Below are 144,179 nucleotides of genomic sequence, written 5' to 3' on the forward strand. Positions count from 1 at the left end.
ATTTTTTTCCATGCCTTTGAAATCTAATAATATTAATAGGGTATTTTATTTTATAGAATTTTTATGTCATGAATAAACTATTTGATGAATTATTAAGTGTCTGACAATATCATGAAATGAATATAAGGAGAATTGATGTCTTTTATTTATTGGCTTTTAATTTTCTATACAGATCTTTCTGGAAAACACCAGAACAGAATGAATGAATTCCAGTTTAATGTGTTGCTGCTCAGTTTTCTGACACACCTGCATGACTTGACTAACAATGGGAATATTGAATTGTTTCTAATTATAAAAGAGAATTAACATGGTTATGAAATTTGGTTGTTAATTGGATGTGTAGTAAAGTGATACATGGCTCAGCATATTTTAATCTTTTTCAGGTTAGCTTTAATTAATATTTCACCGCCAAATTGAAATTAAAGAATATTTAAGGATTAACATAATAAACAGTATTTCTGGTGTATTTTTCGAAGAAATGGTTTGGTAGAAAGTTTGGAAGGGAGACCAGTTGTGTCAAGATATAGATCTATTGGTACAAATCAAAAGCAGACATTTCGATTCTTTAAACAGGAAATAACAACTTGTGAAAGGAAATTACAACTTATGACCTTTCAGGCATGACTTTTGGCTTCTTACTGTCTAAGTTAATCTTGGGGTCCTTCATTATTTTTTTTCAGAAAATATCTGGTCAACCTTAACCTTTGCATTATGAATAAAGATAGTTGGTTTAGGTCGTCTATACCCAACCTTTTTTATAATCAGATGTTGCTAATAGATGAACAATGCTTTGTTTTCAAAATTGATTTCAATGTATCTATTTGGGCACGGTAATTAGGTCACAGGAAAATCAGTCACCGGAAATTTGGTCACAGTAATAAGGTCACACGGTAATTTCGTCACAGACATATGGTCACACACAAATTTGGTCACAGTAAAATTACCCCTGTTCAGGGGTGTAGGTCTTCTCATTCACTTCAGCTGCTTTTAGTCAATATACACTGTAGCAACTTCAGAGGGTTCGTGACATTGTCTGATGACATTAATTACAGTTAGTTACCACTATATCATCAACACAAGTTCCAGTGCTATCAACACAAGTTACTAGTGCTATCATTTAACTAGTTTCTTAAATATGTCTTTTCTCTCTAACTTTATATTCAGATATTTAGGAACTCTAGTTTGACTTGACTGGCATATACATCCCAATCAACAACCCTGATCAGAGCTAGTGATACATGTAGTATATTAATTTAGGAGATTGATAAAGTCAGGTTTAATTCCCTACAAGAGAATTGTATAGAGACAGAATTCTCGGTGATTGGAAAATGAATTCTATTAAAGTCTCAGTGTGAAGGATATAGAATTCCCCAGACGGGAATTTTTCTTGTTTCCGGCTAGAAGATTTATTATCTCTGCTTCTGTTTAATTTATTAATTCTTTTCCAGAAAATGAAGTTAAAAGCATGTTCTATGCCACGAGTGTTAGATATACATACATATTCAGTCTGCATGGTTTCCCATTATTTTTCTATTTGTTGTACTAATCAGTAGACAAACTCAGGGGAAATCGAATCTGAGGACCAGTTGATAGTTTCTGTCTTTAACCTACACTGAACTACCAATAAACTCTAATCAGTAGTTTTGATTATGGTTTTTTACCCTAATCTTACTAGTTCTGCCCACAGGCTCGTACTTACAGACCATTTCTTCAAGTGTTAGTGATTCAAATTATGGAATACATAAAAACCATGAAACAAAATGAAAATTAGATTTAATTCAAATTTAGATAAAACAGACTAATGCTTTGGCAGTTTATCTCATAAGAATCTTGATACAATTGCTTGATACAACATGGTCACCATATGTTTGAGGCTGCAAGATCTAACATGATAAGAGACTATAAATCAAAGCAGTAATTATTACTGTTAATAAATGATCTTTTCTATTTAAATCAATTGTATTAACATCAAAGGATCCCAACAGGAGGGGAGATAAATGAAACTTTTGTGGAAAAAGGAATTATCGCATGAATGGTTGTAAGCAGAGACTACTACATAACACTGAATGTGTTATCCACCCTTCATCCAGATTCCTGCAGAAAAAAGTGCCATTGTTGGTTAATTCAATCCTACCCTCTTGTTGCCCTCCCTAGTTGTTCAATAATTTAATTTTATGTATTAAAATACTGCCTTGTTTAGTGTCTGTTGTGATGGTGTTGTTTTCCTTTCTTTGATGTTTATAGATTTGTTTAGTATCATCGAGTGTGATTTAGTTTTATAAAATTTTGTACTTGTTTTATATAATGTTGTTTATTTCATCTTATAATGTAATAATTGACCTTTTCTATAAAGCCAATTGTGTAAACATCAAACAAGCCAAACATTTGGGGAGATAGATATATTATACCATTAATGAAATTTTTCCTTAACAAGAAACACTTTCCAAATCATGTAGGGAATACTTCATGAATGAGAACATGAGAAGATCATTCCGGATAATTTAGATATTCCTGACAATAATTTAAGAAAATGGCCATAAATAAAATTTGATGTCAGTAACATCTGACATGCCCTGTTCAATCAATTCTTTATTTGATATTAGTTATATTCCATGGACTTCTGCTGTCTTTCTGATTGAGATTCTATATCACTTATACTCTGAACAGTCAACTTTACTAACATTGTTTATTCACAACTTGTTTGCTGTTTATATCTACAGGTTCAGCACTGTGGTTCAGATTTGGATGTTGGATACAGTTGCAGTTTCATGAAGGTAATTTTGGAATGCCAATTGCAACTGAAATGCCAAATTTAGCTGCCATGTAGCCTTCTTCCATATATCAGATAAATCCAGCTTTTTCAATGTTGCCATGAAGTCCTACTGCCAGGGAGTTCAATAGTTCGCTCTTTGCCAAATAGCAAAGTACTTTATTGTTCTGCTACTTGCCAATATAGCAAACTACTTTATTGTTCTGCTACTTGCCATATATCAAACTACTTTATTGTTCTTCTACTTGCCAATATAGCAAACTGCTGTATTGTTTTGCTACTTGCCATATAGCAAACTACTTTATTGTTCTGCTACTTTCCAATATAGCAAAAAACTTTATTGTTTTTCTACTTGCTAATATAGCAAAAAACTTTATTGTTTTTCTACTTGCTAATATAGCAAACTACTTTATTGTTATGCTACTTGCCAATATAGCAAACCACTTTATTGTTCTGCTACTTGCCAATATAGCAAACTACTTTATTGTTATTCTACTTGCCAATATAGCAAACTACTTTATTTGTTATGTTCCTTGCCAATATAGCAAACTACTGTATTGTTATTCTACTTGCCAATATAGCAAACTACTTTATTTGTTATGTTCCTTGCCAATATAGCAAACTACTGTATTGTTATTCTACTTGCCAATATAGCAAACTACTGTATTGTTATTCTACTTGCCAATATAGCAAACTACTTTATTGTTATTCTACTTGCCAATATAGCAAACTACTGTATTGTTATTCTACTTGCCAATATAGCAAACTACTTTATTTGTTATGTTCCTTGCCAATATAGCAAACTACTGTATTGTTATTCTACTTGCCAATATAGCAAACTACTGTATTGTTATTCTACTTGCCAATATAGCAAACCACTTTATTGTTATTCTACTTGCCAATATAGCAAACTACTGTATTGTTATTCTACTTGCCATATAGCAAACTACTTTATTGTTATTCTACTTGCCAATATAGCAAACTACTTTATTGTTATGTTCCTTGCCAATATAGCAAACTACTTTATTGTTATGCTACTTGCCAATATAGCAAACTACTTTATTGTTATTCTACTTGCCAATATAGCAAACTACTGTATTGTTATTCTACTTGCCAATATAGCAAACTACTTTATTGTTATTCTACTTGCCAATATAGCAAAGTACTTTATTCTTATGTTCCTTGCCAATATAGCAAACTACTGTATTGTTATTCTACTTGCCATATAGCAAACTACTTTATTGTTCTGCTACTTGCCAATATGGCAAAGCACTTTATTGTTATGTTGCTTGCCAATATAGCAAACCACTTTATTGTTCTGCTACTTGCCAATATAGCAAACCACTTTATTGTTATGCTGCTTGCCAATATAGCAAACTACTTTATTGTTATGCTGCTTGTCAATATAGCAAACTACTTTATTGTTATGCTGCTTGCCAATATAGCAAACTACTTTATTGTTATGCTGCCATATAGCAAACCACTTTATTGTTATTCTACTTGTCAATATAGCAAACTACTTTATTGTTATGTTCCTTGCCAATATAGCAAACTACTTTATTGTTATGTTCCTTGCCAATATAGCAAACTACTTTATTGATATGCTACTTGCCCATATAGCAAACTACTTTATTGTTATGCTACTTGCCAATATAGCAAACTACTTTATTGTTATACTCCTTGCCAATATAGCAAACCACATTATTGTTATGCTACTTGCCATATAGCAAACTACTTTATTGTTATACTCCTTGCCAATATAGCAAACCACATTATTGTTATGCTACTTGCCATATAGCAAACTACTTTATTGTTATGCTCCTTGCCAATATAGCAAACTACTTTATTGTTATACTCCTTGCCAATATAGCAAACTACTTTATTGTTATGCTACTTGCCATATAGCAAACTTATCTAGAACTATGTCACAAACTCGTCAACTGTCATTCTGTCTATATCAATACTGGATAAACCTGCCAAGAAGTCAAGCAGAGAGATTGCGACATTGTTATAATTTCCTGATAGAAGATAATCAGAGAGAAGATTGCCTCCAGCTGTTCAGGCAAATCATAACAGATTTAACATCATCTCTCTACACTTTGAATAATTAATCACAATACTTCAAGATTTAATTTAGTGGAAATTCATCTTCAAGCACTTTACAATTTATCGCTTCTATAAGTTCTTGATGTACAGACAGGACCTTGTAAAATGTCCTGCATTCATTATGGTCCCATTGTAGAGGTAAGACTTTGTAAAATGATCTGGCCTATACAATTGATATTGTTAAATTTTCTCAAAGATATATAGGTGGTACTTTGTTAAATATTTCTGCTTGTGTAATGTTCTCATAATATGAAACAATATGTAAACATTTAAAGAGATACAATTTTTAACATGTTTGCTTCTACTAATTTCTATCAGCTGGTGAGAAAAATATTGCCAATGATATTGCCAAACTCGCTTGTTGATAATCGCCCCTAAGTTTTAAAAGTAATTTCCATGGGAAAATCACTGGTATAAAAAAAAACACCTGTAATATGTTTACTGACCTTATAAGAAATATATATGTTAATAGTTGCTAATTCTGATAATTATTTAATTAAATTTTGTAACAAGGTTTTAACTTTTTATACTAATTTGTGATAGAAAAACTAAAGAAGTCGTAAAACTCAATATGTTTTAAGAGCATATTTAATGAAGCCGTATTGGATTCCTGTCATGAGAAAAATGTCAAAGAAAGGCACACAGCAAACTACAAAGGAAAGTGACATCTGTATTTCAACTGACATTTTATGTGCGTATTTGTGCTATTGAAACATGTTGGACCTATTTAATTTTTCTTCAGCATATGATATTTTTTTTACTGTTTATAAACCCTTTGTTGTGCTATGTTGTGGGTATGTAAATCAAATCAATATTTTTGTAAAATGGTTTATGAATATGGAACACTTTCTTAAAGTTTTGAACCCACTTCATCTTCATTGTTAAACTATAATTAATTTTATAAAGCCATATTAGATTACTGTCATGATCGAAATCTGAGTATCTCATGACTCTTTTCGTATCTATTTATCCCAATATCCAAACTGATGAATTGACAAGGTGAGAAATGATCACTGATTACAGGTAAGAAATAAACTCAACGTCAAGAAGAAATAAGTAAGAGAGAAAAATGAGCCGTGGATAAATAAATTGAGAAGATTATTAATAAACTTTGGTTTTACTGTAAAAATAAATCATTCATTATAAATTACTATTACACTATAATACCTGGCCTTAGTAAAACAATACAGTTTTTATCTGATATTTACCAAACTTTGTATGCCTTCCCAAATTAATGAAATGTCAGTCATGTTCAAAATTGAGGACTTTTAGTTAATTTAGAGTCGTGTTCTTAGTCAAGTTTTATATTTATGATACCATATTTAACATTATCGTAGTCTGATGTTTGAACACCATAGTGACTACAGTTTTCATTTAAGTTCAATTCAGTGGTATTTTGATTAACTGTTTGCGAGGTATTATGTCCCTTTTAAGTTGAAAATAATTAAATCACCATTCCGTTTACACGGTTTCGCGCAATTTGATTGGATAACAGCGGGTCACGTTCATTCGGTTTATATCTGTGTAAACGGAAGGAAATTATAAGCTCCGCCCCTTAACGGACTACTTTTATCATTGAGTTTGATTCCTTTGAACGTCAACAGAGCCGAAATCAACACATCACTGAATAATAAAGGTATTTTCTAAATTTTCTCAAATTTGCACACTCCAAATACCAACAATATCATGAATTCTGGACTTATATAGAACTCATCTTTCAATAATTGAACTTCCAATTTGGCCAATTTGGCCGCTCCGTCAACTTTCATGTAGTAGACAGTAGACTATAAATAGGTGACCTACTTATATTTGATTGGCTGTTCTCTAGGACGTCTTTATTGTTAGTATCAGTTCATGAACTTTATGTTAAAATGTTATGTATTTATGCACCAATTTAGTGCCTTAAGTTGTTGTTATATTACATAAATTTTTAAACATGTATTCGAGTTGATTTAATTATAAGGAATGACCTGAACATCTTTTCAGTTTATCAATGTATAAACAGAAAAAACCTGTGTACAGGTGTTTGAAAACACTGTAATGCAGTCCTTTGTTGTGCACAATCTCATGCTACGACACAATATCAGGTATTTTGAAGGCGCATATGACAATCGTGGATGTGTAGGGTATCTTGTTGTAGAGTTTTGAACATACTAAAAAAAATAACGGAATCGTGGCTAATCATAGGTATTGTTATGCTCGATGAAGAGTAGTTTTTAAGATTTATTAACATACAGAGAGACAATATTATATGATGTAAACATCGACTAGAGAGTAAACCAGGAGTAGCAACTAAGTTTGATTGCCTCACAGGTATCATGCATGCGCTGTTATGACTTTGTAACTGCAACTCAACGGCTGTTACCCGACACAGGTGTGGTCTAAAAAGAATGATATATTGATTGATCAAGTGGGAATTTGCTATTGCAAATCACTTTAGAATGAGACATATCCAGAGATGTTTTCATACTCAAGTTTTAGCAAAAAACGAAGGGCCAACACTTATGTATCTTTGCATGCAAGGGCCATATCCAAATCTGTTTCTTGGCTTGTCTTTTCCCACATGCACGGATAATCAAAACCCCCCACAAGAGACAAGGCTTCATCCTCGTCTGAGGAATCCATTTTATGTCAACGTTGATGACACAAATTGGCTTGCGACATTGCTTTATGTCATGTATTGTGAGGGGAAGGATGGTATGACAGTCTGCGATACAATTCAAACTGTTTGCTCTATGATGGGAAAATCGTGTAGTGTGAGGCCTGCTTAATACAATAATTCAATTTGATTATGCAGGAGTCGAATGAGTGAATTGCAAATCAAATTATTTAATTTTATTTTGCTTTTTTGTTTGATTTGAATTACTATTAGCCAAGCCATCGTGTGTTTGTAGTGTAGGCTGAATAATCAAAAGATTTCTATACAGAATTCAAGATTCAAGATTTAATAAGCAGATTAAGTTGGATTTAGAGTGATGTTGTTTTCTGATGTCTTTTGTTGCCAGCTGAGAAAACTTGATTTCCGCCACCTGTGGAACTCTTTGATTGACATAGACATCTCCATTAGAAAAAAAAAACAGGATAACTAATACCACATTTGATTGCTTTTTTTTCTGTAAAATATATTGCATAAGTCAAGGTTTTTAAAACTGAAATTTCCAGACAATAATCATTGTTTTGACTCAATGTTTTCAATTACAGCTCTGATGATTAAATGCCTGTTTTGTTGTTGAAGGAATAGTAATTTTAACCATTTATCTGATCAGTTTACTCAATAATTGATGAGAATAATCTTATATCTGAAGATAAATATCACCATTGAATATACATTAATCACTCCAAAATTAAAACAGATTTACAGCAGTAGTGTTATTACGGAAACTAAATTCCAAATTTCTTATCATTGAGTTCATAAATGCCTGGTGCTGTTGCCCGTTGAGATTAATGTGACCGTTACCCCATCCCTCCGCCTAACGATTCATAAAAATGTCACTGATTCACAGGTGACGTCCCTATTGGTGAAATGTTACATCCTCCTGATTAATCTTATGCAGATGTGTTTCTATGATTTAGCAGAATTTTTTTTAACAGGAAGTGTCAACCTTTGTGTCGTAGTCAGTCAGTTTGAAACCAGTCTCCATCACTGTTCGTAATCAAAATAAGTTTAGTTTATTTGCCAGTGACCTTGAGCTGAATTACATAAAATCCAGTGATTATTGTGATGAGATATTGTAAAATAGACTCTTATTATTGGCAAGTTTTAATTTTACTGAAAATTTGGCATTTGCGACATAGATTTATGGATTTATTGACATACACACGCCGAGTCCACTGATGTATATATTCTTATTGGCCAGATTTAAAAATAGAGATTTTATGTTCATTCTAAGAGTTAGTATTCCTTTAAGAAGCCCTACAGCTATAAAGATAAAGAAATCAACCTTGGTATTATCTTGAACACAATATTATTGGCTTCCTTTAGGATGTACAAGACAAATTCTAGGTTACAAGAAAAAATAGAATTGTTTCTCCCATATGCTGCTGTGAATGACATACTAATGGAACTTCCTATGGATTTTGATAACCATTAGATGTTTGTTAACAATGAATAAAAAACTTGTATGGTTTTTTTCAAGATTTAGCTCAACTTAGCCCTTATCTTACATTATATGATACCAAAATTGTTTTATCCCAAATTTTATCATTTTAAGAGAAATTCCTGATCAAGCATGAATGGACATAGCTGACAAATTAATATATTTTTATAAATTGATGATAGAATTAATTATAAATCCAGACATTTATTTCTATTGAGAATTTATTAAATGGTCCCAACAAAACAATGGGTTGTAGTCTTGAGGTGATGCACTGTTGTCACCATACCTTATATTTAGTGAGTGATCCACTGTTGTAGTATTGTCATGCTATAAAGATACAATATTATGGATTATATTCCAGATTGTGGTCCAATAATCTACCTGTAAGAACACCAGACTTCTTAGGATGTAAAAAATGTGTTTTAGATTGCAGGTTTGATTCCTATTTTAATTTCTTCTTGAGATTTAAATATTTTTTATCTTTCTCTCTTTTTAGACTGATATATAAAGTGTTAGTGATGGAATACAGAGACTGTGTAATGGTATAATTATTAGTTATGGTTAATACAATGGTGTGTGATCTGTAAAGTAGAGGATTTTAAGTGGTAGAAGCAGTGAATTCAGAGAAAAAGTTCTGATAAATCGATTTTGTGTAGGAGACCAAATTTCAAAAGTGGAAATATCATATCAAAAGTTTACAAATGTTATATGTGACTTTCCAATTCTGCTTACTTGACAATAAATAACCTAAGAAATACAAATAGTGAAACAAGAATTACTAATTACTTAAGTTATTGATTAATCGTAAGAATTTCAACATTAGAAAATGTCGACAAATAAGAAGGAAAGGATGCTCATGAAATAACATTAAGTTTGGATTAATTAAAACATTGCGTCGTAATGCAAATGGCATTCAAACTGAAAATGGAGAAGTTTGCCAAGATAATGCTGGTTGGAAGAATTATTCAAGTACTAATTTGACTTTATAAAATTGATTCTTTGAAAATAACAAGAATAATTTAGATATATCTCGTGTGAAGCACTACAACATTTGGCTGAAATTGATTGTAAAATTTCAAACAGGAGAAGTTACTTTTATTGAAAACAACATTTGATTGTAATTTACTGAAATCAAACTGAAAGAAAAAACAAATGTTTGGATGTGAAAAAAAAAAATTGAACTTTTAGAAATAAATTTTGTGATTTTATGGAATGACAATATTCAAACTTAACTTTTTGTAATGTTGATTTTATAGTTGAGCACCGCTTAATATTTCAGTGAAATTTTAAGTATTAATTTAGGGCAAGAAGAACGACATTTGTAGCCAAGATGTTTGCTATTATTAAACTATGTTCACTATTTTGGTAATAAGATACCAGCAAGATGTCTGAAGGAATGATTTGAAGTGAAAACCTAAAAACTTGTATTTTAAAATGGAACCTGTCAATTTGTATGATCTGAAGCAATTCTGGTGACATTTAAACTCTTCAATTGAAAGATGGGATGTAATAGCTCATCATCTAAAAAACGTGTGGAACTATCACGCACTGAAAGAAGTGAGTAGCTTCTAACAAATATCTGTTAAAAGCTATGAATGATTGATGTTAATAATTATACATAGGATATTACTGTTTTATGATATTTCACTTTATAAATTGCTCTTGATATTGGTTTCAACTTGATGACCAATAATAAATTGAAGCTAAAGGATTTAAAGAAGGAAGAATTATTGAACAACTTGAATGAAAGTATAAGTTAATTATTGAAAGATGAAAAAATGAATGAATTCAAGTATAAATGAATGAAAGTAAATGAATGACAGTGTAAATGAATGACAGTGTAAATGAATGAAAATGTAAATGAATGACAGTGTAAATGAATGACAGTGTAAATGCATGAAAGTAAATGAATGACAGTGTAAATGAATGACAGTGTAAATGCATGAAAGTAAATGAATGACAGTGTAAATGAATGACAGTGTAAATGAATGAAAGTGTAAATGAATGAAAGTGTTAATGAATGAAAATGTAAATGAATGACAGTGTAAATGAATGACAGTGTAAATGCATGAAAGTAAATGAATGACAGTGTAAATGAATGACAGTGTAAATGAATGACAGTGTAAATGAATGACAGTGTAAATGAATGAAAATGTAAATGAATGACAGTGTAAATGAATGAAAGTGTAAATGAATGAAAGTGTTAATGAATGACAGTGTAAATGAATGACAGTGTAAATGAATGAAAGTGTAAATGAATGGTTGAAAAATATGCATGTGAAGTAAATGATAAATGAATATGAATGAATAAATGAATATGATTGAATGGTATATGAATATCTGGATGGTGTATGAAAAATAATTAAAAGATAAATGAATGTGAAACAAGGGAAATTTGCTGAATATCTCCTCATATTTCAGAAATTATTGCTGCTATTCTGATCCAGAAATGGTATAGAATGTATGTTGCCAGATTAGAGGCTAGACGGAGGTATACATGGACTATTTTTCAGTCTATAGAATATTCTGGTGAACAAGATCAATTGAAGGTAATTAGGCTTTAAACCGTCGCTTGTATCAACCATGTATTTTGCTTTTTGATATTTGATATCTGATTTTTGGTCAGTCAAAATGAATTGCTAATAGCTGTCAAAATAAAATGTCACCTTCTTCAGGATGCTGTGCTGCTAGGAGAAATTTCTGGCTTTTTTGTTACTTCCAAATCTGATTTTTGGTCAGTCAAAATGACTTGCTGACTAATTTTATTAACCAGGTTTTGGCAAGATTTGGAGACAATGGTTAAGGTGTAGGTATTTGACTACCAGTAACTCCTATAGTTGTGAAATATTGTATTAGTGTCAATAACACAATTCTTTCTCATCTGTCATCAGTCTGCTGCCTGTCAGAAATTTCCTCTCCAGAATGGAAGCAGGAGATTTGTTTGAGTATTGTTGAAGTGCCATTTCCATGATCTGATTTCCTTATCTGTCTTAAACAGCTTTGACTGATTGGTCTACCTACATTTCTTATATTAAAAGTAGACAACCATATGCAAAGTTTCTGATGAATTACAAATTGAAAGTTTATCTTGTGGCCATTCTATGCTTTCGTAACATTACAGCAATGTTACACCCTAAAATTGCTAATGTATGAAAATCACACATACCTGTGAATTTATGTGAAGAAAACAGCTTTTAAAAAAAGTGAAGTGAAATTGACATCAAATAGCTTCAAATTTAACTTATTCAACTTTCAAGACCAAGACCATAGTACAATTTATGACTGGATAGATGATGAAACTCACTGAAAATTTAATGGGAAATGACAGTAGGTGACAAGGTCCAGTGAGATCAATTCAGATTAGTAATAAAGAGAAGGTAATAGTTAGAACAGTAGTAGACTATAAGTAGTAAACTATATTCAGAACAATATAGAAATATAGTTGTCCAATTAATTGTTTTATTAACTCATTACGTCAAAGATTCAAATACAAAATATGAAAGTTGTTAACTCAGTCTAGTTGAATAAATGGAAAATTGAACACAAACATATAATTGTGTTCATTAAAATTCTGTCTACCCCAAAATACACTAGGATCCAAAAGTGATTTCAACATGGTGTTATAATTAATGATAAATTATATTTTAAATCTGACAGTGTATATGGGGCTTTAACGATTATTTTGAATATTTCTTCCTCAGTCAATAAAGAAAATAAAAAAAACTAATTGCAAGATTTTTGATTATTTACATCCAATTATTTTGGTTCAGTTTGTCTGGTTGTCTCTAACAACTTCTAACCTGACACCATCCTCATCATTTGACCTTCACGTTTTAAAGGTCACTGAATAATTACCATTGTTACTAAAGAAGACATCATCAATTTAATTTGATAAATAGGAGACTTCGTCAAGGGAAAAGAAAAGCTCCTTTAAAAAAATCCTCTTCTTAATGGACCTGAATTATGTACATTTGAGACCCACATCATCAGTATTCAGATAGTGTAAATTAGATGTCAGAAGGTTCTAATCTGATTGCAGACAAATTTCTGGAACCATGACTCTAAATCTGACTTTCAAAGATCACAGAAGCAGAAAAATATATTCTGTGTTAGTGATTTAGTCCAATCCATAAGCTTGTACCCTGATCACTTTTACCTTAGTAATTTTCTACTAAAGAACCGTAATATGACATACACATGATCTCTGTGGAGAATAATATTACAAAATATTTATGCTTGTCCATCCATGTTATTTATATTTTCTCAGCTGTCTTAATAAATCAAATCTGTTTTCAGCTTCACAACTTTTTTAACAGCATGATTAACCAATTGAAGCTTGATACTGATGGGCAACCCAAGATTGCTCGTGCTTTTGCTTCTTCACAAAGACCAGCAGTTGTAGGTAAGTATCAAATGTCAACACGTTTTTTCATTGTAATAAAAAAGTTTGTAATGAAAGTTTGAACAGTGACATGTTGAAATACTGATAATGCTAACTGGCTCGGAAAAGCAGGCCGGCTCAGTGACTTCAAACTTCTCTCTTGACAAACTTCCCCACACTCACCTTAAGTATCTCAATTTCACTTAATCTTATTTCATATTTGTCAATAATTTGTCAGTAATTTGCCTTAATTTTGCTATATGTTTCTCAACAGTTTAGATATTTTCCAATGAACTTCTGTTTCACCAATGCTTCCCAAAGCATTTTCTTTATCTTATAAAATCTATGGAAAATGTTAAATCTGCACTTAGCTTTACACAGATTTGAAATTTGAGTTTGATTAAAATTGATAATGATTCAGGATGGGTTGTAACTAAGTTAATTGTAATTTATTCACCAATAATGAGCCCATAGATTGAATTAGCTGGACGACATCTGTCAGTATGACCTTATTAGGGTGTTGATATATTACTTTACTGTATTAACCAAGAGGCACTGAAGGTCAACATAGCCTCAACCTTTCGTTAGATGACTGTTAATTTAACTAATCAAGATTCATAGCATCTTGTCCTGGACTTCACTTTAATTGATCTTTCCAACTCGTGACAAAAAATTCCACCTGACAACTCACAAGTCAAGATATTTTTCAGTGATTTCTTATTGATAATTTAGTGTGATTGAATTGAGAATAAATTACGGCACTTGCTTTACATGCAACCTTCACCTTCACCTACAGAATTTCATCAGTGCCATTATTTATTTATTACAATGACTAATGCCTAACTCCTCAAGAAGAGTTCCACAGTTAAGTGCTCCGAGAACAGTTTCCTAAACATATACAGTAATAGTTACACTACAGACCACTTGATTTACTTGATAATGTATCACAGCTTGGTCAGGAGAATGAAATACACTTCAAAGTGTAAAAGAAGGTTTGTCTTTTGAAAAGGTCTGAACATATTTATTTGTTCTATATATTTCATTGAGGCCAGCTCGTTCCATATTATGGATCAGGCAATAAATATTCAAATGATGTTAAGTCATTTAACAATCCACAAGCTTCTTTAACACAGTATGAGGCAAAATCTAATAGATACATGAATAAAGGCAGCCCTTCTTGTATAAGAGTTCTTTTGATTGATTCAAATTCACTGTCTCAAACAGAACTATTGTAGTAAGTCCCATCTATTTACTAATAGCATGGTTTACACAATGAGAATAGTTACCTTGCTCAATAATACTATACTCTGTCTTACAATTACAGTTGTCATCAGACCTATTGGTGTAAATGATATTTGACACATGATTTCTTATTTAAGAAGAGAAATTTGTGTCACAGGATGTAAGGTATCCATGGGGAATACCAAAGTGACAGTTTGATTCATGATATAACTTGTAGCCAGACAAATTTCTCTCTTACCAATTTGGGAAAATATATAGTGAATTTGTTAACATGGATAGAGCTTAATCTATTAATATTTGACATGTTTATTCTTTTGGAATGTATAATATATCATATTGGAGGCTGGTCCACTATACTATTCTACTTATAGTTCATGGATAAAGAGCAGGGACAAGTAATCGGGGCTGAAATAGTCTGTAGGATATGTTACACTGACATGTAGCACCAGGCAGGGCTAGACTCTTCTAGACACTTGATGCTCATGATTGATATACTTCCTTATGTGAAATATTCATTAGCTGTTAACCTACCATTTTTTCACCAATATCATAAGCCCAAACTACCCTGAAGTATGATCATGTTCACCATGGACAAGCCTGGTATTTTTATGAAGAGATTGATTAAAAAATCTTTGACTCTTGATTAACTCTTAAAGCAACGTTATAACTGTGTAAGGCAAAATCCTCAAATAATAAAAAAATAAAATGATGTTGGTTGCTTCATTAGTTAAATAGGACAGAAAACAATACTTTAGATCTATATTCCATTTCATAGCTAATTAGAAGAAGTAAATCTCTAAAATCTATAGTAACTATTTCTGTTATAATATTGAACTACTAAATAATTTATCATAGGATATTCAATCAAACTTTTATGAGAGATTAAGATCATGTATCAAAATATAATTTATTAGTTTTGTCAGATGCGCTCTGAATGGTAACTTTGATGTGCATACTAATTAAGCACTCATATATAGATTCCCCATGAAACATTTCAGATTGAAAATCTGGAAACTATTATCATAAATTAATTTAAAATGAAAACCTGAAATTTCTGGAATGCTACTGTAATAGTTTGTAAGAAGGAACACCTTAAATAGTTCTAAATTCTCAATGCAGAGTACTTAATTCTGATATATTTCACTAGTCAGGATAAAACATTTCAACAGACTCGTTTAAATTAAAAAATTTTTCAAGTAAGAACAGAATTGATTATAGATTGTTATTTTCTGGCCCAAGAGACTTATTAGGTAGATCTACTAGTATCTATTGTCTGCTATCAGACTGATATAATCTTTTACATTCTATTCTCTACTCTATCTTTATAGTGGAATTGTAATGTCTGTTAATACTACAACTGGGGTTATATTTTTATAAAATCCAAACGATCTATTTGATTCCTTGGCTTATCTAAAATATTGGATCATCTTACTTGACTTAAGGGATTAATAGGAAATAAATGGAGATGTTTATATTCAGAATTAGAATCCTTTATATTACAATGTTGATCAAATTTAAAATCACTTTAAAATATGATGATAAACTCAATAATAAGAAAATCTGAATTTAATTCCCAAGATTCTACTTATTATTATTCCCTGTTTATCAAGATTCTATTTCAGATGATTTATTTTTATTATATGATAATATATGAAATGGTTTGGAATTTATGGCCAAAATAAGAGTGTAAATTACAATAAAAAAGTTAAAATATATCTCAGGATTTATGGCAGTCTCGTGTTATTTATGTAGAATGGCTTGGACATGGAAATTTAGCTAGACAATTTCAGTGTGAAAATTGGGATGAACTTTGATATAATTTTACCAGTGTTGCTATTTTATAAATCATATTAAATCATTATTCAAGTTATGAATAATACAAGAAAAGATAATTGGTAATATAAATAGTTTAAAGTAGTTTCTGTTACCATTTACTTTACTAATCATAGAATAGACTGCATGTCTTTGTTTTTAGAAATGTTTCCAAATATCTCTAACTACACCATAGTAAACAAAATAAAACAAATATTGTGAGCATTTGTAAACTTCGGAACACAAATTGCAAAATATTTAAACCATTATCTATTTAAATTGATTGTTTGAAAAACAAAAATATCAGTCTTGAGAGTGGGGTGTGGTGTTATCAATAGTTATATGTTGCTGGTGAAGTCTCTTTATGTATTTAGTTATCATCAATATCATTATTACCACACAGACCTGTATTGATTTCAGTACTTCTTGAAGTTCAGAATTTGAACTAATCAGCAAACTGTTCATGTATGTGTCTGAATTATGTTGTTTATGTGGATAAATAGTTTGCTGAAGCATAATATATACTTCTACTATTACAGCTAGTGAAACCAGTGATATATCAGGCTGTATAGAGGGTATAGAAGTAGAAAGTTCCTATACTGGACCTCATCTAACATTCCCTATAACACATGCTCAAGTTAAAACTCTCATACAGGCCTTCAAAGCAAAAAGGGTGAGTATACCATAATATCCAAAAAGAAGATTTCTCTATCCCTCTACAAAAGATGTATTGAGAATTATTTTGACAGTGAAAATATTTGTTATTGTATTCATATAGATTATGTCAAAATATAGTAGGCATGGTCACTGTTAAATGGATGTCTTTTGGTGCAAATTGATATGCAGTGATATAGCCACTTTAATAGAATTACCTCCCTTGGCACAGCAAATTATCTCCCTTTACTGCATTACAAGAAATTGCATGGTATTTGTGTATTTAGATTTCTTGCAGATAAATATACAGGGTTGACAAGATATCTCTGCTGTTGAACCATGTTTAACATATGAAATCCATAGCCAGGACAATTTGTCTTGAATGAGGAGGTTTGATTTTAACTAGTCCAGAGACAAAAGCAATAATTCTTGCTTTCTGTGTCTAATTCAGCGCCTACATGTAAGATATTTATTGGAATTGCTGAATGAAACTCAGAAATTATTCAAACAGATGAAAAATATCAACTATGCCTCCACATCTATCTCTAAACAAATCACAGTGTGTGGTGATTTACATGGTAAATTAGAAGATTTATATATGATCTTCCATAAGGTAGGAAACATTTGAACCAGGGGTCAAATTTCACATAAACACAATTATGTTCTGTCACCTTCTTGGTCTATCAATAAAATTGATTATATAATAGAGTTTAAATCACCCACAAAAGTAATACATTTCTTATATTGTCCAGAAAACATCATTCTCAATATTGGCTATTATAATACTTAACTGAAATATACATTACTCAGCATTCCTGCCTTTCATTTTTTATGTCAAATCAATTCTTACCATCTCAACGCTTTGTACATTCTGTTCAAAAAAAGACAGACAAATCACGAATCATTTTAATTCAACCAATCATTCCATTGAAGATCTTCTTGTTATGTCCATAAAAATATTTCTGTATCTACAAAGACTAAACTAAAAACCAAGCGATTGCAAAGGGAGAGTTTCTGGATAGACCAATTACAAACAGTTGTACCTAACGGCCTAAATATACAGCATGACAATCAAATTATACCTTTTGTTGCCACCTACAATTCTACAGCTTAAATGCCTCTGTGATTGTCAATTGCTTTTATAAAGAACTTCAGGACGAATTCCCAAACATCTATACTAAAGGTTTGGTGACTGCCTACAAAAGGAATAAAAATCTGAGTAATGTTCTTGTCTATGGTAGATTAGATCCCCTTTCATTAACACCCTAAAACCATCGCTTTGCATTTTATAATTATGTGTTTATCTTGTAAATCTCTCCAGATGTAGGTAACTTCTTATCCAATTGATGTATTCCAATTCTAATACCCAGTCTTTACTTGTAACCTAGGCCAGTACTTCTATAAGAGAGTATCTCTTAAAAACCCTTAAACCCAGTTTATGATAAACCTCCTGGCTGGAGGAAGACCAATGAGGTCAATTGGATTAATTATGAGAGATGACTCAAGCAACAAATAATGCTGTAAGCTGGCAACATTATATCTTCCTTTGTTTGATTTCAGAATGGCCTTCCATCTGTAGATAACCCGTTTGTATTTAATGGTGATTTTGTGGATCGTGGGGCTTCGTCTATAGAAGTTTCCATTATATTATTTGCCTGTTTCCTTGCCTCACCTAATGAAGTATTTTTAAATCGTGGTAACCATGAAGATCATGTCATGAATATGAGGTAGGTAAATTTTCTTTTCAAATGATTTTGTCACTTTCTCTAGTATAAAATTAAATAACTAAACACAATTTTATGGTATACTACTCCTTAGTTTTATTACACATGACGTTAAATGTAGCTAAAGGATTAAAATTGTAAAAAGGTCTTATATATACTGTATATAAATATCTGCAAGAAGAACACATTTTATCTATATCCATCTGTCAGAGAAGAAAATAAAATATGAGTAATTAGTGGGTGAAAATGATATATTTGATATTTTGTAGATATGGTTTTATGAAGGAAATCATTAGGAAATATAAGGTAATACAAATTGTTATACAAGAGTAAACAATCACTACCAAAGAAACTGAGCAATTGAATTTATTTAATAGAATTATTTGCTAAAAATTTTATGGTTAATAAAGAAACACAATGTCATGGTATACAATTCACAATTCATTATCTGTTTTAACAATTTACATTATCATCAAATTTTAATTTACCTCTACAATTGAAGATAACAATATACATTGCTTTAAAGTGTACAATGTAATCCAGGAATAGAATGTTATAAATGATACTTATTTCTATTGGATGTCCTATCAAGTAGATTTCCAAAGCTGGTTGCTTTTAATACTGAACTGGATTTTGAAATCTAAAGGATAATTCAGTATTGTAGTATCACTTAAAATAGGGAAAATCTGTAAGCTTGAAATTCAGTTGATAATCCAATTTAATGGCTACAGTGAATGTCTTAATTTGTAATGTATTTAAAGCTCTTTTTACAACTTTGTAACCTAAATGCTTTTAAAAGTCAATTTTCACTAACAGCTAGACGTTAAAATGTTTAAAGGTTAAAACTTGATATTCTATTATCTTATTCAAATCACTTACATCTATCATTATTTCATTTGACACTTTTGTTGAAGAAGACTTGCATTTGTAAGGTTAATAATTGAAAGAGTACTCAGACTTTAATAGATATTTCACACATTTTGCTCAGACAAAAAAAAAAAAAGGTTAAATGTCTGATGAATCTGATTGTGATATAAAGTTTCTGTCAAAGTTGTAACAAAAAAGAGAAAATATGATGTTAGCAATTATCAATTCTTTGCAGTGTGACAAGGTCTAGAGTACACAACAATCAAATATCTAAGAATCAATTTAATGGGATCAATTTATGAGCCAGGGGCACATCAATAAGAATTTTTTCACTATTTGAGACATTCTCAAGTTTTCTCTGCTATCCACTGCACATTTCCCATTTTATTTCAGGACTATTCTACACAAGTAACAAAGTCCTTTACCGAGGTGTTCAGCTGGTTACCGTTAGCAACTGTGATTGATGATAAAGTTCTTGTGGTGCATGGTGGGATATCTCAACATGTCAGTCTAAAGTCTCTGGCGCGACTAGACAGACATCGAGTAAGTAGAAACGAAAGCATGATTTGTGCTACATTGAAACAGCAATACCACTTATTTCTTTTAACTCTGCAAACTGTCGTCTGTTATATCTGATATGTAGCCCATAATGATTGTTATGGTTGGTCACCAGTTCTGTCCTTTTTGCAGTTTATATCAGTATTACGACCACCATCATTATCAGAAGTCAGTAGTTTAGAAAATGTGTCATTAGAATTGCAACGCTTAGAAGAATGGAAACAGGTAGGTATTTTTCTATTCTATTTCTAAAATGGTGCCTCAGTTTAGAAACTATATTTAGAATATTTGAGGATGCTCATATTTTCATCTGTGAGCTATTTATAATGTTTTAAGAACATATTTAACGATGAAACCAACTTTTTAACGTTGAAACCAACTTTTTATGTACAGGTATTAGATTTGTTATGGAGTGATCCTAAAAGTTTAATGGGATGTAATCCTAATACATTTCGTGGTGGTGGATGTTATTTTGGACCTGATATTACAGAGAATTTTCTTGAAGAACATAATTTTAAACTGTTGATACGCTCACATGAATGTAAACCAGAAGGCTTTGAATATAACCATGACGGCAAGGTATGAATATTTATTCCAACTAATGTATCAATGTCTACCCTTGAACAGATAGAATTGTGGAATATTGCAATTGGACTTAAAACCATCCATTATAGAGCTCCAGTCCAACAGAACTGGCCTGTCCATGAAAACAGTTTTGAGAGGGTTTAAAGTCATTGATATTAGTTTTGGTGAAACAAGCGTTTGCTGCCATAATGATATAAATATATCATACTTTTTATTAGGTATTAACCATATTTTCTGCTTCTAACTATTATGATATTGGAAGTAATAAAGGTGCCTATGCTAAGCTAATGGGACCAGACCTGACAGTTCACATGGTTCAGTTTCTAGCTTATCAAACTGGCAGCGTTCGCAAATTAACATTTACACAAAGGTAAGAAAAGGTAGTGTTTTAGTATTACTATTTTCTTCAGATTCCCAACTACTATAGCAGCTCTGTTATTCTAGGTCAAATTTCTATCTGTGGTAGCCATTGGCGACTGGATTGTTTCCGACATGTGAATATTAAAGTCTATTGATGAATAGAAGGAATATCAGCTAACACTTTATGTTTAGCAGATTCTTGAATGTTTTGATCTTGACAGTTCAATTATTGAAATAATTAAATTTTTGATTTATATTCCGAATTTCCAAATAATTTTCTCCTATCAAACTTATTTTAATTTCAGAATCAGTTGTTTGGAAGCGTCTGCTATGCAAGATTTGAGGGAGAAGATTCTAACCCTGAAATCTGATTTGATGGAAGAATTTAAAAAACATGATACAGAGGAAACTGGTAGGTAAAACCCTGAATATATTTAAGTTTTGACTTGGGATCTTTGATAGGCTCTATAAATATAACATCATTTGATACATTCAAGAAAGACACTCAACCTTTTGAGGCATTACATCTTTTGGCACATTTGTGGTAGAAACTCAAACTTTTGGCACATCTTAGACAGACACTTGAACCTTGACACATTTAAGACACTATATTTTGGTAAATTTTTTAACAGTCATTGCATATTTGGATATATTTTAGGAACAATAACAATAGCCGATTGGTGTTCTGCCATGGAGTCAGTAATGGATGTAGATGTACCATGGAGAATGTTACGTTCTAAACTTGTTAAATTAAACTCTGATAAGCGGGTCAATTATGAATCAACCTTTGAAGAACTTCAAATTTACCATCGATATAGTGAGGCAAGTTAATGAGGGCATTTTGACCTTTGAATTATATAACCCTTAAAACTCATAAATATATTTCACATGAGTCAAGAAATTATTGCATTTTGGTCCATCCATTTGATGGTTAAAAAATGTTTAGTGTATTCACGTAATTGAAATTACTGCATAAATGTGTATATTATCACCTCTTCTCTCTTCTTGACTAATTCATGGTCATTGTACAAATCATAAAAGCTTGGTGATTTTAAGCAATAGGCTGAATTGTTATTCTATTCTATCAAAATTGTAGGTTTTGTTATACCAAACTTTTTTGATCCACTTTTATTCATTTTTACAATCTTCCATGTTACAAGAAAAGTGACGTTTGCAGTCAAGGTAAGTACAAAGTTCAATATAGCTGCTCAGAATAATGGTCTAATATTTTTGTATTCTATTTCTAGAATGGTGCCTCAGTAATGGAGATGTTATATAGATATAAAGACAGTTTAGAAACTATATTTAGAATATTTGATAAGGATAATTCTGGATTTATTTCAATGAGTGAATTTACTGATGCCTGTACTCTTCTTACAAGACATACAAGCGTCAACTTATCACCTAACCAAGTTAATGACATTGCTAAAAGTTTAGATTTAAACAAAGATGGCCAAATTGACTTCAATGAATTCCTAGAAGCATTCAGGATAGTGGATCAGAAGAATTTAAATACAGTTTCCCCGAGGAATACTGAATCAGAAGATATCTATGATTGTGCCAGTGTGAATAGTTTTGATGAACCAATGGGAGTGAAGCGTAAAATCACATCTAATTCTGAACTAAGTAACTTAGAAACATAATTCTTGGATAATCAAATAGAAATGTGATAAGTGAAATATAAATACTATAAAAATACCAGTTTACAGTATTATGGGAAAGACTACACAGCTTGTTTCTCAAATTTTTGATACCTCACTTTTCAAACTTGCACCTTTATTTTCAATACTTATTGAAAGTTGGATCTAAAGAATGAATTATTTTTAAGACAAGATTGCGTGAAACATTACCTTCTGTAGGATTATTAATTTGGCTAATGCAGCACATAATGTAAGTGATGTTTGACCAATCTAGGCGATGTTCTCAGATGAGAAAGATAGAGATATAGTCCACCAAAGCTGACCAAATTAAAATACTCAAAGCTAATTGCTCAGAACTTTCTTGTGAATTCTGTTTTTTATATAAGCCGTTTTTTTTTTCAAACCATTTGACTAGGATCATTTTGACTGTGCAGTATCTCACTGCAGATATTGAAATTAAATTCAATGCTCCAATAAAGCATGAAAAATAGGAAGAAAAAGTGATGTACGGTATTCAATTAAATACTTCAGTGGATCAACATGAAGCAACCCTGCATTTCTTGTAATTTACACCAACCTAAGACTCAATACAATAAATAATGGCATTTGTTTGTTGTTGACTTGTTAATTTTATTGTTAGTCATGTTAATTTTACCCTAATAAAATATCAGTGATACTGTTGTAATGCATTCATTTCACATTTCCTTGTAAAAATCATCATTGACCTTTTCTCAAATAATACAAATTAACTTTCATTTTGATGCAGCCCTTGTTTTAATGAAGAATATCTTTACCATACAATGAATTTGCCACAAAATGATACAGAATATCTGAAAACTCAGAAGAAATCAGCCATTCCTTCATCTAAGAATTGTTTATAAATTGCCATAAATTTAGCCACAAAAGCTTCAAGATGATAAATGGCTTTCTGTCCTATCTGTAGTCTATGGTCATAATATGCAGCAGCTTGAACAACTTCTGTTTTCAACTGTCCATCACAATTAGCTAGCAGTTCTTGTAGTAGTCCCTAAAATGATTCAAAACTTTGTAAAATACCAAACAAAAGTTATGGGCCCATGTAGAAAGAATGGAATGTTGTCTATCTTTCAAATGAAATAAGCAAATAAGATATATATTCATATCTTCAATTGAAGACTTGAGATAGAAAGAAAGGTTTGCAAGGATTCTTTCTATCACCTGGTCCTTAGCTGAACCCACAAATACCATTTAATTAAAGTAACCATGACAAAGGACATCATTCCAATGCTCAAACTGCTTGTGTTACAGTCCATCCTTACAAGTTACAGTACAAATTCATCTGTTTTCAGATTCTTTTTCATTTTTATACGCCCACATGGAAATGTGGACGTATATTGCCGTAGCCCCTGTAGAAATGTTTCAATTTTGTACCCGTAGGATCAAACAGAATGACTATTGACGTCATTTCGACCTAAATCACTTGTTCATGGAGGCCGCCATTTTACATAGATAAAAAGTAAACAAAGCAATCTTGCTGGCAAGTAACATAATTGAATCAGACCATTGAATAATTGATATATAAGCATGAATGAGACGGTTCCCAAGACAAGTTGTGTTTTTCTTCTACAAAAACGAAAAAAAAGAAAAGTATGAAGATCACCAGACTGGTCTAATTAGGACTGCTTTTTCCTAAATCTGTTCTTCAAAGAAAAACAGATGCATATTTCTGAAAAAGTATGTCCCCTTTAAAAGAGTGATTTATGCAAAGATTGGCTATCTTCTGCTAGGTTTAATATTGAATCAAATATTATGAAGGATGGTAGATCATTGGTATTTCTTCTTGTTATTTTGTTATCGTCTATGTACGACGTGACGTTATGTCATAAAGAAAATGGTGGCTTCCATACATCAATGGTAAGTGCAATTATTTGATTTTTAAGACAAACTGTGAATTAAATAACCACAAAAACCTATATTTAATCATAATTAATAACAAATCCTGAAAGCTACTTTTCCTTTTAAGAAGTAAAATTTTAAATAAAAACTTCCCATAAAAGGTCTATGAGGACATCAAGAAAGTTATTTGACTTGACCACAATCAAACAATTTTAGAATACATACCTTAATAATAACATCAGCTGGTATACAATGTGTTAATAATTCATATAATCTAGCTCGCACCTCTAATAATCTGTAAAATAACAGTACATATCAACACAGGAAGATGGTTGGAGTTTCAAGGTGAAACATATATTGCATTCTGAAAAAAGCTGTTGTCAACTTTTAACATATTCTCAGGGAGTAATAATTCTAGAAATATTTCGTTCCAATCATTCCAAATTCAAACTTGTCCAAATATTCAATTAATCCTACTTCCTACACAACATTTTATGTAAATCTGACAAAAACTTTGGCCTCCATTGCATTCACTTGTGGATGGGAAAGTCAGTGCTGAACTACGATATTTTTATGAAGACAACAACAATGATAATACACTGTTACCTTTTAGGCGATTGTTGTTGTACTATCATAGTAGCTGTATCTCTGAGGTAAATCTCCCAATCAGGTTCAGATATAGTTTGATCAGCACTAAATGGATACCTGAAAAACATCAGTCAAATAAATCACTATTTTTAAGCCTTTTGTTCTTTTTGTAATAAGCTGCCTCTAACTCTTATCTGGAATTTGGAACATGTTGAACAAGGAGAGACAGGTCAATTCTCTTTTCATTAGAATCTTACTAAAGTCTTAAATGTCCAATGATAAGAGACTTGTTAGGTTGCAAACAGATAGCAGTAGTGTAACACTCTTTTGTTGATTGTATTAAAGTTTAAGCTTATATCAGAGAGTTTAACAGCCCTACAATCAGTCAGCAAACCTTAAGTAGCATTATTAAACAGAAATCAACCCCTAAAATGGCACACCCATCCCTCTAAAGAAAATAGCTTACTGTTGAACTTTACAGGCTTCACACATTAATAAAGCTCTACGTAGATTTCTGTTGCTCTTATTTGCTATACGTTTAGCTAATTCTGCAGGTAATGTGCATCCCTCTTTCTTACATACATTCTGTAATATCTGAGCTATCTACAGAGAAATACATAAAAATATTGGACAATAATAACCACATCTTTCAACATAAATGAAAGCATACACTTTTGGCACCCTAGACACATTTGTAGAAGAATGACATAGCATGATTTGTATAACAATATTGTCACATCAGTGGCTTCAAAGGTTAAAAACTTTGGCATATATATGTATACAAAGGAATTTTATACACAACCTGATAACAAAATAAAATCGTTTTGGTGATATTCTACACTAAATCATCTACCATAGTACTAGTATTTCACTGTATTTGAAATTAACATTATTATTAAAGATAGTAGATGATTTTAAGTTCCGTTTTGGCTTGAGGTTTGTGAAAAGAGAACTAAGATCTTGTGAAAATTCAAATGATACCCGCAGGAATAGATTAAAATATCCCAAAATTTTATCTTATACATACCTCTTCTTCACTAGGGGCAGCAACCCTAACCCCTAAACATCTACTTCTAATAGCAGGAATAACTTTACTTGTCGAATTACAGCACAGTATCAGACGACATGTTGCCATGTACTTTTCCATTGTACGACGTAAACCATGTTGAGCATCTTTTGTTAATCTGTCTACCTCTGTTAGCACCACAACTATAGAATAAATAATACACTGTAGAATAGATTTAATAAGCTATGGAATCGTTTCATTGTACATTGATGCTGAAAAAACTTTTATTATGTGAATAAATAAACAAACCTTTGAATTCTTTCTGAGATGAAGAATCTAGTTGATTAACTTGAGCTAGATTTTTAATTAATTCTTGTATCACTATTCGGTCATTATTTCCAACATCACTACAATATATATATAATCATGTGCATTAAATAATTAAGTTAATAAACTAAGAAACACATCAGATATTACTCAGATACAAGTATTCCCTTATGCAGTTAAAAAAAATGTATTGATAAATAATGGTGAATGGGCAAATAATACAACGATTATGTCTTCAGAGGTTTGATGAAATCTCAATAATTTACCTTGGATTAACTTCTATATGATAATTACTAGCTATAGTAGATATTTCTATCTTTTTATTGGATGGTGTTGTAAAATGGCTCTGTTCGATTCGTAATTTCTCTGCACCAGCACCATATAATTCCCGTAATATACATGTTATTCTGGTTTTCTTACCAGCACCTGATGGGCCATACACCAATAGATGGGGTAGATCACCACTGGCAATCTGAAATGTTTGTCATAAACTCTTATTATCAAAACAATCAACTTGAAAAATTTTTAAAATTAGGCTTGATTTGCTTTCATCTGATGCCATTCCTTACGGCATTCTTAGTGACGACATACAACTTTTGAGTACCGGTACTGAATACTAAAAAATTAGAGCTATTTTTAAGATTTAGCCATGAATTCAACATTCCAAATGAATTGTAGCAAAACTAACAAAAATTAAAATTTGTTAGGAATTTTAGAGCCCCTAGACCCACTTTCTAATATATCTATCCGATTATACTACTACGTAGATAATTAAAAGAAAATAATATAAAAAGGCTACAAGGCATTTTTGACAAAGTAAACTACTTAAAGACTGACATTTGTGGTGTTTAAAATGAATTCTGTTTTACATGCTTCTATCCTAATACAATTTTCTGACAACTGCAGAATATTAGCTAATAACGTTATTAATAATAATCGAATCATACTTTTTAAAGTGTTAGATTTTCTTTGTTGCATTCACCAATCATTATGCTTGAATGTTGTCTTTGACAAAATGTAATGTTATAATATAGATTATCAAGGCTGTTTTTCATGGAGTGATGTTTTCCAGCAAAGCAAATTTTTGCACCCAATTGCAATAATTAGAGTGACAAAACAACAAATATTGTGATGTGACCTAAGCCTCCTCCAAGTGCTTTCATTAGCTTTACGACTTCTCGAATAACAGTAACTATTTGGGTACAAATGGATGAACTATGTTTATTTCAATTCATTCTGCATAAAATATGCAAAATATAATCTAATTTAAGAGTTTTACCAATTTTTTTAAGTTGGCAGCTTGCTGTTTGTGGTAATCAAGCTTGTGAAGTTGTGATGGACGATGTTTGTCAACCCACAAACTCATTTTTCAAGATAAATTTAAAACTTAAAACGACTTGATTTGTTCGAAGTTTATAGTTTGTTGTCAATTTGTGGCGCTAAAATCGAAGAAACTCCCATTCATACGTCAGAGGGTAGTCCCCGTGCTAATTTTAGAAATTTTCAGACCAATGTCAACCGTGATTATCCCCCTTTTTCCATTGAAATAAAATTTAAAAAAAATCAGATTGGATTCTACTAGACTAGGCTAATCTAACCCTTTTTTTTCCATAGCCGTACGTACCTTTCGTACTGACACTGGAAAATCTAATCTAGAAAGACGAAGAATACATCTAATGCGATTTCTGCAGTGAAAATAGAATAAATATTTCATTATTTTTGGCCCGATTGCCCCCTCCCCCCTTTAAATACAAATACGCCACTACTAAGTCTAAGATCTAGGATAATATCAACTATAAACCGACATTGAAATTTAGCCAAAACAAGAAATTTCAGCAAGCAGCCAACACACATTGTGATATTGGAATCCAATCAGAAAAATAAGCACACACTGACACAGTCGATTTTGGCGACCATGATGCCATGATGGGATTGATTGATGTCATGAATTGATGAATTTTGTCAACTATAAATCATCAAAAATGGTCGCCAAATAGACTGTGTCTTAATTTTTCTCCCACTGATTAATTCATAAAATATGGAAATTTTTCCAAAGAACACGAGACAAGAATTTACATGAAAGGCAACAGCGAAATTTGTGTTCTAAACACAGGAGGTGTACATTAATCAGTGAGCGTAGCATTTGGACAATTTCAACGAAATAAAATGCAACTATAAACTATTCTCGTCTGATCCATGATTGCATGAACAATATATCAGAAAATTAAAAAATTTAAACATAACCGAAACCGTTAATCGAAGGTTAGATAATCTAAATTATTCTTGCATCCCTTTTTTACCATACAATATGCAAAATAAAGATACTAACGTGCGTATGAGAAGTTGAGGAAACACGAACGCCATTGAGAACGCTAGCTCGTGAGGCAATCGTAGCCTAGAAACTAAGCGCTTTCTATGAGGTCCGCGCCAATGCTACATAAACAATGTCACGTGGTTATTCTGCCTTACTCATTATGGTCAGTCCTGGGAGGTTAAACTCAAGTTCACGATCTAGATCCAGGTCTAGGTCTCGATCACCAAAGAAATCACATAAAAAGAATGCCTCTCCAAAGAAACGCTTACGAGGGCGAGGAGGCAAACGAAAAGTAAGGTCTACCACCTTATCGTCCACCGTAGCCGCTGTACGAGCTTTGAAGGACAGAAAGGGATCGACAGTTCCTGCTATCAGGAAATATGTCCTTTCCCATTCTCGAATTCCTCCAAAGCGCGTCAATGGTCTATTGCGACGAGCTCTTTCCAAGGGTTTGAGGACAGGTGCTCTCGTTCGTCCTAAGGGTTCACGCGCCAAGGGTGCTAAGGGTCGATTTAAGGTTGGCCGCGTCCGAAGGCGAAGGCGATCAACTTCGCGAAGGCGAAGGCGATCAAGTTCGCGAAGGCGAAGGCGACGAAGCCTCTCCCGACGACGAAGGAGACGATCCGCATCGAAGGGACGAAGGCGACGTAGCCGTTCCCGACGACGAAGGAGACGATCCGCATCGAAGGGACGAAGGCGACGAAGCCGTTCCCGACGACGAAGGAGACGATCCGCATCGAAGGGACGAAGGCGACGAAGCCGTTCCCGACGACGAAGGACCCGATCCAAGTCAAGGAGGCGACGAAGCCGTTCCCGACGACGAAGAAGTCGATCCAAGTCTAGGGCGCGACGAAGCCGTTCCCGACGACGAAGAAGTCGGTCTCGTCGACGAAGATCTGCATCAAAGGGTCGTCGACGACGAAGCCGATCCAAAGGTCGAAGACGAAGGCGATCCCGCTCTCCAGTCAAACGTCGGCGACGACGAAGGGCTGCAGGCAAAGTTCGAAGGCGAAGGCGAACCCGAAGAGCAAGGAAATAGATTGATGATCGAGATTATGGACATGGATTAAACCACACGAAACTCGGCCCTTTTCAGGGCCCCAAATTCTCAAAAAAGAGAATAGTCTTTTCAAACTACAGCCTAACTACTAAAATAAGTACTACTTACAAGTAGCCTAGGCCTATAGGCTACTGTAGCCTAAACATAGAGCTATAAACTATACAGACTACTACATCAAAATAAGATGAACACTTTGGCATACATGTCAGGAAACAGAACTCCAAAAGTGTCCTTCCAAATCCTACCAAATTTTAACTCGCAAAATTAGGCCTACCGTCACTGAAACTGGAATGCAGTCTGGCTGATGAAAGACATTTTGGAACATTCTCTCTTATGTAGAGTACAAATGCAAATCAATCAAAATAACCCTGGGATCAATGTACTGTTTTAGATCTCGTATCATAATAGCCAATATAACGAACATGAACATTCTTTCTTACCTTCGGTACAGTCCAATTTTACATCATAAATTTTGTCAGACCATGTTCAATCCTGTTTTGGATTTCCGTCTAGACTGTCTAACAAACATCGTCAAACATGATCCAACATTATATGATTATATTTGACCGTGTATGAAGAGAAAATACTATTTTTTGGAGGGAAAATTATTCAACATGCGGATGCTCAAAGCAGCCTGCTTAGTGCTATGAGCTTAGTTATACTGCTGCATCAGTTAGATGAGAGTGCGAAAGGTTCGCCGGTTAGGGGCCTGGGACTTGATCCAAAAAGAGGTAAACAGGGGATGAGGGCATCCAAATAGTGAATACTGATCCTCCCTCTAATCTGGAGGCGTCAAGTAATTTCTTTGTTAGACCTAGTATCGTATCTCCCAAGAAATCTGGAATAAAATAATTCTCTGTTTTTGGGAATATGGTATCCGCAAGCATATTTTTAATTAGTTACTTGTTCGTCCTAATTAGCTTGCTCAGAATCTACCCAAAATAGTTTGAGGTCGTTTCCTGTCGTTTTCCGGTCGTTTCCATTGGTTATTTCCTGGTCGTTTAATATCTACTCATGTTTTAGTAAGTACGATTATGAAGGCGATGTACACCATTTAGTCATACGATAAAGAATTCCTTCCATAACCCGATATAAACAAGTGGTAGGCCTATTATTACCATAAGCATTAGTAGCATAGTATAGGTTCTACTAGCTTAATTAGCAAGATAAATCAATGAAGAAGATATTCTTGGGCCCTTCTGGACATACTCAAGTAATAATTCATTTGCCATTTGTTTCCATGTTAAATCACGATATTCAACCTTCTATAACTTTTTCCAAAATTTTGAAAACTTTACAAAAGGGAGGGTGGAAGAGGATTTCTAAAAATAGCACGATACAATCCATAGCATAAAATGTTTTACTACAGTCGGTCCTTCTGAGGCCATTTCCGTAGGTAGGTATGTACCACATCTAATTATATAAAACTTATTACATCAATAAGTTTTCAACAATCAGCTTAGGTTTGGTTCTGGAGTTCTTCCTAACGCCCTTTTTGTAACGTTATTGGCTACAATACGTCGTCATTCACGCAAACCGATTAATATGCAAATTTTTGCGCAACTTCCCAATAACAGAAATTTGAAATAAAAATCTCTCAAACTGACATATTCGTCACCTAGCGGGACATTGAATAAATTGAATAACCGGTTACAATAATATGATGTCAACATGTTATAATATTATACAATATACTTACCATAAAACAATGTTTTACAATAGTATACATTGTGTACATTGCATGTATTTAAAGTTCGCATCCCACATAATCGTAGTTTGTTTTCTACTGACTGCTTTCTATGCCAAGCCAATGTATTGTATTAACAAGTCTGACTACCTTTAATTTAATTTTAAATTGAGACTTGATTCACTCCTGATTTTTATTTCGAAGCGGTTGAATCAAGGTAGGATGTGTTTTTGTTCATTTTCAAACAACTTTATTATCAAGACCAAGACAGTTGTCACTCAATTTTGGTTTTATAATTAATATAGGCGACAGAGTAACATCCCCTTTTTTCCCTTGTCACCGTGTTTTCATAGTAATAGAGCCTATGTCCTATCGGGATCCACGCTCCAACAAACAAAAAAACGACCAAGCCCCCCACCACCGCCCCGAATCAGTTTTAACGAGCGACAGCTTAAACATTATTTCAAATCACATACACCCTTTTCAAATCTCAAAAAAGATTTTGAAGACGATGATCCAGACTGATTATATAACATCTGATGATACTGATGATGGAGATTCTGTACTTCAAACTACTTGTGAAAGGGCTGGTTGTACCATTGGTATTTGTGCAGCTTGCCCTTCGTGTTAGCGAATGGTATGTAACGACCATTTTATTGGTCCCCGTGCCTTTTGTGCGAATTCAAGCTCCTTCACAGTAGATGGTATGCAAAGAGAAGAAGACCAGCAACCAGCAGCAGCAGCAGCACAACTTCCAAGAGAGACGTTGCGAAAGAACCAAGGAACGATGGGCTCTCGTACTCAACAGAAATAACTGACAAGTTTGTGGCCGCTCGAAATACTTTAAAAGATCGATATACATCGCTAGACAGAGAGATCTTGCTTGTCATACTCTGTCGGAAGAAAGACGCAAATCCTGGCTGTTCGGACCAAAAGAGGAATTCCATAATGCCATGCTATGTTTTTACAATTTATTGAAAACTCTACGTTTATACAAGAAATTACTATACACTATTACGAGACCAATCATGGGCAAAACGAGGGAGACTTGGTGCATAGCACCATCGAAAGAATACTGAAAAGGACAGAAAAAATAATTCTACGTCTCAACTCTCGACGCCACCCCACCAAAAATACCTGCAGACAAGTATGCAGATCTGCAATCGTTGTGTTCTAAGGATACACCTGTGGTAAAGTCACAAACTGCAAAATTGTTTTTTGGAAGTCTGTGATTTTAGACGTAATGTCCAATTCGACTTCAGTACGTTTTGAAGCGATACCGTGGTTAATTGTTTTCATGAATTTCAATTTGTGTTAATTTGTAATATATATTATGTTGAAATATTTCGAATTGTATATCATGTCTATTATCATTTTATTTCACCTCAAATATAATTGGCACGATTAAATTAACTATTATTACAGTACTTGTAAATTCTGTAATTTATGGATATACGACAAATACAAGTGAACCAGTATTATTATGATTGATTGTAAACTGCAGTTTACTGATAAGTCATTCATATCAACTTTAACTTTTTATACGCCCACATGAATATATGGTCGTATATTGTCGTCGACCCTGTCCGTCGGTCAGTCCGTCCGTCGGTCAGTCCATCCGTCGGTCCGTCCGTCAACATTTCTTGTGAGCACTATAGAGACTACAGTTTTCATCTGATTTTGATAAAACTTGGTGTGATGCTTGAGATTGATAAGATCTCGGTCAAGTTCGAATTTGACATATTTTCGATGAACGGTTTTTGAGATATTGCCCTTGACTTAGAACGCCTTGAAATTGGTTAAAAATTGTTCGTGAGCAGGATTGAAGCTACAGTTTTCATCCGATTCTGATGAAACTTGGTGAGATCATTGGAATTCATAAGATCTCGGACAAGTTCTAACTTGACGCATTTTCGATGAATGGTTTTTGAGTTATTGCCCTTGACTTTGTAAACACGCGCCAAAAGTTGTTTTTTGCCCTTGATTAGAGCTGTGTGATTTAATTGTTTGTTGTATTTGGGTTATTGATATTGATTTTAAAAAATTTTGTGGAATTATTCAGCATAAATAATTTCTTCAATATGAGAAAATTCGTAATTTAGTCACTAAAGACTGTTTTATTATTTCTGACAGTTGCCAGTGGGCGTATATTACCGTGCATCGAAAGCTATCTTTTTAATATACTGAATCGTAGCTCGAATCAGCATGAAATGAAATAAAATGTTGTTGCAACTCATTAGCATTTTGTACGCAGTACAAGGTAAATAATATGTGTTTCATTCTGAATGATTACCCACTCTTTTCGATTTCCAACTACACATGTAGGGATCTGTATATAACGTTTTTAGCCTTTAGCTGTGAACGCGTTGGCGAATCTCTTGTTTTTCCATGAAAAAGTCACTAATTTTGTATCGCAAAATGACAATCTTGACGAATATAGGTATCCTAAAATTATGTTTGTCTCAATAAGTGTCGAATCTAAAATACCTGTACCTTGACCTTTATCAAGGTCAAATCACATATGATTGCGCGAAAGTTATCTCATTTCGCAATAGATAAGTTAGAGAACACATATCCACCTTGATTATAATTGTCACATCAATAGAAATTTTAAATGAAAAGATTGAAATTTTTCAAAAATTTAGAAGCGGTTTTCTCAAAACACGAAACTTCCATATCATATCATGTTGGTTTGTGCATATTATGTGAACAATTTGGTTGTGTATGTGTTGGAGATTCGAGGCTTCAAAAAGAATGTGTCATGAATTTTCTGCAGTGTGGCCAACCGATCGTTATTACAAAGGAAACAAGCCAATACTTTTGAAAAGTTAAACCCCAACAACCATAATTCGAAATATATTTGAGGTACCAGCACGTTATAAAACCCTGTAAAATTCTTTTAATGTCTATAAAATTTGGAAATAATCGGTCTACTTACAAGAGACTTCACCAGATCTGTTTAAGGGCTGAGATATCTGGGCTTTAATTCCTATACAACAAATTTTGTTTCTGACAAGTTACTAAATATTTTCGTCACATATGTCCAGCACCTTAAATGCTATTCCATAATCTACCCGCTCAGGAATTCGTGCAGAGAACTTGGCCAACATCCAATAGTTTTCAATGCCCCTGTACTGTAATATGTAAGAAGCAGTTACATGTGCCCACTCAATCAACTCAAATTCTGGAACGTCTTAAAAATCTCAAGATATGATAAACTTTAGTTTCAATATCATGATGTTGATTACCACCCCTTCTTGTTTTTATCAAGATCTATCACAGATGTTGAATACTGGACATATTACAGTAAATTACATGTTAATCCAATTTAAACTATATCTCGAGAGTTCCCAGATGACCTTCAACATAAACAAAATAGGCTACATAATTGTTCTTCATAATTACCTAAATATTCTAAACGTAGAAAGAGGCTATTCATTCACATAGTTTCCTTATGTTCCTGTTATGAGTACATAATTTCATTATATTGATATCATTTATATCAGGTTGGTATTTGCCACTCTTCGGAATTAGTGAAACCCGACTGTAGACTAAAAAATATCGCGATTCCTGCTAATTTGTTCTCTTTGAAAGTTGGAAAGGTGGAAAGACGTGATAATACATTAAGTTGCAGATATAATTATTACTTCACAATATAAGTCACATATATACGCCGCCATATAACAACATTTTATTTCAATATCCAAAATATCAACTATTTATTTATTTCGGACTTCGAGAAATATTTGTACAAATAGTTGAAGTATAAGTGGTACACGATAAACGTAATCGTTGTCCATTAAGTTTTAAACAAACCTTTTCTATGTATTCATTTTGAGCTGCAGGCAATTCCAGGATAATACCAGTTTCATTGATATGATTTATGTCATTGGCAAACGAGAAAGAATAGAGATTGCACAATGACAGTAACTTGTTGATTTTGGCAAAGAATTTTTCTGAGTTTTTTCGACCTGACTATTAAAATGTACTGAAGAAGCGAGAAACCCATCAGATATGTTATCACCAAGTTGATCCTACTGCTACAGCATTCTTAGTATTATAATAATAGATGTAATTGTTTCTCCAGATTCATAATGATGTTTTTAAACTACATATTTTACCGACACCTATATAATGGCTATCGGCCACATCAACCATTTTTGACTGGTACCAATAATTAATATCATCTCTAGTGTTAAAGTTAGATACATGGCGATTTCTGTCATTTTGTTCTATCTAATCTACCAATGATATATGATTTTTGTTTTACCAATTATTGGCATTTAAACAAGGGTTGGGCTTTCTATATAGATAAAATTCTTTTATGTATGCTTACTCTTTCTGGAACACAGGAATCACTTCTCTCTATATATATTTTAAGAGGAACAGTCGGCATTTTCGGGGATTGATTTGGGTCTTGAATGTGCGTTAATAGTCTTAAGAAGTACTAAAACGCACGAAAGTCGCATAATCCCTTCAAATATACCTCAAACAAGAAATTTAACTGTCTATTTCTATATATGTGTTTTCTATATATGGCATAGTCTCACTAAAATTCGAGTCGAACTTTTAACTTTCAAACGTGAATAATTATGGATACATATGGATTTGAAGGGTCAAATTTCGACGATGAGCTGTAAACACCATTACTGATTATGTAAACTTAAAAATTCTTGTACCTGAAACTAAGGTATGATTGGTCGAACAGATAGTGAAGATGCTCCTTTTACAGATAAACAATTAGTGTCTCGCAAGTTTATTTCGAATGATGGACAAAAATCGTCCAAGGACTATATCTTCAAATTTAAAATATTTTTATAAATCTACTACATCTCAATCTAAGTAAATTGGGATTTTTTCTTGGTGAACCAAGTATCAACAGTGGAATTCAGAGAATTCGTGGGAGGGGGCGATCAAGATCTGTTCCTTTCTCTCCTCTCCACTTTGTCAGCAAAAGTCAACAAGTGCGGACTTCATTTGAATCATAATGGACATAAAATCAGTGTACATGCATAAACATGCAACTTCCTCATTCAATCAATATTAACATAATCTAACCTATGTTTGAAAGAAATATAAGATTATCTGTCGGCTTAAATTCTTTTTATGAGTACAAGTATGTTAGTATGTTACGAACTGATAATATTTATTAGCTTTCAACTTCAAAATCTTTGTTCTGTCTGCATACATTCCAGAGAATGTAACATAATACATAATACATTCAGGTAGATTCTACTTGAGAACTTAACTCCATAGCTTATAAAGACATCCAATTACCACCAAATTCTCTTAGCTCTGAAGTTGAGTTTTCAAACGTTTTTTGATTTTCAGTTTAAAGAGGAACATCGAAATTATTTCAATCTCGTATACCTACTGAATAAAACACTACCTAGATTTTGTTAAGGTTATGCATTATGCAATCATATTTAGGTCAAGTTGTTATATGGCTGTCTTCATTATATGAAACCACACAAACTATTGCAAATAAGTATGTGACTTATTAATATCTCCACTGAGGTGGTGTCTCAATCAATTCCACTTCTATCGCTTTCACTGTCCAAGAAGCCAACTATCAAAGATAGATTAGATTTTACAGTTCGTTTTGGATCCTCTTGAACTATCAGCGATCTATCTGCACCAAAGAGGAGACCACACACTTGAACATCTAATTTTTTGTTGTTTTATATGCTAATGTGATTACTAAGCGTGAAACGTATAAGAAAGAGTGAAGAACAGAATCGAGTGAGTCAAACACCCCAACTTACGAATTAATTTGAAGTTTGATCAATGCTTGAACAATGCAGCAAGTGAACATGATTTTGAAGTATACATTGATTATTCAGCTATTACTCAGCATGTGATTTGGCACAATTCTGAAAATAGTTGAAGCCGGTGTCTAAAAATACATTGTGTAGAGATATCTTCTGGCAACAAAATTGTTAGGGGAGAGATACTATTATTCTACAATATGATTATTCTAGCTTTGTACTGACCTGGAATTCACTTACCTCTAACAATTTTTCAGTTAGATCTTAGAATTTATCGTTTACACAATTAATAGTTGGCTAAATACATTTTTGAATATTAGGATTGCAGCATCATGAAATTGAGAAATTAAAACGCTTGTTAAAGGAGTTGATCTATTTCTAGAACATCTATAATAGTTGACACGTCTATAGGATATGGATGTCTGTTCGGAGCAATAAAATATACTTATCAGGTGATATAGAACAATGATCTGCTTAAGATACAGATTTTAGGCTACAGAGTATTTCTTGTTTTTTACTATACCATATGAAATACAATCACAAACCTAAACACTAATTAGTCATTTCAGTCAAACCAATATTCAATATAACTTGATCAAATTGCATTAAACATAGACATCTATTTCAAAGATAAATGTATGCCATCAAAGTTTGGCAATGATCTACTTCTCTTGAATGCAGAAAGGTTATTTCTATTTCTAGAATTCTTGGCATACCAAACCAATCTGAGGGGTTTACGAATTTGTCAATAAGCATTATCTATATAATTACAACATTAATTAAAGACCAATTAGTGGGCAATTATCATAATTTATAACATGCATCTCTTACTGTGAATTGTGATCATCGATATCAAAATGATTTTGAAATGCTTGGGTCAGAGCCTGGTTGTGAATTTTCGTGGTTTGTTTCTAATCTTGTGGAACCATTCGCGACAAATCTTGAAATGACCCAAGATACAAAAAATTAGTGTAGCTTAGCCCATATTCATAATGTACAGAGGAATGAAAATGTATTTCAAAACCCCCAAAATTGATTAAAAAACAGTACACTATAGCTTCCCTCTGAACCCAAATGAATTTGTTTTTTCAGAGATTTCACAAATTTGTAGGAAATATAGTGTGGAGGTGGTCGTTTTGCTGTTTGAGGGACACGTAAATGTCCCATTGCTAGAGCTAATTTGTCGGGGAAGGTGACAATTTGAATTATGATGTGATATAATACATGTACGCAGTCCTCGAACACTGGTTTATAAGCTGTTACTCTCTACTTACAGTTGCTATTAATTATCTAATTATGTGCTACATCCATTACGAAGCATGGAATATGGGTTGGCAGAATGGCCACCTCATAAATTAGGCCAATGGACAATTGACTAAATGGCAGAATCGTATATCATCATGGTGAAGAAACAGTACACTCTTTAGATAACCTTATGACGTGACACAAGCATTTTCAATTACAAGCATTAGCATGTACGTACTTCCGGTAGGGTCGGTTGACCCACTTGAACACGTTGGTTCATAATATCTTACACTAAATTCAAAGTTGAGACAAATTAAAGTGACTTATATAGATATGCGTGTAGATGCATATTCCCCACTGCTGTATTGTAGCCCAGATTCCTCTAAAAATTACATGGCGACATCACAACATACATTGTTTTCTCTGCATTCTTTTGCTTTGTTGGTTGCCAGAGAAAAATGTACAGTTTCTGGAAAAGTTAAAATGTTAGCGGCACTAGCCCATTCTTTATCGATTTCCACTGTCGAAGGATCTCGAAAGTGCATATCGTCCATAAGACAATTAATTGACGCCTTCTTATATCAACCCCCCGACCGACATCTTTGCAAGAATCGAATCATGAACCATCAGGTAAAAGAGAAAACGCCTAACTCCGCGACCTGAACTAAATTATAACAATTATACATTGAAAGTCAGTGTGAGTCGAAACGGTGGAAAATAGATCAGGTAATTTTCATACATCATTGGGTAAGGTGTTCATCCATAAACTATTAGAAATCAGTCCCCGGGCAATCATTTAATCATGGTTTATTTAATGTTACCGGAAAAACAAAATGGCCGAAATAGAATTATAGATCAAACTTTTTCAGTCTGTTGACTGAAATAACTTCAGAGGATGTTTTCTGTAGTAGGTGTTTGTAAATATAACCTAGCCTTAATGCCTAACAGTTCAATTCAACAGAATCATGCGAACGTTCTTCCACTCCTTCGCGCATTTAATATCTATCAATTCATCTGGTAAATCGAGACTTATGATGGCTCTCAGAATGATTGATACCTTAAGAATCTCCGCCCACTTCTACCACAATACTTTCAGTAAATCCTAATTCTACACGTAAAGAATTTAAGAATGTCACATTTTATTTAAAATTCTTTGAGTAAAAAATATCTATCCTGCATCACATAGGAAGTCAGAAGTAAAACGCGTTAATTGTCAAAAGTGAGAAAAAGTCCAACAATTTGGCACCTCGTTCTGTTATTCTATTTGTCATAGGAGAGATAACTGCACGCCATTTTTAGCTTCTAATGCATGAGAGTGTATTCCAATAGTTTCACTGTTACCTATTGCGAGTTCTGCTACGTAAGCGGTTGCTAGGGACATATTAGGCCTCACATTGTTGTTAGGTAGTCTCGCACTATTTTCTCATTTCTTTCAACGTTATACGTCATAAATGACTACGTCTTACTCAGAAGTTCTGGGCATACCCCCTTTTCCTTATATGGCAGACGAAGGTCACAAGCGAGAAATGGTACCGATAAAGCTTCGAATTAAAGAATAATAAATAGACTTAATGTTAATCAGCGTCGATAATTTGAGTTTTTACTCCAATAATATTCTTAGTCGTTTGGTGGCGCTACATATCTTTCTTATCTCTAGCATAAAGATAGTATTGGAGGTTGGTGACCATCTTTGACTGCTTTCATCTCAAATTACCTCGATTAGTACTAGGTAACGGAAACGCGCCACCTAGCGGCAGGTGCGTGTATATATACTCTAGCTATAGAAGTATATAAGGAATCTGTAGCGGGCGTTCAAAGATAGATTGCAAACCAGCACAGTGGTATTTAGTAGGCAGCTGGTCCCGGAAGAGGTTATCCCAATTTCTCAGCGTTTCGGTGGAGCTAGTTTTTCAGTACTTTTTGGATATTCTTGTATAATCAACAAACGGCCACAAAATGATGGGAATAGATGATTTTGACAACGTCCGAACTGTTCGTTCTATTCAACGTTTAAATGTCTACCGTGGCACATCTCCAGCCACCCAAAACAGATTGGAGGTAGGCATTATGCAATTTTAAAGCTTAATAACACATATATTGCAATTTATTGCTCAAATACTAACAATTTTTTTTATCTGCTTTTCTGCAATCTTTAAGTTCCTGTGGTTTGTGTTGTTAAGGCATATTTCAGATCTAGACGTTACATTGACTGTTTTGTGCTTAAATGTTGCCCTTTCTCTTAAAATGGATGCTATTTGTTAATTCTAAAGGATTACATTTCCAATGGAATAAGTGTGACGCCAATAAGCATCTGTGATTATCCGTTAAACAATAGACTTACACTGTAACATCGTCACATTGTGTCATCCATTACACTTGTGTGACCTTATACGACATAACGTGACAGTTTGAAATGTGCCTTAAACAACTGAACCAAAAAAATGATCAACTGTTTTGTTAGTCTTTGCAATTAAATTAAAACTTTCTACTTTCATTATTTATCATTTTAAATTGATGTTTAATTGTTTGACTCACAAAGTTGATTTACTAAATGATTTATAAACACAAACACAATACATATACCATAATACATAAAATTGACAAAAACACAATTACAGCAGCTAATTAGCAAGAGTCAGTTAGATTTACAGATGTACAATTTTGAAATAGCCTGATCAGCATTTTGTTATTAGTATTTTACAATTTCGATTAAGTTTTTAGATCGATTATTGCTTCTTGATATTAACTTACAGTTCAGAAATGTGTACACTTAAAGATTTATTCAAACGTTGTATCAAAATTAAATTCCTGATTGAGTCAGAGCTAGATGAAGTGCTGATATCAGCAATCGAGCACCTTGACCCCATTCTCTCACCTTTACAACCCACCAAGGTCATGTCGATCAAATAATTACCCAGATATACACATAACACTCACATAGTACTGGATATATACCTATATATGCAACATACAGAATACCTCACTACAAATAATGGGTTTGAGCCACCAATTTGACAAAATAAGTAAATTTAATGACATAATACATCATCTTTAAACTGTTATTACATTTCACACAGAATGAAACAAGTCAAGAAAAACAAATAAAGGTTGCAGCTTAAATCAAGTATTTCTCTATTAAGTTTTCCAATAATATCAATAATAATCTTTGACTTCATGAACAGTGCATTTTTGATACAAATTTTCAGGAAGTGAAAGCAGACATAATACGTTCCTAAAAGAAACATTGATATATTGTTATTATTTCAACATCTGTATCATTGGTGAGGAAAAGAAATATCTTACGTTTACAATGTTGGAATGTTCTATAAGAATCTCAAGTTATCAGTACAACACTCTGAAAGTTTCTTGAGGTGAATCATCGACCAAGAATCTATACCATCTATGTTGATGAAAAGTTTCACCAGAGGGCATACTTAGAAGAATATTTAATTTGATAAAGATATGAAATAAAATCTGAATGAGTGTAAATTGCAACGGATCGAAAATAAAAGAGAAACTATTTTGAAAAAGACCGGATCTCACAACTGGTACCTAATGATTAAGTCTTTGAAAGAGGATTTTGTGCACTTGAGCCATAAAAATATTTTCTTGGTATCTATTTCTTAAGACAAGTATAGCTACTAAAAGAGTATTAAATCTTCCTGTTTTGAAATCTTGTTTTTGTCTTAGTCAAAATCAAATCTGTGACCTGTTATGTCATTGTCAATTGAAATTTACCAACATTCTTCTTTCTTATCTATAGTAAAATTCTTGTTAAGAGTAATGAGGTGGCTGTTTGGCTGAACAATAAATGAAGGGGAAGTAGGTAGTCGACAAGGGTAGCTTCTGAGTTCTTGCTTTTTCATTTGTGTCATTGATAATCCTAAGAACATGATTTGATTTTGCATTCTTTGGACGGAATTGACTTGAATTTTTAATAGGAACGTACAAATATAGTAGAAGTAAATAGAAGTCAGATATGACTGAAAAATAGCGATAAAGATTAAACTGAAAGGAATGATAATAAATTTAGGACCAATGTAAAGAAAACATAAACAAACATGATAGACATGCCAGTTATTTGCTTAGGAAGATATTATAATTAGAAAAGGAAATATTGTAATTAGAGATAAAAGAGAGGTAGATATCATTATAGAATTAAAAACATGTGCCTGGAGAAACAAGTCATGTATTTCCTTTGATTGAAATCAAACGGAATGCTGAGTAACTAATGTTCAAGTGGAACCAAGATGGCAGCTAGGTATTCTGATTGATAGCACCTGATCATTACCTTTGGAACGTTACACTTCGTATACATAGTATTATTACCTAGGTAACGGCGAAAACTCAGCAGAAATCATTTTACAATCCGCCCTCGAGATTCAATTCTTTCTGAATTCTTTTGGTAACGTGATCTTCTATTCTAAACAGACTGGCACGTGCCTCTCCCATCTGTAACCATTAGCAACTAATACAATATGGCGGTTATCTGTCATCGGCGTAAAGTGTTTATGGAGTTTTCAAAAAAGTAAATTAATTTCTCGTTTACTTAGAAATTCAGTCAATATACAAACTTCATCAGCATTATTTTAAAGATTCCAACTTAATCAAATTAAACTTAAGTAAATAATATGTTAATGATGCATTAAGTAAAATATTTTAAAGTAAAACTGCCCTCTTAATTAACTAGAAGTTATATACAGCTCGCAATCTTACATTTAAAAAAAAAATGATGTAAATGAAGCCGAAATATTAATTTTCAGGTTTATTTCTGTTCCAAGACCAACATTAAGACAAGACTTTAGAAAGATTGCAGTCATATGAGATTTACACAAGAGAAACATAAAAATAGATGCTTCAAAAATAATAAGTTACAATTACGGTAGTCATGAAACTTAAAACTAATTATATCAGTAATACGATAACAATGGCAAGAAAAGTTTTCGTCGTTATAGGGGAAAAAGTAAACAATTGAGAAATATATAACAATAAACATCAAGATAAAACAATATACTGAGTCAGCATCCAGATAGAAAATCTATTCTACATGCTAATAACAGTGTTTAGTAGGCTAAACTATCTTGATATACCTTATCCGCATTTGGGCATCGGCATAATGGCATGGTGCCAGAACACTTTCTATCTTTTATCATCTTTGAGTATACTATTACCCCAAGTCTACCTATAGTTGATTATTACCACATACTGAGACAACACATTACGTACATTATAGATTAGGGTGGAACTTTCCGTAGTTCTTTGACGGCAGATACTCAAATGCTCTCAAGCTGTGAACTTTGATATCACATTAATGAGAAATCGGTGTAAACAAACAAATTTAAAAACTAAAACTTGTAATAAATTGACATGAACCTCGGTGAACTAGTTTTTCGGTTATATTCTATTATGTTTCATCAATCATAAATTTGATAGAATCTGATTGATTCTTTTGGAATCTAATATAAATAGACATTACATAATATACTTACAAATTCATAATTAGATTTCCACACATTAATAAAAGTTTAAATTTTAATAAAAAAAAACACAAATTCGTTAATTATGAACTTTGCTCTGTTTGTACTGAAATCGAGGTAGTCTGACCTGGCATAAACTTTGTTTAATTTCTATGGTCGGTTGCTTACTGTCAGTGCCTTCAGTTGGATATTAACTTTCAACCACCCTAATATCTAATAAACAGATACATAAACAAAATACACACATAGGTACAATACAAAAAATAATCAAATCGTATTTTTTCCTGTGGATTACTTCACTTCATGAAATTCATTTGTTATTTCATACAAAAATTCAACATTAGAAAAAAGGAATCGAAATATTCGATCCGTTTAATGACTATTAAGAACCATTCCAAATGATTAGTTCGAAAAATCAAATGCAAATGTTTGATAGCAAATTAATTATGCGTGGAGTAGCTTATAAGATGGAAGCTGCCAAAGGATTAATTCCAGATCCATACAAAGTATATAAAATTTACGGATTAGTTGGAATATGTACATCAGTTATCTAACTAACCTAGAATTCGTTGTCAGTTGATTTGGCACATTTATTCCTGGCAGACTAATATTTGTTACTATAAATAGTACAACCAGCGCCTTTTAAGGGAAAGGTATAGCGCGTGCAATAGTCGTGAAATCTTACCGGTATGCAATGTTTCCTAGACAACAAAAATTCTCAAATTAGAAATCAACATCTATTTTACAAGTTAAAATTATCAAGAGTTCTATATAAATGAAGTTTGTAATCTAGAACATGGGAATAATTGTGATAAGAAGGTGTCAGACTCTACATATCCTTTATTTCTGACTTAAAGTAAAATAGTTCTCTTAGTACATCTTTATCAGAACACTGATAAATTCTAGTCGACCTCAGTTGCACAAGATAAACAACATCAAATATACATAATCCTTTACCTCACAGTACTGGATCTTAAAACACATAAAAGTTAGCTCGTGCATCATGACCTGGGTCACTGTGTTTTATTGTAAGCACATTAACAAACCATCGTGCACTGCAGAAATTAATCAAACCATTTCACAAGATGAAACAATTTCCACAAAATTATATAAATGTTGTAATATAAGCAACATAATTTTTACTTTATAATAATTCTTATAGTCTCTTTTGCTTTAGTTTTTTTTTGTTGCATCTTCTTATATAGCCGTATAAAACCTGTATTGCTGTTGAAATTTTTTTGTTTATTATTAACCCTTCATCATTCAATTCCACAGACCAATACGGAAACATCATCATCCAGTAGAGTTGTCAAAACAGAAAAGGCATTTTTTGAAAAGGAGGAGACTCGATATCAGGTATAACGTCACGAGCACATGTTATTGAATGACGTCAAGTGTGACGTGCGGATTTGAAGTGACGTGTATTACAAATGATGTCATAGTTTGTGATCGCTTTAAATACCGTTTTCCATTCACATTCGCAATATCCATTTTGATGTGATCGTAGACCAACATGACTATCCAAATCCATATCCCAAATAGTTATTACCTTTTTTGTTCCTCAAAGAGTGGGTTTTGTCTGATGATTTTCCTTTCTGACACGAACTTTCCTTATCATCCTCATCACATCGTTAAATCCAAGCATACCATTCCGTGAAATCTATAACGGCAATTCTATCGTACTAATTCTATCTTTCCGGTTTTTCTACTTTTTCCGCATCCTCTTTTTTTCAGCATGCAAGTATTTCATTTCAATCTCTTTTTTTAAATGTTACTTTTATTATTTTGTAAAATTAATCTTTATTTACATAATTAAGGTAGTTTTCATAATAGCAAAAGGTTAGAAATTACAGCACATAGATAATGTATTCACTATCCATAACCCCAATCCAATAAAGTAATGATGTTTTTTTTTTTTCCAGTCCAGAATTCGAGAACTCGAAGACAGTTTAGATTTTGAAAGAGATCACCGAGTTCGAGTAAGTATCTCACATCTACTCTAAAACGAATATAAAGTTACAATCTCATCAATTGCAAAACTAGGAATATTTTCACAAAAATAGTGACTCAAAGACAGTTAAAAATATATGAAGAAGCATGGGCGAAGAAATTCCATACATTGTGTTCTCTTATGCAGTATTTTATATATTAAACAATATCTTTCTTGTTTTAGGTTGAGAAACTCCTCGCCGAGACCCAGTTCCAATATGACCAACTTTCAGACAGACTTGAAGAACAAGGTGGTCAGACCTCCGCTCAGGTAGGCTATGTATTCATTTCAAATGTTCTGCTAAAAATATGACTAGATCTGGTGCTTCAGCAAACACGACAATCCCACATTATTGGCTATATAGAATACCGTACAAGTAGAACTTGATAGTTTCCAAGACTGGTTATTTCCTCTCAATAAGAAAAGTGAATTATTGCCATTGTCATCATTAAAATCAAATGTCAGTCGCCGTGAAGGAATACTAATTGTCCATAATCTTTATTATCGCCAAATGAAAATTATTTTATCATTTCAGATCGAAATCAGCAAGAAACGTGAATCAGAACTCTCCAAATTAAGGAAAGATCTTGAAATTGTCAACATTGCTCATGAAGGAGCCGAGCAAAGTTTACGAAAACGACACAATCAAGCCATTGCTGATCTCACCGACCAACTTGAACATATGAGCAAAACCAAAAATAGGTAAGTATCATTTCTTCAACATAATGCCTTCAATCCCTTTAAGGCGATATGACATACTTTCTTTATAAACAATATCTAACTTTACTCAGTCAAATGTCTGTTCGGAACAGAATTGTCATATGCGTGGTTCCATTTCCCACTATCAATGCCTTTGAGCTATTTATCAAATAGCCATTTATTGTTGTTGCCATAAAAAAAATGAAGTATTTTGTCTGCAAACCACACGTTACTTCTTTTTCTCCATTTAAACGATTATCATAATGAAATACCGGTCCCATATCTGTAAAATTGATTTTATTTCACTCAATGCAATATCAACTATTTTATTTTTTTGTCATCTGTTTTTAGAGTAGAGAAAGAAAAGCACCAACTTATCATTGAAATCGATGGTCTTCAGGGAAGCCTTGACTCTCTTACCAAGGCCAAGGTTAGTCTTAAAATCTGTGCTTGTCCTAGTGAATACATTACTGAACAACGCTTCGTTATTTTTTTACATTCATTAAAAACCTGGCGCTATCATTATGAAGTGTTCTCAAAATTATTCATGGGTAGTTTCAGGTGCAGTCAATTCCTTTGTGTATCTTTATAATGATAATTTCTGTTTTTTCGCATTACAGACCTCTGCTGAGAACCGGGCCGATGCCCTTGCTGGTAGCTGTGATCGTCTCAAGGGTCAGGTTGATGATCTTACACGACAAGTCAACGATCTTTCTGGTCTTAAAGCTAGACTGACCCAGGAGAATTTCGACCTCCAACACCAAGTTCAGGAACTCGACTCTAATAACGCAGCTCTTGCCAAGGCCAAGGCCCAACTCCAGGCCTCCAATGATGATCTGAAGAGAAATCTCGATGATGAGAGCAGAGTAAGTAGTGTAAAAAGTAAAAAAAAATAAGGAATATTTTGTCGTTTTCTGTTCATTTACCAACACTTATGGTAAGAACATCGTCATAAGGAAATTCACACTTTCAGTCTTTTATAAGTTAAGGGAACAATATATTTAGTGATGCAACAGTTTTTTTCAGTCGATTTTTTTCACGGATTTAAAACTCTTATATATTTCACTTTCAGCAAAGACAGAATCTTCAAGTTCAAGTACAAGGTCTCCAAGTTGATTTTGACAGTTTGAACGTCCGCTATGAGGAAGAGGTTGAAACCTCCACCACTCTTCGTACCTCACTCGTCAAAATACAAGCTGAATTCACTTCATTGAAGACAAGATTTGACAAAGAGATGCTCGCCAAGGCCGAGGAACTCGAGGAAACTAGGCGTAAGCTTAATGCCCGAATCCAAGACTTGGAAGATCAATGCGAACAACTCAGAGCCAGAAACAGCAACTTGGAAAAGGCAAAATCCAAACTCACTATGGAACTTAAAGAAGTCACCATTGAATTAGAAAACGTGAGTAATATTTAACCATATGAAATTAAATTACATTATGTGGCATACATTTCATAAGAAGAAATACATGTTATAACCTTGTTTTAAAGCATTGCTCTTCAAGACATAAAGCAACATTTAGTTTCATTTCGATTTTACAGACTCAAATCATCGTACAAGATTTGACCAAGAGAAACAGACAATTGGAAAATGACAATGCCAACCTCCAGAGACGAGTAGATGACCTTTCGAAAGAAAATGATGCCCTTAGAGCCGAAAAGGCCGCCCTTGAACAAGAGTTGTACAGAATGAGAGTTGCCAATGCCGAACTCACCGAGAGAAACGAAGCTCTCCAACGTGAAAACAAGAGTCTTGCTGGTGAGTAACCTACACGATCTTTCTCTAACAACGCCCAAGAAGTTGTTCATAATCTAAACATGTGCATAAAATACAAAATGGTTACATTTTTTTGAAACAGTTTGAGATGGATTTTAGGTCTGTCTGATACTTAATTTTAATCTGCCTCTATATTTCAGACCAACTCCGTGAAGCCAACCTTGCCCTCAAGGATGCTAACAGGGAACTTGCCGAACTCAGATCCATCCGAGCCCAACTCGAACAAGAGAGAGACTCTCTTGCCGCCGCCCTCAGAGATACTGAAGATGCTCTTAAGGATGCTGAAAACAAATTGGCTGCCGCCAACTTAGCCTTGAACAACCTTAGAGTTGAGATGGAGAACAGACTTAGAGCCAAGGATGAAGAAATTGATAACATCAGGTAAGAATCCCAGTTGGCTTTAGCTGTAAAAATATTCTGTATCTATTCCCTAAATCAAGAGATGTGCTGTTTATAATTAAAGTGGTAATCGTGTTATATTAGTAATATATAAGTTGTATCTTTCAACCAGTCCTTTCAAATTTTCTTGATTAATAAGCGAATACCTTTAAGAATGAAAATATAGAGCCAATATTTCTTTTACAAAATTACAATGAAAACATTGCTGACCTTTTCATCTTATGACTAGATATCAATGGAACGTTATTACACCAAAAGAATTCTATTCTGAGATTAGGTACTAAGTGTAACACTGTGCCGCACTGAACACAGATTTGACTAGAATTGACAGCAAACCGATGGCTTTACATGTTTTGATCTATATAAAAAACGGAAAGGGTTAGATCTTGTGTTACGTTTGCTAACTATCAGGTAAAGATCAACAGTATGACCCCTTTGACCTATTGCCTAAAAAATGCTGTTTAGTTTGTGATAGGATACATATGTTCGATGTTTACAATCTTGTGTGTACTGACTAAGCAAAATTTGATACTAGCTAAGAGAGTGGGAGGTGAATCGATGGATATAACAATAATATCTACAGACATTTAACCATATTCTTGGGTATATCTGAAGCCTTGTGAGGGTGGGTCACATATTGGAGGCAGATGCTCTTTAAGAGTTCATCTTGATCAGCACTGATATATTTTTCTAGAAGTTTCTCAACGTGATGCTTTTCAAATTACAGGAGAAGCAGTGCCCGTGCTATTGAAGAATTGCAGAGAACACTGGTTGAAGTTGAAGTCCGCTACAAGACTGAAATCAGTAGAATCAAGAAGAAGTACGAATCTGACATCCGTGAACTCGAAGCTGCTCTTGACAACGCCAATAGAGCCAATGCCGAATATCTTAAACAGATCAAATCCCTCCAAGCCCGTGTTAAGGTAAGCATGATTTTCATTCGTAGTTGACAGTGAGCTCATGGTCGTTGTTGATGTAAATGAGTTTGAATCAATTGGAGGTCTCAATAATTTCACTATTACATTACATGTACTTACATACATTGGTAATAAGAGTGCCAAAAATATCTGAAGACAACGTGTCTGGTATCATACCATGCTCAAGAGATGCACATAACATTTGTCACGCCAGAACTTCTGTGTAAACAACTATATAAAACTATATGCAAATTCAAAACCTATTAGTTATTCAAACAAAGTAAATAAATCTGGTGTATACGAATGGAAATACACAATGTCCTCTTCTATATGTAAACAGAAAAGTTTTAATAGATCTTCTATAGTCAATAGCATTCAAAATAAAAAACAAACAAGAAAGAAAAAAATTATCTCAGAAAAGGCACTACCGCCTAAATCATCTGCAATGATAAAAATCGAAATTAACGAAAAATGTCTAGCGGTAATTGAAAATTGTACACATCATTGAAAACGAAATAGGTAATGGAATCAAATCAAAGCTGCCAGAAATTTTTTTTCTTCAACTCAGCGGTTTTTGTTGTAAGAAATAAACTTGCTGATTTCCTAATCTTTCTGTTTAGCAATAAAATATCGCAAGTGTGCTATTTTTCTCTGTTATTTTGGCACCAATTTTCCTCGTTTATTTGTCAGATGAAGAGTTATACCACGTGTTTGGCACGAGTTCAAGTATTTGTGTATCTGATATAGAAGATGTTCTGTTGGCCATATACAGCCAACACTTTTAGCTAGCATCATTCTAAACTGCCACTTACTTTTCAATGTTTATCAAAAATTTTTGTACATACGAGAACATATAAATAACCTAACTAGAGGAAAATAACAATCAACAACATTTCTTCTCAAATTATCCATTGTACAGAATGATAACAAATGAACAGATTATTTTGTTGAGATAAAAGCCTCAAAAGTAGTTGATTCTCCTTTCTTATGAAATAACACCTGATGTCACTTGGTGACCCGGGTTTACATTGGCTATTTATTATTCAGTATTTAGAATTACTTTACAAGATACCTTCCTATTTTCTGTTTATACTTGTTTCCAAACCGACACCATTCATCAAAGGTAAAGGTTTTTCCATGCATTAACTTTGGTATCAACAATTGCAGTATTATTTCACTTGAGCGACTGTTTTTTCCAGGAATTGGAAAGTCTTTTGGATGATGAACGACGTGTATCCGATGATCTCCGAGGTCAACTCACCGTCTCCGAAAGAAAGAGAGTTGCTCTTAACCAGGAATTGGAAGATTGCAGATCTCTTCTTGAAAATGTAAGTAGGGTCTCTCTTAAATTGACAGGTTATAACTTAACTTCAGGTAGTGGACTAACATGGAATATAACTGTACCAATGAACAAATCTTTGACATTTTAGATCAATTCCTGCAAATCGTCCACTTTCAAAAATATATTATTTATAATATGGATTGTTTGGTCATGGACTAAATTTTCCATGCGAACCAAGAAGTCGATTTGGTAAATTACTTATCTTCTTAGTTAATCAATACAATTGGATAGCTCTTATTCTTTGAAGTTACAAGACTTGTATATATTTTATCCTTTAATCTTATCGTTATTCCAGGCTGAACGTGCTCGCAAGAACGCTGAAAGTGAACTTAATGACGTCTCTGTCCGTCTTACTGAAGTAACCTTACAAGTCACTGCCCTCACCAACGACAAACGCCGAATGGAAGGTGATATCGCCGCCATGCAATCCGATCTTGATGAAGCCATCAACGCTCAAAGAGCTGCTGAAGAACGAGCTGATCGTCTTCAGAACGAAGTTGGAAGACTTGCTGATGAACTTAGACAAGAACAAGAAAACTACAAGAACGCTGAAAGTCTCAGAAAACAACTCGAAATTGAAATCCGTGAAATCACCGTCCGATTGGAAGAGGCTGAAGCTTATGCTCTCCGTGAAGGAAAGAGAATGGTTGCCAAATTACAAGGCCGAGTGAGTACACTTAAGTCAAACAGACGCTATAGTTGCATCATTTCGAGTTACAGTTAGTTTGTTTTATCGCTTGCTTTACAACTTAAGGAATTATTATTCTGTGAAATACTATGATGATTGACATTCGCTTTACTTTATAGGTGAGAGATCTTGAAGCTGAATTAGAAGCTGAAATGCGCAGAACACGAGAAGCTGTTGCAACACAAAGAAAAGTAGAGAGAATATACAAAGAATACATCGTTCAAACTGAGGATGATCGCAGACAATTAGCTGAATTGAGTAGCATTAACGATACATTGGCAAACAAAGTCAGACAATACAAACGACAGATGGATGAAGCCGTAAGTGATAACTTTTATTGCGTGATTGTTAACTAAGCATCAGATATTCTGGAAAATATCCGTGTCTTGCCTCGAACAGGGCAAAACTTTAAAGAGACTTTAAAGACTTAAGCTTAGAACTTTATAGAGCAAGATACTGCCTTTTGGGATTAATCAACTCTCAATTATATTCCTGAAGAAGCTGCTCTTCTGGTTATGAGGTGCATGTATCCAATTTCTTGACTCCATATTTAGTTGCATCACGATATTGAGACAAGGGCGTCTAATAGTCTAATATTTCATTAATTATCTTTTGCAGGAAGACATTGCCAACTTGACAATGAACAAATACCGCAAAGCCAACGCCTTAGTTGAAGAAGCTGAACACCGAGCTGATCTTGCCGAAAAGAACCTTACCACAGTCCGTAGAGCACGATCCATGTCAGTTACAAGGGAAGTGGTGTACTCAATCTAAATCTTCTAGAGTAGCAGTCTACTTATACATTTGGGGTCAGAACGGCAGTCAAATTTTAGCTTAAATTCATTCTCGCTGTAGTTGATGTATAAAGCTATGTTTCTATGAGTTCTTGACTTTTGGCATACTTCGAGTTTATACTTTTATCAATCTGATGGTGTTATAATTTTAAGAATTCAAATTGCGTTTTAATAAATCTCATGAATAATCATTCGATCGCGAACTCAGTTCTTAGCTGTTTAACCTCTCAATCATAGTTGATAGCTCTGTAACTTTAAACTTTTCGGAACATAGCTTTTGATGTTTTAATCCTTTGCCAACTTGAATAAATCCTTGACGTTGATGATGTTCGCTTTGTACTTGAAATGAAATCCCTTACGCTTTCAACGTTTGTACTTTATGCTTTTTGTATTTCACTTCTTGGTATTAATTTGAATCTCTGGGTTATTTCCTCGGGTCATTTTGGTAAATTAGAATGAGCGAGAAATAAATAATGCTGCCTTTCTGGTTCCTCATCATAAATTTCAATACATTGCTTCGTTCATTTATTTTAAATGAAAAGTATTTCAAGTCTCAAAATAACGAATCCGTAGAGAAAAAGCAATATTATTTAGACTACTGCATTTACCTATTGAGAAAAAAAAATGCCTATAACTAAAAAAAGCGAACTTTACTTTCCTTAAAAAAATGAACGAAACAAATGTATAATATCTTCTTATTTAGCCAGCAAAATTTCATGAATCATATTATCTAACACAGCGCATGCATTTTTGCATCCTAATATCCATCAACATCAGTACTATATCAGATTTCGTCTTTGGGAATTCTTTGGGTCATGGCGATGTTTGCTTGTAATATCCTTTCATTGAGACGGGCACACTTGCACTAAATGCACACTTATTTAAGATTACTCATTTATTTTATGAATTTATCTACATATATATGTTATCAGTAAATGGAGTTTCTGAGATGAGACGGCGCTTTCCAATTTAAAAGACGTAATTATATACATTATATAATTCATAAAATGCTTTTCATTTACGAATTAGATTTATTACTTTAAATTATCAACGATTTTTGTCTTACAATTCTGTCGGCCTATTATAGGCCTAATTATACCGGTATTTCCCCTGCGTAACAACTTTTTCTTTTCTATTACAGGGTTTCATCTGTGGTAAACGTCTAAATATAAATGTATTAGAAATGGTTCTCGCTACCAACCCAACTTTTTCTTGTATAAAAGTTTATTTTATATTTTATGGCATCGCGTTGAAACTTGCTTTCAATTTAATCCATATCAAAGCATATTGGGATGTGGCTAACGCTATAAACAGCTGTCACGTGTTCTGTTGTCATGGTTACTATGCATGTGCACGTGGTGGATTGTCGAAGTGTTATGTCATTAAGCCGGAACTTCTGCTGCATCTTTGGAACATGATTCAACAAGTGCCTTTTTACTATTTAGGGGGGTTTCTCAATTCAATTACAGTCAAAAGCTGAACAAGGAATTATCAAAAACGAATATTGGACATTTACTAACCTTTAGTAAAATAATAGGAAATTAAAAGCCCTTTGTTTTCGATTTGTTTACATTGATCATTTGTATTTTATTTTTCCTTTTTTGTAAAATCAAAAGATGGGAACATCTTTGTCAAGGGGACATTACGTGCAATAAATTTTAGGTTTTAAATAATTGTCATTGTGATAAATGTTTTTATTTATTTTTAAATCAATTTTATTTATTTCTTTTGCCAAAGGAAACAATATCTAAAAATAATGAAAAAATATATCTCAGGAGTTGTTGATTATGCGAGTTCAAAGGTCATATAGTGTTGATTTTAGGTAATATAATCAGGATAGGAGAGTTATCAGTCCTGTTCTATGTTTGCGAGTGTCCGTTTGCAGGATTTGCCTAAAGCGGCGTTGTTGATTTCTTGGAATGGAATTTAGCATTTATACTTCGATCATATTTTTCTTTGTTCTTTTACCACCATATTAGCTTCTAGAATACGAATCGTTCGTAGATGAATTATTTTTTATCATTAAGGTTATAAGCGACCTAACCACAAAATGGCGGTCCACACGTCGTTGCGACGTCTGCAAGTGTTTATTTTCAATCTGTCTATTTATTTACGAATAATGCAATGTATATGTGTATTTATTTTTTCTTTTTCTCTGCTCCTCGCCGCAGTCGCATTTTTTTGTCAATAAATACTATCATTGCAGCTTTGTTAATCCGACTTTTTAATCCTGATTTGACTTACCCCTGGCTTTAATATTCTTCAACATGTCAATTCCGATTGCGCACTTTCCAAACAGAATCAAAGCTATATCGTGAACTAATTATTGGGGTGGCCATATAATATGGCCATGAAAAGTATTATGTAGGTCTTAAGCTACTTCTTTGTCCTTCACTATAGCTTATAGCCTAGCCTATTACCAATCCTGAAATCCAAGAAGATGGTTGAATCCAAACAAGATCTTCAATCGATTAGGCATACTAGTGATTTGGCTACGATCCAATTGAGGAATTTGATCACATCGTCCTCAATATTGCATCATAATTATCACTTACACAAAACACATAACATTATCTAACACAAAACACATGACATAATCTTACTACAGAATTAAAGTCCAAAAGCATTCCATTTTGTCAGTTGCAATGAAATTTTTCTCCGGAAACTGATGAAGTCGAGTCTCTTAGCCTATCTGTATGGAATGACAATACGGCATAATAGACAAGTCCTTTTCCCCCGACATGGTTTATAATAAAAATAACCAATAAGTGCTTTTACTAATCGTCACAACAGAAATAAAACACGCACCAAACATTAAACATTAGAGACCAGGCAGTAACATGGAGTTATATTCATGTGTGGACAGTAACAACTATTATCCCGCCAAGCTATTACTTAATGGGGCCGCTCGATTGGTGAGTTCATGGCCTTTGATAAACAAGTTGGAACATAGTTCAGAACGCCTTTCACGTGTGCCGAAAAAATGTAGGAGCAGAGAAAGCAATAGAAGGGAAAAATTTTAAAGTGACATAATCTGGTTCTATACCTTTCAATTGAGGCCAAAACCTGTTCAGAACTCATCAAACGTTTTTCATTTGATTTGAATTGGATCCCCTTAAAAATATTCGGACCACAAATGATTTGGAAAAACAGTTTCTTTTTCCAACTGCAATGAGGCTAATAGCACATTTTAAACGATTTAAAGAAGCGTTCCCCTATTTTCATTTATGAAACTGAAATTGCTAAAACTTATATGAATAGAAAGTAGAGGTGTTCCAATGACTTGAAACAATACCAGTTTGTCTCACATGTCCATAATTAATTCATAATTAGCTAAATTTGAAGAGAATTAACAGCAGAATTCCGATGAATGACAATAAAGAAAGGTATTTTTTTAGTTTATACAGGCTGTACATACACGGACATTTATGATTGGTTAAAACTCTTATTTATATACAATAAGAACATTATGATATGATTAAGAATACATGATAATTCATTACAAGCACCAGTTAATCAAATAGTATGCTTAATTTGACACTAAAAGATAAGGAAACCCATCTTTAAATACTTTTCTAATAAAAAGGTTTGGGATTGGCACAAAAAGTGAACTACAAAAAAAAAGAGGATATTGTCTCTTAAAATTCTGCCTATTTTCATAAGCCCAATGGTGCAGAAGAAGAAATAAAACTTCATTTAATTTCTCCTTATTTACCATGTTTAACCTTTCCACTTAAGTGCATTAGTCAAACTAAAAGGACTTTGTCTAAAAATATAGAGTTAGGTCATAGATAATGGGAAGAATGGATATGTTAGAGAGAGCCTGTGAAGGGATTCCATCAAGTTAAGTACATGTTAATAATGTAATATGTTTCATCTTCGTCTTGATTATTGGTGTTTATTATGAATTATCCATGTATTCTTAATCTAAAGAAATGTATGTGGACCGAAAAGACTATTGGAATTTTATGTGCTAAATCTATTTGGAAGGAGATAGTTCAAACTAATTCATTCTATTTTTGGAAAAAGACTCATATAATTTTTCCTGTTGCTGGAAATAAAAAATGGAATACCAAAATACTCAAGTAGCTGTTGCATATAATCGTGTTATGACCAATCATTCCATGGCTGTACAGGCTGGATTAAAATAGATTTATTGACCTTTTCACTCTTTGCAAAATTCATTTGCATTCAATACTTAACTAATTATGATTTAATTAGGGACTCCTGAACACCTTTACTTTCAATTGATTAAGTATTAATTGCCCAATAATTAAATATATCTTGAATAAATGAAAATAAGGGAAGGCATCTTTAATTTTCAAATCTAAATAGGTTGGTGTAATTGGTAAATGTCTATGTCAAGATTTTCTGGAGAAGGGGGGCTCAAAATATCAGCTCACAAAAATAAATTGTTTCATGGTACACATGACAGATCATGGTTGCCTTGAGTTGTAGTCTGTGAAAAATAGATCACAATATCCTTGATTTTCATTTTCATGAGATTAATTCTACAACATAGATTCAAGAACACGTCTCCATTGTATTTCTTTGGCATCTGAAATATTTTATGAAGATGATCAATTATGATAATATTGCGAAATATATTCTAATTGTCTTAATTAATCATAAAACTAATCACTATCACTGTCTGAATCATCATCTTCATCATCTTCCTCACATTCTTCTTCTTCTTCTTGTGTCACATCCTTGTTAATGTCAGCAAAAAAATTTTCGTCTCTACTAAACAACTTCTTTGTTTTATATTTAGTTACTCGTTTTTTATTTATCTTTAACTTTTCCAACTTTTCAATATTCCAAAATTTAACACATTGATCATGAGAACAACTAGCCAATAAACATCTGTCATGACTCAGGCTAAGACCTTCAATAGGAAATCCATCATGTTCCCCTATTATACCCATAAAACTATTTGGTAAAATATTGACACCTCTGAAAGATAAATCATTGCAATTTATTTAAAAAAATTATAGAATATTTGAGTGAATAACTTTATAAAGATCCATCTTTTAAAATAGGAAATGATGTTATAAAGGGATACTATTGATATTAAGATACTCTCTTCATTTTTTCCCTTTAATTTCATGTTAAATCCAATTCAGATTATTTAAAATTATTAATCAAATAAAAAAGTGGATAGTAAATGTACCAATGAAATGAATAATGACAAAACCTACAGAATCATAAGTCACATTATAACATTGTTTTATTCCTTTAATATATAATGAAAAGCAGTTTACCTTATTATTCCATCACTGCTACCAGTACAGACAATATTTCTATTAATAGGTACCAGACAATCCACAGCATCTGTGTGACCAGGAAACAGATCACTATTTAAACCCCACTCATTCCAGTTAAATATATTTAGAGCACCATCCCCTGAACCACACACTACTTTTCTTTCGCCCTAAAATTAAATATGTATCAAGACGTTACTTGCAAGCAGGAAACTTAAACGAGTTGAAGTTGACTTTGTGTCAATCAACAAATTTCAGAAATTTTATGCCCTGGACTGAATTGTTCATAAAGTTGGATATGATGACATTAAAATTATGATACAATTATAGTTACAGATATTCCCATATGACAGGCAAGACTAAACATGTGAACTTATACGTATTCATAAGACAAAAGTTACAGACAGACTCACAAATTTCACTGTCTGTAAAAACACGACCATGAAGTTAGAATATCCAATTTCATGTGTATCCTTATAGAGCTTTTCATAATTGTATTATGAATTATGGCCACAGATTTTGGACTTAAAAAAACATTTTCATAAAATTACTTACCTTAACAATGGCTAAACATTGTAATTCTGAATCAAAGACTTCAGATTGTACAGTCATTCTTCTTTTCCTGATATCAAAAGCTGTTAGAGTACCCTCTCCACTGGAATACATAGAATACAAAGATTCATACAAAGCTTCAACTCTAGACAATTTAAAATATAGTCAAGACTTCAAGAATTTAAAGTACCAAATTCCAATGGAACTTTAGTTATAGTAGAGCTCATCAAACTTGCTCCTGAAGTATTAATAAAAAAATTACATGCTGCATTGACTTATTAAGAGAACCCACTGTAATAATACAACTTTAAGTTTCAAGAGTCAATTTCTTTATCATTCAAATCTTATGTTGACTAACCTGGTAGAGAGTAATGTTCTTTTACTAGAATCAACAACCATATCACTGATATACTCATCATTCTCTTTAAACTCACAAATTGATTTACTTTTTCTTAAATCCCATACCTGGTAAATAATTAATTTCATTGAAATTGCTTGCTGACATTTAAGAGTAATAATCTTATCAAAAGAAACAGATTAATTGTGATTTAACACAGAATAACTGAACACTCCTTTTAATTTGTTATGTCTGATGTTCAATAAGGTCTTTTAATTTCAAAAGTGTACTTGTCAAATACTGAAATTAAGTTTTTTACCTTAATTCTCCCATCATCATCTCCTGTAGCAATAATATTTTCATCTGAGACTAATAAACAATAGATAGGTGATCTAGAAAAAAATACAATTCTTAAAAAATGGCGCTAAATATCAAAAGTAGAGTATTAGTTATTTGGCAAACATACAAATGTAACCTTAGGTGACAAGTTGAAATACGATTATCAAAAGTAATAATAAGAAGATGCTTTTGAAATGAGGCATGAGATACTAAGTCACATTAAATTATGTTAATCATGTGTTAAATTAGTTGGTATCTTGGCTAAAACCCAACTTACTCATGTGCAGCTTTGATTTTATTCTTAAGTTGTCCAGTATCTAGATCACAACATTTGATAGATTTATCTTTTGATGCTGTAATTAAACAGTTTCCTGATGGATTAAATTTCAATGCTCGACATGATTTTTTATGATGTTTATAAGTGTTCTCCAATTTATTTTCTCCATCTATTTTGTATGTATATCTGAAACAAAAATGATTTGAGATTGAAATATAATATAGAGATGTGCTACACATGATAAACCTTTGATGTTATATATCCAGACAATTGCGATAAGAGTTTAACATAATATATTATAGGAAAGAACCATGTTAGCCTTATGAAAATGTCATACTATGTGCATAAAATGATATTTTGACAAAGTCAAAAATGTTTTTGCTTTTACATAAAATTTATTGAAAATGCTTTTCCCTACAATATTCTAATTCAGTCTTTGCTGAAGTTATCAAGAAATATAAAATTTTCAATACATGTATACAATTATAAAAAATCTTTACAATATCAAATACCAAACTCACAAATCTACATCACCATTAATTGAACCTATTGCAATTAAATCTTTACTAGGATGATAACAAACATTCACTACCAAGTCATCAAACTCTATGTCATTGGGTTTGTTTGCTGGCTTCTAAAATTTAAAAATAAAAGAGATATGATCGTATCATTTTACTAGAATTTAATCTTAGCTGCCTGCAGCAATTTAAACATAATATATTAAATATAGGAAATTGAAATTGCATAATTGTCATCAGATGCAGGCTTTATCACAGCAGTCACATAATGCTTATACTACTCTCGGACTACATTGAGCTTTTTTTCTCTCATTTCATAAATAATCAAAATGAAATTATTAACTGTATGCCATTTGCCTTAGATTGTCTTCGGGCCTATAGACATATAAGGTTCTATGCTTTTACATTTGAAATAGACACATTTCCCTCTCATAGACTCTCCCATTAAATTCATGTGAAAACAACCTACTTTTCAGACAAAAAGTACCCTCTGTAAAATCATAGTTAGTTATATAGTAACTTTTCCAATGATTGACATTTTCATCAACCAAAAAACAATCCAGGATGCTCCTATCTAGAAAATGACCTACTTTTCGAAATGAAAATACACCTCTGTAAAATCATGTTTAAAAATAATAACTTTTCCAGTGTTTGGCATTTTCATCAACCCAAAGACAATCAAAAACTCTCAGTAGTATTTTGTTATAGATATTTCAGTTCATATGTAAATTATTGCCAAAATTCAATTCAGAAAGCATTAAGCAGTGTAGTCGGAGAGTAGTTAAGTCACAAGTGTGTAATCAGAGAGTAGCGTATCATATCAATATTTTGCTTTTGACGAACATTATCTTAAGTCAAAAGTTACATTATCGGGAAATTAAAAAAATCGGCCTTGCTAAGACAATGGGAAATGTATATATGCAAATTTACGGTGAATATAATAGACAAAAGTATCACGTGTTAAAAATTAAATTACTTTCGACGCCATATTTGTTTACGGATCTGTTCATATGTAGACTTTATCTGTATTATTAAAACGAAATCTGAAATAATTAAAAAAAAGTTCACAAAGATTATATCTTTAATCTAATTCAAACTATATCTTAGAAAGTCTGATAACTTACAATAGCGTAATATTAATTTGATGAAAATAAAAAGAAAATAGGTAAGTTTCGTATCAGAACCTCAAAAGCTTTTGAATTTTAGCTTTTAGGAGGACTTGCTTGGTAAAAGCTTGCCTTCTTAAAAATGTTTCCAGTCTTATGCAAAGGTAGATCTACAAAATCAATCAAATACCGAAGATGTAGCATTCATACACATTCTAAATATCGTCTAAAAATCCATCTTGGTCCTCTTTCATAATGTCGTGAGTCATGGAAAATTGTATATATGGTTACGTATTAGCAGTCAGTAATTTAAAGTCTGGCTACGTTTTATATTACAGGGATGCTAAACAAGTACATATTAGTAAGACAGTGTCGGTATCGATAAACAAGGTGCGGTCTACATTCTAATTAATTACTTTCCATTAATTGGAAGGCTTCATTTGGGCGGTGACCATCGCTACCTCAACAACTGTCATAATGAGTAAAGTTGGAAGAGATCGCCGGGAAAATATCTCCAATGTTTTGTTACGTGTGCCCATTTTTGCGTACGCCGTTGTAACGGTTTCATTGCCTGCCGTTGCTTTATTTTTATGTTTTGTAACGGCTGTCATATTTCGCTATGACGAGATTAATGACACACAATGCAATGTAAGTATTGTTTACTTCTTTCTTGCACACCACATCTTAAAATTTTCAGTCAACCACTAATCTCCTCTTTCCTTGGAGACACTTGCATGAGTCAAACATTTACGGCCAAGGACGCAAGGTTTTAGATTTTGATTTTGGGCTGTGCATATAGTGTACTATAAGTATGAGGTAGAGTGATATTGATAAAAACAGGCATTATCTGTCAAGTAACAAATCAGTATGGACCCTAGTTACCAGCTTGGTAATTTTGGTACCAAGTGTTTAGACATTTCTTACTATGCTGTAATAACAACCACTTGTACAGCATAAGATTTTAAGAGAAATTGGTGTATTTGTAATTGTAACAAGATATAGATTATTATCTTAGACTGTCACATCCGATCTATGTTTCTAGCTATACCAAACTCTTTAATTAATTTTAAATTTGAAGTGAAGCACATTCTTATTTGTAGTGTTAGAATAATATTATTATTACTATTATTATTGGGTCACATCTGAATCTTTGCCATCTTAAGGCACTTCTTATTATGCTAGTAACTGCTATAAATGTATAAAAAAAATTTCAGGTTACCAACTTTGTTCCTTCTATAAGTGCAGTAACAGGAATCAGACCACAAACCTATCTCTGGAAGATTTGTATAGCTCTACATTCAGCGCCACGATTTGCTGTGGCTGTTATATACTATAATTATTATAAAGACCTGCTGTATTTAGTGTCTGACAAATACAAAGGACTGTTTGGGTTTTTGATGACAGTTAATTTTTGGTTCAACACCATAGAAGATGCCAGCTTGGTTGGAGTAACATACATTTCTAATAAAGACAATTATCGTAAGTATGCTCCCTTTTGTTTTTCAGTGGGAAGATATAGAAATGTTTAATTTGTTATTGAAAATATGCTTTGTGGATGACCAATATTATGACATTTATATTTTCTCCTTTTCAATGAGTTTGCTCTCTTGCTCACTTAAACTTAATTTCTCAAGACTACCTGTGTAGAGGAGAAATATGTATCATTATTATCAAATTTTGGCTATGCTATGAGATCTAATTAATTAGACTGTCTCTATTTGATCGTTGGCACGACTAAAATATTAAATGAAGGACATAAGTCTCATGAGTCAAATGATATAATGAATGTATCCCTTTATTTTGTTTCAATTCATTGTTCTCTATATGAAATAGATTGCAACTATAACAATATTCAATAAAATAATTCTCGATAGACTTTTACCCGATACATTATAATTAGTGAAGCTTCATATTTCATTAGTGGGTATTCATAAGGGAGTTGAAATGTTTCTGTTTTTTTTCCTCTTCATTTATGTCAGAGGTTAAAGAGGTTATTTACACAGTTTCCATAAAAGCAATGATCAAGGCCAAACTTTTTTGTTGAATAGAAAGTACTTTTGCCCTTTAAAGAGATGATTAATTTATATAGATTTTCATCCTATTATATATTGTAATTCCAGCTGTACATGAGAAGATATTTATAGTATTTATGGTATTATCTTTATGTTATATGTTGTTAAATACCATATTATACTATTGGACTCGTACTGGCAAGCTGTCTGAAGATGTAAGTATATCAATCAATATGCTGAATGTGCAGGATAAGATTCATGTTCAGATTTTAATAAGTAATTGTCCATCACAGTAATTCAGTTTGGTTAGTCATTGATATGTCCATAAAGTGGTAATGGTCTTCACATGCAATCCAGGTGGTAAAAATGAATAACCATATTAATTTGATAATTGATTGCCAATTGCTATCTGGCTGTGACAGTCAAGCAAAAATGGCAATGGGATCACCTTTTAAAAGAGTTAATTTACATAACAAATATTCTGTTCCTTATACAAAGCATGTAGATATGAGGGTTTCCAGATAGTTAAAAACAAGTTAGATATAGAGCTCCATTGTACTGTTTCTTCATGTCTAGCATTGCTGCAATGTACTAACACAAAAATTTTCTACACCTGTACAACATCTCAATTATTAATCATTGAATCGGCTAAATGAAATTACTACTATATGATTTATTTTCTAGGAGAAAAAGTCTTTAAAATGGAAAGTTGCTATGTTTATTGCCAATTTTACTGCTACTATGGGTTTACTAGCATTTTTTATACAACATCGGTTTTATTGTAAACCCTTAGGTGAGTGAAGTTTTAGTTGTCAACATATCACGGCACTAGCAGTATATATTGACCATTCTGAAACTCTAGTCAACACACTGAACATATCATTTAATCTAATAACATGCTATCTATATGCAAACTCAATTAATGGGTTATGAGTATTTGGAGTTCATGTCACAGCTTTCATTAAGTGTTACTATTTATAGACACAGGTTATTTTCCTTATAGTATGACAATAATACCAAATCCTAATCAGATAATATTCGTAATACAGGGAAACAAATATGTGTAAACTTTGTATGACTATTCTAAGGGCCTATTGTATGGTAAACTTTCTGTGTAGTGTATTGCACAACTAAGAATACAACTTACAAAGAAAGGTTAAAGGGACAAGTTCGCCATTTTTAAGATTTGATTAGGGTCTTGAATATATGTAAATAGTCTTCAGAAGTACTAGAAATGTAATTTCTATATATATCTTATCTATATATATCTATTATGGCAAAGCCGTTGATAACTGAAATAGGAGCAGGGATAGTTTGATTAAGACGATGTGAAAAAGACATACACAATAAACAATCAAATTGATAAATGCTTTCTTTACAACATTATTAAGTACTTGTTTATTTTCTTATTTCAGCTTTTAGTTGGTTTTCAGTCTGTGAATATATAATAGGCTATACAAATATGGCATATCATTTGTCTGCTTATTACGAGTTTCAAAACATGTCACTAGCTTTTGGACGCTTAGAACCGCCACATACAAATGGTTCTGTTGCTTCAAATAATAATAGTATTACAAACAATAATAAGAAGAAAGATCAGTAAGAGCTATTAAAAGAGTTGTTAAACTGATAAAAGAGTCGTGAAACTAATGATATTAGAAGAGGAATGACATATTATGGAAGATTGAACCTGCCACATAGAGAAAATGATTATTTTGAAAATTGAGGTTGTCAGATATATTTATGGAGATTTTAAATGTATTACATGCCACTGTGACTTACAAGATATTTTATGATGCTTTTTTTACAGTGTTACAGTTTGTTTAATCATTTTATCATTATCTAGCCACAAATCAAGTGCAATGTTAAACTGTTGATATAGTGTATTTGTATTTTATTACTGTATTTATTTCATAATCTACTTAGGACTGAATTTCTAATTTTATAAGAAATTGATACATTCAATTCTTAAGATTTCCATCCATCTTTCATTAAATTCGATTTCTTTGTTAACCCAAATTGAAAATCTTAACAGTGTGATTTGTGAAGATCAGAAGATAGATTTAGCATTTATTATTAGAATTTCTTCAAAATTAATGGAGTGACACGACTTTTACAGAAGTTTACTTCCAACAGTACAATTTGTCAAAATTAATTGATATTCTTCCTCGTTTGAATTGCTACTTATGTATTGCCAAACTGCTATTTTGGATTTTGAGTTTCATTTTGCGGTTCGGATTGGTTGCTCATTCAAGGATATTTTCCAACAATAACACAGAGCTTTGGGATAGTTTAATCAATAATTTACACAATAATATCTTACACTGTTTTTATATAATTATGTCAGTCATATACATGTATAACGAAAAACCAATACTTGATATTAAGGAATGTTATATTTTGTAACAAATTAGATTTATACAGTCAAAAAGGTTTTAAGTTCTTAGGATATTTATTGGTGACAAGGCTTAATTCTTGTGTAAGAAGTTACTTTGTATTACGTTACTCTGTGAAATTATGATGAAGTTTGCCACTTGCCCATTTATAAATGTATTCTTAATTCCATATTGCCTTTTAGAATCAATTATATATATATATACAGAGAGGAATTTGAAATGAAAAATTAACATAAACATATTTATTCTGATATTTATGTCTAAGTTGAGGTTAAGTTTAAATTACTGTGAAAAGATATGTATTAATGATAGAAAAGAAGAGTTAAATTATGACATTGATTAAAGATTATGAAAATTTGACATCAATTTTACTTAATTGTAATGTCCAAGTTGGTGTAAGTGATGAAGAATTAAGAGCAATTGCTGGCTGTGGTTATCCACCATATAAGTGTAGATTGGATGGCTCTCTTGTTCTTACCTTAACTCCACCTTAAAGAAACTCCTACCACAACTTTCTTCCAGCAGCTTTTGATATCAATTTATAAGAGCAAGAGCTTGTACAAGTATTGGTTGTACATCATACATGTTGGAATCTAGTTAAGATTTTGTTTATTTAGATTTAAAAGAATATGCTCATTTAAATAATTCTATACAATCAGATCTGAATTCAATTGGTGCATTCTAATTTTTAAAGTTTTTTTGACGTGTTCATTGAAATGATATTTATATTTTAAGATGGTTATGTTTCTTTTAGATTTGAACAAAATATAAAACCTGTGATGCACATAATTAAGAAATAGCCTGGAATAAGAACAAATGAGGTACAAAGTTTCAGAAACTAAATCAGCTAATTATGAGGTTTAATAATGCATTTATTTCGATAAGCTTTTCCAAAGATGAAATTTTTTTTCTACAGTAAAGAAAGCCCTCTGTGAAAGTCATAAGAAACCCATTTCTTTTTTTCTGCAAGGATAGTTAACAGATAACTAACTAATCAACATAGACTGTTTCATCATGAAACTTTAAAAAGAAAATAGTGATTTTACAATTTACACTCCAGGTATGTTTCATAACATAAACACAAGCAGTTATCGAAGGGTCCTTTAAGTGGTAATTACTTAGAGATTTTGCTTGTATAGCTTATAGAACTGTGCAGCAAAGTAGACTATTATTGTTTATATTTTGAAGCCTTCATCTCTCTTGTTTTTTTTTGTCTGAATGTAAAAGAACAAGGGTTAGATTGTTAACTTGATTCAGTATTTTAATTTGTCATGATGATTACAAGACCAATTGTGTCTTGACATATCTCTCCTCATCTCATATATTTCAGCATAATTTATCACTCATTGTATCAGGACATTGTTTTTATACTCTTTATGATTTCTTACCAATTCATCTCACATGTACTCCTGATTTCATTATAGAATATATATCTGGTACATGCTGAAGAATCAATTCAAGCAAGATCACATTTATTTTGCCAGATTTTCATGTTCAACTTGTACCAGATTTTTATACTAAATGACCCTTAAATCAAAAAGATGTTTAAACATCATATCATTACTGCTTATTGCAGGGATGCTGTTTTGTTGTTGCTTTCCTGTATTTTTTATTATTATTCACTATCTGAATTGCTGTTGCAAACACAGACATATTCATTTAGACAGGGGAACTGATATGTAGTAAGAATGGTATTTTTTCCCTACTTTGTGTTTAAGTGCATGTAGACGACTATTAAAGTGTTTGAATTTGCATAGATGTTTTCAAATTTGCATAGATGTTTTCGCAGGCTATGAAATACATTAATGTAAACAAAACAGCATCCCTTATATTTACAACTTGCCGGCCCTGTCGGCAGGTCTTATTGTTATCTATATATTATATGTAATTGTATATAAGTTCAAACTATCATTATATGAATATTAATTATAATATAATTTTAGAAAATTGATGTCTCCTTCTATTCATGTTGATTGACTTCATGACCATTGTCATTGGTCTGTATATTTAATATGTAAGGTCTATAGTCACAATAGTTATACTAATTCTGAATCTCATTTGATGGTGGGGAGCAATAACGATGTTGCTATGAACAATGCCGTTGTGTTTAACTTGGCAAATCAAATCTGGGTCATTATTTTATATTTCAAATGTTTGCAAGCTTATACCACATCCCTAGAGAGCAAATATTCTAGTCACTACATTTGGGGGTTCCACGAGTTCTGCATGCTTGGGATTTACAGAATCAACTGAAGGTTTAACAAAATAATTTGGAATATGTCTGCCGAAAGAATAGTTGGTGTAGACAGAAGTCAGAATGGTGGGGAGGTGAGTAGATGGGAAAAATTGTAATGTGACATATTTCAATTCAGTACCATTCAATTTAGGGTAGAATAGGAATAGATAGAAACCTGTTAAGAACTGTCACGCCTCTTTAGTTGAAAGTTTAATCATCCTTATTTTTACGGTGATCTTAACATAGTTTCTACATGGGCCACTGGTTCAGATGCATATCTGTGTGTTGAACAAGGGAATAAATCTGATTATAAATGTAGGGCACCACAAAAGTAGAACATATCCAATAATCAGACTTCAAAGTATGATCAATTACACCATTGCCTTGCTCTCTGCTTCAAATCAGGATGATATTACCCTGAGATAAAGGGTTTATCAAAAGTAAGAAATCCATATATCTGGTTGGTCCATAATGAAAATTTGGATTAAAAAAATAACAATGGGGACATTTGACTTTCACATATTTCAATAAATCATGTTTATACAATTGCAGAAATATATAATTAACATAAAAAGCCATAAGAAAAAAAATTGTATTCTTGCTTTAGGCACAGAATGACTTTTTCCTTTTCAAGCATACAGTAGGAGAAGCACAAATGGCTACAAATATCTAATCAGAAGTCATTATAAATCTAACATGGCAAATATTTCTAAATTTCCTGCTTATCAAACTTTCAGCCTAAAGCAGATCCAATTTAAAATAGTTAACAGACTGCACATATTAGTTGCTGAGAATATAAGAAATAGTTTCAAGAATATAGTTTTGTTACTGACGAAACTTGTACAATATTGCGATATTTTATACCATATTTCCAATATTGATTACTTATTTATTCTTTGAATCTGAAGCCATCTCCATCAATAGGTATATAATCATGTCTGGCTTATTCATTCTTTCAATTCATAACATCTAGACATACTTTCCACATCATTAACCACACATCAATATCATTTATTTTCTGAAACTGTTAATATATCACCCATACAACTATTACCATCACTATGATTTGATAATGGCTTAAGCATTAAATCTAAAATCACTTTACTTTGTCTATTTCATGTATGGCTCTCTCTCTCTCACTTGGTCACAAACCTTCCATACAAAAATCATAAGCTCACTATATACACAATTTTCATAAATAATATACATAATATAACAACAATGTAACAATATACAGATATTATTTAATCTATATACAAAAATCACAGCACTATTTATTGTGAGAATTCTCAACAATATTTCGCTCTCTTTCTCACTAAATATTCCCATTTGTGGCCTTCACTATAGAAGGAGATAGTAATAAATATAGTCAGTCAATATTATCTATGCACATTCAAATCTTTATTCTAAGGTAGAATAATTGATATCAAATCAGCTGAAATATCTCTGTCCTGTAGTACAGGACTAGGGCTAATGTGCAGTAACATTTTATAAACTTCAGTTTTTTAATTCTGATCCTGTATGTCTGAAATTGACATTGGGTTTCAATTAGCCATAAATCAACATTTCACTCCAATGCAATTTTGAAGTGGTGATACTTCAAATAATTGCTATATAAATGAATCAGAAAAAGTCTGTCTAAATACAAACATGGAATGAAGCAAAAATTTACCTAAAAATACAGTGAATAGTCCAAGGTTGTTTTGGGAAACCATCTAAATAATTATATGCATACATAATTGACTGACATAGAGAGAGGCAAGATGTTATCACGATTTTCTCTATACTTAACTGATGAAACCTAACTATAACTTCAAGAAGAATTTTATCCACAAATGTAATATTCATAAAACTTTAAAAAGTCTAATTACATGTACAAATATCTCTTCAATCAAAATCACTTAATTTGTCTGACACTATTTGTAGTACTACATTTCCACATCCTCTTTATTGTTAACATACTACAGAATGTCATAAATTCTTCTTCACAAATATCAACAATCTAAAAAATTCACATATATATTTTTATCACTCATAATCCATAAACTTTTAATCGTGTTCATATAGATCCGCAATTTGAGTTTAAATCTTGGAAATTTTCCATTCATTTTTAACTTGAAGCACTCATTACAAAGACGTGATGCTAGATAGTTTACCATTGAATAAGGCAATAACCACAAAAATAATACATGGTTTTCAATCTACATATTGCATTACAATGTATCACTATTTCACAGGAACAATTAAAGCTCCACAATACAGTTTAATAGTGACAACAATTAGTACTGCAATTTGATTTGTTGACAACTGTCTGTCAAATTACAACAAGCACAAAGCTGATTTTTTTTTAGTGAACATACAAGTTGATTATGTAAAAACATCGTAATAACCTTATTATAACATTTAATGAAATTCTGATAAATAGAAGAAACAACATATTTCTGTTATCATTACAAAAATCTTTCTCTGGAACTTAAAGGGGCATTCACATTTCAAAGATAAGTTCCCTTATTTCTGACCTGTTAAACGGATCAGATGCTGATGCTTTAGCCTGAAATATTGAGTAGATTCTAATTATGGACATTTTGACTAAAGTTTGTTGGTGCATCAGCAAAGAATGTAACCATTCTATAATGTCATATTAGGTTGTACTATTTGTTTCTTAGAAATATACATGTATACTACTAACCCTCTGGTTCCCAACCTGGGGTGATTTCACCCCCTGGGGGTGTGGGACTAGGGTCTCAGGGATGTGGCCAACTGGTGTAGGAGAAGAATTTATTTTTGAGTTGAGAGAGCACCTCACATCATCACATGCTGCAAATGTGGATGAAACAAATTTTGGGGGTGTGAGGTCCACGTGATTGCCCCAGGGGTGTGAAGGCTGAAAAAGGTTGGGAACTGTTACAAAAAGCTCCAAGCTCTGCATGTCAAGTTTTTACTGAATGAACTTTGGAGCTCCACACTCTAAAAGCTGAAGAGAATCATATGAACCATATATGACATCATTTGGCAACCGTCACTTGATAATCTTTATTAAAAGTTTTGTGGCTAATAAGACATCCTGTCAAGTTCAAAGAGTTCATGAATCACACATCTACATCAGTACCTTCAATTTTCACTCTTTGCTTAACATATTATAAGAAAAGATATCATTAAAGAAACATTAATATTGGTCCAATAAATTTGAATAATATCACAGAACAACAGTCATTAGAATATCAATGCAATGTTATTTGAAATTATTCTAGATTGTTTGTTTAGCTGGACTGGTACAATATGCAACATGTAATTATTCAAATCACTAACAAGACCAGTCCATTTTTTTCAAGGTAGGATGAGTGAAAAAAATATCAAAGAGAAAAACAGCATCAATGTGGAAGAGAACATCCATTAAAGACAACAGGAAAATACAAGCTCAAAGTCACTTTGATAGTTGCAACATTTTGTTGATCTTAAAAAATGACAAACCCAGCTGTCTGTTGAAAGAGTAAAAACTTTCTTTCAATACACTATACCCACTGATATCTCACATTGACTGCAGTATGAATTTGTTGATCAAATTCCAGTAAAGGGTAAAATAATGCCTGGAAGGATAGCCAACATCTTGCTGACTCACTATGTTGCCAATTCCAATAATAACACATTCAAAGCACAACTAGTTTGCAGATGATACTGAACAATTTTCATCATATTTTCATCATATTTGTAAATTGTAAGATCATTTTTCTCTACATCCAATGTAATAAAAGTCAAATTAGCATTGGAAAATTATATATCGCACAGTTAGTTTAACAAAATATAATTGCACTTGAAGCTTCCAGAAACAGCAACAAATGAATTTACTTTGTATTATATTTTGGTGTAATTGTCGAATTATTGTAGAATTGTAGGACAACTGTAGATCAGATTTCAATTCAGATTTAGATGCACAAATAGACAAATATAAGCTTAAATCTAATCCAAAAATCACCCTTCATGGGTCCATGTCTTGGTGGAATGATTCCACAAAGTCATCAAAGTCTTTCATATTAGTTTCGAACATAGCTAACTGTGTTGTAACTTGGTCCAGTGTGTCATTTAAAGTTGTCTCCTCTTCAAACATAGACATTGTCAGTGCTCCCTGACAGTCTCGAAAAAATTTACCCAAATCATTATTAGAGTCCACTCCAGCAAATGGTGTTTTCTGAAGATAAAACAAAATAATAACTGTATTGATTTCTTGAATGAAATAATATCTATGATTAAAAAAACAATTGCGATGTTATACTGTAAATGTTAAACAAGACTAAACAATTATAAACAAATGATATACAGGAATCCTGTCAATTCAATAAATAATTCCAGTTCAATAAAACAAGTTGGAACAGAATTCAGAAGCCGTTCCATGAGTGCCGAAAATATTGTAGGTGCAGACAGAGTTCAAAATGGCAGAGAAGGAATTAGATAGGAACATTTTGAATGTGGCATATCCGCTGTCATACTGTTTGATTGGGGGAAGAATTGGAACAGGCAGAATCTACTCAGAATTCTTTAAACGAGCGCCACCACAGATACCCTCTTGACATATCCGCTGTCATTCCTTGATTTGTCAAAAAATAATTTTAACCTCACCAATTCAACCATAACAAAATCATCATTAACAGACACGTGACTACCAGTAGATTTCATGATTTCACTTTCAGTAGTGGTTCCAGTTGAACTGTTAGCTGTCTCCATATTTTCTCCACTACTTGTACTACAATTATCTTTTCCTGATACTACTCTAGACTCAATCTTACCAGTGTCATTTAATAAACTCAGAAAAGGAATTTCTTCCAGTCCTTTCAATGGTAAGTCTTTCATACTTTGTGGCTGCACAAATGCACCAACTCTATGCAGTGTTGTAAAACTGTTGGAATTCTCTGGAGCACTGAAAAGTTTAAAACAAAGGTCTTGTATATTTGATATACTTCCCTTTCCTACTCCTTAGATTCTTGAAATGCATGTGAGATGAGGACTTCCTTTCTGTATCTGAACAACTAGATAAAACCATCCAATAAAATATCTCCTAAGATCCCCAACAGATCTCCAGGTCTGTAAGTAAATTATGTCAATCTAACATAGACCTACACAGCTCCTGCTCTTTCTGAAAATCAATTTCAATATAAACACTTTTATACCTTTGTGGTCTTTGGTCAACAGGAGGTAATGTTTGTTTGTGATTGATGCTGATTGGTGGTGTAGTTTTACAACTGCTTGTCTTAGTTTCTGTGATGAAAGCATAGTCTGGTGGAGACGTTGAAAATAATGTTGAACAGTAGTCTTGATGATCCAGCTCATCTATCTTTATATCTTCAGTCACACTAGTCCTGAAAAATAGTCAATTACTTATTTGTCTGGCAACATACTTACAAAAGTGCAAACTACTCTGTAAACACTTGCCTTCATTAAAACTCTAAAATTAGCTCTGTCGATTTCTTTATAACAATGTTTCAATACAATATTTAGTATTGAGCAAGATTATGAGTACATGTGTCATGCAATTCATTCAAAAGTGGTTATAATTTGCATCAAAGCTGAAAATATATTTATTCTTCCACACATGTATGATGCAATCCAGAATTTTACATAGGCTCCTATGTCTTCATGGCCCTGCTTCTTGTATGAGAATTAGATTTCTATGACAATACTCACCTTCTAAATCCTAGACTACATGGTTTAGGTTCTGTTTGTCTCCTAGGACAATTTGGGCTATTTTCAACTTTAAAATGATCATCCTTCAATTCAAATGGTAACTGTCTCGTTGCTTTATGAGGAGAGATTAATAATTTAGTTCGGTAAGCAAGATTTATAGTTATTTTCCCCATTGGTGTAGGTACAGCACCTACAACACATTTCTTGTAATCTTCTGCTAACTGAAAGAACTGAGGTTCTCCCAAATAAAATCTATAACATATAACATAGTCCCCACCACTGGCTCCCTGCTGCCGTGCAAGACGATAAGCTGGTGGAATGCGAGATACACTAAATAATGATTTTAATGCAATGCCCATTCGGTTGTAAACTCCATAAGAAACTTTAACAGAGTTGTCTACAATGGATCCATCTAATGCCATAAACCAGGTTTCTAAAACCATAGTTTCACCCTCAGAGGTTTGTAAAGATATTTCAGCACAAACATTTTGTCCTAACATTGATTGTTGACTGTTCAAAATTTTCTTAGCTTCCGTCTGTACATCAGGTGTATCTTTCACAGCTAGGTTAAACTGAAATTGAAGTTAAGACAATTGAGATAAAACTTCCACAAGTGATATATTTGAGTTAAGATCTGCAGTGTGTTGCTTTAAGACTTTAAGATATTTAAAATTGTCACTTGTCAACATGACATTTTCAAATTAAGCAAGTAAAATCTTAGGGTAGAACTGTACCCTTCATTTCAGTAATGGGTAATCTAAAACAATACTGATAAGCTTAAGCTTATAATCTATCTTTTTAGCATTTGATTCAGATAAGTTACGCTTATCAATTAATATTCTTAGTACCCTACTAGTCTTGAACTTTTGTAGAAACTATTACAAAGATAAACAATAAAAATTAGTTTAAACTACTGCTTCTGGTAAAATAAGCTGAAATAATAATTAGTCTTAGCATCAGAACTTTAAAAGAGGAGCATACATCACTGCCTACTTAGCATGCAAGCAAGCAAACTCCAATAACACTCACTATCCACAGAGTACTGAAGTATTTCAATGCACTTTCATAAGTATTAATATAGGCCTACAGATATCAATTATCTACATCATGCTACCGATCAATAATAAATATTTCAATTGAGAAACCCTGTAAATACTCAATTTTCAAAAATTCAAAACATGCGAAATTCTTAATGCCATCCGTTATTATTAGTGTCATAGAACTAGTTTGCTTTGATTGCTTATTAGTGTATGGCTAATTGTGGGTAAGTTATGTGAAGAAGGGAAACTATGTGGAAGAGATTACTACTAGCTAACAGTGACAGTGGAGAAATATAACTTTGACATAAAATCATACATGTGTAATCTATAGATGTTGTTGGGTTTGTACCGCTTTTGAACGTTGTCCACCGCTCTACTGACGGGATGCCCAATTCTACTTATTTTTTGTCCTAACCAAATTTTCACGGGACAGACCATAAATCAACAAAATATCTATCATCACTTCACTTGTACCTTGATTGCCGGTAACACGCATTAATCTCATCACATAATTATTTCATCATTGCCTGATTAATTAATCCCCCAATTAAGATAGTATCTAGATCTATTGATCTATTTTCACCCAATAATGTGTATTTTAAGCCCACGTGACACACTTTTTAAAACAACATCTGGCAGATTCTACTTTCAATTATGAAATTTGATAATCGATAATTGAAATTATAAATTCATAGCAATGATAATCAATTATTTTAGCCAGCCCTACCTACAGCTTTGATCATGGACCAATGTCAATGCATCATTCATTAATGCAAATTTGCAATGACAGTCTGCAGGAGTCATGACATATTCTTATATACCTACCCAATCTGCTCCCGACGAGACAGGCTTTGATTTCGTACGAATTTTCTCTCCCAATCTTGATTGCACGATTATCTGCAAGCTTTTCAAGATGAAAAAGTTAGTAAATTTCTCTAAATCTTTTCTGTCTTGAGGTGAAATGCGTCCAAAATTTGACGCCATTTTGTTTGTTTACGTTGCAGAATCAACTTCTTCGTCTTATTTGTTTCTTAACCCATTTGTTTTCTCCATTGACAGTTTTAGTTTAGGGCAATGATGATGTAAACGTCTGTATATTTGAAGAATCCTCTCCATTGAAAGAAAAATAATTGGTTTATTCCAGAAATAAAATGTTAATTCACATAAAAATATGTCAACAAAATTTCCAAAATAATACTTCCGGTTCACCACGACATATCGGTCTAAAGTCAAATCGGCACAACAAAAGAACAAAAATCGTAACAAATCGACAAAAAGTACAATTTGGTAGTCACGTGACAAGAATTATCAAATCACATGATCAAAATATGGCTGATTAATTTGTGAATTTTTAAAATAAATGTAATAAATGACAAAATAAGGCGTTAAAACCATTGTATAAGACAGAATGGCATTCCTTCAGGTAATACCACATTACCGTCAAAGCATAAAACACGTTAATAGTGGAAGAGAACTTCAGTTCTTGGTTGTTCAATATCCTGTTAGTGTTGAGCAACAATATAATAGGCTATGACATTTGATATATAAGTGGGGTGAGGCAAAATGGCTAAACTAAGTGGTTTTATCCTAAGTAAATCTGATATCAAATTGAAATCAATATTGTCAATCAATGCATTTATACTAGCACCTAATCGAACCACAGGCTATCTTGTCTGGTGCAAAAATATTCCTTCCATAAGCTTTTAGAACATAGATAAGGTATGAGACTTGAGAAACCCGATATAAAGGGAGTAAGGGGTTACTGATGTGATGTTACAAAAAAGCTATAATTTCAACAGAAATTCGTCACAAATAGTATTAAGTACAACTTGCACACTCAGATCAAGTTTTAAACAATCCTTAACAGTCTACACTTTTATTGAAACTCGGACCACTTGTTTATAAGATTCAAGCAATTATTAGGCATTGTCCTTTGCGCAGGTCTCAAAAAAAGTAGTTTGAGTGTGTTATGAAAAGTGATCCGAGTTTGCTTTGGTCCGAGTTGGAGTCACTTCTGGAGTATCACCCCTATTTCTGGTTTCTCGAGTGTCATACATTGTCTATATTATATATGGAAGGACTTTTTTTTCGCAGCGGATGAGAAAACCTGTGATCAAATCGAAAGGATGTTGAAAGAACACGTGCGACATTTCCAGAAATAATGAACATTATCTTATGGAGTTGATGATTTAAAGTTTTTTACTTTGAATCACATGTCACATGTATACAATTAGACTCAATCATGCTGTCCCAATTCGTCTACGCTGCAACAGAAGATGTCTTTGTGTCTGAGACTATATTTGTGGGAATTGTACAGTTCTAGTACTTTTGAAGACAATTTACATTATCCAAGATCCAAAAATGCTGCTTGTGTCCCCTCAATCGAGCAAATCGTTTCTGATGCGTTGTTACTTTGATACCTTTAGTATGGCTTCTAAAATGTTTACTCCGTTTCTATGACAAACTGTCATTACGACAAATTTCAGTCGTACACCAAAAAAAAGGCAATATGGGAATGAAATATTAATATTTATTTATTCTTTTCGGGGTAAGGATGGGGTAGCTGATTAGTTACAATCTTGAAATATATTCAGTTTTATTTACCCTGCAAACAAAATCTGATTCGCCTTGTGACGTCATATTGATTATGGTAATCAAATCAGATTTAAAAATTCCATAAATCATTATTCTTGATTATCCTCACTTCCTGATAATGAATTGCTCTAAATCACCAAAATAAGTTGTTTTGAAATGAACTATCAGGGATATGAAATAGGCTACCCTTTGCAGAAATCTGGTGGAAGATTTTGTTTTAATAACAGTTTGATGATCGCATCTTATGTTTGAACAGACAACATGGACAGATAATAATCAAGGAGTCGCAAAATGTAAATTTTTATTGTATTGATATATTTCAGTGGAGAAGGTTTAACTTTTTTGAAAAAGAAGTTGTAAAAAACCCAGAAACTGATAAAGTATTTGATGAACTAAAGGTTATCTTACAATTTTCTATTTATGTACAATATAAACTGTTGAACCCACATGTTATGAGTGATGTCAATGATATTGAATGACGCCCAACATAGTCATAACAGATATCGGAATATAGATAACAATTTATATGTCAAAATCTGAAGTCTGTAGAATGGTTGCAATTTATTCTACATACTGAATTCTAACCAATTTTCTTGACCATGACATAATTGAGCCTCTAAGAAAAAACCTCATTTCATTGAACTTTATGTTATGATATTAGAGAACTAATTGTCTTTTATTAGTTCTCAATTTAACAAATATTTGGACTATATAGTTGGCCAAAATTTATAAGATAGGTCCAATGAAATTTTACATAAACAACCATTATATTGTAGGATGTCAACATATCTGTTTGTACGAGTGGACGAGGCCAGTTGGTGATAGGAGATTATGAAGGAAATCTATATTTTATCAATAGACAGTTACATCTTACACAGTTTAAAGCTTATGAAATCAGAGTTTCACATTTATATCAGTTGAAACAAAACAACATTCTAGTATCTGTAGGGGTAAGCATATTGTCTTGTTTGATATAAGAAGGGCCCTGAATATATCAAGAAGGGTCAGGAATATATTAAGAAAGAGTAATGAGATTTATTAAGAAGAGTCAGGACTATGTTAAGAAAGAGTCATGAGATTTATTAAGAAGAGTCAGGACTATGTTAAGAAAGAGTCAGGAATTTATTAAGAAGAGTCAGAAATCTATTAAGAACGAGTCATGAATTTATTAAGAAAAGTCAGGAATATATTAAGAAAGAGTCCTGAATTTATTAAGAAGAGTCAGGAATATATTAAGAACGAGTTCTGAATATTTCAAGAAGGGTCAGGAATATATTAAGAAAGAATCCTGAATTTATTAATAAGAGTCAGAAATATATTAAGAAAGAGTCATTAATTTATTAGGAAAAGTCAGGAATATATTAAGAAAGAGTCATTAATTTATTAAGAAGAGTCAAGAATATATTAAGAACGAATCCTGAATATATCAAGAAGGGTCAGGAATATATTAAGAAAGAATCATGAATTTATTAAGAAGGGTCAGGAATATATTAAGAAAGAGTCATGAATTTATTAAGAAGAGTCAGAAATATATTAAGAAAAAGTCATTAATTTATTAAGAAGATTCAGGAATATATTAAGAAAGAGTCAGGAATTTATTAAGAAGAGTCAGGATTAATATTAAGAAAGAGTCAGGAATTTATTAAGAAGAGTCAGGAATAATATTAAGAAAGAGTCATGAATTTATTAAGAAGGGTCAGGAATATATTAAGAAGAGTCAGAAATATATTAAGAAAGAGTCATTAATTTATTAAGAAGAGTCAGAAATATATTAAGAAAGAGTCATTAATTTATTAAGAAGAGTCAGAAATATATTAAGAAAGAGTCATGAATTTATTAAAAAGGGTCATGAAAATGTTAAGACTAGAAAGATTTTCAGTCCAAAATTGTTTTGAAATATTGCATTAGTATTTGTTACATAAATTTGTCAGAAGATGTGACAAAAACTAGATAGAAAATGAAATATTATTTTGTAAGTGCACTGTTTTATATTTAAGTCAATTCTGTGTCAGACTGGGATACTGTGAAAGGACATTGTCCATTTAAAATTTCTATCTGTGACTATCACTTAAATGAAATAAAATGACTCGTTTATAATATTTTATTTTTAAAGGAAGATGAGCAAGGTGTTAATCCATTGATTAAAGTTTGGAATCTTGATAAAACTGAGAGGGGTAGTCCATTATGTACTAGAATTTCGCGAGCTATTCCAGGAAATAAACCTACACAGGTCAGTTATTTACAATTAAAATAGACAATCATTTTCATACCTCAGTCAATAAATGGTTGAGAAATTAAAATAGAGAATCTTAATTGGACAAGTATAGCAGAAAGGAAGCATGGGAAAATTTCCAACTTTAAAGAAAGGTGCTTCAACATGCTCCATATATATTTCTTTTTCTGTTTTTAAGGTGTCATGTTTAACAGTACATGATAATCTAAACTATATGGCTGTAGGTTTTGATAATGGAAGTGTTGTTTTATTTAAAGGTGATGTTACTAGAGAAAGGTGAGTAACAATTTGAAATTAAACTTTATAACTTTATGTATGATTTTAAGTTTATAAAGATTATTCCATGTGAATGTAAATTTGATTGGGACAGAAAACAGAGGTTTTTTGTGCCACAGGATAAGTTTACGTTCTACCACCATTTGAAAATCAAATAAAAATTTAGCGAATACCCTCCATTTGCATGCCACGTTTCTAATTCATTCACATTGCACTCACGAGTATGAAAATGTATTGCTTATAAATTATATGAAAATTATTTGGACCTGGCCTCTATTTATTGAAACTTCGTCAGCATTATGTTATTTTACATGGGAAGTATCTAACTTGCTATAAATATTTGTATATAAGACTTTTAGAAATGCGACAATACGCCATTAATTGATCATTATAAGATAGACTAAGATAACCCTGCAAAAATTGACACACATTTGTGACTCATTTTAATTTAATTTTATTTTCAGGAACAGTAAATCAAGAGTTGTTTATGAGAACCCTAGTAAAATTACTGGTTTGATATTTCGATCTGTTGGCAAAGATATATTTCTATTTATAGTAACAGAGAATGAGACAGTGTCTGTAAATTTAAATCTTAAGGATCAAAAGGTGAGGCCAACTCCATTATTTTATTTGTCATCTTCTATTCTTAGAGGTTTTTTTTTTTCTGAGTTTAAGAACTCTTAAGAATGTGGAAATGACACTTGCACCATTCAAGAGCGGGATTATGATAATGGTTTATTACATGAGAATTGATAAGGAATCACAAATTTATATCTTATCAACTGCTATGAATTTATCACAGAAAGGTTTTGAAAGGAAATGTTTATGATATTTTGTTAATTTGTTACAGTCTGTATTAGAGAAAATGGGAGCGAAAGTCGCTTGTACTGTGCTGAGTGATACCAATCAAGATAACCAGGTTGTTATTGGTAGAAGTGATGTAAGTTGACAGTTTTAGTTTGTCATCTTTCTAATTTACCCTATTTACCACTTCACCACTTTAAAATTATTACTTCCAAATCAAATGCTTATATTTACATTAACAGTAACAGTGTTGTTCTTGTACAATTTCTGATAGTAGTTATATTTATAATGCACTGAAAATGCTTGCCTTTATTTGTTGGACAGATGAATTTAGGTTCGAATTGTTTTTGCACAGGCACTAAAAATTTCATACGCAATTCATATTTTCATGAAAGCCTTTTTTGGAGATTATTTGCAAATTTGATGGCATTCTGGTTTTAATTCTAAAATTTCAGGCTGTTTATTTTTATCAACCAGATGGCCGTGGACCATGTTTAGCGTTTGAAGGAGAGAAACTACAGTTACATTGGTTCCGAGGATATTTAGTTATTGTTGGTAAAGAAACTAAATTACAGTCTAGAGCTCCTATCTTGTAAGTCTGTATATTCTATTGAAGTTCAGATTGTTATTAACATTCTCGCCATAATGCCAGCAACAACTGCATGTGAAAATAATAACAATGGCCTTCAGTGATTGCCATTGTACATATTTGTAGGATCTCAGTAATTGAGCTTTATCAGATGGTAAAGCAGCTGTTTAGATGACAAAATCACTTTTATGTTTTTCTGAAGTTAGAAATTTCCTTCTATATGTAAAGAGTTATTGCCCTTGTCTCAGTATTATATGTTATATATTTAAAGAGGAAATAATAAAGTCATGAATCTGCTAACAGTATATGATATACAGAATAAGTTTATTGCCTACTCAGCCCCCTATCAGGAAGTTATAGATGTTATGTGTGAATGGGGTTCTTTGTATATACTAGCTGGTGATAGAAAGGTTTGTAATTGGTATATTTTAGATTTACATTGTATTTCTCTTATTGAAAATGGTGGCTTTCCAAGAAAACTACATCAAGATATGATCAGCTGCTTTGAATGCCGTCAACAATCATGTAGTATCTGTTTGACCAAAAATTGCAATGTGTCTCTTATCATTTTCATTTTCATTTTCATTATCAGCTTATTATTTGATTTTGGATATTTCAGTTATATCAGCTACAAGAGAAAGATACACAAACTAAACTAGATATGTTATTTAAAAAGAACAATTATACTCTAGCTATCAGGTAACTTAGGAAATATTTGATTTTAAGCTCAAGTGAAATAATGAGGATTTTATCTATGGAGTTTATTGCTGCAAAAGATGAGCTACTATCTCATAGATTCTTTCTTGATAGAATGATCTCGCAGTTTATTTGTATAAATTTGGTATTGAGCAATCCATAACAAAACACTGTCTATATCAATTTTTAAATTAGATTATAGGTATTTTAAAACAAACCAAGAAAATTGATACTTCCATTTTAGGCAATTTATAAATATAGAAATCTATGAATTCCATCTGTTCATTCAATTAAAAAACTATTTTATATTTCAGTCTAGCTAAAAGTCAGCAATATGATCATGATGGTTTAATTGATATATTTACCCAATATGGAGATCATCTATATAGTAAGGGTGATCATGATGGTGCTATAGATCAATATATTAGAACTATTGGAAAATTAGAGGCATCCTATGTTATCAGAAAAGTAAGATAGCTGTGTTTGATAAATTAATTCTGTGTTAGAGTGATATGAGAACAAAATTCCCATGTGATAATTCAATAGTTTCCTTCATTTGATCTACAAGTCATTTGGCTCTGTGGATAGTAAATTGGAATTTTGTTTATGTCTTGCTATAAGATAATTCATCAAATTTAACGTTTGGTTTTTGGAGAGGATTTGTCAAAGTTAATGATTGTATACTTTTGGTTTTCTTCTTAATCAAAAGATTGTTCTCTTTTTTGTTCTCTAGTTTTTGGATGCCCAAAGAATCCACAATTTAACAAAGTATCTACAAGCTTTACATAAAGCTCAGTTAGCTACAGAAGAACATACAACATTATTGTTAAACTGTTATACTAAACTTAAAGATGTTTCTAAATTGGATGAATTTATTATGGTAAGATTGTCGTTTGTGCACTAAGCCTACAGTTACCATAAAAACATTCAAGTTCCTGTTAATTTTTAATTTGTAAAAATACCAAATGTCATATTGAGAGTAGAGCTGATCTTCAATTCATCCAATGCATTGTTGGAACAGTTGATGTGTTATTTCCTAGGATTATCATATAACACATCATAATGATCAAAGAGGTATTTCAAACACCCCCTGTATTGTTTGATGAAACCTCATGGTTGGAACCAGAGGTTTAAACATTTTTTTGGACTTTTAAAGATATCAAAACAATCCAAAAAGTCAGATGTTTTTTTTTCATATTCTTACAGACAAAAGATAGAGAGATAGATTTTGATGTAGAAACAGCTATTAAAGTTTGTAGACAAGCTGGATACCATAAGCATGCTCTATCTCTAGCAGAGAAACATCGTAAACATGAATGGTATTTGAAAATACAGCTAGAAGATATCAAGGAATATCAGAAAGGCTTGGAATATATTGGGAAATTAGAATTTGAGGAGGTATGTTGAAAAAAGGTCATTCACTGATGTGCATTGCATCAAATGATTATATCTTTTTTTGCAACAGGGCTTTTCTTTTTCAATGCTAAAGATTGTAGGGACTGAATATCGAATGGCATTTAATGAGTCAAAATTTCAGACGGTATGTATATTGTTTCTAGATTGCAGAGACACGGATAATTAATTGTCTATGATGTGGCAAAATGTCTCTCATTGCACATATAGTCTTCTACTAACTTTAATGTTGTTTTATATTGTAGTGTGAAGATAATTTAAGGAAGTACGGTAAAATACTGATGACAGAGGTACCAGAACAAACTACTAGTTTATTGAAGATTCTCTGTACCGATTATAAACCAACTAATAGTATGTATATATTAGCTAATACATACCTTACAGAGTTTTTCTAACCTATTTGTGTATATTAGGCAACATGTAGCTTCTTTTAATACTAATAACCAATATTTGGGGTCCCATAGTTCCAGAAAGAAGCTCTAGAAAGAAGCTACATGGTACTTTTGCTTGTGCGGAATGGTTTAAAATGAAGCTAAAAGTGTCATAGACGATTGATACAAAGACCTTGAGTCTCTGTTGTCTGGAAGGTTTTTATACCAAACTAAGAATATATGTTTCGAAAGAAATTTATGATGAAAACCAACTTTGTGTTCAAATCTTTTCATGACCTGTTTTATTGTTTCAGAGCCTTTAGTTGATTCATACAGTATGGAAGGTAAGTTTTAATGATACCATAATATGTCTTTTATTTTTATTTTATCATTTGATCATTATTAGTTGCACACAATGAACTGAAACCATTATAATTTCATCTGATTTGAAGTTGGATTCATACAAAAGCTTTATGTCTAGCCAACTGCCACTGCTAGTGTTTATGACCTACTCTTAGACAGATAGAACTAACCTCTCCCTGGATTGTTTTCTTTGTTTCAGGTGGCCATTCATTAATATTGAAGGCTAAAGCTGAAGATTTTATCCATATTTTTGTTAATAATTCAATCAAATTAACAGAATTTTTGGAACATATGATAGCGGTTGGTAACATTATGTTAAATATTTTTCTGAATTGTTTTTTAATTGATTTATGAAAAAGATTAAAATAACCATACCAGGTGGATATTGTAGTTGATTAAAATGCTATGAATATCAATAGTCCATTTGAGAATTCTGTGGGACATATTTTGAGTCATATACATGTATATTAATTATAAGCTAATTTCTGTTAAATCTGAGAATCAGAGTCTATAAAACAGCATCTTTAATGTTGAAAATATTTGTACAGTTTTATAACATGGTATTCTAGGTTCAACCAAACTCATCAGAATTAGTTTACAATACACTGTTAGAGTTATATTTACATGATATGGTTCATAAAACAGAAAAAACTGTAAGTTTACGTTTATTATTATAGTGAGATATGCTGTTGTTCTATGCACTATTTTTGAAACAATCATAAAAATGATCAGTTATTGCCAATGACTAAAATTTATTGTTTTGGAGTGATTTATTGTATGCAATATTTTTGTATTTTAGAGTCGTCTTGCTAGAGAGAAGAAAACATTAGAACTGTTGAAAAATCCAGAGGTTTGTCTTTGTGTTTATTCAATAAACTTTATTGTCTCAGATATTTATAGAAGGAGCCGCGGTGGCTCAGTGAGTTAGACGCTTGCTCGCTAACCTGAAGGTCCAAGGTTCAATCCCGGCATAGGTCGAGATAATACCTTCGGATTTTTCAACCCGGTTTCCCCCTGTCAGTGATGCAGGTAAGAGGGGCTGACATGGAAAAAGCGTCTAGTCGTTCAGATGGGACAATAAACCAAGGCCTCGTGTGCTACAGGCTGTGCACGTTAAAGATCCCTCGACAGTTGGAAATCAAAAAAGAGCAGGCTAATGCCGCTGTCCTGGCAAAATTTCCCTCATGGCACCCTGCATGGCGTTGCCCGTCTTCATTAGCCCACAAGGTGCAGAAGAGTAGGACGTAAAACTCCATTCATTTCATTTCATTTTATTTCAGATATTTATAGAATGGAAACTAATATTTTATCTAATTCAACTTAATCAACTTTTCAATTTAAATTTGTTCAATTTAGTGAGAAAAATAATTATCTTGATTGGTTATACAGCAGTTCAAGTGTTCATCATTAAAACTGACAAGTTATACTGTTATTTCTGATTTTCAGGCTAGATACAATATAGATCAAGCCCTAATTTTATGTCAAATGAATAATTTTAAAGCTGGTATCTTGTATCTGTATGAAAAGGCTCATTTGTAAGTAGAATATTCTATATTTAGTTTCCAACTCCTTGTCACTAGTTAAAACATGGTAAAGATATAAAGATAACTAATTCTGTAGTAGAACATCATCCATATTTTACATTCTTCATAATTTGCTTGTATTCACTTGATTTAAGTGAAGTCTTATTATATACTGTGTACTTTCTGACAGTAACCTTTCAAATAGAAAGATTGTTCTGCAGAGCATGTTTGAAATTGAAATGGTAGTTTTTATTAGTTATTGCCCTGGATTAAAGACAATATTTTAATTGTTACTACAGATATCAACAGATTATAAGATATCATATGGAACAGTGTGAATATGGTTTAGTTATAAAAGGCTGTGAAAAGTTTGGGTAAGTATTATTTTACGCAAGAATGCATAGTTCTTATCAAGACTTGTCATTTTTAATTTTGTTATTTGAATACTATTATTGGATATTTATTGTCACGCATTACAGTGAACCTTTGTGAAAAACTTGCATTCATTTACCAATGAACTACAAATGTCCTTAGTGATGCTGTAATGACATGATCTCCTGTGACAACATGGGATGTGGCATATAAATACACAACTTTCAACTGAGAATAGAATAGACGTTGGAACCTTGTACTATTTTATTTGTGTTGTTTGTATACATACGTAATTGTCAGCTAGTAACATAGGGGTGAGGCTTATAGTGAATTGACAGGAGCTGTTATTTCGCACTTTTCTGACAATAATATATTAATAACTATATTATGGCAATGATTTTATCCTCAAAAGTACAGTGATATATTCCTTAACACTACCGAATGTTAAAAAAAGGATTGAATGTAGATTTGTTTTTTGTTCACTGGATGATGGACGCCAAATTTACATGTGTAATATCTTACATGAATGGCCATTCATTTGAATTAACAAATGAAAATTCTGTGTTCATCAACCAATTCAATCCTTAAGTATTGTCTCCTTTCGTAAGATATTTATACGTGTGTGCCTTGTCAATTTAGACTCAATATTACATGAATAAAATAAGAAATATCATAAAAATATAACTATTGATTTTTTTTGTCCAACCAAGGTGCGTATTTTTTCAGATTTACATAATGTATCTGGATATATGTGTTGTTTTGATGAAGGTAATTTTTGGTTTTCAGTGCTCAGGATCCAAATCTATGGATACAAGCATTATCATATTTTGCTAGAAAAGAAGACTGCTGTAAACCTCAACTGATGGAGGTTCTGTCTCGTATCTTTTTTATTAATGAAAACTAAATCTTCACTTTTTGTACAAATACAGAATTATGAAATTAGATTTTCGTATATCTACTTTGAGTTCAGCTTTTGCAATCCCCACAAGTTTCAGGTATAAATTTATCATCAGAAATGTTTTTAGCTGAGTGAATATGTGGTGGAAGATATTTGATGCTTTGATCTATTATTTAAATCATTGTGAAAATTTCCATAACCATCATGTCAGAAATTGACAGAAGAAATCTACTGCCACCATTGTTAGTAATTCAAACATTGGCCCATAATTCAACAGCAACACTTTCTGTGGTCAAGGTAAGCTTGATAATAAAATTTTGTTTTCTGCTTGGTATTTGTCTTCAGTTGGGTTATCCAAAACATAATACAACAGAGTCTTCTATTGTTTCACTTCATAATACCCATCATCACGAATACAGGTTTTGACATGGTCTTATTAACTTGTATTGAATTAAGCCCACTAACCCTCGTTTTGTGGGAGTGGAAATGAGATTGGTGCTATTTGAAGCTGATCAATCAGATCAATCAGATCAGTAAAACAGAAATGAGGTCATGTAAACAAAACACAACCTTGATTTGCGGCCGCCACTTTTGAAGAGATAAAAACACATTCTTTCCAAGTAAATAAACCAAAGTAAGGATTGATTTTCTCTCGGCTTCAATTCTTTAACAAAAAAACTCTTACTCAATTCTGTACCTTATATATTCATCAAAATATGTAATAGCACGCTGCTTTTGTTTTGTTTACGTTCGCAAACAAAGCATCATAATGCTTGATTTGTTTTTGATTGGCTGAAATTTTCAACCAATACAGTAGGGCCGATTTGGATTGGACAATATTAATCTATGAATACGTAATTTTTCTCACTCGTGTTACCACAGGCCCTGAGGAAGTATGCTGAATGGGGGTGTGGTTTCGATTTTCAAATAAAGTTTTCTAGAATTTGTCATCTTCCATTTTAGGATTATATTATTCGTCGTCTGCAACTAGAGAATGACCAGATAGCAGAAGATGAGAGATTAATTAAACAATATCGTGAAGATTCAGAAAATAAAAAAGTACAAATAGAAGACTTAAAAACTTCGTGAGTGACAAATTTTAGTTAGTAGACAGCTAATTCTTATAATCAAATACTATATTTTTGACTTAGTAATGGATTTAGATTACAAAATGTACTGTTGGGAGACATGTTTACAAGTCATAAACATTTGAAATATTATTGTTTTCAGGGCCAAGATATTCCAAGCATCTAAATGTAATATTTGTAATCATCCATTAGAACTTCCTTCAGTTCATTTTCTTTGTGAACCACACTCCTATCATCAACAGTAAGTAATATTCATACTTCATTAGGTCCACAGGACAAGTAATAGCAAATATGTGGGTTTGAGATATCTTCCTAATGTGTTTCTGTTACTAACAGTTCTGTAACTAGTTCTATTCAATATTTTGTTTGTTCAAAATGCACTTTATGAGAGGGAATGAGCTCAAATATTAATCATAGAATTCAGTATTAGAATGTACTATAATTGTGCACATATACAAAGAATTTAATTTTGGTTCCTTTGGTATATTTAGTAAGCTAGTAACTATAGTTTAGACAAGGGTTTAAAGTGTCCTTTTTTAAGTTTTATGAGCTGAAAAATAACTATGATACTGCTGAAAGTAATAGAATGTCAATTGATTTTTTTGTTCATAAAGCCTATTTTTCTGAAATTAAAATATATATTTGCCATAGTAAAACATCTGATTTATTATTTTATTTTTTTCTAGTTGTTTTGAAAGCTACTCTGAGAATGATAATGAATGCCCTGTCTGTGCAGCAGAAAACAGGTATTACTTCTTTTGTCACATCGGAAAAATGGTCAATTTACATGAAAATGCTCTCAGAAACTAATAATGACTTATCATCGATGGCCCAGGCATCAGGTTTTGTCCAACATCAATTAGATATATTTAACAAAATGCATTGTTTTTATGGGAGCTAACTCTTAATGTTTTCAAACATGAGGGGTGGTGTTAGTGGCCTTAGTGGTGTTTTATTATTTCTCTTGTTCTTAAAACTATCTTTACTGTTTACCCTATATCTTTTCTCACTGACTGACAAACAAGGCAGCATTACACAATTAATGTTTTATATTTTTTAAGGAAAATCATGGACATTATCCGAGCACAAGAACAAACAAAAGACATTCATGAAACTTTTCATAACCAGTTGGAAAGAGCTCCAGATGGTTTTTCAGTTGTTGCAGATTATTTTGGTCGTGGTGTCTTTAATAAAGTTAGTAAATTATTGTGATTGCTCACCTTCTCAACATAATTTATCTAAGGCTGTGATCATACAGCAGTATTTTCATGTGCTAATTTTTGTGCTATTATATTTGCTATTGAGATCTACTTCAATAGTTAAGCAAGGCAGTTCCTGAATTCGATTCCATGTGCAAAATTACACATTTTTTGTAGTCTTATACACTTAATCACTTAATCAGCAATTAAAAAAATCCAGTTTGTCCAATATGCATATGTACCCGTATAATCCTGAACAGAAAAAAGATATGATTTACCTTTATTTTTTTTTTATTAATTTTGCAGGTAACTTTGATAACAGATTCTCCTTCAAAACAACCTTACAGCAGAATGGCTTGAGCGATGGTAGATGGTATCGTGCATTACTAAGATATTTCACATATAGTGTTGTTTCAAAACATACACAAGGATCAGTCGCTATAATTTAAAATAAGTAGTAAATAAACTCATAGTTATTTCAGATTCACTCTGTATCTTCACAATGTACTCAATAGATAAAGAAAGACATGTTTGTTTTCAGTAATGTTTCAGACGCATTAATGACCTCTTGTTGACTTGGTGACATTTATCAGCACTCTGAATGTATCAATAATTACAAGTTCAAGAAAGTATTATAATGATAACAAAGATGATGTCCAAATCAAATGCTTTTAAATATCCAAACTTTATAAATAAAGAATATTTTGTTGTGTAATCTGTTCATACCAGGTTAAAGATTTACTCATGTTAAATTGTATATAGAGATATTTAAAACTATAGAGTATTATAATACTTCAAAATAAATATACCAGTCATTATCATGTTTTTTGGAGTTTTTTTTTGTTTTTCATTTTTAAGTGTTGAGTGATCCTGTGGATGATATTCAAGTTCTTATACTTCAATCCACTGTGTGCAAAATTTTCTGTGTCTAAAGAGTTAGGATGCCTTCACATTATTACATTAAATTGGTTTAAACATGGACATATAAGAAGAATTTTTCCTTTAAACTTTTTCTCTACTTCAAAAATAGTCACCAGATTAAAGAATTATTAATGGGACATAATTCACTCAGTGCTCCTTTGAGTCAAGAAAAAGAGGGAAGAAGTTAGATTTGGACTAAAGTTCAGATTTGCACTTAAGTTCAGATTTTTTTCTTAAATTAAGGATCAAGAAAAAAAAGTATTTTTGTTTAAATAAGCTTATTAGCTTAAGATTATCTAAGACAGGTATTGGGGCTGTCTTAAGATCATGAAAGTAGAACAAAGATGGCAGATATGCTGCAAAAAAGAAATGACTGTTACACATTTATTAGAACATTAGGCTACAGGACACGTAAGAATTATTGTGTTTGTTTATATAATTATTGGACAAATTACATTTTTGGTATGATTTTACACAGATTGGTGACCGCCCTTGATAAACTTAAAATTTATCGAGGAAGTTGGCGCATCTTGCTAGGCAACCATTTTTTTTTTTCCACCAGGGCATTCTAAAACTCACCCTGAAACAGAAAGTTTCCCTTTTATATGAGAGGTAATTTAAATTACTATTTGAAAATTGAAGTCATGATTTTCATTTAAGTCGGTTTCAATTCTCACAAAACTTTTTAACTACAGACAATAGATATGTTTTAGGCTAATCTAATTAAGTTTTTGAAATTTGAAACTCCTGCAAATACAGAAATCAGAGATTTTTGGCCCTGTAGGACTATTTTTTTCATTAATTATTTTCATTTTTTACAGTAAATTGGTTCCAATGCTTTTGATTTAATCAATTAATACAATGTAGGCCCATTTCAAAAGTTTTTTCTTTAGTTAGCTTAATCACATCTTGGCTATCATTTTTGTATGAATTGAAATATTAATCTCCAAATATTGCAGAGAGTTTTAGATTGTCTTTGTCTTTGATGAAAATACCAACATTGAAAACAAAATTATTTGAAACTATGATTTTACAGAGGGAGATTTTCACTGTTTCAGTTAAAATGTGTCATTTTTCACATGCATGAAATTTCTTGGAGAGAAGTGTGTTCATTTCAAGTGCAAAATTTTCAAATCTTATATATTCATGGACCCAAAGGCATTCTAAGACAATTAGTATGCACTTGAAAATCATATTTTGAATATTTGTGACATGACTCAATGAGAGAAAAAATTCAATTAAGAACTCACAGTCTCACTCTCAATCATCAATGTGGCCAGAGAGTCCTCAGTCCAGAGAGTAGGCCTAGAGTAGAGGCCGGCTACTGTTTCAGCTAAAATTTGTTTACAGCTAATATATTAATTTTAAAACATTAATCGTAAGCAAAATAAAATATCAACTAGCTGAACAAATGCATGTCAGGTGTTCTATCAAAATAACGTGAACCTTTGGCTTTGACGGTAATCCCCGTAAGTACGTCAGGGAATGTCCTTTATTTGAGGTAAACCCCGTTTCTATAACAACAGTGACGTCATAAACTTTTTCAGTATCTAAATATAGTAACATAATATTTTACCCTGGAATGTCTCTTCGCCATTTTGGAATCCGAAATTCGCTGATTGTATGTCAGTCGATGAATTCAGTGTTTATGAATCCTAATTAGTGTGATTTCAAAGATTTTGGTGCCTGCAATGGATTTCTTAGTTTTTTGTGATGTTATGGGTGAAAATTATGGATTTATTTGAGTGAAACAAGCTAAAACACGACATTATTTTGAACAGTATTATTTTGCGCGCCATTTTGTTTGGCCGTACAAACTGTCTGAGGTCAAGCTGACTCACGCCCTAATTTTTGGTTTAAAGATCGCTGTTTCCAAGTGTGTTTTACCCCAAAATATAACAGAAAAATAAGGTAATTTTTATATTTAATTTTAACCAAGTTTGATTGTCCAAAATTTGTCTATATTTCATTGATTTTTATATATTTTATTTAATATTTTCATCATATCAACACGACCTGAGCTGATCCGAGGGCAAGAAATCGCTCCGCTGTGACATGTCGTGTTCGGTTCGTTGCGTTGAATAGACTCCTTTCAATTCTTATGAATACTACAGACAGTTGTTGCTTTTGATTCCACCCAATTAACGTCAACTCAGCTCTTCAATTTTTTTTTTCAAATGTAGACGTAGATCTAGTAGGCTAGCTAATGCCTCTAAAAGGACAAATATGGCCATTGTGGTCTGTATTCTGTTTACATGGAAGAGTTACTGTGAGAACTGTGTTGAACTGTTTTTTTGTCTAGACTTGTCACATTAATTGAATTGATTTTTATTGCAATTATCGGAGGTGATACAGGTATATCTACATGGAATTAATTGAAAAATAAAAAAAACATTCATAGGACTTTGGCCAAATGCAGTCTTCATCATTTAATCATATTAATAACACATTGACACCCTTGAAGATAATCCTAAAATGAAATTAAAAAAACATGATTCCTCTTAAAATTCAAATTGAAATTTATTGATATATGATACTGGTTGCAATTTAGCAAGCCATTTAAGGAACTTGGGACTTTTTTGGGAGTGTATATGAGTCAAGTATTATATAAACTATTGTCTGAGCAAAGCAAAATGTTTTTTAAAATTTTTTTATACTTTTGAAGACAATTAGAATGTGAGCCTCGAAATAGTACTATTTGTCTAAGAATGTCTTTCAGTTGATAAAAATGAAATTTTTTGTACTGTAAGTTTATATTATGTTTATTAGTTTATTGAAAAGAAACACATTTTTCCCTCCTAAGAATTTCAACCAAAACAGACAGTATTTGAAGGCATACCCATTATTGTCGGCTCATGTTTATATTTTTATCAATGCAGACGTTCTTATTCTAACAGTACTATTAGCCAACACGGTTTTTCGTATTAACCAATTAATCTGCATCAGGACAGAGCTATTCCATCCTGATATATCACATCAATTACACTTTCATAAGATGATGTTTTATCCTATCCAGTTAAATAACAATTAATTAAAAGTTTGTTAACCCTTATAAACTGACCAGAATTTTCAACTACCAGCTGTGTTAAAACCGGATTGAGAGATACTTCTATTGGAATAATAATGATGTGACAAGTGGATCAAGCAGAATAACAACTAAGATAATCAAGGTTAAACCTAGCTGTTTCCATTTTAACTCAAAATAACTAGTCAAATTGTTACATGATCTGCATGTTCCAATATCATTTTGAAAAAGAAATTCAAAGAACCTATAGTTCTAAATTTATTTAATCAAAACATTTTTTGGGAAAATCAAAAGGTTTGGCAAAATAAAGACCTTTCATTTTCAAGTAAATATACATGAAGCTATGATATCATTCCAGAAAATAAAGTTGATTGTGTATCAAGATATATCATGAAGATAGGTCTAGAAGACAGTAAAAAGGTCATTCCAACCTAACCTCAAATATACTGTCTAGGATATTTCTACCGACTTTTCCAACTTACTCAGTAGCTTCAAATGTCGTAACCTATTACACAGTTCAATTAAGAATTGTATTTCTTTTGGGGTGGAAGATGGTGACATAATCCTTTAATATTTGATAAATTTTCAATAGATTTCTTTTTCTATCAGTGTTTGGTTTTTCTTTTTTTTTTATAGAAAACTCACAGAAAGTTTTTATTTTTATACTTATGATTTATAAGGTTATTCCTGTTGCTTTGGTTCTCTTTTTTGGAAATCAAAAATTTCCTTGATTGCACCCTGCATGGCGTTGCCCATATTCATTGGCGCACATGGTGCAGAAGTACGACGTAAAATCCATTCATTTCATTTCATTTATTGGTTCCCTTTTCCAACTTTGAATCAGTGACTCTTTACGCTCATGTTTTAAATCAGATTTTGGACACCAGAAATTAAATTATCCCTAAGAATACACATAGAGATATTCCAGATCAAATGGTTAAATTTTGCTTTTAAACTTGATTGAACTGCAAAAATATAATTTATATGCCAATTTAAAACTAAAATTGCAATTTTTACTAACAAAGAAAGATGTAACACAATGTTTGTGAATTGAGATTCTATGACCTTGACATGTTTAAAAGATTTGGAGCACCACTTTAATCAAAAGCAGTGAGCTTATATTAAGAAATCGAATTTGAATTAAAAGACTGCTGAAAGGTAAAACAGTTCAGTTTCAATTCAATTTATATTGACACATCATGTTCAGTGTTGAGATACTCTAAATCACTTCTGGATATTTGGAGCTCAAATCAATATTTGTATTGCTTGTATTGTAAGCTGTATTGTAAGCTTTTGTGATTTTGTGATGGTTGACCAAACTGCAGGACCAAAGCATCAAAAAATGCACCTAGGAAGTACTAGTAGGGAAAGTTTGGCTTATTGCCATTGTTATCATTGAAATATATGAGAAAAAAATTTTGTTTCTCGTTCAAATAGGCAACTAATATAGGAAACATTAAAAAATTCAGCTGCAGTTGTCAATTATTTGCATCTGTTGTAGGTAATTGCATAGTCTGTGTAACATTGACAATTTATGCAGAAATCAAATGAAAACATTGGATTTCATTTGTATGACCTAGGACAGAAATGATTTAAGTGAACCTTTCATTTCACGATTTTTTTGATTTTCAAAATGGAACTCCATTAAGTCCCAAATATCAATGTTTTTTGATGATCCTGTTGCATGGTTTATAGCTCCAATCACCTAATTATTGGTACAGTTTACAAAAATGTATATTTTTGATCTGTTAAGGTATGTCATATGGTATGTTAGGTATTTTACCTTCAAGGTATTTAACTCACTGTCACTAGCCTTTTAATCTTCTCATTTGTACCATGACATTTAACATAATGATGATGATTATGAAAATGCTTGTAAGTCTTGCAAAATTGAGAACAGCTGAGTTATTTCCGATTATGAAGTGTCAGTGCAAATGTAAAATGTTCATTTTCTTTTTTCAGAATTTCATTAAATCATAAATTTTGTAAGAGAAATTACTCCAGACGATAAAGCAACTCAAATACCTGGTACTGCAAACATAAAACTGAACCAGGATCAAAAGGAGACATAAACTCCTCTAATATACATTGTATCACTTTATAATCTTCTATGCACTGCTGTGAACAATGTTAGAATGATAATAACCCTTCTGTCTTTACAGAAAACATTAATGATGCCATAATTGTAGCCACGGGATTCACATTTTCATACTTTATTTTGAATAATTAGGAATATGTCTGACAGTGTAAAAATATATTGCCTTCAATATACAGAAGCAGCTAATTAGGACTATCCTATTCAAGAAATTTGTTATATTTGAACAAGTTCTAAAAAAAGACGAACAATTTTAATTACTTATGGGTTGCTATGATAGTTTAACATGTACTTGAATTATAAATGCATATGATTTAAATTTTGAACTACCTATTGAAATTTTAATTCGAATGTGAAGCCTTTTACGATATACTAAGAAATCTGTCAATATTTGTCCAAAACAAAAGTTTTCTTAATATTCCTTTTTGACTTTTCTGAAAGTGGCATTCAAACCATATAGAGTACACAACATTATTTGAATAAGTATTCGATTGATGTCAAAATGACAAAAGTTACTGCAAAAAACATGACTTGGGTTTAAGATGCCCTTAGACTCCTGATGCTTTTAGATTTTGTACATGCTTTAAGTTTATTGATTACTTTTCTCAGTTTTTTTTTGGACTGTCATGCAAACCAAGGATTGTTGAAAGAATTGATAAGTATGTATGATGTAGTTTCCCAATTAAGGAAGTGTTAACTTTTTTCAATAGATGCTCAATACACTCACCAGGTAAATAATTTTACCTTCTAAATTTATGGTTTGCAATTTCATAAGCCAAATTTGAATTTTATTCCCAAAAGTTATCTAAATGATATGTTATTCAATGATTAAAAAAATTAATACAGTTACAGAAATGATTTTCATTTATGCGCTTTATACAGTTTAAAGAGCTGAGCAATTTTCTTGCTTTTCATTGAAAAAAATTACATCAATGACATGCTATTATAGCATTGTATGTCACCACAACAATATTGTGTACTGAGCAACCAGAGTGATTTTAAACTCTTTATTATATAATTAATGGTTATCAGTTTACCAGAATTTACCTGCTCAGGTATTATAAAATTTAAACAAATTGTAAATCACCTGTTCTGACCTGAATTTATTACAACCACTCACACTCATACACAAACCATCATCACAGGGAAATGAGTATTTGATTGGTCAGTTATTTATAGGTAGGTTAGGTCAAGTATTTTGATTGGATAATAATATAAGAGAGCCTGAGGGATGTTACACAGCCAACCTATTATGGTTGATGTTGAAAAGAATTGTTGTGCTGCATCAACTTCTCGTTACCGTGGCTCGACCTAGTGAGGTCATCGTTACTTATCTAATGTATATAGACATTGAAAGAGAGGCTGTTTAGGGTGGATTTAGAGAGTTTTTGGCCAGTAAGATTGACCTAGACTAATGGTTCATATTAAGAAAGTTAATGGAAAGAGGTGGTTATTTTCATAGTTTAGTGTGGTATACAGACTGACTTATAGGTGGCAATATGGTGATGTAGACAAGGTATTAAACCACAGCTGTCAAACTGACAACTCACTCAGTCCAAAGTCTAATATCTACATTCTAAATATAGTGCATATGAATATTTATTGATTTAAACTTCATCAGTGAAGGTACATTGATCAGTATTTAGATGTTGATGAAGATAAATTGCGATAAAGGTAAATGTAGGCGGGGTTCCGTCTCAACTGGTATACTTCATAAAACAATGGATTACTTATATACTGTGACCTTCCAACTCTATTTGAACATGTTCTATGTACCAGTTTGACTGGATGACATGTGGATCTATTTGAAAGCGTGGTTGTTTTGAAAAAGTGGTTTAGAAAACAAATGTTTTGCACACAGTTGGATAATTTTATTGATAGTTTGCAGGAAAGTGTAGTCTATGAGTATGGCTTGTAATATCCAATGTCCAAAATATTTGAAAACATTGGGATCCTGTTAAGAAGTGTTTTAACTGATCTGCATTCTGTGATTGTAAGGGATTAAAGCAGTGTCCAAACATATATGTATACTTATCTTAACATTATTCAGCATCAAACCATGAATAACAAAATAATGTGGCTACTTCAATGGAAATGATTTTTTATCTCAGATAATCTAATATTCGTATGACTTATTTGAATATTCAATAATATAGGTATATATCTTCATTAATTCAATTTGGAAAGTATGTCAATATCTCAAGAATGAAGGTAAACATAAAAAAAATCTTGACAAGTGAAAGTAGATATCAGTGAACAAAAATTCTCAGAGGACATCAAGATAATCATTTCATAATTTGAATAATTTTGGATAAAATATACTGTGACCTGAATAAACTTGAATTTTTTAATAAAAAGTTTATCTTTTGACCACACACTAAGGTAATTCAGTCAAATTCAAGGACTTAAGGTTTGTGTGACAGTGGAAAATAGTTTTTAGACATTGGTATATTTCTACCAGTTCTTGCTTATGTTTTACATCAAAATTTAATTCAGAATTATTTACATTACATTACTATGGAATTATTTATCCTCAATATAATGTGTACTCTTTGAATGGCTTTTCTTTCAAGCCAGGCTTCCAGGAACTTTGAGTTTAATGAAGACACAACACTCTTGTACTGAGTGCAAAAATGCAATTCAGAGCAGAGAAGGAATAAATCTTGGAAAGTAGTCCACAAGACAGCACAAATCAGAAGCTTATCAAATGCTGACAGTGCGACTGTGAGTTATGAGCAATATACATAAGTGACCTCATTTTACCTTATGTGACCTATTTAGATTATGACTGTTTTAAAACCTATTACCAGTCTGGTCTGATTCAAAACTATTTGATTAAATTCATACTTTAAAATTTACTAGATTGCACTGGCTGTTTACTGACTGCATATGTTTGAAATTAAACTAACTACCTGTAATTGAAAGAAAGATACATTTGTTGTGGTAAAGTATGGTACTTTATTCTCTTGGATTTTGTGAACAAAAAAGTGGAAATGAATGAACAAATTGAACATACCTACTAACAAAAGTTTAGAAATCAGAAAAAAACATGTATCCCCATATAACTTAAAAATACCTATGAACTTAGTTGTTGTGGATAAATCAAAGATTTCATTAACGAATGGTTCGTCAAAAAAAGACAAGCGCAAGCTCTACCAAAATGTTGGATGTGGAAGAAACGAATGGGTCCTACCCCGATGATGCTACTTTGTTAATGAGTAGATCTTTGTGGTTGAAACATGAACAGCAATCTTATGAGCAGACTATGCGATTGAAAAGTAAGGTCATTTATTTTTCTTCTTTATGTCCTGTGTGAATGACGTTAATTTCAGCCTCCTATTTCCTTCCCGATCTGACAATTACTCCCCATTTCCTCCCTTGGCAATAATTCCTCCCATGGTCGTTCAATTCATCCCTTGGGAAGAAATTCCTCCCGTTGAGAAGCAGTGCTTTACAGTATCCATTATTTTTTATTACTATGCATGTATCCACAAATAAGTACTCACATTCTCTCTTCTCAATGACATGCTCAAGCTCATTGCTGATCAATTATTTGAGTTACAAAAAATATTACTCAAATAAACAAAACTGACAATACCTAGAATAAAAATAACTTCAAAAATATAGATTGATATATATGATGTTGCTATGATCAGGTGTTCCATTTACTTAAATGGAATACAATATAGAATCTTACCAGTGTTTAATGGAATAATTGTAGAACAAATAGAAATATTGAAAAAATATTAACACTGAGGCAATAAAAAATATTGGCAATATGAATATAGCATATCACATATTTATATAGTGTGTGGACTTTATAAATCTGAGTAATACAATGTAGACATTCTGTGCTGTCCCATATTTCTCCCTATGAAAAAGATCTTCAAAAGGTATACAGACTTATGATGTTGCAAAATACTGTGCCATGACATAGACATCATAACATGGAATATGAGTTTGTTTATGTAATATTGACCTTGAAGTTTGAATTGTAACAATCAGTGCATGTTATAATACATGTGACAGGTGGCAATTTTATCAGAATGAACTTGATTTTATTTATATTTTATGAGCCATTGACATTATTATTTGCAATGGACTTTGAAGTTGAATAGTATGTGGAAGTTAGATTTGCTATTGTACTCAATTTTAACCTTTAGAATATTGTTGACCAACTTTTAAAGATGAGTTTCCTTATTTTTTAGTGTCAAATAAATAATTGGTATTATTAATTATATAATAAATGTCCATGTATGTACAGTCTGGTATTTTTCCTCATCATTATAATACTTTCTATTCAAATAAGTATTAGCATTTTTGTTTTCATAAGGGAACCCAACTTTAAGATTTAATGATCTGATCATAACAATGTATCTGTATCAACATGTTACAGACTACCTACCGGCTACACTAAATAATTATAACCAATTTATATAAGCTTATAGTTAATTGATGTGGTATTTATATAAGTATATAATCTTAATTTGGTGTGATTTCATTATCAATAATGACAACTTCAAACTTGATCAATGAACAGGAGCACTTCATTCAAACATACTTTTATTCCTCCATTGTTTTTTCTTTCACTCCATTTAATAGGTTATTTACTGCCTAGTGCTATTTGTCACAAACATGGGCAATGTTCTAACCCCTAAGTAAATTTCTATTTAGAATGTCTTGATTGACTTCTGCAATGAGTAACATTGAGACCATCAAGATCTATTGCTCGAATTATCAAAAAAAAAAAGAAAAAAAAAGACACCTGTCCCATGCGGTGTCATGAAAGACATTAAAAAGCCTGTTCCAAAGCCTGCTAATTGTACCCTAGATAGCTGTCATTATTTAAACTGGATGAAATGTACTTATGTTTCGCAAGTATGATAAATTTGAAAAATCTCCAAAAGATTAGCAAATTTTTTAAAAATTGTCTTAGAAATGGAACTTCAATGAAATATAGGAAGATAAAGTGAGTCGCTTGAAAAATTATCCTTTAACCATAAATTATCATGCAGAACACTTTAGAATAAGTTAATGATAATAAAGGATACTAAAGTCATCCTTTAGGTTTTGGTTTAAAATCCCTTTGATGTTATTTATAATACTATTTCAAGCATGTTGGCAGCTTAATTGTTAGGTTAAATAATGGGATTATGGTCTTTTGGTACCTACTTTGTGTGATGTGATGTGATTCATATCACTTTAATTCACTCTGTAATTGTGCATACCAGTACATGCTAATAACATTATGTCTTAATTTATGTGTGTGTTGTCACATATTATAATGCTATAAGGTCTATTTGACCAAGCCTTCAAAAATGCAACAAAATCCTGACACCCTGTCCATCTTAATTGTGACAGAAATTCTCAGCATAATTGGTCTGCCAAAGTTTGTTGTGAAAATTAGAAGTGGAATGTGGAACCTGTTACAAACATGTAAAATATTTTGTATTGTGATTTGTAGGTATAAATAAATTTCAAGTGTCAACCACTAGGTCAAGGGAAAGAATCACTGGTTATTTTCACACTACTGTAGCTCCTGTTTTCAATTTATTTTAAATTCCTGGGATAAATTAGGTTAGAAAGACACCCTGATTCAAAAATTGTGCTTTAGTGTAATGAACAGTTGCCAAATTATTTGTGAAGTCAAAATCGCAGCTGAACAGCACCAATTGTAACTGAGCCTAAAAATGTTGCGGTTTGAATTTCAAAGTTGGAAAATTGAATGGCACATAAAATATACCAGCTTACAATTTTGTAAAGACCAAGATTACGTGCGTATTAATGATTTTTAAGCTATCATTAAAATTGCCTTTTAAAATTTGAATGTATAATACAATAGTTTACCAGGTTTTTTCAGTTTTAAATTGGGATGGTTAAGGTGTGTTAAATGTTTAACATTTTCTTTCTGGTCTAGTGCAACATTGTAAGATGTTAGTTGAAATCAAGATCTGCACACTCTCTTCAACACACCTGGCATTACCTGTGAATTGTTAGTTGATTAGAGCATTCTGATTTTTAACATAACTGCACTTTCTCAAACTCCCCCTCACATGTATCTGTTATATATAACATGAAAAATAAATTGGGGTTAAGTTAAAAATTACTTTTAATTGGCATAATTTCAGTCTGCAGTTTCATTTTCAACATTCAGTGCTTAGCAACTAATAAATGTTTATTTCCATCCATATCAAAAATACTTTGACTTGAAATAGCATCTTGTGAGGCAAGATAACTTATGCCTACCAATTTTTTTTTAATTTATCTCATCCTCTGGAAAGTTAAAATAAAAAATTGAAAAAGAAACAAATGAAATATTTCTTTAAAATACACAGAAAAACAATGTTTTGAACAATTAGCTTTAGGAAAAATTTTGTAAATATTGTATTTTTGTAGGTATTTAGGTGAAAATAAAAATTTAGAAATTGTGTAGTTAATCCATACCTCTTGAAGTAAAATTATTAAGATAAGTAGATCTAAGGAGATATTAGTGTGATTATAATTGAGATAACTTCTTCTGTTGCTAATGGTACTTGATGATACCCTCCCCCTATTACTAATAACTTCTATAAATTACAGTCATCCAATCTCTGATAATGACCAGTTAATTCACTGTTATTTCATTCACTAAAACTAACAGGCATTATATAAGTCACGTGACTGAAGTATATCAAATAACTACTGAGCGGGTATAAAATACTGTATTTGTTAACAAGGTGATAAAATGATAGAAAGGGGTGGTCATTTACTTAATGTTATCCTTTTGTCCCTAGCTTTGCCTAGTTTATAATATACATAGGTTAAGATACATCAGTAACCTCATATCAATTGAAGTATATCTTATACCTTAGTAGATAATGTTACTATTAATAGACGTACTGCACAGCAACAAGCATGTATTAAACTCTCCCAGCTTTTCATTGGTTAATATTTTATACAAGTTGAAGGTCGTGAATCATTCTCTAATCACGTGATATAAACAATCTCTTGAATTACTGTTATATTACAATGTTACATTCAAAATAAAAGTAGGAAACTGGGCATTATTTCATAATCAGAATGATATATGATGTTATTTTTCTTTGCATAAATTATAACATTGCGTACACTGCATATTGTTTAAAAAATGTAAAAGTTTCGAATTCTTACTTGAATCTATTCTGAAGTCATATACCCACAACATAAACCCTAGTTAAATTGATTTGAAAATAGCTTGTTGATAGTTTTCAAAATCATCTGCGATCAAAAATTAATAAAAAAAAATAATAATTATAAAATGCATAAATTATTATTCCTAAATGAGTTGTGCATGGTTAATTTAAGTGATGGAACTCTGTGAGTGCATGTTGTGGAAATAAATTTAAAATTCCCTCACAAAGACAATCAATATTGAAATATGGGAGTTGTTAGGGATGATATTGAGAGGAGCTTGGGTGATTAGAATTTGACCTCACCAAGACTTCATTGTTTCACAATTTGTATAATGATCAGTCTGGTATAACAAAGGCTATCTATGTTTTCTGTTGACTTTTCATTAGAAATTAAAGGCTGGTATGATCTAAGCTACATAACAGTAAACCTTTGTACTGTTTAACCCTGACTACATTTTTACCCATAATACATTGTAATGTTTTCATGTAGAAAGAAAGGGGTTATTTTTGTTTCTAATATTTTCAATGGTTTAATGTATAGGTTGTTGGGTTTTAGTAAGTGATAAATGTGTATTCAGTGATGTAAAAAGTTGTTAAAAGTATTGTGGTAGTGTTTTGAGAGGTGAATTTGACTGAATGAGGATTAAAATCGAGATACAGGTCGTGTCTAGTCTTGCCCTAGTTTTGGCTCTAGTATCTTAGAGCATGCTTCCTTTATCCACATAAACAATACAGTTGTTAACCAAGGCTTGTAACAGGTATGTAATGTTCTGTATAATTTAGGGTATATATTATTTGATCAATGTTTTATTTTTATGGATAATTTCTCATTTTCTATTAAAACCTCAAACTTTTATCAGCTTGTAACCTGAATTGAAGCCATGTTTGTTTTGTTTGTATTATATGTAATTAAGGTCAAACTAATTAAGGAGATATAGGAAATGAGTAATGGAGGAAGGGTTTTATGGCCTGTACCTTGGGGTGTTACTAGCTACTATTATAGCTCCATGTTCATATACCTGAATTGGTAGCTAGTTCATGTTGAAAAAGAATTTTTGGTAATTAAATGTAAATTTAGGTTGGTATAATTTAATATTTGATTCTAGATTTTTGAAAATTTTTATTTTAGGTCTTTGTCTTCCAGAAAAAGAAACGTTATAACTTTTTTCTTTCAATTGTTTTGTTTCTTGCATAGAATTATAATAATATACTTCTTTTCATTTTCAAGGGTGAAGGTGTAAATTGAAACAAACTTATATAGGAAGTGTTTTAATGATAGGTACCAAGCATAAGATTGGCCAAACAGTTAATCCCCACTCAGCAGAAATAGAAAATAAAGTTAAGCTTATTACATAAGAGATACACTGTAAATAATAATCATATGACTGGGTGTAAAGTCTAACTATAAAGGGTTATGTAGATAATATAAATATTAATACACCTTGTCATTGTTATCATTACTTATCTTCTAGGTCAATCAAATCATCAAAATAATAAACAACTTGAAGTAAATTTCAATAGGTCATATTGACTAGTATTAGTAAACAGAAGATTGGAAGAGTGAATGTTTTACTTCTGGCCTGTGCAATCTTTCCGCAACGACGGGCGACATTTGGGGGATGCCAGTAGGCCATGGGCCACGTAAATGACCATGAATGAATCATGGAAGTAACAATGAGAAACTGCAATTTTTTCAAAAAACGCGTCAAAATTTGTTTGTGAACACAGTAGATACTACAGTTTTCAACTGATTTTAATGAAATTTGGTGTGATCATTTATATTGATCAGATCTTGGTCAAGTTTGAATTTGACATTCTTTCGATGAACAATTTTAGAGTTATTGCCCTTGACTTAGGAAAAACGCGTCAAAATTTGTTTGTGAACACTATAGAGACTACGTTTTTTTAACTGATTTTAATGAAATTGGGTGTGATCATTTATATTGATGATATCTTGGTCAAATTTGAATTTGACGATCATTCGATGAACGTTTTTTTGAGTTATTGCCCTTGAATTAGGAAAAATGAGTCAAAATTTGTATGTGCACACAAAAGAGACCACAATTTTTATCTGATTTTAATTAAATTTGGTGTGATCATTTATATTGATGAGATCTTGGTCTAGTTCGAATTTGACGATCTTTTGATGAAGGGTTTTTGAGTTATTGCCCTTGACTTGGAAAAACGTGTTGAAATTCGTTTGTGAACACAATAGAGACTACAGTTTTCAATTGATTTTAATGAAATTTGGTGCGATCATGTTTATTGATGTGATAATTTGATGTATTTGGGTTATTGATATTGATTTTTAAAAATTTGGTGGAATTTCTCAGCATAAATAACTGGCAGTAAATATATATATCATTGAAGTCAAAGTATTAGAATTTCTTTAATATGAGAAAATTCATACTGTAGTCACTTATGACTGTTTTATCATTTCTGAACGCTGCCAGTGGGCGTATGTTAACTTGCCTGGCAAGCTATCTTGATTAAAAGAAGAAAAATGATTATTTTCACCTCGGTTCATATGTTTGAGCCTTATTTTGTTGCATGGTCTGTAGTGTTTCCCCATAGTTGTTGAATGCTCGTTTAGGCCACAGACCCCTCTCTTCCAAGCGAGATGCAATCTTGTGTGGAAGAAGATGTATGAGTGATGGGCAGTCTGCCTTTGCCAATATTTCGTTTCACTGCAAAAACAGAAATAGTGAACATTTAACCATGCAAACCGGAATGTCTTCATAATCACTGAATGGCTAAATCAAATCTTAAAGGTCGTAATTCATTAGATTTAAGATATTTATTCACAACATTTTGAAAAAAAAGAATAACAGATATATTCCTGAGCTTACTTAATAATTTTGTGGCTGATTTAAGCTCTACTTCTGAATGAACTGATATGCTTAAAATAAATAGACAGAATGGGAAAGTCCATTTATCAGCTGATTTGTACAGATAAGCTGTTATGTTGGCTCTAAATTATCCTTTTACCTCAAAATTCTAGCTTTTGTTTGAGGCCTTCTAGTAAAGATTGATTGATTGGAAACCATTGATCTTTAAGAAAAATAGAAATGACCTATTATATGTTCAATTTCATTGACTACTTCATGAATGAATTTAATTACTGAAGAAACTTCACTATGTGTTTTTATTCATTCATTCATTGGACTTAAAATTCCATGAATCACTTTTGATTTGTTTGTTTACAAATGGTTTGATTTATTCCATAACAAGTGGGTCAAGTAGCCTATAAGTTACAGCTGACTATAAGACAGTCAATGAAAGACAGTTGTTAGTAACTGCCCGCTTTAACAGCCACCCACACAGACTACCTGTAAACTACCTACTACAGTTATTGTTATTTCTTAACTTACTATATCATTCATTCTTTCATGATCTTTCATGCTGTCATATTGTTCAGTGTTTTTATCAACAGTCCAAAGATTTCATTTATTTATTTGTTTTTTTTCTTTTGTTCTGAGTTTGCTCTTTAGTTGGTTGTCATGTTGGTTGGTCAATGAGCAGTGAATTCATTGTAGTCATTCTGCTTCAAAGGTGTGCCTTATTCATACACTCAATTCTAAATTATTTTGTTTTAAGTTAAAAATAATGATGATTGAATAAAGTGAGGTATGAATTAATCAGAAATGAGTAACTAGTAACAGCTGTTTTATTGCCCAATTAAGTTTGTTTTGATGCATTCTGACATAGTCAACTCTTATATGATAGGCTGTGTTGAATTGGTTCTGTGAAGTTATTGTTTTGTTTACGGAACTTTAGCATTATTAGATTTGGTAGGTTTATCTTTTTTGAAAAATTTATTGTTAATTCAGCATGCCTCAGATAAAGGTTTATTGGGATAAATTCATAAAGATTTCTTCAAAATATTGAAGGAAGTCTTAAACTCAGATTTTTGTATTTTTTAACTACATTACAGCAGCTTAAAATCTAATAATTTATAAAGTAGAATTAATGAGCACAATGATCATAACATTTCTTTTATTAAAATTAATTTAATGTGCTTCACTTGCTAAAGCTAATAATATTGAAATATTAGAAATGAACAATGTGGACAGATAGGTCAGATGATTGGGACTAACTAGCCTGCAGCTATTTTTACCTGTCCTGTCTGGGTCTTTCTTAACGAGCTCACAAAAAACATCAAAGAGATGATATTATTTGATGTTGTATTTAAGATGGTGAAAGATGTAAGGTTGTGTTTTATGTTTGATTTGACCTGAGGGTAGCTGTCAATCATATTTTTAGCTGACATCTACCTGGTCAGTTTTCTTAGTCAAAATGACCTCTGGGCAAAAGAGACTCAAAATATAGTTAAAATGCACTTAAGAGTTTCGTTAGCCATTCTTTTTTACGTTATAAAATACTGTTAACTCTTTAACAAGATCTTCCTTTAATGAATAAGATTTTGGTTATTTTGATGATGATGTAGCAAACTTGTGTCATAATCTGGAATATATTCCTTGATTAATTTTAGCTCGTTGGCGCTCGCTCGCCCATCAGTATGTCGGTTTTGTCTGCATATACTTTTGTTACATTTCTAGAAATGGTATGAGCTTGTTCTTTGTACTTACAGCCTTCATACTTTCATATTTTTGAACTATTTTATTATATTGTACTGGAACATTGATACAGATACTATTACTTATATTTCAGGTGCAAACCGAATCTTTGATATTAATTATGAATGAAGCGTCTTTTCAAAAGAGAAAAACACATTTATTCTATCTTCTAGAATGATATAAAAGCCACCTTTATTGACTGCCTGAATTTTATTTAACTCAGTGGAATCGGGAATTACGACTTTGTTAACTAATCATTCTACTCGGTCAAAAGTCTAGCCAATGTTCACGCCGAGAAGACAAGGGCAACGACTCTATGTAGATCTAAAGACTGTATAACCTAGACACTTGACAATTGATATTAGTTTTACTGGTAATATAAACCTATTATAGATAGTGTTAGAGTCGGCCAGCGAGACACGATTATTGATTGATTTGAGTCAATGCTGCGTTGTTTTGACCAGGATCTCGAGCTCTCACTGACCAGACACGCTAATTATATATAATAATAATAGAATGACCTTGTATCTCTTTTGTAACCATATTTATCTTTAACTTATTTCAAGGCTTTAGGAAGCAAAGCAGACTTGCCATGTTTCACCAGCATTCTAAGAGCTCACCATATAATGTTTTGTACCTACTGGTTCTGTTGCATAGAATTATATCTGCAAATTATATATGTAATAAAATAAATTCTTTCTAGGGGTAAAAAGTAACCATTATTGTGAAGAATCTCCAGTGTGGTCCATATAATTTACTTAGTCAACGTGATTATGTGTTAATTCTATTGCCTTCAAAATTTAGTGAAAATGACTACCTTTGGTAGCTTTACAAACCTAAAGCAGAGATCATCAAAGAATCAGAAAGTTTAACAGTATTAAGTTTGAATATAAGACGTACTTTCATTTTATTAGATAGACTTTGATTTTTATGATACAATGAATGAAATGGAACTATTAAACTACATTCATTCATTCCAGTGCAAATCACCTCGCTAGGTTATTGACCTACTGAACAATGTAATAAAGTATCTAGAGCTGACTGTTAAATCACTTCTCACAAATAATCAATATCTAACTTTTAACGTTAACCTTTATTCTTGCTAAATTCATAAATCTGTCAAATAGAAATGATTTGTCCTTGACTAACTACTAAGGCATTTTCTTGTGATTTCTGAAAAACTTTAATTACTTACATAAAATGACAAAATAAACTTAGCTATATTTGTATTGATGCCAATAAAACAGGACAAAGATAGGAAGGCCTCATCTATTAATCTCATGAAATATTATTCTTTTAATGAAACATACTAATTTGGAGAGCAACAGAAGTCCAATGTTCAAGGCAAATCAAAATATTGAATTTGTTTTCTATTTCTATTTCCAGGAAAATTGTGGAAGGGTCGTCAAGTGACGTCAGGATTATCAACAAACAGTGGATATGGTCAGTTAGGCGTCAATAACTTTGTCATTATGACAGACAGCCAGACTCAGGACGACGTGTCCGGGATGCACCATCGGATACCCAACTCATTCCGAGAACCATCAGCGGCTCCATTACGGAAACTCAGCGTAGATCTCATAAAAACCTATAAACATATCAATGAGGTAGGTACGATTGATCTGTGTTTGCGAAATCTTAAAGAAATCAGAATTGCCTTCTCTTCCTCTTACTCTGTTTTCATATTCATCATATTTTAAATTCTTATCTTTATATTCTATGTTTAAAACAGAACATTGCTGTAGGTCACACCAGCATCTACACTTCAATGATTCCAATAGATTTAGTAGAAATAAACAGGAAACAGGAAGTTACTTTCCAAAGATTAAAAGAAAAAAGCAGTTTCAATCTCTTCATATATTTGAATCCTTTTTATACGCCCACATGAAATGTTTTATAGGAGTTATTGACCTTGTCCTTGAAAACGCTTTCAAATTTTTAGCTTAAACACTAAAAGGCATGATTTTGACAAAACTTGGTTTTATTATTCAGTACTGTGCTGAAGATTGAATTTTGACTTCTAGAGTTTTCATGAGCTAAAAATTGAACACTTTTTCAAGAACAAGGGCAATAACTCATACTCAGTATTATTCAGTATCGCCCTAAAGAGTTCAAAAGAAGTGTATGACTGAAGGTTGAATATTTCATACTGGTGATTGTTACGGTACTGGTGAATATTTTTATTAAAAATCAAAGCTGCCAGTGGGCGTATATTACCCTACCTGGCAAGCTATCTTCTATTGTGGCAACTAATGCAGTGATGAAGAAAATTTCTCTTAAAAGCACTGACCCATGTGCAGCCAACCTAATATACAATGTAAGCTTAATTGATCTGTCTTCTATTTTGCATTAAGTAATCTTGTCTTAATTGTTCATAAAAATGTAATCTTGATTCAGTTTTAAGATAAATAAGGTTATATTAAACAATATCGGGACCAGATTTTTAAGAGGACCCCCTCAATGCAGATATGGAATGATGCAGTTTTTCATTCTTGACTGACATTCAGAAGATTGATTTCTCAGTGATGGAAGAGATGAAAAAACAGCTAGTGAAACCCGCATCACATTTAATAATGAAATTGGATGTTACATCTTTAAACAAAGTGTAAAAAGTGTTTGTAATCTTACTATGAATCATATCAGAATGTAAACTAGGAAAATAAAAAAACTGACCAGACAGACAAGAAGGTCTTATTACAGATATATCTTCCTCGTTTATTATGTCTGGGTGATGTTGTCAGTACTCAGTGACTTGTGTTGTAATGACTGGACAATCTGTAATGTTATTGTAATAAAACAGGTACACTCCTTATATTGTACTTTAACTCTGAACGTTACCTGTTCTCCTACTAGCCTATTATCTTATCAAACAATCTTCTTACTTACCTTCATAATGTCATTCTTATTGTCATTCTCAATCGCCATCTAGTCCTCAACATACTCCCGTGTGAATTGAATTGAAAACATTTTAAAGGATTGGTCCTTTCTTTAAAAAAAAAAGTTTATGGTGTATTTAGTACTTACAAAATAGTTGTCTTGATTATGCCATTTATCTGTTAGTTTATCCTTCTTTTATTATGAGTGCTGATTACATTGATTTCTGCACTGATTTTTGTCCTCTTACCTACTTTGGATAATCCCAAATCAGCATTTGAACTAATAGTAGAGTGGTTTATAATAGTATTTGTCGGTATTTTGATTAGTAATAATTCTTGAAAAAATTGTTCATAAATTTCATTGAACCACAATAGCACTAGGTCAAGGTCATTCCTCATCATGAATTCGTAGTCTGTAAAACTTATTATACATTTTATATCATTTATTATTAAAATTCCATACTTGATACAAACTCTACATGATGCCAGATATTGATAATGAAAATCAAAGGAAGTAAATGAGCCCAGTGGGAGTTTTGTTTCAAGAAGTGCCAAATATTATCTATAAACCCAGCTAGATATTTTTTGATAGTGGGCAGTCATTGACTAGAATAGTGATTTATCTTGTATCAGTCAGATAAATCCATCAACAATCTTGATAACAGTACTATTAGAAACTTGATATTACTTTTAGCTTGATAAACAATTGAATGAATGAAACAACTCTATTATGTACTATTATAAAAAGAACTTTATGACCTTTTTTACAATATTCAAGTAATAGAAAATCTGAGGCAAGCTGGTTGACAGTGGTCATGTAATACAAGCACCAAGTAATTATGACAAGCTGAAAGTAGGATATTATCAATTGTCAATGCAGAAAGCTGGCCTACTTATAGTAGCTCTAACAGTTTGAATACAAAGAGTATCAGACTATTCATTGGCGATCTACTGAACTTTTATTCACTGCTGATTCACCTACCTATACAGAATGTACCAGTTTATTCAGATGCAGTGTATACTGAAAATAACAAATTTATCATTTGATACTTGATATTACTGAAAGTGCCAAATTATTTGCTGTGATATTCAGAAAGTCTCATGATTAAGTTTATTATGAACTGGTATATAAAATGAACATAAGTACATTGTTGCATTATCTATTCGCAGTATACTTAAAACATGGTATCATTCATAGTCAATCTGCAGGTAGTTTATATGTATATTATTAGTATAGAATATATAGAGGAAGTGTAACAGTGGTGAAGAATGTAAAATATGTCAGTATTAGTTAGATTATTCTGACTTGATTCTGGAATATTGTCAGACTGACATGGAAGTTAGAATATCTGGTACAGACTAGTTCAGTCGGGTCAGTGGTAGGTAATAAATATACCGTAACATTCTACAGGTGTAACTTCTGTTTACTTTCTCCACATGTGTCAGTACTTCGTTACCATTAATTATCTTATGCTTTGAATCAATCATTACCTTTTTTTCAATTTTTTATCAATATGGAATATTTAACATTGAATCATTGAGTACTTTTTATTAAACAAAAAAATTCCATTCAGGCATCATTTCTTCAATGTCTTTGACCTTTGCTTTTACTGAGATCTGAGCTTTATCCTTGAAAAGTGAGCACTGTACATTGTACACTATTTAGTGGGGTATTTTTGATGTAACCAAGCGGGTTTCTTCGAATTCTTTAATTTCTTCAGAGTTCAGATTAATTAGATTTGATTTTTCCAACATCATAAAACATTTATAACAACAACACAGATATTACTGATAACATATTTTGAATAACAATTTAATTAACCATGTTGTTTTAACTTATGTTAAGAATGAAAGATAATAACGTCTTAAATTGCTTTAATTTATCTGGAATATTTTATAATCATGTTCAAATTCGAACTAAAATATTAAATTTAAATCTTAGACTGTCTGATGAGGGTTAATCTTATCATAGAAAGATAAGATGTTGTCTGTAGGAATTTACATCTAATATCTTACATCTTATTCTAGTGCAACAAAGTCTCAGTTCTCAAAAGTTCTTTGTGAAGAAAAATGCCATGCTAATACAATTCTTTATCACCCCTGATAATTTTGTCAGCTTCTTTATTTAGTAAAAATGTTATTAACTCCTTTAAGTGTTTTGTCAGCCCCTCTCTGAAATATTTTATTTGCTCCTTCGAGTGTTTTGCCAGCTTCTGAAAATTTCATTAGCTCCTTGAAGTGTTTTGCCAGCTCCTTTCTGACAAATTCTTTTACCTGCTTCAATAATTCTACCACTCCTAATGTTTTGTCCTTTCTTATGAATTTTCAAATCCTCTTTTAAAGGATTGTTTTTGTCCTGTATTTCAAAAAGTATTTTAGATCAGTCACTTTGCGACTCTCTTACTTTATTTCTCAACGCCATTGTTTTCTCCTATGGAGAATTTCTGATTCCATCAATTCCTCCTTTAACTCTTTCACTCTTCTCTTTTGACTAGGATCTGTTTAGAGACAGCCTCTATAGACTAGTTCTAAGTGTTGCTGTTCTGTAATAATTATATAGAGATTGAGATGTCTAGAACATCAGCTGTGTTTCTATTGACGTCAATCTACTACCTACCTATTGTTACTATATATAGTAACAGGTGAATACAATATCTTCTTGATTCCATAAAAACATTTTTCTTCTTGAAACAAGACATGAACATTTTAGATTTTCCCAAAAGCTGTGCCTTTGATATCTGAGATACAGGTGTGTAAGCTTACTTGAAAAATGTCCTTTACTAATTGAACCAGCTTGCCCTTGATTGGACAATAAAAGTCTCTGTTTACTTTTCATTCATCTGCCATTCAAGATTTCTGTCTGACCATTTAAAACAAGAGTCAGCTGTTCAAGAACAGAATTTCTGCGAGTCATTCTGACCTTTACCATCCTGATTTTAGTGAGAACATATCTGTTACCAGAAGAAGGGGAACGTCTTTAATTTGACGTCATAACTAACGTCAGAAGTTTGGTGTTCTATGCTGTCTAAAGGTCACTGGGCCATAAACCAGATTTTTTTGGGAATAAAGTTTTGCAGAATTGAGACAAGGATAACCTTCCATTCCTCTTATGTTTATCTCCTAAATTCTTCAAGAATTTGTACTTTTGTATTATATATAAAGGAACAGTTCTTAATCTTATTTCTGTTTCAGTGTAAATGATATTTTGATCATTGACATGATATTTCTATTTTGAGTTTTAAAAAAAGGACAAGTTTCATGTATCAGATGTTATAGTTTAGAGGAAAAAAACCTTGAGGCGTCAAGTCTGTGGCACGATAAGATCATTTAGGCTGGTTCTCTTCGTGTTATTTTAACATGAACAAATACAAATTTTACCTCTGATAGAATTAGATCATCTTACATTCTCTCTACAATGTTTAACGTCATAGAACCATTTAAATTTACATCTTTTAGCTTCTTAGAATTTGGGAGATATCGAAGTGATTGTTGACGTCAAATAATTTTTGTGTAATTCTATTCTTTAAGGAAAAGATGCGATAAAAGAGGCTATTTTAAAGGAGTTATTCTTTTATTACATGCTAAAAACAGTAATCAATAATTTAACATTCTCACAGATGTAAATGAGATTTTTTTTTATCTATGACAGAGTTAACTCCAGAAAATATAATATAAATTTTGTAACCCAGTTGAGATATTTTTTTGACTAAGAATAGGGCCATTCAGACCTTACTTATATCTCTACCTACATCAATAGGTGATATTTCATGCTAGTCTGAATCAATAGTTTTTCTTTCAAATACATCTTTTGATTATCATTTCATACAAATGAAGGAGTCCTTTCTTGAAGACCCTTTGTTATTTACCGGCTATACTCATTGAAATATAATCAAATCAAAAGAGAGGATGGTGAGGATATAATTCTGTTTATGGACATGAAGTAAAACAAGTTGAGTGGGTTACTAAAGTTTATTGACTTGTCAGTACTATAAATATCACATATCAGCCTGTCCTTATCAGTTAGCATTTAAAAATAACTATAGGTTCCATTAGATTAATACAATATTTCAACTTGAATAAAGGTAGCTACAGGATGTTTAACTCTCAGCCAATGAAATACAAGAAATTAGCATGTCAAGTCAATGAATGGCAGTGGATGATGAACAGAGAGTGAAATGAATTCTGGGGCTGGCATTATTAAATCATTGTTGTCGATTATTTGGGTCACATTTTAACTAGGTCAGCTTAATGTCATTGCTTCATGTTGATTTGTCACTGCCGGCACTGGTCTATTGTTATTCGGCTATTACCGACACATGGCAGTCACTCGCCTCACAATAAGCTATATCTCTCTTTAAACTTTTGTGAGGGAATTTATTTTGTGATCCCTCACACAACCACATAACTCTATTGATAATTATTATTGAATCAGTTCATAACCAACCTATAGTGTAAAAACCATTTTAATCCTAGTGTTGGTGTGGCTTTACCTTCAAATCTCATGATAGTGTCAGTCTTTATTACTCGATAGAGAACAAAAATAAGATATCTTGTGCATTAGCATCAACCAAGTACCATTTCAGGCAAATAACATTTGATTTCCAGATATATATTTTCTCTTTACTGAGAGTGCCCCAAATTTAAACAGATGTACTTAATATCTTTTCAGGTTTACTATGCAAAGAAAAAACGTCGAGCTCAAGGTACCCAGGGCGATGAGAGTGGAAACAAGAATCGTAAAGTAAATGTACATCATTACAATGATGGGTATGATGATGCAAACCATGATTATGTGGTCAATCCTGGTGAGAAGTGGTTAGATCGCTATGAAATAGATTCCTTAATAGGGAAAGGTTCCTTTGGTCAGGTAAGATATAGTCTATTTTAATGATTTTTGTGAATTTATCAAATAAAGTGGCCGACACCATAGCGATCACTAGTTGCGTATGGTTGTGAATAAGGACAATGGTCAAAAGTTTCAACCACAACTCTCATGCAACTTAACTTATTCTTGGTTATTCTTAGATTTAAACAAGGGAGTACTGGTTTAACCCCTTGACAGACTGGACCTCAGTGTTTTTATGATCAAACCAGCTGGTCAACATATTACTGACCTTTAACCTCTAACCTCATCTGACCTTATTTAGGTGGTTAACCCAAGATAAGTAATTAGGTTAAACAATGTAGAACTTGAATTGCTTCTTCAATAATTAAAATCTGAATTATTAATATCTTTTCAAGTTTTCTTTCTTTGATCTTTTATTCTGTGCTACATTAAATTTAGTTCATTTGAAGTTAAAAGGGATAGGAAAGAGGTTTCTAAACTTTTCATGTGGATCAGGGACAGTAACAGTATCAATTTGTTAATGCAAAATTTGCTTATATCACCAAAGGACCTTGGAGATTAGAGACCTCATCAAACAAATAGTTTTCTTGGAATTACAGGAACTACAGATTGATGCTATCATTGCCCCCAATACATTTAAAAGTTCAGAAAACCTCTTTACTATCCCTTAAAATGAGCATGTTTGATACGTATATCAGCAGCTTTTATAGACAGAAACCAAAATACTCATATTTCACTGTATTCTTCTAGTCATTGAAAGTGAGAAAAAAATTGCAGAATAGTATAAAGTAAAGTGTAATAAACTTACAGCCAAAACCAATGGCAATGCCAAATTTGACTGACATGCATAAGTTGGGAATAATATCACTGTCATTTACAATTTCTGGCAAAACAAAATTAGGTATAGATTGTCAAAGAAATTGTTCTTATGGATATGTTAAAATACGCACTGAAGTCAACATGTGAGCATGAAGAAAATAAAGTTAATGAATAAATCAGGTGAACAACAACAATATTTTGACTGGAATAAATATAAATTCTGGCCCTCATCTTAATTTTTTCTTTTTAACTGCAAACATCTACCATCTTAAACAAAATCTTTCATAATTGTGAGCATCTTCAACTCTTGAATTCTGTTTAGCTTAAAGGATTTGTAAAGAGGTTTTCTAAATTTTTTATGAGTGTCTGGAACACTGATAGCACCAATTTGCACCATTCAAACTCGCATTCCGTCTGTGGTTCTTGCAATTCCACTAAAAATAACGCGTTTTATGATGTCATTAGAGTTAAGCAACATGAAGCTATTGATATCTATGCAGTTACCCTCTGGTGATGTCATAAGACACGTTAGTTTTAGTGGAATTGCAAGAAATACAGACGTCGGAATGAAAGTTGGAATGGTGCAAATTGGTGCTATCAGTGTCTCTGATACACATAAAAAGTTTAGAAAACCTCTTTACAATCCCTTTAAACAAGGAAAGTAGCCCTCATACATCTCTGCAATTAATGTCAAAAAATAATTATAGCCCAATCTATTAAAAAGATTTTAAAGATGGGTTCCTTATTTTCAGTGTCGAATTAAGCAAACTATTATCATGTATTCTTAATAATATTATGTTCTCATTGCATAATAAGGAATCTTAACCAATCATAAATGTCCATGTATGTACAGTCTACTTCAGCTAATTATGTGAGACAAACTGGAATTTTTACAATTTTTCATTAGAACACCTCTGCTTTCTATTCATTTAAGTATTAATATCTTCATTTTCATAAATGAAAATAAGGGAACCCATCTTTAAGCATTCAAGAAAAAGTTAGTCACTGAGAAAGATCTTTTGCATTTTTGTGGTAAAAGAAATATGATACTCAGACAATTTGATAAAAACATAAATTCAGATATGACAGGATATTTAATTATTTACAAATATTTTACAATATGGTGATTTATATGGATACCAATGTCAGATGTACCTAACTTAGTTTGGCTGGTACTTCAGCCAAACTATTCGGCACCAAATTCATTTGGCCGATGCTGTGGAAACATTGGGCGAATGACTGCGTATTAGTACATATAAGTTAGGTTTTGACTCACATAATGTAATTAATTCCTTTTTACTTTTCTGCGCTCAACATTGCATTCACAGGAGGTCACCATTTTATTTCTCATGTGACGCTTCAGGCATCTGTGATTGGTTCAGTTACAGGAAAGTTTGCTATAGACTTCTCGGTAATGTACACACATGCCGAAGGAGTTGATGGCGATGAATATTCAGGCGAATTATATCAAACACTCTTGATGTTGGCAAATGGCTTCAGCCGATGGTTAGATGAATGTCGTAGCACTGGACACAATAGGCCAGTGGTTCCCAACCTATTTCAGCCTTCACACCCCTTTAGCAATCACGTGAACCTTCCACACCTAAAAAATTTGTTTCATCCACATTTGCAGCATGTGATGATATGAAGTGCTCTCTCAACTCAACTCAACTCACAGTGAAATTTCGCCCATACTGTCCGCAGCTGTAGATCTTTTAGTAAGTGTTCATGTTTAAGTAGCCAGATATGACTGGCAAAGAGTTCAATGATAAAAATACTTGTCAGGTTATTAATTTGTCATTTTGGATCTTTAAGAAAAATACTCTAAAGCTTGGATTGTTGTAAGGGCATAAACAAATATTAAGTGTATTTTTTTCTTGGCCTAATAGCCAGTGTCCAGGCAAAGAGAACAGGTCTGGCTATGTACAGCAATGTAGGTCATTTGGTCATTTGAGGCCAGGGTGTTGTTTTCACTCTCTTTGACCCTTGACCTCACAAATATCTTTGGTATTTTGATGAGGTTTTTATTGGGAATGTTGTATTTGAATTTATAACTGTACATTAGTTTATAAGTTTATCACTTACAGATTAGTTATATATCTAAATTTACACCCCTATTTTTGAATGAAAGAATCACTGACAGACCTGTTTGAGGAAGTGATGTCCAGAGAAATATGTTTATTAATGATTTGTTAATATTGAATATTTTTTTATATCAATGGTTAATTAACATCAAACTTGTTTCAATCTAAAAAGCTAATTGATAAAAATATTCATAATAACATAGACTACCAATTTCTTATCAAATGCAGAGCTTATCGAGGGTTGATAAGGTCCAATAGTTGATAGAGGAATATTATTAGTCTTGAAAAAGAGTGCGAGTGGGGTGGTTGATAAATCTTGACTGCATGATTCAGTATTTCAAGATGAAAAGCAACCAATATTGAGAATACAATGTGAGTGAATATGTACTAGACATCAGTGTAATAGAGCACTGTTTCCAGACGGTCAATGACCTTCAGTGTGAGAGTAGTCCAGACAGTTTCCACACTGACCAGTGGTCAGTCCGTCACAATGTCTTTCTGACATTCACTCAAATGGTGGCCATCTTTTCTCATTCCAAAAGGAAGATATAAAATATTATATTTGTCAAGACTAATTACTGTAAGATCAACAAGTCTTGTCAAATTCATGGTATATTTAGACAATCTTTTAAGAGAAAAACAAGATATTATCTGTTTAGGCTTATGCAAAGAGAGCCATGATTGGTCAAGTTTGTAATAGTTTATAGATTGGCTCACAACGACCTACATTGACTAGGGAAAAATAATGGAGCTATCTCTCAAGATGTGTTTGTATTGAATGGTGTATGTTTTGACGGCTAGCTAGTGATGTATTGACCAAGTCTAAGTAATATTAAGTGGTCACTGGTCAGTAGGCTATTTCTTTTCTTAATGGCGGAATTATTCTTGTCGACCAGTTTAGTAAATAAGTTGTCTTTTAAAATTATCTGATCAATTATTTCTTTCCTTGGTTGATTTGACTATTAACTAATAATTTAATGGTACTAATAAGCTTTTAAGATGTCAAATAAATTTTTGACTTTGTGTTAGTTCATACCAAATTGTTTGTATACAAAATTAAGTTTAGTTATAGACTTAACAAAGTGTCCAGATAAGGTGGTATTGTTGTCCAGAAAAATGTCTATTTTAACTTTAAGTAGCCAGACTGAATTTGTCTGGTTGAGTTAAGGTCTATACATTAAATAGCTGAGTAAATATGAAGTAGCCAGGCGGGTCTGCTGACCAATGGCTGAGTGTCCAGTAAACAAATATGGCTGACCTACTTACAGTTTTAATAAATAGTACCTGATTATACTTAAGTAACATGTCAAATTATTTTTAAGCTGTATATTTGAATAAGCTCTAGGAACTGTTGAAAAAATAGTTCATAATAATTATTGATTTGTGGGGGAAAAAAAGCAACAAATTATCATAATGCTATATCATAAATGTTTGTTAACTATATATTTTACACAAGATCTTGTTTATAGATTTGAATTCAATCACCGAATTCATTGTTTTAATTCTTGGTGGTCGAAGTTATTTCTATTTCTACAGTTTTTATAGATTGTCTATTTCAAGACTAGTTTTAAAATGTCAGAGCCATATTTTAAAAGTTGTTTCTAGTTTTTGTGACTATATTTAGTATTCTATGTCTATATTCACTTCACTGTCTGTTGATGAAATTAGTCTCCAGCCTCCAAGTTTTTACATAAAAAATTCTCAGACAATAGGCTGCTTCAGATTAAAATAGAATTGAACAACCTTTATCAGTCTTCATCATTCTTTTTGTGTTTGATGATATCTTTAGTTCAGATGGTAAACTAGCATCATGTGATTTTTTTCTTGGAGAAATTTGTGAGTGAAATTTATCATGATTTTATCTTGAATCTTTTGATATATTCAATTCCAAAGATGTCAGATACTATTTTCTATCTCAGATGTTGTCTTTTATTATTGAAAATTCAGCTAGACTCAAATTAAAAACTCAAATTAATTTTGATTTACAAAGAAAGAAAAATGTAAGAACAGTCACAAAATTCTTTGCAGCTTCAAATTGAATGATTTTTTCGCTAAAACAAAAACAATAGTTTTATTTTTGACTTTTTTGAATATATAACACAGAAAACAGATGTGTTCTGCATAGTTTCAGATTTTCAGCCCCATAAATGGACCTTATTATCAAGCTTCAAGAATATGTCTAAGCTAACACATCATTTATTATTATATTTATACAGGAGACCAGTTCCATAATATGTAAGCTTACATGTTGTCTTTAGGACTTCAATACTTAGTAAATTCCTGACTGGACTAAGATCTTGACCTTGAAGAAAGGTGATTCAGTGTGGCTATTTATATGTATAGAGTGAAGAATGAATCAAATCAATAAAACCAACTGTCAGAAAATTTTGACGTAGTTTTACACTAGATAAAACAACGTAGATACCTGATTCTTACTCATCATGATGTATCTTTTTTAATCACTGTCTGAGGTTGCTGGCTACATACCAAATTATGAGACATCTTGGCCAATTTAACATGTGATCAATAAGTTTTTATTAACAATATTGATCAGATACGAACATAAATAAAAAAATAAATTAAAAATATTAGTTTTTTTACAATTATATCTGACTCTTTCTCACCCTGTATATAGAATTATGACCCATCATTAAAGTACACTTTCTAAGAAAACAGATTACAAAAGAAGTACAGACTTAATCAGTTTATGGAAACTTTAAAGTTGCAATATAAGTGATGATTGATATGAGACCAATGAGAACATGTTAGCAAAAATTTAATATGATTAGAAAGCACTTGAAAAACTGCCACATTATTCTAGATCAACTATCTATTGAAAAGACAGTCTTTTCTCAATATGAAATATTAGAAGTCCATGAATTGGTCCGTAAATATAAACATCAATATCAATGGACTAAATTTTTACTCTTCATATTTTCAGGTTGTAAAAGCTTATGATCATAAAGACCAAGAACAAGTGGCTATTAAAATCATCAAAAATAAAAAACCTTTTTTAAACCAAGCTCAAATTGAAGTGAAGTTATTAGAAATAATGAATAAACATGATGCAGAAAATAAATATTATATTGGTAAGTATTACGAATAAGCCGATATGGCAGATTGATTGTATCTTTGAGTTGTTGAAGCTCTGTGAAAAGCAATGAGGTTTGTTGTTTCTTCAGATTCTTCACAAGAAAAACATTTATAGGTAGAGTGCCTTGTCCAAGATAGCTTCTGATTCTTCTGTATAGATTTGCAACTTGTATAATGTGGATGATTTGCTGCCTTATTTAGTAAAACATTTTGGTTGGTATTAGCATTCCACTTCAGCTCTTGTCAGTAACTAAAAATTTTTATTGTATGATAAACAAATCAATGCCATATTATATCATATTGAAATAGTTATACCCATCACCATGATTGATAAAATTTTTTTTATATTTCAGTTCGTTTGAAAAGACATTTTATGTTCCGAAATCATCTGTGTTTAGTGTTTGAACTATTATCTTATAATTTATATGATTTATTACGGAATACAAACTTTCGAGGGGTCTCGTTAAACTTAACGAGGAAATTTGCTCAACAATTAGCGACAGCGTTACTATTTTTAGCAACTCCAGAACTGAATATTATACACTGTGATTTAAAACCTGAAAATATTTTATTATGTAATCCCAAACGTAGTGCCATTAAGATTGTTGATTTTGGTAGTTCGTGTCAATTAGGGCAAAGAGTAAGTATACTTTGTTTTGCAAGTTTAATAACATTTCTAATTATATGATAGAAAAACAGAATAACTACTACTACTACTAATAACTAAGTAGAACTGTCTGCAATTATGACAATATTTTTCATAAAATTAGAAAATGAAATTTTACCAATGGGTACAGCAGCTCACCCACTGCATTTATGAAAACGAAATATGAAATATTTGTGCACATAGGTAACACAAAACGATAACGCAAATCAACAAGGTTTTAAAATTCAACTGTCAAGTTGGCAACTATTAATGAGTAAGTCTTCCTGCCATTGGCAATCACAATTATGAGAGTATCTTGACATATTTACTGATAAACATAAAAGAATTTTCACTCAAGAATAAGTTTTTGATGAAATGCAATGTTATTTATCGTATTGTACTCTAAAATATATGTTCTTTAAGGAACAAAATAAAATAAGGAAACACTCTCAATATTTGACATACTGTAAGGTATATTTTTAACTGCAGATGTTTATATAATTATTGGTTTAAACATCAACCACACTCTACAGCGCCTGTCCACAAACTTTTTTTAAACAATAATATTTACCTTCACAACTTTTTTACCTACATTCTTCAAATTTCTGTGTGAAATTTTTGTTACGTGAATAAATAGAAGCTATTTATTGTGAACTGTTTGTAGAATTCTCAAATCTTTTGTTCTGCACTTTCAAAACATTTCTTCAGATTTTTATTCTTTGAAATTTGAAAGGTCACTGGAAAATTACTATGAAACTTTTGAAGTTGAAAATAAAAGAATTTCACAGAATTTAATATAATATTGGTTATGTGACATTTGTGCTTTTTAGAAATATACATTTTAAAATGGCAATATTTGACATTCCTTTTTTTTCTCAAGATTATCAAGTTATCTCAAAATGTGGGGCACAATATTTGAAAATGAGTGTCTTGAGTAATATTTATTCAACAAGTTTGCTTATTACTTTTAGTCGTAGTTTTAAATATTAAAATATATTGTTTATCAGTTGAAACAGTTCAGTGTCTAATCTTATCTAATCTAATCCAGATAGTGGATACACAAACTTGTAACTTGTGTTAATTGCTTATACTTTTGATACAGAAGAAATGTTTGAGAAGGCGGAATTGACAACAATAATATTTATATCTATGTGAAGGCGTAATTTAATAATTTCCTGTCTTAATAATTTCCTGTCTATGTAGAAGTAGGTTAAAGACAGATACAACTAACTTATCAAAATACTGTCATTCATATCGAGTGTAAACCTGGAAATATTTCAAGAATTTGGACAAATAAAAAGACTTTCCTAAATGTTTTATCAGATGAGTGCAAAAATGTTAAATGTTTTCATTTTCTGAAACACAAGTCCACTATTTTGTGTGGACAATAAAGAGGCTAACATTCCAGAAATTTCAATATGTAATTTTTTTTTTTATTCAGTTGAAAAAGCAACAACATTCATTCACCCCCTATCACTAATCAATTAGACTACTAAGAAAGAATATTTTGAAAACATTTGGTATATTTTTTGCTCATGACATAACAAATGCAATATATTTTCACGTGAATTCTACATTTATTAATGTGCTGAATAATCTTAATTGTACTGTATTTGAATTTCAATATTGATTAATTTTCTGTTTAATTTACTAATTCTGTGAATTTTGATTATTTTCAGATATATCAGTATATACAGAGTAGATTTTACCGATCACCCGAAGTTTTATTAGGTATTCCCTATGATCTAGCAATAGATATGTGGAGTTTAGGCTGTATTTTAGTTGAGATGCATACTGGAGAACCTTTATTTGCTGGCTCAAATGAGGTAAGTTTTTTAAAGTTTTTGTGGATTTTTCATACAAGATTTTTTAGTGATGCAAGTTGGGAGGGTCTGTCACAGAAAAATAATTTGCACAAAAAACTGAAAAACTTTGTCCCCCAGGCTGTTAAATTCAAACTATGCTAAATTTAATTTCTCATGTCCAGATTAATATGATATACTACATATGAAATATTCAGTATATTAAGTTCAGACATAATCAAATCTCTCTATACCTTTCAGTTTGACCAGATGATGAAAATAGTTGAAGTTTTAGGAATTCCACCGGATAATATTTTAGATCAGGCACCAAAAACAAAAAAATATTTTGAAAAAACGCGAGATGGTTCCTATGTGTGTAAGAAACCAAAAGATAGCAAAAAAGTAAGTATCTCTCTTTTCTTCAGCGCTTATTCAAGTTAGATCCTATAAATTTGATGGAAATATGCATATAGTTTAACAAAAATATTTGCACATGCTGGTTCTATTCAAAACACAAACACTAACAGTACATTATAAATAACTATTTAACTATTATTAACACCCTAGAAAATACCCTAGATGTACACAAATGTCTTTGTTTACCTATCTACATGTTAATCAGAGCCATGAACAGAAAAAATGTAAACATAAGTCTGCACTTGTATTCAAGGGCATTGGTTGACAGTTTTTTTCTAACATGCAATCCAATCTAACTGCATTTTAACAATGTCACGGTGTAAGATTGTCTTGAGTTTGTAATGACATTGTAAAGATTGTCTATTCCAAACCTACACAATATGGTCGAAGGGGAGGTAATTAAAAAAAGTATTGATTTTTTTTAAACAATCAGATTGAAAAAAAAGTTGAATGTTTTGTATGTCTGCATATTTTTGATTAAAGTTGATGATAACATCTTAACACAACTAATTACTTTTAGTTCTTTGAGTTTTTTATTGTCTATTTTCACTTTGATGTCTTCTTTGGGTTTTTATGAATTTTGGCACAGGACTCTTACCTATTTCATCCTACTTCATAGAGTAATTTGATAAATGAGTGGATGTGTGACTGTCCAAAGTGTGACATATGTTATTTTGTCTGACCCAGGTTACACCAGACTTCTGCAATAAGAATTATCTTAACAATTAGCAGTAAGACAGATGCAAAAAATTGTGAACTGTAACTAAATTTGAAAATTTAAAACCTCAAGAAGCTAAGATGATGGAAGACAGACAAAAGCTTAAATGGTTCTCTGGCGCACGTTCCTAGTAGTATTTTGTATTGCTTTTGCTATTCTAATGTGTATGACTTTTTATTTCAGTATAAACCACCCAACTCAAGGCGATTACATGATATAATTGGAGCTGAATCAGGAGGTCCAGGTGGCAGACGGACAGGAGAACAGGGTCATACAGTTGCAGATTATCTCAAATTCAAAGATTTAACATTACGAATGCTGGAATTTGATCCCAAGAAACGAATAACACCTTACTACGCTTTACAGCATAATTTCTTTAAAAGGACAAATGATGAAAGTACGAATACATCTAATAGTACATCCACAAGTCCAGCCTTGGAGCAAACTGTCTCGAGCCCTACAGGTAGTCTTCACTACCAATATTACACTTCTTTCATTCATTCTTTAGTAGAATCAAACTGAATTTATTCCTTTTAGTTCATACTATCTCTCTTTCTGGCTATCTTTTTGTTTGTGTTTGTCTCGTAATAAATCTCTGGTAACTTTTAGTTGGTAGATGATCAAACTTTAGTTCAAACTTTTCTTTAGTGTTGGTAAAGATTTCAGCCAATATGAGGTGTTCTAGAAATCATAGTCCTATAAAATAACAACAATTTTGATACCTATCCTGGTAGAGCTTTGTCCTTGCTCTTTCATCAATGCTTACATTTTCTTTTTTCTTTCCTTATATAAAAAGGACATAGGTCAAATTTTGTTGGTATCTGAATTTTTGGATAAAAGTCAATGCTTATTGCACTTTTTAGTAATTCATGGTTTTAGAGGGAATAGCTTATCTAATTTTTGGTTTGCTTTGTTATAAGTTTCCATGGTAATTGGCTTTTAAAAGTGATTGGTGTCTTGTTTTATATTTTGTACATGTAAATTGACTGCCTGTAGGACTCTACTACCAGAAAATAACCAGGATTATTTTTTTCATATTCTTTAACATTTTATGAAAATTAATCATTGGAGCATTATTCCAATTTTTTAAACCATATTCTTAGAAAAAAGTTTTAGATCATTAGAATTGAGAATTCAGGGTTAGATAATCTCTATCCTCAGCAAAACACTGGTTAATTTCTGTTCATTCTTTGATATTTTCCTACCTTTTCTCTCTTTTTCTGTAGATAGTCAAACTGTAATCTCATCCAGTCATAGTAATAATAATAATAGTTATAGTATAGATATAACAGTGAGTCAATGTTCAAAATCCAACTCCTCATTTTAGCAAATTTTCACTCCAATTCATTCTTTGGGGAAAATTGACTGAACCTGAAGAGTTGGAGATGTGTTCTGTTATAATATTTGACAATTCTACATTTATACCTTGAGAATTAGCATATGTGTATGGTTATTAATTTATTAACCTGCAAAACAGATATACTGTCGCTAGTAGCAATTGAAACAGCTAAGTACATTTTCCAAGGGAATTGATAATCTAATTATATACTTTTAAAGCTGATGGCTGACTTTAATATGTTTTAGCCATAATATCATTATAGATAATCAGGATATTATTTTGATATTAAACATTTTTCTTGAAATTGAAAAGTAAAATATATTTTTGGTGAAAAAATATATCATTTGTCAAGTGGAGGTATAAATGTAGTAATGTTCTGTTGAACAATGTTTCATGTTAGTTATTTATTATTTTATTTTTACAATTGGAATTCAAATCAATTTTGAAATTTTGTATCATGAATTGTTATGAGAAATTATGTAGTTCTGAGATACTACAAATATGTGTGAAGGCTTTACATTTATAAACCACCCTTCTGTTGTTATGTTGAAATATCTGTTATTGTGTTTGATAAATTTCTCTTATATTTTCAGTGAGTACAAGTAGCGGAAGAGCTAGATCAGATCCAACGCATCAACATCATCAAAATGTACCCCCTCAGTCTCACTCAGCACACCAGACAAGGACAAATCACTACTCCAACATGGAATGTGACAGCCCAACTGCACAACGCCCTGGAGCACATATCCTTGCGCATCGACAATTAGAGCATCAACAAAGTTGGACTGGATTGGAAGGACAAGGTCGTCATAGTAACGGTTCACATTCCCATCGTCATTCGCAGAGCATTCAACATCAGTCACCCCCATCATTAATGACAACCAGTTTTATGAGTAGTCGTTTAGCAGGAGGTACAGGAGGTGCAGGAAATATCGTGATAGATAATTCAAGTTATGGAACGACTCGAGGGGGAACAAACTATACAAACTCTGTGTCTTCCACATTATTAGACTGTGATAACACGTTAACTACTGCTGCCATGACAACGAGTGGGGTCCCTAGTGACCAGGCTATGTCTTTATCAGGCACAGTAAATATGCAGTTGACGGGTTACCCTTCTCAATATAGTCAATTTCCTCAACAAACTGCTTGGTCTTCAAGCTCATTTCCTTACGGTCTCACAACGTCAACGGGGCCTGTAATGGCCGGGCATGAACAATCTACTCAACATACAAGGACTACTAGTGAAAGAAGTGATGAATCCCCCATGATGGGAGTGTGTGTGCAACAAAGTCCTGTCGCCAGTCATTAAGGTCATATCACAAAGGTCGAAGGTTAAGATAAAGGTCAAGATAAGGATAAAATGATGTATGGTATTAAACATGAGTGGAACTTAGACTACCGAAGTCTAGCAAGAAATTATCTTGTCATGTTGATGGTGTGTTTATATCGTACTGGCCTGTTCACAGAAATATTGATGTGTAAAGGAGTTGCAAAAAAATAAGTAAAAGAGAGTTGCTGAATGTCAAAAAATTAGCTTGTGTTATGCAAAGTGAAATAAGAAATCGTTTAAGGACTAAATAGTAAGGGTTGCCTTCTGATATTTGTTTTATGCCATTGAATGAACATTTATGAAACAGTGTAAGATTACAGTGATGTGCAGACTGTTTTTTGTCCAGTGAAATGGAAAAGGGTAAACTGATGCCAGTAGTCGTAAGACAATAAGAAACTATGCTTGGGCTATCCAGTTCCGACGAACGGTCGCGGGTGATTTGATCACCTGGAAGCGATGATTTCAGGCCTTTTTTATGAAACTATTTGATAAAGTGGAAGAAAACCACAAAAATTCCACGAATTGTACAGTATATTGTGCAATAAGAAAGAACTATAACTAGAGTGTGAACTTAACCCTAATGAGTTTTCACTTGTGACAATATGCTTCACTGTATTTTCTCCCACTAACTTGCACAATGGCACTAAAACACTAGTACATGCTGAGAAATTGATTAGAATGGTGTTTTTGAAAGCAATTGAAGATGACAGGCTGATAGATACCAAGTTATCTGTCCATAGATTTCAGTTAATTTATGGGAGAATTATGCCAAATTAAAGTGTAATTGTAAAAAATCATAGACTAATATTGTAAATATCTATAAATAAGACATTCTTACTCTAAAACAATTTGATTGGGTGCGGGTAACATTTTAAACTAGCCAATAGTTATAAAAGATGGTATGTCACATGGTTAGTGACGTCATCAGGATTGTTTTTATATATATAGCATTGTTGTTATCAAATCTATTTAATGGGCATTTCCTTGTAAATTTAACATAAAATTCTTTGGAGCAAATTTCTGGAAAACAAAAGATGATTTTGGTATCAAAAATTAGGTGTTATTTTAGCGTGAAAAGTTACTATTGTATATCTTGAATTGTATTTCTATTCAAAAGTTTGTATATGAAATTGTCCTTAGCTGGACTAAGAATTTGATCTTACATCGTTTTGAATTCACAAAAGATAAGTTTCAAAATCAAATATAAATATTTAACATTTTTATGATCTTGGAGAATTTGATAACAACAATGTTTTACAAAATGACTGAAATACTAGTCTAAATTTATCAACAGTTTTATTTCTAAAAAGTGTTGGTAAACAAAAGATATAATGTAAATAATACAGATTTTTATGAACAGAAAACAAGATATGAATTTTAAGTTTCAAAAGACTTTCATCCCATAAAATTTTACATTTGATCGATTTTAAAACAATTCTAATTGAAATTTTTAACAAAGAATTTATAATTATCAAAGCATAATAATTGAAAGAAATATGAATATTTCATCCATGGAAGTAAAAAATTATGTGTGGCATGTCCATATCCAAGAAGTATTTTTGTTCTGTTTAACAAGGATTCTTGTCTGGTGTTTTATCCTGGTGAATTTCTCTGCAAATTGTAGACCTATATTTTTTATATACAATTCAATGTATCCTTGATACAATTCCTAGTTAAAAGAGATACAGTTGAAGGAAAACTTATCAAAATACTTTTTTTTCAGTTCATTCTGTTTGGATATCTCAATGAATAAATTTAAAAAATAATCTTATAGTTATAGCAGACAATTTCATCATGATAAAAACACCCAAAGGAATGACGTCTATGTATACTAATAAATATATAATGTATACATAACTTTCCCTGGGGGACAGGAAACATATACCCCTACCCAAGGAACAAACAAACCATGTAAATATGAGAATATGTATTGATAATATTATTTATTAATTTCATTTCAATCTTTGTATATATTTCATTAATAAGGAGAGACAGTTTTTAACCAACTTTTCTTTTAGTTTTCATCCTAGTTTTATTTTCTCCTTTAAAATCATTTCATTGTTTGCTATTTTGATTGGAAGTTAAGAATTGTAATGCATGATATCATTTATCATCTGATTTTCAAACTATTGCTATGAGCTAAAAATTGACCAAGGGCTGCATGTCTAAAACATGTCAGGTTAAGATAATTGAAACAAATGTTTATGAAGTTTGATTGCTTAGTATTATTATAATAATAATTATGATACAGACAATCATATATCTTGAAATTTATAAGATTATCTTAGCTATAATGATTTGGACAACCCAGCTAGACTTACAAATTTAATGTAAATTGCAGTTCAGTATGATGCCAATCAGGCAATAGCTCTCTTGATTTTGATATTATTTTTCATGGTTTTGAATCTTTCCAGTGAAAAATATTGATGTCTGATGTTTCTGTGTCAGCATCTTCATAAATTTTTTGATGGAATTGCACTTATTTGTATCAGAGGATTTTTAATAAAACAAATTTTAACACATTGAAAGAATCGTGGTGAATAATTTTTAATTATTTTTCAGATAAAAAGTTTTAATATAAATATATTTAAAGAACATAAATTTTGGTAGAATAAGTACATTTTTAAGTTTTAATTTTTTGTATTAAAAAAGAATGGAAAGAGGTGTATAGTTGACACCTCTAGACCTTCATGAACTTTTCAAAAATACATTTTTTCAGTCTTGAAAATACTTGGAGACAAGTTCATTTTACAATGGGATCAATCTGTCGACTTTGCCACTACATCCAGTCTTGTTTTATACAGGAATTAAAGACTCAGTGAAAATTTTTATAATGGGTTCAGATTGAGGCTTAAATGATTAAACTGAAATATTTTATGATGCCAAATTAGATATATAGTTATATAAAAAATTCCCGTATTTAATTTATCAAGTATTTGTGAAAGGAACTATATTCAATGTATCATAATCTGAGTTCTGTTCAATCATTAATTTATTTTCATTAGTTTGGTTTCTATTTATTTAGTCTCCATGGCAACATTTTCACTAATTGCATGTGTTTTGTCTTGCTTTGAGTTTCATTTTGTTTTCATATCATTGCCTCAACCTTAATATAGTAGTCTTAAATAATAACAATAAAAATATCAAGCCCCTGCTTGCTAAATTATGATTTGTGTTTTTTTTTTTATCTCTATCATGATGTGGAGAGAAGGATGGTCAAATTCTTGATCAGGATCTCTTATGATGAAAATTATATACAGTTTCCAGTATGTGCTGATTCCATAGACAATTCACTGTGGTGGTCATCATTTTCTGTTCAAGTCAAATCTGATAGAATTCTATGGCTTGTGATGAACATTGCCTTTTGTGGAAATTGGATACCTCATTCTGCATATGAGCTATTAAGCAATTTAGATGTTATGTTAGTTCCATCAAGTTATGAAAAAAAACCTGATGCCATGATTAAGGCTTTTGGACTCCTTCTACCTAAACAATGTCATAACATAGGAATTGATTGCCACAAGACAATAAAGTGCCTCGGGATAGAAGCCTATTCCAGACAGATTAAAAATCTGGTGCCACATGAATTGCTTTTCAGAAATGAAAAAAGGATTTTTTTATGTCTATATCCACTGCAATTGATGAATCAGGAATATTGTTCACCCTGGCACTGCTTATAATACTTGAAAAACTATTTAATAAGAACAGGATCATATTCAGACTGAGACAACACACGTGACCAATACTTGTTCATAAGAATTTATATCATATATTATTATCTGATACTTATCAGGTCAAATTTTCAGTGCAATGACCTGTCTGAAAATATAAAAATATCTATAAAGTGTTTCATCTCCAGCATCGACTCAAACTGTGTTTTAGATGAAGGTATTTTGTCATCAGTCATAGATATCATCTTGTGAAAGGCAGGAACTCATCTACGTTTCAGTTTTAACCAAATGTATCTATCTTATATGTTGACATGTACATGAATGACTTACATGAATTTTAAACTACTTTCAGTTTATTCTATGAACTTTGACATTACCTCGTTGTTGTCCAATCAGTGCATAGAATATACACTTCCGGTGAAGGAAAGGTCAAGGTGATACTAGGTCATAGGTAAATAATAACATGAATGTTGTTCAGAGAAAAAATTACAACTAAAACATTATTAGCTGGCTTGGTAAGTAAAATTATGCTTGTGATATTCTCGCAAGTTATCATGAATGACTATTTTACTGCTGTCAGTGTCTGGATTGTAATATTTCAGACAAAGAACTAACTTTTTATTATCCATTTCATCATAGATAGATTGATTCCATGGCATGATATTGATGGTCTGTGAATGATAAAAGGCATTGCATCATCAGTGACACGGACAGTCCCAATAACGGAAAAAGCGATTTTCATTTAAATTTTCTTTAGTTGCATAAGCAGAAGTTCCACTTTCTCAATGCACAGATCACGTCACACTTAAACTTACACAATTTTGGTAGTTTAGGTTTCTATCACTGTAGCCTGTACGTTGTAGTAGGTGGAAAGAGTAGGCCTATTAATAGCATGCAGATTGCTAATGTGTTATGAAATTTTGGAAAGGGAAGCTGGTCAACTTCAACTAATAATTTTCAATATCTTTTCGCTATGTAGCTAATATGGAACAGCCACTAGATTTAGTAGAGGCGAGAGCAATCAGTAAGAAGGAGATATCATCTAGACCTACAGCTGTTGATGCTGCTATTGATTTAACTGGTGGAACTGCAGGTAAAGGGACATAACTGTTAAGTGTTGATAAATACATACGAAGGTGTATCTTAAAGATATCTGTTTAAATGCTGTTTTAGTTGTGTCTATGGCATATGAATATCAAATAAAATCTGACTTTCAAAATATCAGTAGAAGAACGAGATTAATGCCTGGTATTTTCAAATTTAAGACTATTAATGTTTCATTTATATTTGCTGTTATGTCTATCTGATTTCAGGAGGATTTGCAACAGTTGTTGTTGGTCAACCTCTCGATACAGTTAAAGTGAAATTACAGACATTTCCAACATTGTATAGAAATGCTTTTCATTGTTTTAAACAGACTTACGCTCAGGATGGTCTTTTTCATGGACTTTATGCTGGAACTGTTCCGTCCATGGCAGCCAATATAGCTGAAAATGCTGTTTTGTTTTGTTTTTATGGAATGTGCCAAAAACTTGTTGCTACAGCTCGACAAAAACATGATATTAAAGACTTGAATCCGTTAGATAATGCTTTTGCTGGTTGTGGTGCAGCATTTTTCTCAAGTTTTGCCTTGTGTCCAACAGAACTGATAAAATGTCGCCTTCAAGCTATGAGAGAAATGGCAACTCAGGGTCAATATAAAGGAGATTTATCAAGGTTAAAAATGTAAGTTATATAATTCAAAAATTCAGTATCCAAAATCTAAATTCCTGACATCAATGAATCAGAATGTTCCTAAACTTGGGCATCAAACAGTTTTCAACATTGATTATTTTGTTTTCTTGCGTCTTATCTGAAAATTGACATGCAATCTTTAGTTTTACCACAATGTTTTTTTTACAGGGGTCCATGGGGTTTAACAAGAGAAATACTGCATAAAGAAGGTATATCTGGTTTATATAAAGGATTAACAAGCACTTTTCTAAGAGAAATGCCTGGATATTTTGTATTTTTCGGAGGGTATGAAATATCAAAGGTTCTTCTTACACCAAAAGATGGAGATAAGGAAAATATTGGTGAGTGTCTTTCCCAATTGCTGTCTCATAGCTCTTCACATTTAATTTTTAATATTCAGAATATTGAGCAGGTGAAATACTTTATTGTCACTGTTACACCTCTCTGCACCAAGAAGGTGAAAACAGAGAAGTGTGAGTAGTAAAACAACCAGATTAGCCAACGCGATGACTGGTACACAGAGAATGAGAAATAATGACAACACTGGGTAACTCAGTTAAGCCTAACGTTCAGCTTTAAAGACGGTACAACGGTGGACCTCAGGATTATACGATGCAGCACAACTAAGCCTGGTAGACACTTCTGGAGAGCACAAGGAAAGGGTTCATATACTGGCACTATAACATGGTGCAACTGGAACCAACACCCCTTTCTACAGCTCTGTTAACAACAGACAAACAATGTCGTACTACCTTCTACAGGATTATCTGTGGGAGGAGAGAAACAAAACTTAGGTATTTCATAGGCTTTATCAACATTGAGGAGCACATGGAAGAGAACTTCCTGTCATAAGAGTCTACAAACTAATATACAACATGTCTTACGAACATCAACTTGTGTAAACTTATATCACATGAGAGAACAATGCAAAGGCGCAATGAATAAGAGTTGCCCAATACCATGTGGAGTGGCCAACGTGTGTGATACTAATAGAAAATACAAGATTTTCAGAGGCAAAGGCCTAAAACACTGACATAGTGTAGTAAACCTATGTCTTATAAGATTGACAGCAACATAATTTGCCTTTTATAGCAAAATAATACCTGTGGGAGGAGAGAAACAAAACTTAGGTATTTCATAGGCTTTATCAACATTGAGGAGCACATGGAAGAGAACTTCCTGTCATAAGAGTGACTTGCCCTTGCACACTAGCATTAGTCACCTTTTGAAACACAGGCACTTGTAACTTTTACTAAACAGAGTTACCTCCCTTCAACCACTTAACTGTCCTCACTACTAAGCCTTACACATAAGAAAATGGCACCCCCTTGTATCTACTGTTACATCACCAATGTTTGTCCAAACATGTTTTGTTTGTAAACACTCTACAGGACACATTTCTTTATGGATTTTGGTGAATTGGTTTTGTGTTATCTTGAATTTAATGATAATGACACTAACGTAATGGCTGACATTGAAGACATGAATTTAATTGCTGTCATACAGTAAAAAGTTGAAATTGAAATGTTGATATTATAGGTATATTAAGGACTATAATATGTGGGGGTGTAGGAGGAGCATCACTATGGATAGTTATATTTCCTGCTGATGTTGTTAAATCAAGGATTCAAATCCAGTCTGCTGGAGGGGGAATAACTCCTACTTTTACTTCTACCATTTTACACATCTTTAGAACTGAAGGTGGGTTTAATCATTAAAGAATTAAAATCTCATGATACGCTGTTGACATCTGTTTCTGAAATCCATCCACTATCATTCTATACTTTTTTAAAATAAAAGTATGGACGTACAATGAAACACAGGCTAAGCCTAAACAGCCAAACAAGAATTCTGAAACTCCTATCTCATGGCAAATCTCATCTTCTATTATGTAATTAATAAAATATAGATAAAATTTAATATGTGTATGTCACATGGTATAAAACGGCAAATGTTGTTATTGCTCAATATTTGATCTGGTAAGCATTATGGCCACCAAGCATTCCAATGCAGTTATAATTCTCTCTTTACTTTACAGGCATAGCTGCATTATATAATGGGTTAGGACCAACACTTGTAAGAACTTTCCCTGCTACTGGTGCCCTGTTTTTAGCATACGAAACAACCAAGAAATATTTATCAAGATTTTATGATGGAACCTTTGGTTGATTTAAGATTAGATAGAAAATTTGACGTTAATAATGAATTGAAGAAAATCATCAAGTAAAGAGTTATATGTATCTGATGATTATACTTTTTCTTGAAAAAGAATCAGTAGACTTGTAAACATCAAAGGCAATGAAGAAAAAAGTTGTAAAGGGTCCTTTCTGCTTGCCTTACACCAAAAAGAATAAGTATGATTCTGGTTTCAATCTGATCAAAATACAGATTATGCTGTCATGTGTTGTTTTTTTCTGTGGTAGTCTTCATTGACGTTCAATGATGATCTGACAAATTGTTAGGAACATTAATTTTAGGTCATTAAAATATTTCAACTTTTTTAGAACAGAAGAATTATGACAGACCATTGTGACAAATAACTATCTGAAAAAACTATACCATGCAGATTCACATTTTTATCAGATTGTACTCTAAACCAGTGCTTCTCAGCTGGGGTTCAAGTGGACCTCCAGGGGTGAACTCTAAATTCTCAGGGGTGAAATTTGGATAGATTGGGGAATTTAGGGGTGAAGTATACACAAAGGGGTTAAATTGGTGAATAGGGAAATTTGAACAACAAGTCCATAATGACCTCGCTGAGTTTCAAAATCTCATCAGCAGAACCTATCCACAGAACATACGACGAGTTTATGTGGCTTGACAAAGAAATTTCAGAAAACTATCCAAATTCGAGAATACATGCACAAAACATGCTATTAACTTTCCCCACTCGCTATTTCGTAGAGTTTGCATTTCTGAAGGCAGCTCCTGTTCTAGATGAAGATCCTGGTTCAACACTAAGTACAAGGCCCTCACAAACGACATCTTCATTGCACTTTATGTGTCAATCAGCGGAATTGAAAGTGCCAGAAGGGGTACAGGGAGGCTTTTGTGCCTCTAGAAAGATGTTAAAATAGGAATTGGATACGTTTTTATGAACAAATTAGATTTTGGATAGGCCTATGATTTGACACATATTGACAACAGCCTTTGATGTAAGCTTAATGGAAATTAAATGGGTAAGTGGGCATATTTTGTTTGGCAATAGCTTGTTAGTTTCATGCAAGGGTAATAAAATTAGAATAAAATTCTAATGGGGGTGAATTGGACTATAAAGGTTGAAAAGCACTGCATCTTACACAAGCAAATCCACATTTCTATCAGATTATTCTTAGGCTAAATCATGCAACAACTGTATGGAAAGAAATACTACTAGTTCTTTCCAATCAATTTTAAGTACATATACAAATTCTTAATTTTAAAATAAAATTGTTGTGATTTAGCTTTTATTAATTGATATAGTTGTTAGTAGACTTTTGATATATAATATAAAATCATAATCTTGAAGCTTTCAAAAGAATTTTTTTTCATATTGAATATAAATTGTATATTATATATTTACAAGATGATTTGCAGTATTAAAAAAAAATTTATCTGATATATTATTTTTCTACAAATAAGCAATTAGCTTATTGTTTTGATACATTTGATTAACAGCTTGTAATTCCATCGTGCACTGTCATTTACTAATTAAACTGAAGACTTTCCAAGTAGCTCAAACATATTATGGTGTAAATTATGCAAATTTGGGCCTATATTCCAATATGCTTGCTTAATAAACTGTTGCACAAAAATTGTCCACTATCCCAATCAACCTGTAACTTTGTTTGTGGCACGACTGAAGACTCAAACTGGTATAAGCACTTTGGTTTAAGGTTTGATGATTTTCTTAATATTGACAAGTATGCACAATATGTAAAGGTTGGTGTTTTTATTTTTGGTTAAATTGTATTTAAATTTCTAGTTAGACCTATACAAGTTACTTCTTTAATATGAAATTGCGAAACATAAAAATTGTTATATTATCTCCAAACATAGATGTGTCTAATAAGTGTCTGTCTCGTTATACAAGTCTGTTTTTACAGTAACTGATTGTACGAATCCATTCACCCGTTTTAAGCGATACCTGACAAATCTAAGTCACATGACATGCAGTAGTCACATGATCGACTGTAGATGTCACTAGCAGAATAGAAAATAAATTTATCTTGTGACAAAATTCGCGACTAAAAAACAAAAAGATTACAAACAACCTTGTGGAGGTTAGGGATATTAACTGTTTGTAATTATTTTAGTCCTAGATCAAGTGAATTGGCTAAAATAAATCAAAATGGCGCTAAGCGATGCCGATGTTCAAAAACAAATCAAGCACATGATGGCCTTCATTGAGCAAGAGGCCAATGAAAAAGCTGAAGAAATAGATGCCAAAGCTGAAGAAGAATTTAACATTGAAAAGGGTAGACTGGTTCAACAACAGAGAGTTAAGATAATGGAATTGTTTGAGAGAAAAGAGAAGCAGGTTGAACTTCAAAAGAAGATTCAGAGCAGCAATTTATTGAATCAAGCAAGATTACGAGTTCTGAAAGCCAGAGAAGATCATGTTCGAGATGTCTTAGAAGAAGCCAGGCGCCGATTAGGCCAGGTGACTAAAGACCAAAACAAATATCGAGGTATCTTAGAAGGATTGATTGCCCAAGGTTTATTTCAATTGATGGAACAAAATGTAGTTGTGCGATGTCGAGAACAAGATGTAGACCTGGTACGAGAGGTGGCACCTGGTGCTGTGCAGAAATATAAAGAGGCCATGAAGGGAAAAGATGTGTATGTTAATGTGGATAATGAAAATTTCTTGAGTCCAAACAGCTCTGGTGGAGTAGAAGTTGTAGCACAAGGTGGTAAATTCCTTGTAGAGAATACCCTGGATAGCCGGCTGTCTCAGATGTCCGGTCAAATGCTGCCGAAATTACGAGAGATGTTATTTGGAAGAAATCCTAACCGAAGATTTACTGACTAAATTAGGACTTTATACTATTTACTTCTAGATAGACATATAATATCAATATAGGTTCCTTCATCAATATGGTGACAACTTGGTTTTATCATACTGAAGGACCAACTTTCTACTCTTGTCTTGACCATTAAGATATCTTTCAAGAATCCTGGAGTATGTTATGCTCATTGAAAGATTCCCTTAGAAACACTTAAAAATGATTAGAAATGGTACACCATCTTTTGGCAATTAGTGAAGCTAACATCTGAAGTGTTCACCATATTGATGAAGTAACTTTCTAATATTTATAGACATTCCTTTTGTTATATTAATTGGTCTGGAAATATTTAGATTATTATTGATCATATATTATTTATGCTTAATCAGGAAAGTCCCAGTTTTATGTCATTTTATCATCAAGAGAATAAATTGTATTGTGTACCAGAATTTAAAAAAAACTTTAGTAATCATTGATAGGATGAAAGAGAGTTATTATATTTATGCATGTTTTTTTGATTAATGGTATTAAACCTATATCTTCTTTCATTGTTTACAAATAAATTCAGAGGCTAAACCAATAAGTCTGAAATAGATTGGAATGAAATACCTGATAGGACAGCAAATAAATTTACAAAAATATGTTTTTGTAAATATGTTTATATATCAAAAGATATGAATTTTTCCCTGCTATGCTTGTATCTCTATAAATATTGGTGAATTTTAGCCTAGATACAGAAGAATGTAGTAAAGATTGTGTCCTCAATATTTGTGAACTAGGTAGTGTAGAAATCACTAAAACCAAACTAGTCAATTATCTTTAGTATGACCCCATTTGAATTTGATCTTGAAATATATTAAAAGGGTTTCTGAAAAATTTATTTCTTATATTATAAACCCATTATCATTGAGACCAATGATCCAGGGATTTCAGTCATTTGACAGGCTCTGCACTAGGCATGTGTGTTAATGTTTTTGAATTTTACAATATGTAGTTCTGTACCATTATAATCATGTGGGTATTAAATTGTCATTGGTGAATTATTTCTTCATTATTAGAACTTCATTATACAAATAAAATTACTCTAAGGAAACAGAAGGCATGTTATGTTGACATCTATTTGTTATTTCACACAAATATCCATTAATTTTTAAAATGATTTGCATATCAATTTTGCAGAATTGTTTACAAGTCAAGAATGAAGTTAATGTACTTGCACATTTTAAAAGCTTTTTTATATAAATTCTACATTTTCTTTATAAAATTAAAACTATTTCCAAAATATACAATTTCAATGATACTTGTTTTTAGATATTTCATAAAACCGACTTAAAACTGCCACCAAGGTTGCGATCACAAGCCCCATTTAACACAATTGTTTATAAAAACAAATTTGGACATGTTTTTCCTAATTCAAGGGCAATAACTCAAAAAACATTCATAGACTAATTGTCAAATTCAAACTTGACTAAGATCTCGTATCATAGATGATCACACCAAATTTCATTAAAATCGGAAGAAATCTTTATAGTCACAAACAAATTTTGACATGTTTTTACTAAGTCACAGGTAATAATTCAAAATATACGTCCATATTATAGTAATTATCATAAAAGCTACAATGATATATACTTCCCGCGTCCCATGTCTGATTTCATGATAGTTAAAGATGGGTTTTCTTATTTTTTAGTGTCAAATTAAGCAAACTATTTGATCATTCTAATGAATTTTCATGTATTCTTAATCACATCATTATGTTCTCATTGCACATAATTGAGAGTTTTAACCAATCATAAATGTCCATGTATGAAAAGACTGGATAAACAAAAAGAGACTTTTTGATCTTTCTTGATCAGTCAGAGCTTTATTTACAGCCTTATTTTTTTTTTTTTTTTTTTTTTTGATTTTTAATTTGATTCACCCTTAATTAACAACTTCATCAAGTTTTGTCTATAACTTTTGTCTTCTGACGTTTTTACAATATAACATGTTTTTAAGAACAAGGGCAAATTAAATATTTTTCCAATATTTTGCATTATAATAGGGTTCATCCTTGGGCAATTCCATTAAATTTGTTAAAATCTGTTGAGAATTGTGCCTTGAACAAGAACAGTAACTCATATTAATACTTTTTTAGATTTTGTCAAGAATTTTTTCTTTTAGACCTTTCACAAGCTAAAAATTGAACGCTTTTTCAAGAACATGGGTATCTCATATATTTTTCGATTTGTTTCATTTAAGGTTCATCCTTGAGTGTTTACAAACCCTCACACAAATGACAGACAGGCGACGACTACATGTATATAAACCCACATTTTCTGATAAAAACTCTGCTTTGCAAAAAAAAAAAAATTATTTGATTTAAAGTCATCTATGTCTTTCAAATGAACAAAAAACTGTATTAGAAAAAGTAACAAAAAACAACACTCTGCTCAGAAATAAGCTTATACATGTATCCTCACATTGATTGCATTGGTGAAATAAAAGATTTATATGACTTTCATCAGACGATGCACATCTGAGTCTAATTAAACCCTTCATTATATATGGGAGTAAATTAAATAATTGAAACTGTAGAAGTCGGACAACTTGCATTGATTACTACTTCAAATAAAGTGGACATTTTGAATCTTCTGGATGTGAACAAATCTATATCTAACTTCAGTTTTCATACTCAAATCATTATAAAGGAGTGACAAAACTTTTTGCTCCGGATTATGCTAATGAAGACTGTAATTGTTAAACATTATTCCTTGTGAGCCCTTCCGATCTACATTGCTAACAAGGAAAACATGGTTGACAAGTCATATTGTTGTATCTCTACTATAAATTTCAGACCTGGATAATAGTAGTCACTCTGTCTTCATTCAGCCAAATTAAAGAATTCCCTAACTCTTAAGAGATGTTTTTTACAGCAAATGTTCAATACATTATCAATGTTCAATGTATTATTAAGCAAAAAACATTCAGGATTTAAAAAGGAAGCCTCTTCCACGACCAAAACCTGCAATATAGAAAAGAGAAACATTTATACAGGCTCATCCTTCAGATAGACAATACATCTTTTTCAGTTATATTGAAAATGATGGTCAAATCTTCAGATTGTTAAGCTTAGAAAGCTCAATAAATAGGTTTAAGCATTTACAAATTTTTGGAAAATTCTTGAAATCCACTCAGCTCTGATAAAAAAATAATTTATATAAGCCCAGACACAGTGTCAAGATGTTCAGTGTTGTCACATTTTCTAAGTCCATTTTGCTTCCTTTATTCAAGGAAAATGGAAAAAAGGATTGCTGTACAAGTTCTCTTGAAAACATAGTACAAAAAATTCTTACTAAAATTACAGTTTCCTCTTGGTGAAGGTGACAGTTGGGTCAGAGACCTTGGTAAGGTCTTTTCAGCCATTGTAGGTTTGGTAGTGTATGTTGGCAAAGTTTTATCACAAGTATCTGGTTTCCATGATGTTTGATTTTTGGAACATGCTTGGCTGATATGAGAGGGTTTTGATGTTTTGCTTATAGAATTTATTGATGCAAATGAATGTCCTTTAGGAGCTTGATATTGGGGTCCAGAGGGAGCACTACCAAGACAACCAGGTTTAGTTGAGTAGAGAGTATCATTTAATCCATAGTTCAAGTTTCTCAATGTTGCTTGTTTTTTTTTAGGAACTGCCCCTAATAAACCATCACCACCATGTAGAGTCACTGGCAGAATGTTAACAGGAGCAGATCCTAAGAAACCTTTTTTGATGTTTTGTTTCTTAGAACTTTCTGCGTCTGATCGGCTTTCTTTTAATTGCTTCAAAGAAGAAATGTCACTGTTGTTTTGTACTGTTGTACAATAAGCTTTCTGACTGTTATTCTCCTCTTGTGAAATGGTTTTGTTGGTGATGTTTTTGAGACTTGTAATATTTTCTGGAGAGTTCTTCATAATCAATTCACAATCATCACTATCTGAATCAGTGTTCATCAACATGTTATGAGATTTTAAAGTAGTAACATTCGGATCAACATCATTCTTTGTTAGGTGATCATATGCAACATTTTTTTCACCATTATCATTAGTTGATCTTTTGCCAACAGATAGTAAATCCTTCAAATTTTTCTCCTTAATTTTTAGATCTGAAATGTATTCATCAGTTGACTTTATGTAGGTTTGTGGGTTACAATGGCGTATATCTTGGTTGCCAGGTAACTTGTCACCTGAAACTTCTTTATTATTCTTATCTTCACTCTTTACAATATTGGTTTCATTTCCATCATTTTTCTTGTGGATTGAACTATCAATATTATTTCCAAGTGGTTTTAGATTTTGCAAAACATTTTGTTCATTTTGTACTTTCTGGTTTATTTTAACTTCTTCTGCCTGCCTCAAGACTTCAGGTTTTACACCATGGTTACAGAATGCTGTAAAACTCTTTATTGTATCCATCATAACTTCCAATGCCAGAAAAAAATCTTTTGTATCTTTTTCGGATAAACCTTGTTCAGTACAACCATATGAACTGCAAGAGCAAGCCAATATCATTTTCAACAAATGTGACAATACATATTTAAAGAAATGCTTTTTAACTGTATACCAGCTTATACTTGGCATGTTTTTACCTCGCAATTGATACATAGCAAAGGTTAAAAGTCATTGATAAGGATCAGTTAAGTAGGCCTTGTTTCAGGGAAATCTCTGTGTGTAGAGGGGTGTACAAAAGACCATTAGCCCACTATTTAAATAAGTAAATCTTACTTACTGTGAGAGAAGTTTCTTCGTCAGATTACGCAATTCAACAGCATCATAGTCAATTAAACCAGAAGAAACATTTGGAGCAGCATTATAAGACATTTCAGACACATCATTCAATAACCTATCACCATTTATTTTTTGTTTGTTACCTGAAACAGTAAGTTTAATAATTTAGTGATTAAACGGTGATTAACTTAGAGGCAATATAGTCTTCAATATTTGGCTGATATTGGATTGATATTTCAATTGCACAATCTAGAAATACCAAATCTTACTTGATCTAGATTTTATTGGATGACAAATAAAACCTTGAGGCCAGGACAAAGACATCTTTCATAATTTCACCAACTGTCTTTACGTTTCTGTGAACTGGGCTGGAACACTTTACTCAATAAGTATAGCTTAAATCTTAAATTTAACAAACAAACCAACAAACAAGCTGTCCTGCCTGAGAATGAGTTCCATGTCTGATATACATGTCTGAAGTATATGTCTGATATTTTTGGCAATACTCACCAGATTGCATAGTCCTTGCATTAATTTGATGACAACACTCCTGCAAGCGTGACAAGTTAATAACATCTTCAATATAACCTCGACTATTGTCGCATTTTTTATAACGATCTTGATTCTCTGGTGGTGTTTTAGACATACTTGTTCCTCGTCCTTCCAATTCATCTGAAATCAAAACAAATAAAGAGTTAGATATAAAAACATCTGCACACCTGAGGATTATTAAAAGCTTAAACCAGAAGAGTCAATCATATATTTTTTTTCATTTTAATGTATATCTTATGGTTATATAAAAAAATAAATTATCATTATACACAATCACAACCATTTGGTTTAAAACTCTACCAGAGCAGTTTAGTCAAAACATTTTGTTTTTACCTTCTTCTTCTATTCTATCTTTGGTCTCTCTTGATAAATCAACTATCATAGGTAACCCATTCATTTGCCATTTGTCTAGTTCTTGAACAGCTTGAAGGGCGGAATCCTTTTTTGCATATCGAACAAACCTGCAATTCATGTAGAAATATATTTTAATATATCAAAATAATCTATCTTTAATTATCAATAGAAAAAAGAATTAGATAGTCAATCTGTTTTTAATCCCTCATTTACAGTCAAGTAACCTAATTTCGTGGAAACCTATTATTCGTGGATTTCCGGAAAGGATTAATAATTTACATGAGCAACCTTGCGCGACCTCCGCATTAGTTTGTTTTAATAAACATGGGGTTTCTCTACAATATCAGCTAGTAGAATGAATCCAGTAGTTGCAAGCAAGGTAAAATGTATTAATGTATACTTTGACAAATACAAAATGGCGGATTTCACTTATTACCAAACGTCACCATTTTTTATCGGCCGAATTTCCTTATAATCCCTAGCCGTAATCGGAATTCCAAGTGTCGTCTGCTAGAATGTAGTCCAACGAATGAAGTCACGTGATCAACTAGCGGATTCCGTGTCAGCAGAAAATTTCTATGGAACACAAAGTGGACCATATTCTTATGTTGTTTCAGTGACTTTTAGCAATAAATCACGCTACGTATCTTATTTTGTCAGTCACTTTTTTTTTTTTAAATCGTGGTTCTTTGAAGGAATTGTCACTAGTTATAATGAATTGATATTAAAGATAAATACAAAGAGAAGTTAATTATATCACCCGGTATCCATACAACGTGTTTTTCTAGACTTATTTATAGATAAAACATTGTACACGAAAATAGGTGATGCATTCTGCCGCCGTTCCCGAGTTGGTTGCTCATGAAATATGGGTCAAAGTGAAGGATTCATTAAGAAAATCGAAATAAACCAATTTCTATTATTTTGTAGAATATCTGAGGAAACATCTAAGACATAAAATTTTTTTTTCGTTTTTTTAACTTTGACGAAATTCGGCGTTGAATCCTTATATCCACGAAAATAGGTTACACCATTGTAACAGTGATACCTATAGGACTTTTCTATTTAACTGGACATTTGTACCATAGCACTGAAATCACATATCCAGCCACAAGATAGTTTTACCACGGAAAACTTACCCATACGCATAATTTTGATCTTCAGACTTAAGAGTAAATATTTCCACTATCTTCCCACATTTTGAAAACAATCCAGTCAAATCTTCCTTAAATAAGAACACAAGATGTTACAATTTACTGACATATTTTCTCAATAGAACTGTCACAGAGCTTAGAGAATGTTAGTGTTTAAGACTTGACAATATATTCAAAAGTGAACTATAATCAAACTGATACCTTCTTAGTTGACTGGGACAGGTGTCCAACAAATACTGAATAGTTATCTTTTCTTTTAGACATCCTTTTCACATTTGTAAGGTTTTGTCTTTAATGAGGTATTATATTATAGTTTATCTGT

General features: G+C 31.9%; 13 protein-coding genes across 13 annotated transcripts; 9 read left to right on the forward strand and 4 right to left on the reverse strand.

The window, feature by feature from the left end:
- Positions 1–11,402: 11,402 nt before the first annotated feature.
- LOTGIDRAFT_104853 (hypothetical protein) lies at positions 11,403–22,799 on the forward strand (the record flags this gene model as incomplete). The annotated part of the gene is given in 13 exon segments (XM_009057145.1): positions 11,403–11,522; positions 13,270–13,375; positions 16,948–17,081; positions 17,514–17,675; positions 18,623–18,789; positions 19,056–19,092; positions 20,047–20,278; positions 20,297–20,436; positions 20,548–20,790; positions 21,015–21,166; positions 21,462–21,568; positions 21,815–21,982; positions 22,417–22,799. Coding segments are annotated over 13 exon segments (2,151 nt in total), but the record flags the coding sequence as incomplete, so codon positions are not given.
- Positions 22,800–23,408: 609 nt separating this feature from the next.
- On the reverse strand, positions 23,409–28,031 carry LOTGIDRAFT_182182 (hypothetical protein). Its single transcript, XM_009057146.1, has 8 exons — positions 27,872–28,031; positions 26,859–27,064; positions 26,575–26,672; positions 26,287–26,468; positions 25,726–25,862; positions 25,278–25,376; positions 24,897–24,966; positions 23,409–23,823 (listed from the first exon to the last, which is right to left on the reverse strand). The coding sequence occupies exons 1-8, from the start codon at positions 27,956–27,958 to the stop codon at positions 23,635–23,637; spliced, it is 1,068 nt and encodes a 355-aa protein (XP_009055394.1). The 5' UTR covers positions 27,959–28,031; the 3' UTR covers positions 23,409–23,634.
- A 1,176-nt stretch (positions 28,032–29,207) lies between these two features.
- On the forward strand, positions 29,208–29,432 carry LOTGIDRAFT_89152 (hypothetical protein; the record flags this gene model as incomplete). Its single annotated transcript, XM_009057033.1, has 1 exon — positions 29,208–29,432. A coding segment is annotated over one exon (225 nt), but the record flags the coding sequence as incomplete, so codon positions are not given.
- An 11,190-nt stretch (positions 29,433–40,622) lies between these two features.
- Positions 40,623–47,964, forward strand: LOTGIDRAFT_153233 (hypothetical protein; the record flags this gene model as incomplete). The annotated part of the gene is made up of 8 exons (XM_009057147.1): positions 40,623–40,724; positions 45,419–45,499; positions 46,066–46,122; positions 46,317–46,403; positions 46,669–46,835; positions 47,184–47,262; positions 47,453–47,698; positions 47,905–47,964. Coding segments are annotated over 8 exons (879 nt in total), but the record flags the coding sequence as incomplete, so codon positions are not given.
- A 4,143-nt stretch (positions 47,965–52,107) lies between these two features.
- On the forward strand, positions 52,108–52,729 carry LOTGIDRAFT_153235 (hypothetical protein; the record flags this gene model as incomplete). Its single annotated transcript, XM_009057148.1, has 2 exons — positions 52,108–52,275; positions 52,574–52,729. The coding sequence occupies 2 exons, from the start codon at positions 52,108–52,110 to the stop codon at positions 52,727–52,729; spliced, it is 324 nt and encodes a 107-aa protein (XP_009055396.1).
- Positions 52,730–57,189: 4,460 nt separating this feature from the next.
- LOTGIDRAFT_182189 (hypothetical protein) lies at positions 57,190–61,028 on the reverse strand. Its single transcript, XM_009057149.1, has 8 exons — positions 61,010–61,028; positions 60,037–60,149; positions 59,516–59,701; positions 59,219–59,291; positions 58,921–59,027; positions 58,566–58,665; positions 58,011–58,180; positions 57,190–57,702 (listed from the first exon to the last, which is right to left on the reverse strand). Exons 1-8 carry the CDS (start codon positions 61,019–61,021, stop codon positions 57,384–57,386), a joined length of 1,080 nt encoding a protein of 359 aa, XP_009055397.1. The 5' UTR covers positions 61,022–61,028; the 3' UTR covers positions 57,190–57,383.
- Positions 61,029–61,616: 588 nt separating this feature from the next.
- Positions 61,617–64,754, forward strand: LOTGIDRAFT_104796 (hypothetical protein; the record flags this gene model as incomplete). Its single annotated transcript, XM_009057150.1, has 5 exons — positions 61,617–61,787; positions 62,354–62,618; positions 63,260–63,366; positions 63,836–63,944; positions 64,567–64,754. 5 exons carry the CDS (start codon positions 61,617–61,619, stop codon positions 64,752–64,754), a joined length of 840 nt encoding a protein of 279 aa, XP_009055398.1.
- Positions 64,755–71,759: 7,005 nt separating this feature from the next.
- LOTGIDRAFT_228548 (hypothetical protein) lies at positions 71,760–75,672 on the reverse strand (the record flags this gene model as incomplete). Its single annotated transcript, XM_009057151.1, has 6 exons — positions 75,325–75,672; positions 74,489–74,542; positions 73,460–74,031; positions 72,946–73,134; positions 72,398–72,695; positions 71,760–71,969 (listed from the first exon to the last, which is right to left on the reverse strand). Exons 1-6 carry the CDS (start codon positions 75,481–75,483, stop codon positions 71,760–71,762), a joined length of 1,482 nt encoding a protein of 493 aa, XP_009055399.1. The 5' UTR covers positions 75,484–75,672.
- Positions 75,673–75,844: 172 nt separating this feature from the next.
- LOTGIDRAFT_182193 (hypothetical protein) lies at positions 75,845–89,744 on the forward strand. Its single transcript, XM_009057152.1, has 27 exons — positions 75,845–75,922; positions 77,418–77,492; positions 77,871–78,044; positions 79,208–79,324; positions 79,506–79,603; positions 80,068–80,209; positions 80,454–80,543; positions 80,863–80,999; positions 81,268–81,406; positions 81,616–81,695; positions 82,007–82,160; positions 82,426–82,572; positions 82,899–83,090; positions 83,351–83,456; positions 83,791–83,820; positions 84,039–84,139; positions 84,409–84,492; positions 84,639–84,689; positions 85,286–85,374; positions 85,662–85,736; positions 86,521–86,612; positions 86,844–86,929; positions 87,596–87,717; positions 87,863–87,961; positions 88,407–88,466; positions 88,782–88,914; positions 89,226–89,744. The coding sequence occupies exons 1-27, from the start codon at positions 75,908–75,910 to the stop codon at positions 89,277–89,279; spliced, it is 2,742 nt and encodes a 913-aa protein (XP_009055400.1). The 5' UTR covers positions 75,845–75,907; the 3' UTR covers positions 89,280–89,744.
- Positions 89,745–108,160: 18,416 nt separating this feature from the next.
- Positions 108,161–125,968, forward strand: LOTGIDRAFT_104557 (hypothetical protein; the record flags this gene model as incomplete). The annotated part of the gene is made up of 8 exons (XM_009057153.1): positions 108,161–108,295; positions 114,234–114,431; positions 120,255–120,402; positions 120,760–121,046; positions 122,732–122,878; positions 123,116–123,256; positions 124,173–124,455; positions 125,922–125,968. Coding segments are annotated over 8 exons (1,386 nt in total), but the record flags the coding sequence as incomplete, so codon positions are not given.
- Positions 125,969–130,794: 4,826 nt separating this feature from the next.
- On the forward strand, positions 130,795–134,235 carry LOTGIDRAFT_209317 (hypothetical protein; the record flags this gene model as incomplete). Its single annotated transcript, XM_009057154.1, has 6 exons — positions 130,795–130,847; positions 131,312–131,425; positions 131,646–132,057; positions 132,235–132,407; positions 133,606–133,767; positions 134,105–134,235. Exons 2-6 carry the CDS (start codon positions 131,317–131,319, stop codon positions 134,233–134,235), a joined length of 987 nt encoding a protein of 328 aa, XP_009055402.1. The 5' UTR covers positions 130,795–130,847; positions 131,312–131,316.
- A 1,996-nt stretch (positions 134,236–136,231) lies between these two features.
- On the forward strand, positions 136,232–138,351 carry LOTGIDRAFT_209321 (hypothetical protein). Its single transcript, XM_009057155.1, has one exon. It carries the CDS (start codon positions 136,397–136,399, stop codon positions 137,078–137,080), a length of 684 nt encoding a protein of 227 aa, XP_009055403.1. The 5' UTR covers positions 136,232–136,396; the 3' UTR covers positions 137,081–138,351.
- A 1,607-nt stretch (positions 138,352–139,958) lies between these two features.
- On the reverse strand, positions 139,959–144,121 carry LOTGIDRAFT_228554 (hypothetical protein; the record flags this gene model as incomplete). Its single annotated transcript, XM_009057156.1, has 7 exons — positions 139,959–140,058; positions 140,390–141,558; positions 141,799–141,940; positions 142,308–142,469; positions 142,683–142,810; positions 143,843–143,928; positions 144,059–144,121. The coding sequence occupies 7 exons, from the start codon at positions 144,119–144,121 to the stop codon at positions 140,021–140,023; spliced, it is 1,788 nt and encodes a 595-aa protein (XP_009055404.1). The 3' UTR covers positions 139,959–140,020.
- Between the last annotated feature and the right edge of the window lie 58 nt (positions 144,122–144,179).

Source organism: Lottia gigantea (genome assembly GCF_000327385.1).
Source record: "Lottia gigantea unplaced genomic scaffold LOTGIsca_3, whole genome shotgun sequence".
NCBI lineage: Eukaryota > Metazoa > Mollusca > Gastropoda > Lottiidae > Lottia > Lottia gigantea.

Coding starts and splice junctions, on each gene's coding strand:
- LOTGIDRAFT_182193 (XM_009057152.1), top strand. Junction 79,325..79,505: donor CAGGAAATAAACCTACACAG/GTCAGTTATTTA, acceptor TCTGTTTTTAAG/GTGTCATGTTTAACAGTACA. Junction 84,690..85,285: donor AACTGTTGAAAAATCCAGAG/GTTTGTCTTTGT, acceptor TCTGATTTTCAG/GCTAGATACAATATAGATCA.
- LOTGIDRAFT_182182 (XM_009057146.1), bottom strand. CDS start 27,958: ATGAGTTTGTGGGTTGACAAACATCGTCCATCACAACTTCACAAGCTT. Junction 26,673..26,858: donor CATATAGAAGTTAATCCAAG/GTAAATTATTGA, acceptor TATATATTGTAG/TGATGTTGGAAATAATGACC. Junction 25,863..26,286: donor CTGCCCCTAGTGAAGAAGAG/GTATGTATAAGA, acceptor ATTTCTCTGTAG/ATAGCTCAGATATTACAGAA.
- LOTGIDRAFT_209321 (XM_009057155.1), top strand. CDS start 136,397: ATGGCGCTAAGCGATGCCGATGTTCAAAAACAAATCAAGCACATGATG.
- LOTGIDRAFT_182189 (XM_009057149.1), bottom strand. Junction 59,292..59,515: donor AAAATCAAAGCTGCACATGA/GTAAGTTGGGTT, acceptor ATTTTTTTCTAG/ATCACCTATCTATTGTTTAT. Junction 57,703..58,010: donor AGCAGTGATGGAATAATAAG/GTAAACTGCTTT, acceptor TTTATCTTTCAG/AGGTGTCAATATTTTACCAA.